The sequence below is a fragment of the Heptranchias perlo genome, chromosome 6, assembly GCF_035084215.1.
Source record: "Heptranchias perlo isolate sHepPer1 chromosome 6, sHepPer1.hap1, whole genome shotgun sequence".
NCBI classification, from domain to species: domain Eukaryota; kingdom Metazoa; phylum Chordata; class Chondrichthyes; order Hexanchiformes; family Hexanchidae; genus Heptranchias; species Heptranchias perlo.
In genome coordinates, this window is record NC_090330.1 from 59315998 (window position 1) to 59454967 (window position 138970).

At 41.1% G+C, this 138970-nt stretch overlaps 2 protein-coding genes across 8 annotated transcripts; one reads left to right on the forward strand and one right to left on the reverse strand.

Moving 5' to 3' along the window:
• Positions 1 to 34436: 34436 nt before the first annotated feature.
• fam76b (family with sequence similarity 76 member B) lies at positions 34437 to 79190 on the reverse strand. Of its 5 annotated transcripts, none has more exons than XM_067986374.1 (11): positions 78713 to 79188; positions 78467 to 78611; positions 74434 to 74498; positions 74291 to 74345; positions 61069 to 61224; positions 59313 to 59476; positions 58154 to 58201; positions 50257 to 50340; positions 46752 to 46887; positions 46155 to 46256; positions 34437 to 37946 (listed from the first exon to the last, which is right to left on the reverse strand). In XM_067986374.1, the coding sequence occupies exons 2-11, from the start codon at positions 78545 to 78547 to the stop codon at positions 37857 to 37859; spliced, it is 981 nt and encodes a 326-aa protein (XP_067842475.1). In that variant the 5' UTR covers positions 78548 to 78611; positions 78713 to 79188; the 3' UTR covers positions 34437 to 37856. The 5 variants fall into 5 exon arrangements, with proteins under 5 accessions (XP_067842475.1, XP_067842472.1, XP_067842476.1 ...); XM_067986371.1 differs by having other exon boundaries at positions 61060 to 61224; XM_067986375.1 differs by having other exon boundaries at positions 46752 to 46884; positions 78713 to 79186.
• Positions 78975 to 118367, forward strand: LOC137323023 (centrosomal protein of 57 kDa-like). Of its 3 annotated transcripts, none has more exons than XM_067986370.1 (12): positions 78975 to 79541; positions 81143 to 81305; positions 87347 to 87514; positions 90794 to 90915; positions 93083 to 93199; positions 93731 to 93808; positions 94526 to 94627; positions 97550 to 97627; positions 100949 to 101133; positions 108154 to 108298; positions 115869 to 116090; positions 116226 to 118367. In XM_067986370.1, exons 1-12 carry the CDS (start codon positions 79515 to 79517, stop codon positions 116247 to 116249), a joined length of 1431 nt encoding a protein of 476 aa, XP_067842471.1. In that variant the 5' UTR covers positions 78975 to 79514; the 3' UTR covers positions 116250 to 118367. The 3 variants fall into 3 exon arrangements, with proteins under 3 accessions (XP_067842471.1, XP_067842469.1, XP_067842470.1); XM_067986368.1 differs by having other exon boundaries at positions 78977 to 79541; positions 100889 to 101133; XM_067986369.1 differs by having other exon boundaries at positions 78980 to 79541; positions 100889 to 101133; positions 115869 to 116109.
• Positions 118368 to 138970: the final 20603 nt, after the last annotated feature.

Sequence of the window (138970 nt, forward strand, 5' to 3'; positions counted from 1 at the left end):
ACTTTCTTGGTGACAACAACAGGTTTCTCCTTCCCATTGCTGGGGAAGATGATCTCCTTCCTGCTCTTTACTGCACCCAGCAGTACATCATGCGATGCATCTTTAAACCGGGGCACAGCCTGTCCTGAGTCCATCTTTAAATTTCGTTGTCTCTTTAAACACCTCCTAACTCCTCCAAATTCCATCTGTGAATTGGCCCTTTAAATAGTTGAGTTGAGATCGTGTCATGCGGGTTCACATCACACCTGCTGTCGCACATTGGAGACACGAAACCCGGAAGTAAAATTATAATTAGGTAGCCATGTTGAAATCGGACATTCCGAAATGAAACTTCTTCCAGGTTTCGCGCCTGCTATCGCCCCCCCACTCAGAACCCGCCTCTGCGTTATTATCGGGCCCATTGAGTCTGCTGTGCTTAGTCTTTTCTCTTTATTGTCTTTGACCCATATTTTTGCATAGTGTGTACCCGCTGCAGTAATAGATCTGCTTTTGTACATTCACAAAAAGAGTAAAGTACAGATAGTCTTAGGATCATCGGATAACCCACTTTTCTGTGGAGGGCAACGTCTGCTTGAACAAATTACTCATAGCTTCCTCTCTAAAGAACAATATTAAGTATTAAATATAGCCATTGCTGGAGGAATTCTCAGTGCACAACAATTAATGCTGTACTTGCTAACAGAGCTAGGTGAACTATGCTTCCATTAATTTTTGACTCAAGGGATGGATTTTCCTCTGCTTTCGTACCAGAAATCGAGCGCCACATTGGTGGAAAATGGGTGAAATTAGGCAGAGAACTACCATCACTTCACTGCCCAGATCTAAATTTCTCTCCCCCCTCACACCGTTCATGCCAGAACTGTTACTGGCTGCTGCTTTGCCACCTGCCGCATTCAAATGCCAGTGGGGGGGCAGGGCCCAGGTTCCCAGCCCATTCCCCCCCACCCCCCATATACTCCTGTTCCTGCTGCCTTCTCTCCTCCTCCTCCCCAGAACCACCAGATAAATCATGGTGGAAGGCCCAGGGTTGTGACCTTGTAGTGGCCTCTTACTCCTCTAATTTGCTGCACGCCTTACCTGCTAAAGGACCCAGGCTCAGCTGAAGATGGTTGATGAGTTCCTGGAGTATTTGAGGCCCTGTGGCCCCTTTATGTCTTCTTCCAGCCACTTCTGGCGCTGCAGTTGCAGTCCTGCTGTATCCTCTTGGGGTTCACTGACAGGCTCCCACTTGCTAGCAGGAATCTTGCTGGGTGCCCACCAGGAATGACTCCAACCCAGAAAATTGGGTTTGTAGTTGCTGCATCAAGAAAATGTAGTCCCATGCATTATGATACTGTGTATATAAAAGAGGATTGGAATTACTGTGACAGAAGTCAGCTTCTTCGCGATTAGAATTTTTCCAGACAACCCATTCTAAAATTAAATTGTCCAGTCCAAAATCAGAATCATGGCAATTCTAGTGAGGTCCAGTATAATCTGCATAATGTTTGATTTGAATAATTTTCAATTGTGCATATTGAATTGACAAGTGAATATTTAGCCACACAGCTCTCTAATTAAGTCTCCTTTCCCACGCTTCATGTGTGGTATTAACTAACTGACCTCTAAAAAAGAGTTGAAAAATGCATAAAGTGAGCAACATAACATTTCCCTGTGGAAAACTCTCCCACTCAGACTTAATCAGAGGGATCATTGCCTAAGGTTTGTTGGCTCACGTCTGAGTATTTTTCCTCGAATAAGTTTCAGCTTTCTTCCAGATGTGTTTCTTGGTCCCATCAAGTCCCACATCTCCCATGCTGCGAGTGCAGGCAGACTTCAGTTAATGCTCTCTTTGGCGAGGCACTAGAAAACATGCATTGGTGCCCCAGCAACAGCACCTCCATCATTTATTTTCTCCCTTTGGTAGTGAGATGGTATAACCTCCAATCAGCACCTTGGCTTGGCACAGGCCAGACCTGATCTAAGCAGAGTGAAAGGCAAACCTGTGCCCTCCCATTACAATATTATGCACAACAGTTTATCTCCATTACACTTTCTTTTAAAAAAAACATAATCTGACCAACCAAAGCTACAATTCAGTCAACATAGAGCGCTGAGAAACTGATGCTGACTCAAGAAACATATGAGGACAGGAATATCTGGCAGTTATTGTATTCTCATGACCTCACTCCATTTTCTTCTTCAACCATTACCCTTCTTTCAGACGGCTGTTAGTCCAGCACTTGAGTGCAAAAGACAAAGCTGAAGCATTTGCAACCATCTTCAGGCAGTGCCAAGTGGACGATCAAAGATGGCAGTCTTCAGCCAATTCGATTAATTCCATATGACATCGAGAAACGGCTGAGTGTGCTGGACACAGCAAAGGCTATGGGCCCTGATAACATCCCAGCTGTAGTTCTGAAGACCTGTCCTCCAGAACTAGCTGTGCCCTAGCCAAGCTGTTTGAGTACAGCTACAACACTGGCATCTACCGGACAATGTGGAAAATTGTGGAAGGCAGGACAAATCCAACCCGGTCAGTTACTGCCCTATCAGCTTATTCCCAATCATCAGTGCTATCAAGTGGCATTTACTCACCAAATGCCTACTCACTGATGCTACATTTGGCTTCCACCAGAACCACTCGGCTCCCACCAGGACCACTTGGCTCCAGACCTCATTACAGCCTTGGTCCAAACATGGATATAAGAGCTGAATTTCAGAGGTGAGGTGAGAGTGACTGCCCTTGACATCAAGGCAGCATTCGACTGATTTTCCACCAAGGAGCCATAGCAAATCGAAGTCAATTGGGATCAGTGGGAAAACTCTCCAGTGGCTGGACTCATACCTGGCTCAAAAGAAGATGGTTGTGGGTGTTGCAGGCCAATCATCTCAGCCCCAGGACATCACTGCAGGAGTTCCTCAAGGTATCGTCCTGGTCACAACCAACTTCAGCTGCTTCATCAATGAACTTCCCTCCATCATAAGGTCAGAAGCACAAGTCTTGATGATTGCACATTGTTGAGCTCAATTCATAATTCCTCAGATAATGAAGTTGTCCATACCCACATGCAGCAAACCCTAGACAACATCCAGGCCAGGGCTGGTAAGTGGCAAGCAACATTCGTACCACACAAGTGCCAGGCAATGACCATCTCTAACAAGAGAGTGTGCAATAACCTCCCCCTCACATTCAATGGCATTACAACAACAACAACAATTTGCATTTATATAGCGTCTTTAACATAGCAAAACATCCCAAGGTGCTTCACAGGAGGGTTATCAATCAAAATTTGACACCGAGCCACATAGGAGATATTAGGACAGGTGACCAAAGGCTTGATCAAAGAGGTAGGTTTTAAGGAGCGTCTTAAAGGAGGAGAGAAAGGTAGAGAGGCAGTTTAGGGAGGGAATTCCAGTCCTTAGGGCCTAGGCAGCTGAAGTCATGGACACCAATGGCGGAGTGTTGAAATTTGGGGATGCGCAAGAGGCCAGAATTGGAGGAGTGCAGAGATCTCGGAGGGATATAGTGCTGGATGAGATTACAGAGATTGGGAGGAGTGAGGCCATGGAGGGATTTGAAAACAAGGATGAAAATTTTAAAATCGAGGTGTTGCCGGACCGGGAGCCAATGTAGGTCAGCGAGTACAGGGGTAATGGGTGAACGGGACTTGGTGCAAGTTAGAATATGGGCAGCAGAGTTTTGGATGAGCTCAGGTTTATGGAGGGTGGAAGATGGGATGCTGGCCAGGAAAGCATTGGAATAGTCAAGTCTAAAGGCAGATGAGCTGAGGCAGGCAGTGTTACAGAGATGGAGGTATGCGATCTTGGTAATGGAGAGGAGATGGAGTCAGAAGCTCAGCCATCGCTGAGTCTCCCATCAAAACCAGAAACTCAACTGGACCATCTCCAAACGCCGTGACCACTAAAGTAGATCAACAGCTGGGTATTGTATGGCAAGTAGCAAACCTCCTGACTCCCCAAGGCCTCCTCACCATCTACAAGTCACAAGTCAGTAGTGTGATGGAATATTTTCCACTTGCTTGGATGGGTGCAACTGCAACTCTCAAGCAGCTTGACTTCATCCAGGACAATGCAGTCCACTTGATTGGCACCTCATCCACTAGAATAAACATCCATCCCTTCCACCATCGACATACCTTGACTGCAGTGTGTACTATCTTCAGGATGCACTGATGCAACTCCCAAACCTGCGACCTCGACCACCTAGAAGGACGAGAGCAGCAGTTGGATGGGAACACCACCATCTCCAAGTCCCCCTCCAAGTTACACACCATCCTGCCTTGGACATATATGACTATTCCTTCATAGTTGCTGGGCCAACACCCCCTATCTAACAGCATTGTGGAAGCACCTTCACCACACAGACTGCAGCGGTTCAAGGCAGCCCATCACCACCTTCTCAGGGCAACTAGAGATGGGCAATAAATGCTGGTCTTGCCAGTGATACCACATCCGGAGAATGAATTAAAAAAAAGTTGTGCCACATGCTTAAGGTGGCCTCCAGCTGAACTTTAGGGTAGGATTGACACTGCTAGTGATTGTCAAGGTCACTTCCGATTCAAACCTTTTTACTTCTGGCTCCTTCCAGGCTCGTACAGGATACATTAGTCAGTCTGTTACCCCAGATGCATTGATTAACAATGCAGAACAAACAACTTCATCGCTTTCATTATTGACAGCCACAACTACACTAGACAACTGTAGGGCTTTTCCAAATAGCTGGCTTCCCTAAACTCTATAGCATTGTTTGCACCAATTAAGCCCTACATGCTCTTGCAGATAATAATGAGGTATGAAAATGCTACCATTCTAAGAATGTACGAGTAGTGTGCAAGTACCTGCACAGCATTATGTAGGTAAATGCCCAGCATTACCAACAACAACTTGCATTTATATAGCACATTTAACATAGTAAAACATCCCTAGGTGCTTCACAGAAGCCTTCATTTTAAGGCAATCCATCATCCCCGCGCCCCACCCCCACCCACCTTTTTTTGACCTGCAAAGGAAAATGTTAGCATTTTCATGTAGGCATGATCAAGGCTACCCTCTCCAATTCTGGCTAAAGATGGCTTTAAGGCTGCTGAGCACAGGCATAATGAGGTGTGTGCATCCACCAAAGCCATCATCAACACACGATAGGCATGATGAAGCAATAATTCCAATGCCTTGATAGATCCAGGGTTTCCTATAGTAGTCTGCCCAAAATATTACATATCATTGTCATTTGTTGCAAGATCCATAACTTCACTCTTTAACAAGAAATCAAAGTGGACCAGCCAGAGCAGGAGGGCATGGAACATCACTAAAGAGATATCATGGAGGAGTCTGAGGAACAAGAGGATTAAGCTGCACCAATAACTTTGCCAGCTGCAAGAGTCATTTGGCTACCTCTCATAGATGATACCTTCTCAAAATTATCCCATCCCCCCATTGCATGAACAGACCTTCCTCCATCTTTCCCATGGCCTGGAATAAACCACTAACTATATTTGAACAGCCTATTTAATTGCCAGCCATACCACTCCTTTTAACTGTACATGTATCTCCAAGTCATACAAATGAAATTCTCTGCAACTCCATTGCCACTACATTTTATTACCCAAAATGTGATGTGTCTTTGATTCTCGTGCTTGTTACTACAGTGCTCCCCTTTCATAATAGTCTATTTGAGTTGGGCTGTACTTCCTAACCTTGTGCTTCTTCTTGGTGCTTAGTTGATGGCTGGACCCTGTGAGATGGCTGGCAGCTGTGTATGACATCTGGGATTGGCTTGTCATTTCACCTCTGTGGGCATGGGCCTGAGATGGCAGTTCTGCAACTGCAGATGCAGCCCGGCCCTGTCCGCTTTCTGGCACATATGAAGCCATCGGAGGGTTTGGAGAATGGTACAGATATCTTACTATTAGGAGAGACGGCATCATCCATTGCTATATCAAAAGTAAAATACTGCGGATGCTGGAAATCTGAAATAAAAACAGAAAATGCTGGAAATACTCATCAAGTCAGGCAGCATCTGTGGACAAAGAAACAGATTTAATGTTTCAGGTCGATGACCCTTCATCAGAGCTCTTGCTGAGTATTTCCAGCATTTTCTGTTTTTATTTCATCCATTGTTATTTCAGGTCTGCCCCACTCCTGGGCTCCATGTTACTGTGCCTGCAGATCTTGGAGCCAGCAGACCCCATGGCAACAATGCCATTATTGAAACCTCTATCAATAGCTTTTTCTGTTCGATTACCAAACCTGTCCAGGGAGGAGGTGACAGTGCAGTCCAAGGCCTCTATGGTAGCAATTTGAGCATTCATGAGCGATACCAAGACTATCGCTAAAGCTTTTCTGTGGGAGACTTTGGTGTAGATGTCTGTCAAATTGCCACCTACTCTGAGGTGGACGACAAAGTTTCTATCCCATGCATCAGTACACCTCACATTAGGGTTGCAGAATGCTCCGCACTAGTCACCATGTGATGAAAGCTGGTAAGCGTGACTCTAACAGTGACTCCAACAAACTTACACACTCAGAAAGCACTCTTCTTTTAAAGGCTGGGCCCTTGAGATCAGGATATCCTCATCAGCTATGGATGAATCCGATCTCATGCCCTGCCAGTTGCTTCCTGCTCCTCCTATGCATTCTGCACCTGTTTATATGTGCGCTGTGTGTCAGCCATTGCACTCTCTTCAAACTCACTTTCAAAATCCCCTGGGGTGGATGTAGTTGTGCTGGGTACTTACCAGAGTGAGATCGAATGATGTGATGTGAATGGCTGCTTCCAGTCACTCTCTGCTTCAGCTTCTTCTGCTATCCATACAGAAACAGAAGGTGATAAAGTGTTATGTGTACTCATTACAACATTGTGGCATGTAGCATTCACCTACAGTAATGCCAAAGACCTGTTATTTAATTTATGCTTCAGAGTCAGTAAATGTATGACTCAGTAAGATGGACACTAAAGGAGGTTAAATCCATGGTATGGTACTGAACTGTACACAAGGCATCTGATCTTGAGTTGGCCACAGTTCGCCTGTCACCACAAGGGGAAAGGAGAAAGGGAAAGCCTGCTTCCAACTGCTATATAGGGCATGTCAGGTGATACAGGATTGGGCTCAACTGTGACGTCCTTCCCTGATTGAATGTCCCAATACCTACTAAGATTTTTTTTTAACTTCAGTAATCAAGGTTCAAGGGAAAGGCCCAAAACAGCAAAGGAGAAAAGGTGAGAAAATCAGGATAGAGGAAGTGGGTGACGCCACTCGCCACTTTCAAAAGCCAGATGAATACAGAAAGACTACAGTCAATAGTTCTGTGGTTGAGGTCCCAGGCAAAAGTAAAAAACAGAGCGACAATGGGGTAATGGTACATTTCAACACAGTAAGGATGCAGGGAGTAGGAAAAGTTGGGGGACAGTACAGACTGTCCCCCAGTCTGTACTGAGACTGATATTGTGGAGTTTGGAACAGGATAGTTCAGATGAGATCGGGTATCAATAAAAAAAAGTGGTTACATTATAGGAGCCTGGAAATCAGACAGGCCCATCTATCACAACTATTTAAATCATATCCCCGAGTACCAGAAAGGCCTGCATAATATCGCACACTGTATTCAACGCTGATAACTTCCTACACAGGTGGTCAATCTATTCTTGACAGCAAAAGCTGCATTTGGTACAGAAGAGGAAACAGCTTTAGCAATGCAGGAAAAAATGAGAAAGAGTTTCATGCAATCGAAAGGAAGTCCATGTACAAAAATCATGAAGTGAGGACAAGAGGAGGTGGTGAGTGATATGAGCAAGGAACAGAGAGTGTACAGATCCTTGGGAAACAATTGAATTAATGGGGATTGAAGTGTCCAAGTGGGAGGCAACAACTACAGCAAAGAGCTTTAAGAACAAATCAGAGAACCAAGTTCATAGTTGGGGCACTGGCACCAGTACTGGGGAAAGAGACAGCTGTTCCATTGGGACGGACTACACCTGAACCACGCTGGGAGTTCTAGAATAACTAAGGAGGTAGATAGGGCTTTAAACAAAATAAAGTGAGGGGGGGAGGGTCTCAGTGGAGAGAAATCTAGAATGCTAAAGAGAAAAGACAAAGAAGCAATGCAGGAAATTGATTGGGGTAAGGATAACCAGATTGTGTCAGGAAGGGACAGAGTGTACAAACAAAAGAGTGCACTAACAAATAGGGTCTGGGTAAGAAACAATGGTAATAGGACAAATAGGGCCATAGTACAGAAAAATGTTAAGATGTCTAAAAATGTTAAAAAGATAGATCGAAAGACACTGTATCTGAATGCACAAAGCATTCTTAATAAGGTAGACGAATTAACAGCGCAAATAGATGTAAATGGATACGATATAATTGCGATTACGGAGACATGGCTGCATGGTGACCAAGGCTGGAAGCTGAATATCCAAGGTTATTTGATATTTAGGAAGGACAGGAAAAAACGAAAAGGAGGTGTGATGGCGTTGTTCGTAAAGGATGAAATCAGAGCAATAGTGAGAAAGGATATTGACTCAGAAAATCAAGATGTAGAATCAGTCTAGGTGGAGTTAAGAAGCACCAAGGAGCAGAAAACACTGGTGGGAATTGTCTATAGGCCTCTAAACAATAGTGGTAATGTAGGGGACGGCATCAATCAGGAAATTAGAGATGCACGTAACAAGGGTACTACAGTAATCATGGGTGACTTTAATCTACATATAGACTGGCCAAACCAAATTAGCAATAATACTGTGGAGGATGAATTCCTGGAGTGTGTACAAGATGTTTTTTTTAGACCAGTATGCTGAGGAGCCAACCAGGGAACAGGCTATCCTAGATTGGGTATTGTGCAATGAAAAGGGGTTAATTAATAATCTTGTTGTGCGGGGTCCTTTGGGGAAGAGTGACCATAACATGATAGAATTCTTCATTAAGATGGAAAGGGAAGTAGTCCAATCCGAAACTAGGATCCTAAATCTAAACAAAGGAAACTACGAAGGTTTGAGAAGTGAGTTGGCTATGATAGATTGGGAAGCTTCATTAAAAGGCATGACGGTGGATAGACAATGGCTAACATTTAAGGAACGAATGCATGAATTGCAACAATTATACATTCCTTTCTGGCGCAAAAACACAAAAGGAAAAGTGGCCCAACCATGGCTAACAAAAGAAATTAAAGATAGTATTAGATCCAAAGAGGAATCATATAAAGTTGTCAGGAAAAGTGTAAACAATTTTACAACACCAAGTTATAGTCCAGCAATTTTATTTTAAATTCACAAGCTTTCGGAGGCTACCTCCTTCCTCAGGTGAACGATGTGGAAAATTTCCACATTGTTCACCTGAGGAAGGAGGTAGCCTCCGAAAGCTTGTGAATTTAAAATAAAATTGCTGGACTATAACTTGGTGTTGTAAAATTGTTTACATTTGTCAACCCCAGTCCATCACCGGCATCTCCACATCAGGAAAAGTAGCAAGCCTGAGGATTGGGAGCAGTTTAGAATTCAGCAAAAACGGACCAAGAGCTTGATTAAGAGGGGAAAAATGGAGTATGAGAGTAAACTTGCTAAGAACATAAAAGTGGACTGTATAGGCTTTTACAAGTATGTAAAAAGGAAAAGATTGGTGAAGACAAATGTAGGTCTCATACAGTCAGAAATGGGAGAATTTATAATGGGGAACAAGGAAATGGCAGGGCAATTAAACAAATACTTTGGTTCTGTCTTCATGAAAGAGGACACAAATAACTTCCCAGAAATACTAGGGAACCAAGGGACTAGTGAGAAGGAGGAATTAAAGGAAATTAGTATTAGTAAAAAAAATAGTGCTGGAGACATTAATGGGACTGAAAGCCAATAAATCCCCAGGGCCTGATAATGTGCATCCCAGAGTACTAAAAGACGTAGCCATGGAAATAGTGGATGCATTAGTTGTCATCTTCCAAAATTCTATAGATTATGGAACAGTTCCTGCAGATTGAAGGGTGGTGAATGTAACCCCACTATTTAAAAAAGGAGGGAGAGAGAAAACAGGGAACTACAGACCGGTTAGCCTAACATCAGTAGTAGGGAAAATACTAAAAATAAAGGATGTGATAACAGGACACTTAGAAAATATCAGTGGGATTAGACAAGTCAACATGTATTTATGAAAGGGAAATCATGTTTGACAAACCTACTGGAGTTTTTTGAGGATGTAACTGGTAGACTAGATAAGGGAGAACAAATGGATGTGGTTTATTTGGATTTTCAGAAGGCCTTTGATAAAGTCCCACATAAGAGGTCAGTGTGCAAAATCAAAGCACATGGGATTGGTGGTAATATACTGGCATGGATTGAAAATTGGTTAACAGACAGGAAACAGAGTGTAGGAATAAATGGGTCTTTTTCGGGGTGGTAGGCGGTGACTAGTGGGGTACCGCAGGGCTTGGACCCCAGCTATTCACAATATATATCAACGATTTGGATGGGGGAACCAAATGTAATATTTCCAAGTTTGCTGACGACACAAAACTAGGTGGGATCGTGAGTTGTGAGGAGGATGCAAAGAAGCTTCAAGGCGATTTAGACAAGTTGAGTGAGTGGGCAAATACATGGCAGATGCAGTATAATGTGGATAAATGTGAATTTATCCACTTTGGAAGGAAAAACAGAAAGGCAGAGTATTATTTAAATGATGATAGATTGGGAAATGTTGATGTAAAAAGGGACCTGGGTGTCCTTGTACACCAGTCACTGAAAGCAAACTGCAGGTGCAGCAAGCAGTTAGGAAGGCAAATAGTATGTTGGCCTTCATTGCAAGAGGATTTAAGTACAGGAGCAAGGATGTCTTACTGCAGTTATACAGGGCCTTGGTGAGACCACACCTGGAGTATTGTGTACAGTTATGGTCTCCCTACCTAAGAAAGGATATACTTGCTATAGAGGGAGTGCATCGAAGGTTCACCAGACTGATTCCTGGGATGGCAGGACTGTCGTATGAAGAGAGATTGGGTTGACTCAAGTCTATATTCACTGGAGTTTAGAAGAATGAGGGGGGTTCTTAATGAAACATAAAATTCTGACAGGGCTAGACAGACTGGATGCATGTTTCCCCTGGCTGGGGAGTCCAGAACGAGGGGTCACAGCCTCAGGATATGGGGTAGGACATATAGAACTGAGATGAGGAGAAATTTCTTGACTCAGAGGGTGGTGGACCCGTGGAATTCTCTACTACAGAAGGCTGTGGAGGCCAAGTCACTGAATATATTTAAGAAGAAGCTAGATAGATTTCTAGACACAAAAGGCATCAAGGGGTATGGGGAGAGAGCAGGAATACGGTATTGAGATAGACGATCAGCCATGATCATATTGAATGGTGAAGCAGGCTCGAAGGGCCGAATGGCCTACTCCTGCTCCTAATTTCTTTGTTTCTACGTTATAGTTCTGGAGAAAAGGAATGGTATCTGCTTTAGAAGAGCTTTGTGCCAGACCTCTTCTGTCCTATGATCTGTTCTGAGTAGGTTGTATGGCTTTAAAGTTACTGTGCTGTAGCTTATGCAGACTTTAGACTAATAAAGTTATATATAAAGCTTTTATGTGTTGCGATTCCTTGAACTTACCAAGTGAACACACACGCACTCCAGCCAACTTTGTGTAGGCATGAACTTTCAAACTGATCAATTATTTGAGAGCTAACAGGAGCTTCCATAATAAAAAGTGCCCAAAGAAAGGCAATACGGTAGCAACGGGGTTGCAGTTAGAAGGGTTTCAGTAAAAGTGAACACAAGCAAAGTTCCAAAGAGAAAAAGGTGGACTTGGGCAACAATGGCTTAAGACAGGGTTAACCATCTGGAGAGGGAAAGTATATCCCAGTTATCAATATACAGTAATTAATGGCCCTTTGGTAATCCTTGCACACTAACCCATACACAACACGTATAAAGGTTGCAAATCACCTTTTTTGCAGTTCACACAAAACAAGTCTTCAGGAAAACCCCAAATTGTACTATCATGGTAGAAGAGCAGTGAAAAGTTGGATAGTAGAACATAGCAGTTGACATTTTTCAAAAGCCATTCAGGCTGCAACCAAAATGAAGATTGGCAACTGGGCAAAGGTCCAAGAGAGTTTTCAATGTCTGTGGAACAAACACAAGTCAATGCGTTCAAGAGAAGCAACAAGGCATAGATAGAAATAAAGGCCATATCTAAACAAACACAACCAGACTGGTGACAAATGAAAAATCTAGACAGGAATTAGACTGCAATTTGTTGGTTTTGATGAGAATTATGTTTCATATTTTACCTCAGGCTTCAATAGATAACCTGAACACAAATAAAATAATCCAAGGACATCACATTTACCGTTTGAAATCAGACAGCAAACAAACATTCTCCACTGAAAATTAAGCAAACCTTTCCAAAATCAACCCCTCCCGATCCCCTCCATCTACCAACAGTTGGCAGTAACTCAAGGTTGTGGGTTCAAGTCTCACTCCAGTAATGGCGTCAAGAATCTAGTCTGACACTTCAGTTTGGTACTGCATTAACAAGGGTGCTGCATTTCAGAGGAAATATCCAACGGAGGCCCCATTTGCCAGTTCGGGTGACGCAGATAACATAGCACTATTCAAAGAGAAGCAGGAAATTCTCCTAGTGTCCAGGTTAACATTCTTCTCAGCCAACATCACAGAAAGATTAAGTGTTCATTTAACTTAAAACTAATTGTAGGACCTTGCCGTGCATTAAATGGCTGCCACAACTGCCTCCTTAACAGTCAGCACACTTCAAAATGATCAATTTTCTGTGGATCACAGACATCTGAGATGTGATAAGGCAATCCTGTGTCCCTCTCCCTTACTTATTAGCATAAAAATTATTTGTCCAACAAAGAGAAACAATGACCTGCACCTTTCACATACTGAAGCCAGAAAGCCCTTCAGTCACATATATACAATCTTACATAATGAAACAGAAAGAATTTGCACACAGCAAGCTCCCACAAATAGTAAATGAAGTTAACCTGTTGTGGGGATGCTGGTTGAAGAATAATTGTTGACTCAGCCACCAGAGAAACTCACCAGCTCTTCTCCCAATAGTGTCATGCAATGTTTTAACAATTTCATCAAAAACAGAGCACCCTCAACAATGCAGCATTCCCTCAGTAATGCACTGAGGGGTCAGCACAGATCATGTGCCAAAGTCCTGGAGTGGGCCTCAAACCTACGGTCAAACTCAAAGGTCTGAGTTCTACCAACTGGGCCAAGCTGAACCCACCCAAAGCTCAGATTCAATTCCACTTTTTAGTGGATCGTAGTAAAGCCAATTAATTGACTTTTTTCACTCAAACATTTATCCCACCAACACATCAGATCAATAACCCAACAGGCAGAGGTAAACAACTAGGGTAGTGCTGATTCTGGCTGTGACTATTTTAACTTGCTCAATAACCTAAAAAATGTTCTCACGGTCAGGTGTGGACAGCGAGTAAAGGAAGTATAAGGTCACTATACATTAAAATGATTGTTATAGTTAATAAAGGTTTCCTATTCTCACCAGTTCTAGTCAAATCAAACATATTCTCTAGGAATAAACTTAGAATTTCACTAGCAATACCAAAGCAAGTCTGTGCACTTTGCTTATAATGTCACTAAGAGATCTGAGGAAATCTTCCCGTCACCTCACTACCGCAAGGTAATGATTTGAATTCTTGTAGGAGATTTGATTCTATAATCTGATGCTCACGGGATCTGCACTTTTGTTAAGTTGAACTTGTACTTATTGCACTAAGCAAATTTGCTCACTTGTTAGGGATAAGTAGTCTGTCTGTGATATAAAGCTCGAACAATTTGAATACCAATGATGTACATTGGGGGAGTGGGGTGCTTGGGGCCTCTTCTCCAGGCCACAACACATAGAAATCTTTGAGATGAGAAAGCCAAGAGCCCAAAACTCTAAAATTGTAGCTCACCCACCTCCTGGAACTTCCCTCTTCATTTCCTTTTTCAACTCTCCTCACAATTCAGACAGTCTTCTTTCTCTCACATACACACCAACACACATATAGAATCAGTCTCTAAACCTCTATCATCTCCCTTCTTCTTTGGACTATGGCCTGTAATTTTTTTTGAATGCCACTAACTTCCAAATGAAAGGAAGGGATTTAACAGAAATTCACCTCCAAAAGGGTTTCAGAAAGGATGGAGCAGCTTTCATATTCCAAAGAAAGCCGACCTTCTCACTAGAAAGACAAACTCAACTAAAGCTCCTCCTCTGCACATTCCACATTTAAATGGCATCATGGTAAATTATAACATTAAACAAATTAATCCTCAAAAGCACATTTACCCAATCAGCCTTCTGACATTAAGTAACAGTTATGAGCTGCCCAAAGGTCTCTGATGTTATTGCTCTGCTGCAGTGGGCAATTTAACACTTTCCCTTTTAAAATAGACCAATGAGATGACATTGCCACAGAAACAAGAAACGGACTCTACAAGTGCCCTCCCCAAGAGGAGGGCACCACTAACACAAATAATTTAACACAATTTCACATTTTTATACACTCTACTAGTGACCCCCTAAAGAAGAGCACAACTAGTACCTATGATCTATTCACACTAAATTAAGTATCATTATACTATGACCTGATTATCCAGATATATGATACAAACCATATCCTGCGGTGCCTACTGGTCATGGAAGGCCTCAAGTCTACTGGCGGACATCACGTCATGCTTTCTAAGTTCACACTGGAGCGCATACGGTCTTGAAAGAGGCAAGCAGTTGGAGCAACCCTCTCTACAGAACCTACACTTCCTGGACCTGTGGTGGTTTTAGCAAGGCCCAGTAGAAACCCACTACAAACCCATCCGATCTGCTCAACCCTCTGCACGCTGGATGACCGAAGATGAATAGCATGGGACTGAACTGTAACCAGAAGCTGAGGAGCAGCCACTTCCAATATTGGAAGAGGGCTGCACTCTCTGGCAATGAATGTAATTATGAAAGACTGTCTCATTTAGGCGGCAGAATGTGTAACACTGTCCACCCCAGGTTGCCAGTGGGGTGGGGACGATCCACGAATGCATGACTTTCCACTGCGAACACTCATCTCTGCCAGCCGACAAGATATTACGCCAGGGCGAGTCCAGATGGAGGATGGGGGCAAAGAAATGGATAGTGTGTATCAGCAGCCTATATTTATTAGTCCATCTATGCAGAATGGAATAGCACAGAGGGAATTTCTGAGAGAAGGCTCAAGTTGTGAGGCAGAGGTTCCTGAGAGAGGTTTTTGGCCTTGTGCTGATGAGCAGCTCCTTCCAAATGGGGGTGAGATGGGACACAATGGCTCCACGTGTTTGAGCTTCTTCAATGCACCCAACTGAGTCAGGGCTGGGTGCAGTTTTCAGGCCCTGGATGGCTTTGGTCACAGACCGGATGTAACGCCATGACATCCAGGCAGAAAATTCCTCTAGTGACATCCATCCCACTCCATCACCACCCAATATGTCCCTGACTCTAGTTACTTTTGCAGTAAGGGCTCTTCTCTCCAGCAGCCACGTGTCGTTCAGGCCAGGCACACGCAGCCAGGGGTTGTGGAGAAGTGGTTCTGTTAAAATAGCGACCACCTCAGTCGGAAGAGAGCCCCTGGTGGAAACAACCAGGCTCCAAACCTGGGCAGACAGCTCTCGCAGAGATGGAAATATTCCTTACAGTTTGATGAAAAGGAGCTGACTATCATAATTGAAGCCATGCATCTATCAGTTGGTTTATGATCAATGCTCCACCCCTGTAGAAAAGCACTGGAAAAGCTCTGTCCAACATCCAAGATGAGCGGTGACTTCAATTTAACACTTTTGAGGCAAAGGAAGTAAGTAATCTAGTACCATGCAACTGGCTCAACTATAATTGGGTCCAAGATCACAGTAATGACATGTTGTCAGTAATCAATGTTAAAGAAACTCATCCATCTCTGTCTCTGATGCTGAAATAAAGTTTCTATTTTGCTTGGGCCAAACGAGTGATATTGGGCTAGCCCAATGATTTAATTTTCATTGTTGATGAGACAATGGGCTGTAAATTGGGCCACGTAGCACCCGTTTGGTAGGCGCTATGCAGACTCTTAAGGACCCAAAACGGCATCCGGAATGCGAGAGCACACTTCTAGCGTGACGTGCGCCAGGCACCATCTTGTTAAAGGCGTTCGAGCATGCACAGATAACGAACGCCGGCAGCATGTAAAGTAGGGAGAATATGTGGTAGATCAGTGCGCAATGCTGACTTAAAGGGACAGATCCAATTTTGGAACTCAACGTTCCAACCAACGCATTGTCTTAACCTCGCACAGCTGAACAGGTCTTAAACAGCATGGAGGACCCCCCCAACCAGCACTTTTTAAAGGGATCATGCAGGAGTTATAGGTTTGTTGCTGGATTATTGCTTCTGGCTGCTGATGCATTTGTACCTGTTTTTGGAGGTGTCCTTTAATTGAATACTAGGACGAGGGGACATAGCCCAAAAATTAAAGCTAGGACTTGCAGGAGTGAAGTTAGGAAATGCTTCTACACACAAAGGGTGGTAGAGGTTTGGAACGTTCTTTCACAAACGGCAGTTGATGCTAGCTCAATTGTTAATTTTAAATCTGGGATTGATAGACTTTTGTTAACCAAAGGTATTAAGGGATATGGGGCTAAGGAGGGTATATGGAGTTAGGTCACAGATCAACCATGATCCCATTGAATGGTGGAACAGGCTCGAGGAGCTAAATGGCCTACTCCTGTTCCTATCTTCCTATAATAAAGTTTCAACACACTACAGGGAGTGGGCTGGCTGGCTGACAGGAAACAGCAAGGGCACTGGTGGAGTGGCAGGGGTGGGACAGGAATGCTGTCATCCTGAGCTAGGACAGCAGGTTCATCTCCCAGGTAGCCACTGCCACTTGCTGCCTCCTGTTATGCACCACCCTTTCGTGCAAGAAAGCGGGACGTGTGTCGGTGAGTGTCCTGCAAGATATTTGGGTTATGTGGCTGTCATGGTTGAATAGCTGCCAGTGTGTTTGACCTATGAGTTGTGGGTTTGCAGCTTGCAACAGGGGTAATGTGTGAGGGTGAAAGGAAGCATCTGATTGGGAGAGTTGAGTACTGATTGAAAGAGTTTGTTGGTATGTTGTGATGGGGTGTGTAGTGCGTGGAACAGTGGATGAGGCTAGTGGTGCAGTTGGTAGGAGACGCCACTTGACAGTTGACCTCACTCATCTTAACCATTCGTGTCAAAGCATTGAACTTCTTTCTGCACTGCATCCATGTTCGTGGTGTTATGCGCCTGGCATTGACTTCGTCCCTTACTGCCTGCCACTGCCTTGGGAGCAAACTTCTGGAGGGCCTCTTGCCCCCCTGCCCCCCCATGCGGATATAGGATGCCCCTCCTTTTGTCCACCTCTTGCACCAAGGCCTCTAGTGCTTCATCAGAGAACCTTGGTGCATGCACTCTCACAGGCCCGGTACAAACTCAGATCAGCAGATTGGTGAGGTCTGGCATGCAGATTGGAGGATATGGGATTTATTAGTGCGCAACCTTTATGCAATGTTTTAAAATAACTCAAGTCTGTAAACATAGGGACGGGACCTGCATCTGTGTTTTATGTGTGCGATGTCTGGCCTCCGTTAAGACTCCGTGTGGACCCGTATTTTATATTTTGCAAATAAGAGGTGCAGTTTGCCTTTAAGTGGTGTTAACCACTAGTGATATCGGGTCCCGCTGCTGGTGAGCAGCCACTCAACAGCACAGTTGGGCCTGGATGGATGCAGCAATCAGGTAAATCACCAGGCAGCACGAATGTTACATGCTGCCTGCATCTCAATGACCGGGCGTGGGTTAATCGCACACCATGACCCCCGCACCCGGTTCTGGGAGTTAACCATGATTACTCCAGCACTGTGACCACCGTTTCTTTTTTTGAAGTGCCTTGGCATGTCTCACTTCATTGAAGTGATATATCGGTTCAAGTCATTTTTGCTATTAATAGCTGTGCATACTTGAGGATCCCAAAGCATTGGCTCAGTGTCATAAAAGGCTTCAAGCGAATCAGTGGACAGGAGGTGATCCAAAGTCACCTCTGCTGCACTGCTGCTGTGGTTACAGTGGGAGCGTACTGAAAGGGATATGTATTTTAAGAGTATTTACTGATCAAACTCACACATGAAGGCCAATTGGTGAAGTATTGGCAGTCATTATCAAAAAAATTGACCCCAATATTAGTTAATGCCTCAGGAGACTGGGAAAGGAAATAGAAGATAGAAATTAATTTTTTAATTATACAATTATTTTGGATGTTACAAATTTTGATAAACCATCTCCACCACATAATCTTACACTAAGTTGTTTGCATCCCTCTGCGGGACCATTCAAATGTTGCTTAAAAAATAGATATTTCCATTCATCACACAGCATATGATTATTGAGATTAGCCATCTAGGTACCATATCCTTGGTGAATTAGAATGTTAAAATGTGAAGAATATTGCAGCTCTATGCATCCATTCATGGCAATTCTGTTCTCTTGTACATTCATTAATATTCGCTACTCACGATGCGGTCTTTTCTACGTTGGGAGGGTGGAATTCTTCCTACTTGGTTCCACATAATCTTGGGCTGATCACACTGGACAAGCAACACAAAGCTCACCAGCGCTCTGTGCTGAAAAACTGCCATGATTCCTCCAGCATTGTGACCGCCTTTTTTTTGAAGTGCCTTGGAATGTCTCACTTCATTGAAGGTGATATAGGGGTTCAAGTCATTCTTGTTGTTAATAGCTGTGCATACTTGAGGATCCCAAAGCATTTACTCTTGCCAATTTGTGCCCAAGTTTCTTGGTTTAAAGTGGGGCATATGCTTATGGGGAGAGTGTGTATTCCACATCAGGCAAACAGGAAGACTACCTGTGTGAATTTCTCAGCAGTTTGGAAATTTTCAGTATTTTGATTGGCTTCCCTATGCACCCTGCTGAAGTGGCACAGAGGCCCAAGGGAGGAGCCCCAGATAGCAGTATAAAAGCAGGAGTGGAGCGGAACGAAGTCAAGAGAATTGGCACTGAGCACCGGAGGAGGAGGGGGAGGGGGAGGGGGGGGGGGAGGAGGAGGAGGAGGAGGAGGACGACGACGACGACGACGACGACGACGACGACGACGACGACGACGACGACGACGACGACGACGACGACGACGACGACGACGACGACGACGACGACGACGACGACGACGACGACGACGACGACGACGACGACGACGACGACGACGACGACGACGACACTGACACTCTCAAATCGGTATTCAGCATTGAATACCAGTGAGAGTGATGACACCTCAACAGAGCGCAGTCCTGAGCATGGCACCATAGGGCAAAGGACTGCACAGTGGGGGCACAGTGAAGCATAGAAATGCAGTAGTCGTAGGAGATTCGATGGTCAGGGGAACGGACAGGCGTTTCTATGACCGCCGATGAGAGTCCCGCATGGTGTGTTGCCTCCCTGGTGCCAGGGTAAAGGACATCATGGAGAGGGTGCAGAATATTCTGTGGAGGGGGCGGAAGAGGATCAGCCAGAAGTCGTGGTCCACGTGGGTACCAATGACATAGGAAAGAAAAGGGATGAGTTCCTGCAGTCAGAGTTTCAGGAGTTAGAAAGGAAGTTAAAAAGCAGGACCTCAAAGGTAGCAATCTCTGGATTACTCCCAGTGCTACACAATAGTGAGTATAGAAATAGGAAGATAAGGCAGGTTAATGCTTGGCTAGAGGAAGGGCTTCACATTCTTGAGGCATCGGGACCAGTTCTAGGGCAGGAGAAACCTGTTCAAGACGGACAGGTGGCACTTCAAGAGAGCTGGGACCAATGTCCTCATGGGAAGTACACCAGTGCTGTGGGGGAGGGTTTAAACTAATTTGGCAGGGAGGATGGGCACCATGATGTAGCATTAGAAAGGAGAAACAAGGTGCACAAAGGATTGCGAGAGACAGATAGCACTAGAGTAAGAAATAGTACAGTACTAGGTGGGATCAGACTGATGGAATACGAGAAGGTCTAAGATAGGTTTAGAGAGCATATGTGTAAACGCACAAAGCACGGTAAATAAGGTTGGTGAGCTGCAGGTGCAAATAGCCATGTGGGAATATGATGTAGTGGCGATAACGGAGACCTAGCTCAAAAAAGGGCAGGATTGGGTACTAAATATTCTTGGATGCAAAGTGTTCATGAAAGATAGGGAAGGGGAAAAAAAGGAAGGGGGTGGCAGTATTACAGAGAATATTGCAGTGCTGGAGAGAGGATGTTCGTGAGGGTCAAGGACAGAATCTATTTGGTTAGAGTTAAGAAACAATAGTGGCACCATTACACTACTTGGTGTATTCTATAGGCCACAACTAGTGGGAAGGATATAGAGGAGCAAACTTGCAGGGAAATTACAGAGAGCTGCAAGAACCATAGAGAAGTAATAATGGGGGACTTCAACTATCCTAATATAGTATGGGCTAGTAATAGTGTAAAGGGAAAAGAGGGAGAGGAATTTCTGAAGTATGTGCAGGAGAACTTTCTTGATCAGTATGTGCCCAGCCCAGCAAGGAAGGAGGCATTGCTAGATCTAATTCTGGGGAATGAAGTGGGTCAAGTGTCAGTGGGGGAACAGTGATCATAGTATCATAAGATTTAGATTAGTTATGGAAAAGGACAAGGAGCAATCTAGAGTAAAAATACTTAATTGGAGGTGGGCCAATTTCAGGGGGTCAAGAATGGATCTGGCCTGGGTAAATTGGAATCCAAGATTGGCAGGCAAAATTGCAATCGAACAATGAGTGGCCTTTAAAGAGATGGTTCGGGTACAATCTAGGTACATACCCACAAGGAGGAACGGTAGGGCATTGAAAGCCAGGATGACGAAAGAGATAGAAAGATAAAGCAGAAAAAGGGGGCATATGACAGATGTCAGGTTGATAATACAAGTGAGAACCAGGTTGAATATAGAAAGTTCAGAGAAGTGAAAATGGAAATAAGAGGGGCAAAAAGTATGAGAATAGGCCCCTCTTTCCATTAAAGGGAATCCAAAGTCTTCCATAGGCATATAAATATTAAACAGGTAATTGGAAATGATAATCTGAGACAAAATTAATAGACACTTGGACAAGTGTGAATTAATACGGATTAGCACGGATTTGTTAAAGGCAAATCATTTTAACTAACTTGATTGAGTTTTTTAATGAGGTAACAGAGAGGGTAGATGAGGGCAATGTGGTTGATGTTGTGTATATGGACTTTCAAATGACTTTTGATAAAGTGCCACATAATAGGCTTGTCAGCAAAATTGAAGCCCATGGAATAAAAGGGGCAGTGGCAGCATGGATACAAAATTGGCTAAGTTACAGGAAAGAGAGAGTTGTGGTGAATGGTTGTTTTTCTGGAGGGAGGTATCCAGTGGTGCTCCCCAGGGGTCGGCACTAGGGCCATTGCTTTTTTTATATATATATTAATGACTTGGATGTACAGGGCACAATTGCAAAATTTGCAGATGACACATAACTTGGAAGTGTAGTGAACAGTGAGGAGGGTAGCAATAGACTTGAAGAGGACATAGACAGGCTGGTAGAATGGATGGATGTATGTCAGATGAAATTTAACGCAGAGAGGAGCGAAGTGATACATTTTGACAAGAAGAATGACAAGAGGCAATATAAACTAAATGGTACAATTCTAAAGGGGGTGTAGGAATGGAGACACCTGGGGTATATGTGCACAAATCTTTGAAGTTGGCAGGACAGGTTGAGAAAGCAGCTAAAAAGCATACAGGATCCTGGGCTTTATAAATAGAGGCATAAGTGTACAAAAGGAAGGAAGTTATGATGAACCTTTATAAAACACTGGTTCAGTCACAGCTGCAGTATTGTGTCCAATTCTGAGCACCACACTTCAGGAAGGATGTGAAGGCCTTAGAGGGTGCAGAAAATATTTACTAGAATGGTTCCAGGGATGAGGGACTTCAGTTACATGCATAGACTGGAGAAGCTGGGGTTGTTCTCTTTGGAGCAGAGAAGGTTAAGGGGATATTTGATAGAAGTGTTCAAAATCACAAAGGGTTTTGATAAAGTAAATAAAGAGAAACTGTTCCCATTGGCAGAAGGGTCGAGAACCAGAGGACAGAGATTTAAGGTGATTGGCAAAAGAACCAAAGGCAACACGGGGAGAACCTTTTTTTAATGCAGCAAGTAGTTATGATCTGGAACGTGCTGCCTGAAAGGATGGTGGAAGCAGATTCAATCACGGCTTTCAAAAAAAGGAATTGGATAAATACTTGAAGGGATAAAAGTTGTGGGGCTACAGGGAAACAGCAGGGGGGAATGGGACTAACAGATTGCTCTTACAAAGAGCCGGCACGGGCTTGATGGGCCTAAAAACCTCCTTCTGTCCTTTAACCATTCTATGATGGAAGAACAGAGAGCAGTATAGGCATTTCCCTGTAATATTGAGTGTTTGGACACAGAAACTGTAGCTTTTATTTTGATGAACGAAGTTGAATTTAAGCTTGCAGTACAATTTAAAAAAAAATTTACATCCTTTTTTTGTGGATAAAATGCTTGTAGACTAACTATCATTATCTTTTCTAGTTGTAAACAATTTTACAACACCAAGTTATAGTCCAACAAATTTATTTTAAATTAAATTCCACAAGCTTGCGGAGGCTTCCTCCTTCGTCGGGCGGATGGTGGAAATGATATTTTCGAATCCTTCGCATTTGAAAAACATAGAACAATGCCTGGTGATTACTGCCCGTTGCCAAGGCAATCACAGTGAGCAGACAGAAAGGTGTCATCTAAAAGGCCACTGAATATACAACCCCCCAAAAAAAAGAGAGAGAGAGAGAGAGAAGGAAGACAGTCAATGACCCGTTATATTAAAAACAGATAACATTTGTTCGCTGGTGGGGTTACGTGTAGTGTGACATGAACCCAAGATCCCGGTTGAGGCCGTCCTCATGGGTGCGGAACTTGGCTATTAATTTCTGCTCGACGATTTTGCGTTGTCGTGTGTCTCGAAGGCCGCCTTGGAGTATGCTTACCCGAAGGTCGGTGGCTGAATATCCATGACTGCTGAAGTGTTCCCCGACAGGGAGAGAACCCTCCTGTTTGGCGATTGTTGCGCGGTGTCCGTTCAACAGTTGTCGCAGCGTCTGCATGGTCTCGCCAATGTACCATGCTCTGGGGCATCCTTTCCTGCAACGTATGAGGTAGACAACGTTGGCCGAGTCACAGGAGTATGAACCGTGCACCTGGTGGGTGGTGTCCTCTCGTGTGATGGTGGTATCTGTGTCGATGATCTGGCATGTCTTGCAGAGGTTACCCTGCCACATCGTTCACCTGAGGAAGGAGGAAGCCTCCGAAAGCTTGTGAATTTAAAATAAAATTGCTGGACTATAACTTGGTGTTGTAAAATTGTTTACAATTGTCAACCCCAGTCCATCACCGGCATCTCCACATCTTTTTTTTTGGGGGTTGCATATTCAGTGGCCTTTTAGATGACACCTTTCTGTCTGCTCACTGTGATTGCCTTGGCAACGGGCAGTAATCACCAGGCATTGTTCTATGTTTTTCAAATGCGAAGGATTCGAAAATATCATTTCCACCATCCGCCCGACGAAGGAGGAAGCCTCCGCAAGCTTGTGGAATTTAATTTAAAATAAATTTGTTGGACTATAACTTGGTGTTGTAAAATTGTTTACAATTGTCAACCCCAGTCCATCACCGGCATCTCCACATCATATCTTTTCTAGGTGTGAGCTCTACCACTGCAATGAGGTTCTCTTCCTCTGCTTTGCCTTTGACAGAGCAGCTGTTCCAGTTTCAATCGTAAAGTAGTTTTGGATGGGGCAGACTAATAGATTGTGTTTTAAAAATGAAACTAGGAGGAAATTGCTTTAGAAAAATTGCTCTAGACATTGGTTTCTTAGTCTTGAAGGCAGCAGAAGGAAGACACCCACAGTAGAAGTGAAGATTTATTTTTCTCTACCCATTGCCCAACTCACTTGACAAATGTGGGGGTGGAGGTGGGCTTCTCATCAGGCAGCTGATTTGTTCACCTCACTCCAGCCTTGGCTGCAGGTGACCCTTCCTGTGTAAGCTGTGATGGGTAGCACAATGTAGTGGACAAGCTCTGAAGCAGACCAGCTACAGTCTGGAGCACTTTGCTTTCATGCATTTAAATTCCTGATTTTTTGCTTGGGTGTAGAGGGGAGAGTCTAAGTTTGGGTTCAAGCATCCAGTTAAATTGCTTGAAATTAGCTAAGTGGGATGTTTGTCCAACAAAATTGCATTTGACCTTCCAATTATGCACAGTAAACCTATAAATAGGCATGTTTTTGTTTAGGAATTTCACATGGATGATTTGTGCTGTTTCCTTCAAATTCCATTACTGAGTTATGCCAGCTGGTTAATAATGAGTGCCCACTTTGCCCCATCAGAAAAGCCAAAGAACAATACCAGACCAAAAATCCAGCCTTCAACTCAGTGGGGAGATTTCACTTTAGAACTGAAAGAAAATTGCAGTTAGACAAGGATTCTTCCTCAGCTTCCTTAAGGTGTCTGTGTAATTAAATGCTGTGAAGGAGACACAGGGGGCCTTTGTAGATTGTTGTAGAAGGATGGGCCAGTTGCATCTACAACAAGGAAGACTCAGCAAGTTGCAAATTAACGAAGCTGCTAATAAAGTCTACATTCACAGCTGCCCTCAGGTGGCCTATATTGGTATAACAGTTTGATAAGTTTTTATGCACAAGTTCTCCCTCTGCTGACTGACATGCTGCTGCTCAGAACAATCAATTTTTCAACAAACTAAGATGGTTTTTCCTAACCAACCTCAGTCCACACCACCAATCTGACCCCAGCATTAATTGGGCACCTTCATTTCAGGGAAGAGACCATGGTGACTGGTACACAGAATAGAAGGGTCACACAGGCATTGGCAAGATGTCGTCAAGTTAGGATTAAGGAACACTATGAGGCAAGTCATAGGGAATCAGAACTCCATCAACCCCTTTCTCACCCTCTTGTCAGCGTGACTTGTGTTCCTGTTTGTACCTTGGGGCAAGTCCATTCCTGAATATATCCTTCACCTCTACAAAAGGTAAATTGAAGCCAAAACTAAACCTCCTCCCTCTAACAGCCAAGCAATCTGTGGCAGACTTTGGCCAACATTCTCTGAAACCTCATGCTGTGGGTTTCAGTGAGGGGCTGTGACCCAGATGTCAAAGGATCTCTTTCAGATTTAGAGTATAAAGTTAATATACTCAAACATTCAATTTTTAAAAAAATGTATTGTTGCTCAACTTGCCAAACACCAACCTGCTTCATGTGCAGTTTCAGCATTAGGAAATGCCAGCACAGGGATAAAACTGGTAAAAAAAAAGCACCTTGGTTACTTTCACACTCAATCACTCCCCACCCTTCTGAAGGCACCAACTCATACACTTGAGACTCTTTCCCTGGCACTAGCAGCCCTTCAGTACCTCAGCACATATCCTGTCATCAAGAGCCTGAACAGCAAGTTTTAGCAGGAGCCAGTCCTCGTAACATTTTCCAGCAGATGTCACCATGAAGTCAGAGCTGGAATCCAAGCTGATTTCCAGCCAACTCCCCTCTCTCTTACAGCCCAGGCCTGTTGATCCATGAAATGCAATGGAACCTGGGACTGTTCTGGTCTGTACATCTTAGTGGGGTAACTTGCTGAGCCTTTGGGAAAGTTTACACCTCTATTTAGTCCATTTGCAGTACCATTAAAAGGGGCATTGAAGAGAGTTGCAAGTCAACAGTTTAACATTGGGTTCTTATTTCATAGGAACTGCATCAAAGCAATTTAGAAGACAAATGGCTTGGTTCACTTGACATACATAAGCTTATTTTGAAGAAAAAAACTCACCACTCGGCTGCAGTGCAAATTGATTATACAGAGACTGATTTAATTTTTATCTAATTACATTGCACAAAAAACACAATAAAAAGTGAGTTTTTTTGGTAACATTCAATTTCTGCTTCATTTTCTCCAGGAGACACAAAGGTATTTTTCCTCTTTGATTTTCACTTAGATTTCCAGGAAATAAAAAAAATATAAAATTTAAGTACCTTATTCATTAATCATTCTCCTACAGTTTTCCGCTTCTTCTGTGGAGAACTGCAGGCATTAACTTGCATTCTAGCACACCATGGCACAATGTTTTTGCACTGACCTGGTATGCCATTGGACCAGTCCTTACCATAGAATGGTTACAGCACTGAAGGAGGCCATTCAGCCCATTGAGTCCTTGCTGGCTTTCTGCAAGAGCAATCCAGCTAGTCCCACGCCCCAACCCTATCCCAGTAGCCTTGCAAATTTTTTCCCTTCAAGTACTTACCCAATTCTCTTTTGAAAGCCATGATTGAATTTGCCTCCACCACCCCTCAGGCAGTGCATTCCAGATCCTAACCACTCGCTGTGTGAAAAAGTTTTTCCTCATGTTGCCTTTGGTTCTTTTGCCAATCACCTTAAATTTATGTCCTCTGGTTCTTGACCCCTCCACCAATAGGAATGGTTTCTATCTACTCTGTCCAGACCAGTCATGATTTTGAATACCTCTATCAAATCTCTTCTCAACCTTCTCTGCTCTAAGGAGAGCAACCCCAGCTTCTCCAGTCTATGCACATAACCGAAGTCCCTCAACCCTGGAATCATTTTAGTAAATCTCTTCTGCACCCCCTCAATGGCCTTCACATCCTTCCTAAAGTACGGTGCCCAGAACTGGACACAATACTCCACTTGTGGCCAAACCAGTGTTTTATAAAGGTCCATCATAACCTCCTTGCTTTTGTACTCTATGCTTCTATTTATAAAAGCCCAGGATCCAGTTTGCTTTTTTGACCGTTTTCTCAACGTGCCCTGCCACCTTCAACGATTTGTGCACACATACCCCCAGATCTCTCTGTTCCTGCACTTTAGTTTATATTGCCTCTCCTCATTCTTCCTACTGGAATGTATCACTTCACACTTTTCTGCGTTGAATTTTATCTGCCACATTCCACCAGCTTGTCTATGTCCTCTTGAAGTCTATCACTATCATCCTCACTGTTCACTATACTTCCAAGTTTTGTGTCATCTGCAAATTTTGAAATTGTGACCTGTACACCCAAGTCCAAGTCATTAATATATCAAAAAAAGCAATGGTCCTAGTATTAACCCCTGGGGAACACCACTGTATACCTCCCTTCAGTCCGAAAAACAACCATTCACCACTACTCTGTTTCCTATTACTTAGCCAATTTCGTATCTATGCTGCCACTGTCCCCTTTATTCCATGGGCTTCAACTTTGATGACAAGCCTGTTATGTGGCACTTTATCAAACGCCTTTTGGAAGTCCATATACACCCCATGGCCCTCGTCGACCCTCCGTTACCTCATCAAAAAACTATCAAGTTGGTTAAACACTATTTACCTTTAACAAATCTGTGCTGGCTTTCCTTAATTAATCCACACTTATCCAAGTGACTTAATTTTGTCCCAGGTTATCGTTTCTAAAAGTTTCCCCACTACCGAGATTAAACTGGCTGGCCTGTAGTTGCTGAGTTTATCCGTACACCCTTTTTTGAACAAGGGTGTAACATTTGCAATTCTCTAGTCCTCTGGCACCACCCCCATATCTAAGGATGATTGGAAGATTATGGCCAGTACCTCCGCAATTTCCACCTTTACTTCCCACAGCAACCTAGGATGCATCCCATCCGGACCAGGTGACTTATCTACTTTAAGTACAGTCAGCCTTTCTTGTACCTTCTCTTTATAAATTTTTAGCCCATCCAGCATCTCAACTACCTCGTCAGTTATTGTGGCTTTGTAGCATCATCTTCCTAGGTAAAGACGGATGCAAAGTACTCCATTTGTCCCTCAGCCATGCCCTGTGCCTCCATGCATAGATCTCCTTTTTGGTCCTAATCGCTCCCACTCCTTCTCATTCTACCCATTTACCTGCCTATAGAAGACTTCTGCAATCCCTTTTATGTTAGCCACCAGTCTATTCTCATACTCTCTCTTTGCCCCTCTAATTTCCTTTTTCACTTCCCCTCTGAACTTTCTATATTCAGCCTGGTTCTCATTTGTATTATCAACCTGACATCTGTCATACACCCCCTTTTCTGCTTCATCTTATTCTCTACCTCTTTTGGCATCCAGGGAGCTCTGGTTTTAATGGCCCTACCTTTCTTCCTCATGGGAATGTATCTAGTACCCGAACCATCTCTTTAAAGACCACCCATTGTTCAATTACAGTTTTGTCTGCCAATCTTTAATTCCAATTTACTCAAGCCAGATCCGTTCTCATCCCATTGAAATTGGCCCTCCTCCAATTGTGTATATTTACTTTAGAGTGGTCCTCGTCCTGTTCCCTAAATGTTCCCCCACTGACATATGCTCCACTTGGCCCACCTCATTTCCCAGGATCAGATCCAGCAATGCCTCCTTTCTCGTTGGGCCGGAAGTGTACTGGTCAAGAAAGTTCTGCTGAACACACTTCAGAAATTCATCCCCCTCTTTGCCCCTTGCACTATTACTATCCCAGTCTATATTAGGATAGTTGAAGTCCCTCATTATTACTCTATGGTTCTTGCACATCTCTAATTTCCCTGCAAAGGATGCCCCAGAGCATGGTACATTGGCGAGACCATGCAGACGCTGCGACAATGGATGAACGGACACCGCGCAACAATCGCCAGACAGGAGGGTTCCCTCCCAGTCGGGGAACACTTCAGCAGTCAAGGACATTCAGCCACCGACGTTCGGGTAAGCGTACTCCAAGGCGGCCTTCGAGACACACAACGCAAAATCGTCGAGCAGAAATTGATAGCCAAGTTCCACACCCATGAGGACAGCCTCAACCGGGATCTTGGGTTCATGTCATGCTACACGTTACCCCACCAGCGAACAAATGTTATCTTTTTAATACAACGGGTCATTTGCTGTCTTTTCGATGTTTCTGCCTCTCTCTTTATTTGGTGGTTTGTATATTCGGAGACCTTGTAGGTAACACCTGTCTGTCTGCACACTGATTGCCTTGGCAACGGGCAGTTGAAAACACTGTCTGTAATCATCAAGTATTGTTCTGTGATTTATAAATGCGAAAGGTTCGAGGATTTCATTTCCACAACATTCACCTGAGGAAGGAGGAAGCCTCTGAAAGCTTGTGAATTTCAAATAAAATTGCTGGACTATAACTTGGTGTTGTAAAATTATTTACAAATACCTAGCACAAAGGAAGATGGTAGTGGTTGTTGGAGGCCAATCATCTCAGCCCCAGGGCATTGCTGCAGGAGTTCCTCAGGGCAGTGTCCTAGGCCCAACCATCTTCAGCTGCTTCATCAATGACCTTCCCTCCATCATAAGGTCAGAAATGGGGATGTTCGCTGATGACTGCACAGTGTTCAGTTCCATTCGCAACCCCTCAAATAATGAAGCAGTCCGAGCCCGCATGCAGCAAGACCTGGACAACATCCAGGCTTGGGCTCATAAGTGGTAAGTAACATTCGTGCCAGATAAGTGCCAGGCAATGACCATCTCCAACAAGAGAGAGTCCAACCACCTCCCCTGGACATTCAACGGCATTACCATCGCCGAATCCCCCACCATCAACATCCTGGGGGTCACCATTGACCAGAAACTTAACTGGACCACCCATATAAATACTGTGGCTACGAGAGCAGGTCAGAGGCTGGGTATTCTGCGGTGAGTGACTCACCTCCTGACTCCCCAAAGCCTTTCCACCAGCTACAAGGCACAAGTCAGGAGTGTGATGGAATACTCTCCACTTGCTTGGATGAGTGCAGCTCCAACACTCAAGAAGCTCGACACCATCCAAGATAAAGCAGCCCGCTTGATTGGCACCCCATCCACCACCCTAAACATTCACTCCCTTCACCACCGGCACACTGTGGCTGCATTGTGTACCATGCATAGGATGCACTGCAGCAACTCGCCAAGGCTTCTTCGACAGCACCTCCCAAACCCGCGACCTCTACCACCTAGAAGGACAAGAGCAGCAGGCACATGGGAACACCACCACCTGCACGTTCTCCTCCAAGTCACACACCATCCCGACTTTGAAATATATCGCCGTTCCTTCATTGTCGCTGGGTCAAAATCCTGGAACTCCCTTCCTAACAGCACTGTGGGAGAACCGTCACCACACGGACTGCAGCGGTTCAAGAAGGCGGCTCACCACCACCTTCTCGAGGGCAATTAGGGATGGGCAATAAATGCTGGCTTCGCCAGCGACTCCCACATCCCATGAACGAATAAAAAAAATGTCTTACTCTAGTGCTATCTGTTTCTCCCAATTCTTTGTGCACCTTGTTTCTCCTTTCCAATGCTACATCCTGGTGCCCAACCCCCTGCCAAAATTAATTTAAACCCTCCCCCACGGAACTAGCGAACATCACCGCAAGGACATTGGTCCCAGCTCCGTTGAGGTGCAACCCATCTGTACAGGTCCCACTTCCCCCAGAACTGGTCCCAATGCCCCAGGAATCTAAAGCACTGTCTCCTGCACCATCTCTCCAGCCATGCATTCATCAGCTCTATCCTCCTACTTCTATACTCACTAGCAGGTGGCACCAGGAGTAATCTGGAGATTACTACCTTTGAGGTCCTGCTTATTAATCTCTTTCCTAACTCCCTAAACTCTTCCTGCAGGACCTCACACCTCTTTCTACCTATGTAGTTGGTACCGATATGGATCACCACTTCTGGCAGTTCACCCTCCCCCTTCAGAATGTTTTGTAGCCGCTCAGTGAGATTCTTGACCCTGGCACCAAGGAGGCAACATACCATCCTGGAATCACTTCTGTGGCTGCAGAAACACCTGTCTGTTCCCCTAACTATTGAATCCCCTATCACTATTGCTGTCATGACCTTTCTCCTCCCCTGCCCCGTACAGCTGAACCAGCCATGGTACTGTGGACTTGGCTCTGGCTGCACTCCTCAGGAGGAACCCCTCTCCCTCACCGGTAAATACTGGTTAGAGCAAGGTGCCATCAGGGGACTCTTGCACTACCTGCCTAGTCCTCCTTGTCTACCTGGCAGTCATCCATTCCCTCTCTGCCTGCACATTCTTAAGCTGCGGGGTGACCACCTCCAGAAACATGCTATCCACTTATGTCTCAGCCTCACAGATGCACTGCAGTGACGTCAGCTGTTGCTCAAGCTCCAAAACCCGTAGCTCGAGCTCCTCCAGCTGACGACACTGCCTGCACCTGTGGTTGTCCTGGACACGGGAAGCATCCTGGAGTTCCCACATGTTCTGGAGTTCCCACATTGCACAGGATGTGCACTCGATGGGACTGAGGTGCCCTGCTATGCTTCTATTTATATTAACTAAACTTAAGAAAAATAAACTTAAAGACTGAAAAAACTCACCAGAAAAAAATCAGCTCATTCCCTTGTGCTGACATCACTAGTTGTTTTTTCACCTCTCTCCTGTGCTCTGCACTTTCTCGCTCCTCCTCTTATCGCCGATCCTGCGCTCCACTCTCTCCTTTTATCGCTGATCCTGTGCTCCCCCTCCCATCGCTGATCCCGCACTCCCCTCTCTCTCCTTTTAATTGCCAATCCCGCGCTCCCTCCTCCTTTTATTGCTGACCCCACACTCCACTTAGTCTATTGCTTTACAATGTTTGCAGTTGAACTTGTGCAAGTCTAAGAAAGAAATTAATGTAAATTTTTAATGAGCGTATCAGCATAAAAAGCCACTATATTATTCTATACTCACCTTCAACTAAAAAGATGAATGAAACTAAGGGAAATTCATACCCTGCATCACTTACACTGATTTCAGTTTTCTACAGAGGCTTTTATACCCTGGAGTCAGAGAATCTGGATTTAGCTCACGTAAATGTTTTTGAAGCTACTTGCTCTGACTAGAATCAACCAGTTTGCTTTGCGATCAGGTGGTGGGTATTTTCACTTTGAAATAACAAAGTGAAGTATGTGTTGACTATATACACCTTAGCTTTCATGGACTCCGCATCGACTTATAGTATTTTTATTTGTAACAAACCCACATTCACAGAAGTTATCTAAACAAGACTTCACTGCAAATTAATCTCAAACAATTACTGGAACCATGAGTGAATCAGACTTTAGTCTAGGAATGCAGTTATGGGATCTTATCAGTGCCCTCTTCAAAGTGCAATGCATGTTTCAACACAACAATTCAAATATGCCAATTTTGTTGAGACATAATTTAACGAAATGCAAGGCACAGACAGTATACTCTTTAGAAATCTTATTGGCACAGTTCCATGTCTCTTCAACTGTGAGTAGTCAGGTTTAGATATAAAATGGTGCACATCTTGTGCTTCTTTATGACAAAAACTAGGTTAGAGGTGCACCAATAAAAGTAGTGCACAGTTCCTCTATTGTTGCATGTGTAGTATCATATTGGCAGACAGGTTGAGTGTATCCAAACACACATATACTATAATGGTATGTTGTCTTACTAAGCTGTAATATTGTGTTAATAAAATCCTGCACTGGATCTGATGTGACTTCTGATCAGCTACCACAACTTGTTACTTCATGGCATCAGTGTAAGGGTGCAGTATTTGTTTGTATTGTATCACTAATATGTGTTTCATCCAGTAAATACAGTGAGCTGAAACAGTTAACAGCTATGCGGGGTACATTGTGCCATTGAGTAATCCCTGTCCCTTAAACACAAACATTCAGAACATAAACATTCTGCATTTAGTAAAATCTTTCAACAACAGAATAATCTAAGAATTGCCCCACCCCAACACATCAAGTCTTCCCTAAGGTTAAATGTTGTATTTTATTTGTGCATGCATAAAGCAAAATAATATATAATTAAGATCCTTATCAAAATGTGTTCCCTACCCAGGCCCATTCAGAAAGCAAAAATATGAAAACTAGGAGCCAAGACTTTTTAGCAAAACATTATATCTTAAATTGTTTATTGTAATTAGCTTTTGTGGTAGAAGGCTCCATCATAGTTGTACTCCCCTTGCTCCTACATTACCAGAGATGTTTGTATCAAACCTCTTTAAATCAACATCAATACCTCTTCTAGAGGTTTCCAACTTCTTGTGGCTTTCTTTCCCCTTTACTGTAATACTTTCTCTAAAGTATGGATTATTTCAAATAGTAAAATGTTAATATTGGCGGCATTAATTAGTTTCCATCCCACAAGCAGCTCTAACGGACGTTCTTTTCTGGTCCAAACTATAACTGGGTCTTCCCAAGAACACTATGGTAATTTTCTTGTCCTGGCATTGCAGCTCCAGGATCTGTACACTCCATGCTTTAGGCTCACATAACTTAGAAATAGTTAACCCACCGAATCCTCTGATGTTAACCTATGTATTGGTCATGAAATCCCAGGTTGGGTTGGGGCCGCCACCAGGAGTTCCTATTGTAGCCAATTCAGTAAATGATTTCATGAATGAACAAACACTGCATACTGTCTGTAAAAGGTCAGGGTGTACCCATAGTTTCAGAAACATATGCCAGAACAGAAACTCAGAACTGAAAGGCAAGAATTGTCATTACACAAAGCTGCTAGTAACTATTCTCACTAAAAAGTTAGTACTGCAATACTTATTGAAAAGAGTGCAGTACAGACATGTAAATTAAGTCAAATTTGATACTTAAACCACAGCGCACCTCATACGTTATCAACTTACAACTAGTAAATGACTTCAAATAAATATTTATTTTTTTCCCTCTTTTCTTGCCAATTAATTTTATTCTACCCTGAAGACCACTTGTTGCTGGAACATAGTTTTACAGGAATGTTGCCCTCCAGTACACAGGAACAGGATGGGCCGAATGGCCTCCTTCTGTGCTGTAACCTTTCTATGATTCAGCCCCTCGAGCCTGTTCCATCATTCAATGAGAGCATTACTGATCTGTGACCGAACTCCATGTACGTTGCCCAAATGGACATTTTTTTTAAATGCAGAAGCCTAGTGAGTTCAGTGAGCTATTTTGTCATTGGGACCATCACACTGAGCCCAAAAACTTATCCTTATCCACATCCACAGGTCTCCACTTCCAACAGGGGTCACAGAATAACAATCAGGGACAATAGTGCAATTTCCCCACCCTAATCCAGGCTATTGCAGTCACTAGTAGTGCTCGTGCTGAGATCAGATAATGCAGCACAGACTAGGAACTTTCCTAGTTTCGGAGATTCAGCTTCTCACTGGATAAACTCTCAGCCATCAGGGAACTCCTGAACATTAATTTATGAATAGAATTCAGTTCCGAAAGGGACAATTTATCAAGCTTAAGATAAATCTGATAATTCTTGAAATAAACATTAACAGAGTACTTCTACACACGCCCCCAAAAAAGCAATGGAAATAAAAAGCAACCCCTAAATCAGCATGTGACATTAAAGCAGAATATTTTAAGAAGATTTATTTCAAACTGTCAAGATTTAGAAAACAAGTATAAAATTTCAGCTGTTGACCAATGTCTGATTACAGAATTCAGTCTGTTCCTGTGTATAGTTACAAATTCTGAGGAACACATTCCAAGCATTTCAATGTATACAGTTCCTTAAGGAGGAAACACGGGGGATACAAGATGAGTTGAGATTTTAAAATATACAATAGCCAGCTTTGACTTAAATCCTATTCCATTAGAAAGAATACAAGTTTAATGAACTTACGCTTATGGTTACATAAAAATGAAGTACAGTACAATTTTACCTTGCAGTTTCACCACTTTTACAGAAGACTTCTTTCCAAAATAATAAAAATAAGCATAAGTCTATGTCTATCGCTGCAAGGAAATATCCCAGACTATTTTACAACTTAAAATTTTCAAGTAATAAATGGAGGTAAAAACAAATAAGAACCATATTAAAACCTTAAAATTCAGTACATGATTAAAATCTACCATCCAGGTTTAAATACTGTGAAGCCTTTGAATTCTTTGCATCCCGTTTCACAAATTACACTGTATACATATCTGATCCAGGTTTATAGCCCAGACATGAAGGATAATAATCCTTCATACATATAATGTAACTAGAATTAGCTTCGGTGAAAAAGCATAGAATTACATGATTAAAATTAAGTTTAAAAACATGGAACCATTCTACAGCAAAGAAAATTACAGCATTTACAAATATGCATACTGGTGCATTAGCAAAATCTTATGTACAAATGGTAATGTATTACCACAACTACAGAATTTATGCCAAATTTTAAAAATTTCAGAAAGACAAGGCACTGTTACTGGTAGAGGTCAATGGCAATTTACACGTGGTTATATCACATTCTGCCAATTCTGTTCTACCAACTTCTGTAATATGCTCCCATTTACACACAAAATACTGCATCAGTCTGTTCTCATTAAACGTGTTAGAAAATTAGTTTTAGCAAGTATGCATCAAGCTCTAGCAAAGTAATTCATAGGCCCCAGGGTTAACCATGCTCATACCGGAGTAACAACATGCTACCAAATATTTCCAAACTTTAATATCACGTCACTATGAAACAGAGTTCAAACAAAAACTCACCCTTGCATTTTGTTTTTATTATTCTGTAATAATTTTATAATGCCCCTTATGAAGAGTTATCTTCTTGAAGTTTTAAAGACTGTTCATAGTGTCACGGTGTAATTCTATCAGGTATTAATTGTATCAGCCTGAGATAGAGTAGATACTTAGTTTTTCTTGTTTTGTACAGTTAGAAAAAATGATAACTTGACATTTTTATAGGTTTTAAATGCATAGCTTTATATGGCCTACTCAACTTAATGCTGGTAGAGAATAGTGGTCAACAAAATATGGCCTGTACTGGTATTGCCACAATACAAGGCTCAGGTAGAATTTTATTAATATTTTTTAAAATTATAAAATGAAATCAAAACATAGAGAAAGGCTGTAGATAATTGTTTTCTACACCCAGAGCTCAAAGATATCTTCATACCAGTCTGTTATTTACCAAGCTATTGAAAGCACAAGTGTCATACATTTGACTGAATGCTGCAGAATTTTTTCTTTCTTCCTACATTGTTGCTTTGTTTCTAGTTTTAAAAAAATCCTACAGGCAACACTGGGCTTTTATTTAGGGGCAATTTTTAAAAATGTATGGTACAAACATTTTTTTAAAAAAAACTTCAATTTAGAAAATTTGAATATTGTTTACAAAGACTAATAATTAAAGCATGCCATCAGTCCAATAATGAAATTAAGATGACCATTTTATGTTATTTAATAGCACCTTTACATGAAAATCTAATTTTATCAAAATGCTGAGTATTTAAAAATTGTACAAATTTTGTTTGTATACACAATTTGTGGTTTTGCTATATACAGTATAGCTAAATTAAGAATTATTTAAAAAAGGGACAGCTCACCTTATACTAAACCACAGTTATATGCAAGGGATTTGAGAACTATTAATGCGTTATTAGCACAATCCTATAATAATGAGGCTATGAGTTTTTTTGGGACATTTGAAGAATTATCATAGTTCATTTACAGCAACGATTCTTATGTATTGTGCAAATTTGAACATTTTTTTCCCTTTAACAGGAGATGTAAAACCAGATATGGCTAACTTCCCTAAGGTACAACTCCAGCTCTACCACAATCGATCAAGAGGCCTATCTATTTTATAAGCTTCATTCATAGAACAAAAACAAAAAATTGTATACACACACCAATAACGCAAGATGTTGATGTTCCTTTCCAACAGAATATTCATTCAGGTTCATTTGCCATTTGTAAGTTGGTTATCATGGGAAAAGGAAGAAAATGATACGGCATGCTTTTCAGATAGAGATTGAAATAATTATAATTATGCAGTATCTGGAGTTGCTCTTTTATATGAAAGGTAAAGAAAACAACTTGTGTGTGTCATATAGGGACAGCCCATGTATCATCTCATTTCTAAAGTTCCAATTTTTCTTTCAATACAGGCATTAGTTTGCAATCCTGTAATGTCCTCTATCAAACAATTTAACATAATTTTCACGCACATATGTACAAACACATTAGTCAATTATGGTGAAAGCAACATGAAAAGATGCTTAAAAGGGAGTTTTTCCACCCAAATATTTCTAGTTTTAGCTAAATCATCAGAAACATCAACTGTTCATAATGCTACAACATTTGAGAAAATCAATTTCCAAAAGAAAAGCAGCACTGGGCAGATTACATTGTTTTTTCATAATATAAATTTTATACATTTCTACTAGTTCTGATTTGCATAAAGTATCTATACCAGTCATGTTATCTTCTTCTACAGCTCAACTAGATAAAGGTCTTCACAGCTCTCCCTATATAGGCAATGTAATTTATACTGTACATTCAAACCTCCAATTATAAACAAACCGTTTCCCTGGTTCCTGCTAAAACTCAGTCAGGATTTGAGGAACTCTGATTAGCAGAATTAATTTGCCAGACCTCACAGGATTTCTGTAAAATAAAAATCTTACTATAAAACTGTAGCAATAGCAGTTGCAAAAAGTGACTCATTTTAGTGATTCTATTGCAAGGTAACTCCAAGCATTTTTCTGCAGAAAGTAATAATAGAATGAAGCACTATTATCACTTTCCATTCACTGTCCCTTTTTAAACTGCCAAATTCAAAGTGATAACAAAAGGGATTAAAAATCCTGTGTCAGAATGGTTTGTCTTAGGTGAACAGTAATGATTCTTATTGCTAGTTAAAAATATAAAAAAGACTAAGTCTAGCCACTTTGAAATCAATCAGGGTGCAAAAATACGTAAAGGCTTCACAGTAAGTTTCAACAACCACGGCAGTATTTACTTTCACTTGCATGATGCACCTGTTGAGGAACCCCTCAAGGAGACAGCAGTATGTTTCCAGTCTTCTCCATCTTTTTACCCTTGGACAATGCTGCAACTTGTTTCAGCAATTCTCGATTTTTGGCCTATGGAAAAATAGTAACTACACAATGAGCAGTTTAAAAATACAATTATTGTAATTCTAAATTATCTGAAATGTGTATCACAAAAAAGATTCAAAGCAGTTTAAAGACACACTCAAAGGCCAGGTCGTGTCTCTGCAATAGTACATGATGTAACTCCATTATAACAGCCAAAGTAGACTAAGAAAGTTCCCATCCACACTATGTGTGTTGGATAATCAATCTAACTGGATTTGAATTGTATGGTTAATGGAAGTTAAAACAGATATGAGATACCACATTAATTGAATTAACCTAAATATTTAGAAGAGAAAAAATTATTCAAAGTACTAATTAGAAAAAGGGTAAAATTTTTAACCTCACGTGGCAAGTGCCTAGGTCAAGTTTCTTCCTTGCTGCAAGGCCACCGGGACCTCTGTGGTATTTTAGTTATCCAACGGGCAAGTAATAGAGGATTTAACTTACACTGATGAGAAATATGGGTGCAGTATCCAAAGTGCTTAAACAGTTAATGAAATTTGTGAAAATGGTTTTAAATGCTGTTGGTGAAAGAGTAGCTGGTGAAAGAGTAGCTTTTCATCTGTTTGTTACTCAAGGGTTTTTAAAATATGCTCACTTTTTTTTGCACACTTCATTGTTTGTGTACATCTATCTATGTATCTTATTAAAAATCTTGAGGATGACCCAAGCTCTATTGTAACCTGTGTAAAAATTTCCAATTGTAATTCTCATGTTAAAATGTCAACTGTAATTATTACAGGAATAGAATGAAATGTCACTAGGGTGAGGTGAAGCAAATAGAGTGAGAGGAGGCATGTGTGGAGCATAAACACTGAATGGCTTGTGCTGTAAATTCTATGTAATATTACTTGCTGCACCACTAGGTGTTACTGTATTTTGCCCACAAGCCACTCAAATTACTTTCTGAAAAAAATAGCACTTCCCCTTTTTTCTTGTAACAAATTTCTCATACCCAAAATAAGGTTTTAAACAAAATAAAAAAGGGCAAAAAACCCCCCCACATATTTCACAATAGCATTTCCCCACTGAATTGTCTTTCGTGTCTTTCAATACTTTTATTGAAGTTTTTACTTTAAGGCCATAGCTCGGCTCAAAAGCCCAGGATATTTTTAATATAACAATTAGAAAGAACTTTCAATCACATTTGTACATCCTAAGCATTTGCATTTTGCAGAATTTCCCAGTGTGCAATCTGTATCAGCAGGAGTTGAAGGATATGTTCTCTCTTCCTGTCAGGATTTGAGTGGTTCTTTGCTTTTTCAAATACTTTGCAAAAAACTGGAGAGTGAATTTTCAAACCTCTTATTTCAGGCAAATGAAAAAAGTTGTATAAATGTATTAACAAATCTGTTTTTACTATAAACTCCTCTTAGACAAACAACACCCGTGAGAGGCAACACCTGTGAACAGCAGCAACAAGGAGTGCAGAAGAGCATGCCAAGAGCAGCACTGGGCTTAGCTGAAAATTAGGTGCCAACCTGGTGAAGCTACAACACAGGACTACATGCATGCTAAACAGGAGCAGCAGTATCCTATACAGAGCTAACCAATCCCACAACGAATGGATCAGATCAAAGCTCTGAAGCCTTGTCACATCCAGTCACGAATGGTGGTGGACAATTAAGCAACTAACAGGAACATCCCATCCGCAACGATGGCAGAGTTGAGCAAGCGAATGCAGAATGCAAGGCTGAAGCATTTGCAACCATCTTAAGCCAAAAGTTCTGAGTGGACAATCCTTCTCTGTCTCCTCCTGAAGTCCCCACCATCACAGATGTTGGTCTTCAGCCAATTCGATTCACTCCACATGACACAAAGAAACAGCTGGACACAGCAAAGGCTACGGGCCACAACAACATTGGGGCTGTGGTGCTGAAGAACTAGCCTCGCTCTTAGCCAAGCTGTCCCAGTACAGCTACAACACTGGCATCTACGCGACAATGTGGAAAATTGCCCAAAAACGCCTTACACACAAAATGCAGGCCAAATCCACCAATTACCGCCATATCAGCCTACTCTGAATCATCAGCAATCTGCTGGAAGGAGTCATCAGGAAATTTCAGGGATTTGAAAAGAGAAGGTCATGCTTGACCAACTTTATTGATTCTTTGAAGTAGTAACAGAAAAGGTAGACAAGGGTAATGCAGTAGATGTAATATATTTGGATTTTCAAAAGGCCTTCGATAAGGTACTGCATAGTAGACTCATGACTAAGGTCAGAGCACGTGGAGTCAGGGGACAAGTAGCAGAATGGATAGCAAGATAACTATAAAACAGAAAGCAGAGAATTTGGGTTAAAGGTAGTTACTCAGATTGGCAAAAGGTGGGAGGTGTTATTCCACAATGACCGGTGCTGGGACCACTGTTGTTCACTATTTACATGAACTATTTGGACTCTGGAATCGGAAGTAGAATTTCAAAATTTGCTGACGACACCAATTTTGTTGCAGGAAGATATTAATAAACTTGTAAAATGGACATGTAATTGGCAAATAAGTATGAGGTGGTACATTTTGGTAGGAAGAATAAGGAGGCCACATACCTTGGAAAATAAGAGTCTAAATGGGGTAGGGGAGTAGAGGGATCTGGGGGTACAGATACACAAATCACTAAAAGTAGTGACGCAGGTTAATAAGGCCATAAAAAAAAGCAAACAAAGCACTGGAGTTCATGTCTAGTGGGATAGAATTGAAAAGCAGGGAAATGATGTTAAACTTGTATAGAACCTTAGTTAGACCACATGGGGTACTGTGAACAGTTCGGGCCTCCATTTTGTAAAAAGGATATAGAGGCACTGGAGAAGGTGCAAAAAAGATTTACTAGGATGATACCAAAACTGAGAAGTCATACCTATCAGGAAGGATTGAATAGGCTGGGGCTCTTTTCTCTAGAAAAGAGATGACTGAGGGGTGATCCGATCGAAGTCTTTAAGATTATGAATTAGTTTGAGAGGGTAGACATAGAGAAGATGTTTCCACTTGCGGGGGGAGACCAGAACTAGGGGCCATAAATACAAGATAGTCACGAATAAATCTAATAAGGAATTCAGGAGAAACCTCTTCACCCAGAGTGTGGAACTCGCTACCACAAGGAGCAGTTGAGGCAACTAGCATGGATGCATTTAAAGGGAAGCTAGATAAACACACGAGGGAGAAAGGAATAAAAGTATACGTTAATGAGGTTAGATGAAGAAGGGTGGGAGGAGGCTCATGTGGAGCATAAGCACCAGCATGGACCTGTTTCTGTGCTGTACATGTTATATAATTCTATGTAATCAACAGTGCTATCAAGGAGCACTTACTCTCCAATACTTTGCTCATTGATGCTGTTTGGCTTCCACCACGACCACTCATTACAGCCTTGGTCTAAACGCGGACACTGGAGCTGATTTCCAGAGGTGAGGTGAAAGTGACTGCCCTTGATATCAAGGCAGCATTCGACCAAGTGTGGCACCAAGGGTCCCTAATAAAACTGAGGTCAATACTGATCATGAGGAAAATTCTTCAATGGCTGGAGTCATGCCTGGTACAAAGGAAGATGGCTGTGGTTGTTGGAAGCCAATCATCTTAGCCCCAGGAGATCGCTGTAAGAGTGCCTCAGGGTAGCGTCCTAGGCCCAATTATCTTCAACTGCTTCATCAACAACCTTCCTTCGTCATAAGTGAAGCTGTTAGCCAATGATTGCAGTGTTCAGCTCCATTCGCAATTCCACAGAATGAAGCAGTGTAAGCCTGCATGCAGCAAGACCGGGCAACATCCAGGCTTGGGCTAATAAGTGGCAAGTAACAGTTGTATGACACAAGTACCAAGCAATGACCATCTCCAACACGCAAGAGCCTAACCATTTCCCCTTGTCATTCAGTGACATTACCATTGCAGAGTCCTTCATGATCATCATCCTGAGGGTCACCATTGACCAAAATTCATCTGGATCAACCACATAATTGTCATGACTACTAGAGCAGGTTAAACTGGGTATTCTGCAACGAGTGGCTCATCTCCTGACTCCCCAAGCTCTCTCCACCACCTACAAGGCACAAATCAGCAGTGTGATGGACTTGCCTGAATAGGTGCAACTGCCACATACAAGAAGCTTGACACCATCCAGGCCAAAGCAGTCTGCTTGATAATCAGCTCGTCTACTAGCCTATCATCCGCCCCTTCCACCATTGGCAGTGTATACTATCTACTGCAATGCACTTCATTGCAGCAACTCGGCAAGGCTTCTGCAGCACTTCCAATACCATGACCTCGACCACCTAGAAGGACGAGGATAGCAGATACATTGGAACAGCATCACCTCCACCAGGACTATATATCAGGAAAGTGAGTACCCCCAGTGTGATTTTCCATCCATTAATTTTAAGCAGAAAACTTATACTAAATTATTTAAGGCAGGAATTCAAAGACAGGATCTGACTGACCATGGACGTAGTCATAGAATCATAGAAAGCTATGGCACAGAAGGCAAGTCGGCCCATCGTGTTCGTGCCGGCCGAAAAAGAGCTATCCAGCTTAATCCCACTTTCCAGCATTTGGTCCATTGCCCTGTAGGTTACGGCACTTCAAGTGCACATCCAAATACTTTTTAAATGAGTTGAGCGTTTCTGCCTCTATCACCCTTTCAGGCAGTGAGTTCTAGACCCCCACCACCCTCTGGGTGAAAATAATTCTCCTCAGCTCCTGCCTAATCCTACCAATTACTTTAAATCCATGCCCCCTAGTCACTGACCCCTCTGCTTAGGGAAATAGGTCCTCCCTATCCACTCCATCGAGTCCAGTCATAATTTTATAAACCTCAATTAAATCTCCCCTCAGCCTCCTTTGTTCCAAAGAAAATATCCCCAGCCTATCCAATCTTTTCTCATAGCTAAAATTCTCCAGCCCAAGCAACATCCTTATAAATCTTCTCTGCACCCTCTCTAATGCAATCTCATCTTTCCTGTAATGTGGTGACCAGCACTGTACGCAGTACACAAGCTGTGGCCTAACCAATGTTTTATACAGTTCTAGCATAACCTCTCTGCTCTTATATTCTCTGCCTCGGCTAATAAAGGAAAGTATCCCGTATTCCTTTATAACCACCCTATCTATCTGTCCTGCTACCATCAGGGATTTGTGAACATGCACTCCAAGGTCCCCTTGTTCCTCTACGCCTCATTATCCTCCCATTTACTGTGTATTCCCTTGCCTTGTTTGCCCTCCCCAAATGCATTACCTCACACTTCTCTGGATTGAATCCATTTGCCATTTTTCTGCCCACCTGACCAGTCCATTGATATCTTCCTGCAGTCTACAGCTTTCCTCCTCATTATCAACTACACGGCCAATTTTTGTATCATCTGCAAACTTCTTGATCAAGCCCCCCATTCAAGTCCAAATCATTAGTTGCGCTTGGTGGGGTTTGGGATGGAGAGAAGCAGAAGGAAGTTATCAGAGTAAAAAAAGAGGCTGAAGACAGGTTGAGGAAGGGGGCTAATGTGCAGAAACCTGGTGGCATGTAGGGGCCTGATGGCTTGGAGGAGAACAGTTTGGGTCTCATTCTCCTGAACCCCTTTCCCCATATTGTTACTAAATCCTGCTTCCCCAAATAATTGTCAGAGCCCAGCAAGCTCCAGTACGCCAAGACTACACCACTCCAGGTTTCAAAACCCTGCAGTTCTTTTGGATCCTAGGACCCACCTGCCTAGACTTCCCCTACTCCCAGATCCATCTGCTCACAAAACCCTTGTCTACATTCCCAGTGCTCCCTGATTCTGAAGTGCCTTTCCCCAATGGCCCAGATGCCAGGTCCCGACTGTGTTACTAGCACCTCCTTTCCCAATGCTCTCTCGGCCCTAGGACCTCCTCTTAGAGCGCCAACACTGAAACTCACTCTGAAAATGCTGTTGGGCCAAGAGAGCCCATTATTGCCAGACCCCTTTCCCAATGTCATTCTTAAAGCTGATGGTCATAGTCCCTCATATTAATTGGCATAACACCCCTATTCTTATAAAATGGCCAATTCACTGTCAGCAATGATACAGAAGATCTGTTAGCATGTTATTAAAAGTCTTGCATATCATAGATGGTACACACTTCCTTTCCACAAACCTTACCTCCTGAGTCATGATTCTGGGTCACACTTTTTAAGCCATTGTTTAACATTAAAACTGCCGATGCCAATATTTATAAAAGGAAATCAGTTCGTAAACATTTTTATGTAAACTGTTGCTGCCTGTCATGAGATAGTGGCATGCTCTGGCCACTAGGTGACACAGTGGCATGAATTCCTCATCTCAATCTCCTGCCCCACCCCCTCCCTCCCCCAATCTTGCTTTTCTCATTGTAGGCATGTTTCCAACTTTTTATTTTTAAACTTATATTATGGGTTGCTTCCAGGGCTCCAGCTCCAGGTCATACCCCCAGCCTGATGATCTTTTACTGGTTGCCTCCCAGCTCCCCATGGTGCTCTGCTGTCTCACCAGTTAACTATTTGCTTCTACACATTCCCAGGCCACCTTTATTGATCTTCTCGCAGCACTATCTTGTGCCGCTTGTATATTTATTTCATTTTTTTTTTATTTTATTCGTTCGCGGGATGTGGGCGTCGCTGGTGAGGCCAGCATTTATTGCCCATCCCTAATTGCCCTCGAGAAGGTGGTGGTGAGCCGCCTTCTTGAACCGCTGCAGTCCGTGTGGTGACGGTTCTCCCACAGTGCTGTTAGGAAGGGAGTTCCAGGATTTTGACCCAGCGACGATGAAGGAACGGCGATATATTTCCAAGTCGGGATGGTGTGTGACTTGGAGGGGAACGTGCAGGTGGTGTTGTTCCCATGCGCCTGCTGCTCTTGTCCTTCTAGGTGGTAGAGGTCGCGGGTTTGGGAGGTGCTGTCGAAGAAGCCTCTGAGGATTTATGTCGGCCAGGTACTCAATTCTAATTAGATTTATTTAATTTATTCATTTATTCCAGGGATGTTTGCCAGCCCACTGAGCTGTGACTTTGTCTAACAGCTAATTTTATTTAATTATTTTGGAGAATCTCTGCTTTCTGAACCCTTGCTTGTTAGTTACATACCCATCGAAGTCTGTTCTTTTATTAATTTGTCTGACTCCCACTGCCCAACAATGAAGTGCACTTTCTGCTTCTCCAATGATCTTACTCTGTTCCTCAACTTCTTGTTTCCATTTTGACCCCACTATCATTCCACTCCTCCATATTCATTTCCATCTCATTCTCCTCGTCCCTTCTTCTCTCTTTCCCCTCCCCCATCCCCATTTATTTCTACCCAATTACATTAATCTATTTATTTCCACTCACTTCAAACTTATCTTCTTTCTTCCTCCATGGCTCCATGTGTCTGCTTTGGCCCAGCTCTCTGCATGCCTCCATGGGTCTCAATCTCCACTTGGGTCCTTCTCTACCTTTTTCTCGTTCTCTGGTCCTCCAGAAGCAATTCTACTCCTCTCCATTTATACTTATTTCTAACTGCTAAATCTCAGCTGCCTTCTCCTGCAGTACTTCACTCACCCCCTCATGTACCCATTATACCCATACCCACTATCCTTCACCCACCACACAAACTACCACACTCACAATTCTCACTATCCCCAAACAAATTTTTGGTGTCCACAATGCCAATCTTCATTATTTATTTCCCCAATTGCTCCCATCAACTATCCTTCCCTCAATACTTTCTCTTACTTATTGTCACCAACCCCACACCGTGTCCATTTCCTCTAACTTCCCAACAGAATCGTGACACTAGTGTATATAAAAATTCTCTTACTAAAGTTTGAATGATGAGTGACAGCAGTATGATAGAGTCATTCTGAACACCTTGTAACAGTGAAATGTTATTTGGAAGTATTTTATCATGGTGCAAATTTATTGATATGAGCTCAACTAAACAAGTTTCTAATTTAAAGCAAAGCTTGTTACAGCAAAAACACTACAAAGCACAGCCAGCTTTACAATATATATGAAATTAATAAATAGCTGTTGAATCAGGTGACTAACATGCAGAGATTTAGACATCTCTTACCCAGCCATCAGCTAGACATCTGCAAGAAGCTAGGTCTGTTTTGTCAAATAAACACTTAAGCATCGATGTCTAAAAATTGAGATAATTTTTTATATAACTAAATTGTGTAAATTCAGGTTAGTGCAGACAAAAGAAAATATTACAAATATTAAAAAACTGGTCAATACCTGTAGCTGTTCCACTGCCTCTTTGTGAGCTTTCTCTATGTTGTTCATTTTTGTTCTAAGATTGGACTCCTGGTATTGAAAGTCTGCCTTCAACTCAGTCAGCTTTGAACAAAAAAAAGTAATAAAAGCACAGAAACTCCAGTTTGTACTACAAAATGTTTCATTGATATATTTTTAAAACTTTGTTTTTCCAGTTTCATTCCCTGAAGGAACCAACTGGTACCATGTCCAAGTAGATATCCTTCACAAATGTGAGAACTAGTAATTATTTGATCATGTAGGGTATTATAAACTCAATCCTATTTCACCTGACACCCATACACACATGCTTTCCAGCAAGAGGCACTGGACAGCAATCAGAACAGGAATCGTGCCTGATTTTCTCTCTCCTTACCCAGGAGTACTAGGGCCAAATGTAACACTCCAACTGCTGTCCCATCAATGGATCAGCTAACTCAGCATAGACTAGGAATTGAACCCAGGACCTTCTGGTCTATATCCCCTGCAGCTATAATGGACAGAACTTTCATCTGCTAATCCACCAGGGAGCTCACAGATTTAAACTTAAATGAATAAATCAAATACAGTTTAATCTACCTTTTTATCTCTTTCCAAGATAGTCTGTTCTTTCTGTTGCAGAAGCCTTTTCAAAGACATCACCTCTTCTTTTAATTGGTTGATTATAACAAAGTTGTCTGTTCCACCAGAGTCCATTGACTGGGTTATTGAGCTGCTAGTAAAACAAAATATAGTTTAATATAAAATTAAATCACAATTTTGCAAACATCTTAGTAGAAATGTGTTATTTCTCTTCACTTTATTGTTAAGATGTCAGCTTGGCTCAGTTGGCAGCACGCTCAACTGAGTCAAGAAGTTGTGGGCTCAAGCCCTACTCTAACATTTGAGCACATAAATCAAGGCCAATGCTTCAATATAGAAGTGAGGGACTGTCAGAGGTACAACCTTCAGATGAGACATTGAACAGAGGCCCCATCTGTCTGTTCCAGTGGTTAAGGTGGATGTTAATAAATCTATAGCAATACTCAAAGCACACGGACTGCAGTGGTTCAAGGCGGCGGCTCACCACCACCTTCTGAAGGGCAATTAGGGATGGACAATAAATGCTGGCCTTGCAAGTAATTCATGAAGCACTTCAGGACATTGAGACACATCATAATGCACTATATAAACACTTCACTCTTTCTTACTCCTTCCCTAAACAAATACTAGAAAACTAAACCACATATGAGAAGGTCTCAAAATTCTGTTTAAAAACTCAATTAAATTTTTATCTAAGTAAAATAAACTATATAAAACACCAGGCAGATTTTGGTAGGGTGGGATAAGGGGCAATTTCTCATTTTACAACAGGACATTAAAATCTTGCTGGTGGAAAATAAAGACAACCAAACAGCATTCAGATGTATTTAAACGTGCCAGTTTAACTACAGGAGAGCCACTTATACAAATTAAGCTTCTTTGCCACATGGCAGTAAATAACATGATCTACGATTGAAATAAAGCAATTTTTCCCCCAGCTGCACGAAAAGTTCTGATAACACAATTCAGTAAATTACACTCTGCATTTCTGCATACAAAAATACCTACAATTCAGGGATTTTTAACTTTTTACAAATAATGTGCCATACTATGCAAGAGTTAATCACATGTTTGAAATTACATTTAACTCTGATCTGAAATTACATGCAACGCCGAGACTTCTCTGAGGCTAATTATTTTCAGTAAGCTGAAATGCAACAAAAAAAATCCTACAACACAGCAGACTAGTGATTTAATCATGGCGAAAAATAAGCAGACCAAATAATGGATGATCATAACATTCCACCTTCTATAACAAACTTGATGGCAGCGAATTTGAACCCCCCCACCCCCATCCCCACGGACGGGCGGGACAGTGGCAGCCGGGCCGGGGGGGGGGGGGGAGGTGTTCAAATTGTTAAAAATGGGAAACCCGACCCCAACCCTGCTTCTGCGGCAGGTTTGGGGTCAGCTGAGTAACTCACTCTGGAGAGGTGGGTCAGTAATTGTAATATTTAAACGAGGCTCCATGCCTCAGATTTTGTCAGTGATTTGAAATGAACGCCTCCAGCACGGGTTTCCATAGGCTCGGGAAACCCGGCAGCTGAAGGGAGGCAGGAGCTGCAGTCTCTAGCCGGTAAGTGTTTTTCCAGCACTGTTTGTGGGCCAGGAGGACTACTTTCCCCCCTGCCCCTCAAGCAAACCTGCCAGTTTGCCTCCCCCCCCCAACCAATCGGATCTCTCCCCTTCCCCACTCCTGGTCTCTCTCTCTCTCCTTCCCTCCCTCCCTCCCCAAACCCAGCCTTTCTCTCTCAACCCCACCCCCCACCTCCCAGTCTATCACCAACCACCAACCCCCCTCCACCAACCACCAACCCCCCTCCCCAATCGATCTCTTCTCCCGTCCAATCTCTCTTCTCCCTCTGCATGTTAATTGTATCCATGTGATTTATATCAATTAGTGTTAATTGTATTCAGGTGTTGCGTATCTATTGGGGTCTCTCATATCCATTTATAGAGACCTTATCCAGGGTGTGGGTAATGTTGATCTTTGTGTAAAAAGGCTTGGGAGCAACTGAAGACCAGGCTGTAGTAGTCTATCCTTCACCACCTGGCTATCCAATTTGTAACATCACACCCCTCCGGTCTCTTCCCTGCAATTCGATCGCTCTTCCCCTCCCTCCACCTCCCAACTCTGCCCCCGCCTCCCTCTTTCCCTTCCCCTCTTCTTCCCCCTTTTCCCTCACTCTCTCTCTCTCTCTCCCTTCTTCTCCCTCTCCCCTATTCCTTCCCCTCCTCTTCCGCCCCCTCCCTCCCCCCCACCTTTTTTATCCCCCTCTCCATCTCCTCTGAAAACCCTGTAACCAGGAATATTGAGCTGCCATTCCTGCCTGTTTAAGCCATGTTTCAGTAATAGCTATGATATTATACTTCTGTGTGTCTATCTGAGCCCTCAGCTCATCTGCTTTATTCATTATACTCCTTGCATTGAGGTATATACCATTAAGCAAACCAAACTCCTTCGTTGTCTATTCTCTAACCTTTGTTTCCTTTGCCTTCCAAACTCTCTTACTAATTTTCTGCCTTCCATTTCCAGCTGTTTCTCTACCTTCTAAATATATACTCAGGTTCCCATCCCTTTGCCAAGCTAGCTTAAACCCTCCCCAACAGCACTAGCAAACCCCCCCGCGAGGAAATTGGTCCCGGCCCTGTTGAGGTGCAACCTGTCCGGCTTGTACAGGTCCCACCTCCCACAGAACCGGTCCCAATCTAAAGTCCTCCATCCTGCACCATCTCTACAGCCACACATTCATCTGCAATATCCTCCTGCTTCTACACTCACTAGCACATGGCACCGGGAGTAATCCAGAGATTACTACCTTTGAGGTTCTGCTTATTAATTTCTTTCCTAGCTCCTTAAAATCTGCTTGCAGGACCTCATCCCTCTAATTTTCAATTTCCTAACTTTTAAACGCATTAGAACATCAAACCATGACCTATTTTAATCTCTAGCTGACTCTCATACAGCTTGGTACGCAGTTATATATTATGCCATTTGTTTAAAAAATAACTTTCTCTGCAATTCTCCTCTCTTCTGAAATGCACCGATTCCCTTACTGGAATATAGTACCATGGGAAGCGGTCACTCTCCAGCATCTGACGCAAGAATAGAATATTCTTGCATGAGCCTTGACAACGAGCGTTGGCAAGCTATGCAGCCATGGAAGACATCACCACTGAACCAGACCTGTCCTCACCAAACAACCACATATGCATACTTCCAGCAGAGGTCCTATAATCAGGAAATCTGGCCAATTTTCCTTCCTTCACCCAAGGACTTTAATACCATTATTACTATTCCAGATGAAATCAGCTAACTGCGTAGATGGGGGTTAAATTTAGCACCTTCCTGGTCAGTATGGCTAAGACAGTGATTTGTCTGAGCTTGTTTTTTTCTGTCCACTAGCTGAATGTCCTGGGCAGTTGTACTGAATACAAAATCCACCCCCACCCCCCAAATAAGTAACAGAAGTTTAATTTCCAGAGAGTCAACACAGTTTACCTGTCGCCATTGGAGGGCTTTGTTTCAAGTTTTGGCTTTTTCTTTGGAGCTTCATTTTGAATACTGGATGATGACGATTTATGGCTGTAAACAATAGAAAATGTTTAATTTATAGACAACTTTTATAAAATCATGGTTGACCCTAAACAAGAAAAAAAAGGCAAAACAATTGAGAAGTATTGATTCAACATGCTATAATAAACTGAATGAAATATAAACCAATAATACTTCATTAAGATATGTTGAAAAATTAGAATTAGTGGCAGGAAGCATTACTAGGCAAGGATTCTCTCTGCACAGAAGCAAGGATTCAGTTATCCTACTTTATAGCCCCATTCACAATACAGCTGTAAATCTATAAATTAGTTGTTAAACATGGAGTTAACAACTCAGATTCTAATTTAGATCAAAAATCTCACCTCTTGATGCCTATTTAAAGTCAGCTGTGAATCAAGGAGATTCAAATCCGACTGGCATAAACAGGGATTCAAATCCTAGGTGACTCTCTGTTCTGGGAAGAAAAAGTTAATTTATAAGCATTTTATCCGATATTGAGGTTTTATCTTAAGGTAGTAAGACCTCAAACAGCATACATTCATGATCTGACAGGGTGGGGGGTATTTCCCAATAGCAAACTTTCAGCAAGTATATACACCTCTCCTCCTCCTCCTCCTCATAATGCCCCAGAGATGAAAATAAGATTAAGACGAGAAGACTATAGCTGCCTCAGGATTAACGTGATCACAGCCAACCAAAGAGGCAACAGGCAATTTAACTAATTGACACCAAGCTATCAATTAAGAGTTTGTGCTTCTTATAGCCACTGGGTCAAACCTACCTGAACTATTTGTACGTATTAATCCATCAACAAATTAAGGATGTGGTGTGCCTTTATTATGCCACTCAATTTAAGATTTAGATTTCATTGTTGTATGCTTCTGTTTTGGCATTACCCAATATGGAACTTAATTCATGCTGCTGAAGCTAACATCAATTGAATTGATAGAAGGAATAGCATTCCCTCCATCAGCCAGTGACAAATCCAGATATCACTTCTAGTCTAAGTACACTGTATACAAGTAAGAAAAGACCATTTGTTGGAGTCCACCATAACACCTTTTCCAAAAAAGAATTACTTTTAATATATGTGGAAATAAAGTAAGAGCAGACTTTTCTGTTTATTACATTCCAAGCTAGTATCAAGGTTCAATTGATGTTTATAAGCTGCAGGAGTCAAAATGGTTTAAGTTATTTCAATTCCATGATGCATTATTATTTCGTAACAAACACCAGTTTACATTATCCTATACTAATGAATCTCCTGTAGTGATAGTCACGGTGAGTCAGAGGATATTTCATGTAATGGTATAAATATATTATGAATGGGACTGATTGAAAAAGTTAAATTGCGTTATTACGCAGCATTATGGAAGTGTTGGTGGTATTTTCAGGTTTAGATTCCACGACTATGTGCATATTTGTACATATGTGTTTGATAAAGAAGATTATACATTATTGTGTTGGTACATTTTAAGATGTTGGGAATAAAAGCAATGGTAGTTAATAAAACAGTAGATGGCAGATTATAGAAATTCAAATAAAAATTGAAAAACAAGATGAAATGCCATATTGGAGGCTTTTATTTAATTACTGAGGTGTGTGACTAAAGGAAATAGGAGCTAAAATATTTGATATCTATCATGTAGGTTTATGATAGTGTATGTCTAAATGTCAAGAGGCAGAAAGTTGGAGCACAGGGGGGTGGGTTTTATAATGCTGTACTCTTGGCACCAAACTCTGCACAAGAGGACTCTAATCAAAATAGCAGGTGCAGAATTTAGCATGGTTGCTTTGCAGCATACCTGATTTTCCATCCTTTTATTTCAAATGAGTGAAAAATTGGGCAAACTATAAACAGTGTGCACTAAACTGTGTCTCAAAGCTCAGTGCAGGAGCACTACATCATGAAGTCTGCCCCAACTCATCTTTGAGGATTTGTTTTCAAAGAAATGGAGTCTTGTTGGAGTGTGTGAAGTTTAATGTGCTACTGGAAGTGAGGTGGTTGCATTGGATGACTGGGAGATACAAAACATTAGGGAAGACCAGGAAAGGATGTAGGCACAGATGGGTTGGTGATAGTGAATGGGAAAGAGATGGTTGGCAGTAAATGAGTGGGAAATCAAGATTTTGGGATGAATGATGAAAAGCAGTGAAAGGCTGAGGGTATGCAGTTAGGGATTGCAGGGAGTTTGGTGATGAGCAAGAAAGAATGGTGTGACCAGTGGTAGGTTAAGGGAATGGTGGGAAGGGATTCCATGGTCTGGGTGCAACTGTGGTGGAAAGGTGGCGCTGGGATATGATGTTTGGAGGGCTAGGTAAGGGGTCCTGGAATATGATAGCATTTGGGAGGTTGGGTGTGATGGTATGGAAGAATCAAGGAGAGTTGCAAATTCTGGTCTCAATTGAATAATTGATCAATCATGAGCTCCCAACACTGAAAAATTGCTTTTGTATTTGAAGCTGAAGGGTCTCCTCTACAATAAACATACCAATTTCATATCTTCCAGGTCTTCCTCAGTTGGAGAAAAAAATGGAAGAAATTGCTAATATTTTACAACCAAAAGTATATTTAACAAGTATATTTAACTAGTCTGCCTCATAAATTCTAAAGGTTATAAAGAAAGATATCATTGTCAAATATTTGTGTGGTGAACCCACTACTCAAAAGGAAAACAGTACTATCACAGCAGAAAATATGTTTTATTCAGATACAGCAATGAAAATAATGTGCTAGCAAGTCAACAAATACCAAAAGCAATTCTGAAATCTGACACATCCCACCTAATGGAAGCCCAGTTTGAAAACCTACCCTATACAAGAATCTCTGTTGCCCTTGTTATTGTGCTTCATGGTTTGGAAATATGATGAAGTTCCGTTCTATGGGCACTATGCTGACCGTAACCTACACTTCGCGTTCTTATTGTCATGGCTGCGCCCAAGCCGTTTCTAACCAGTCGCTCTAAAAGCATAAAACATTGAGACAAGGACTAACTTATATCAATAAATGTACAGATATCTTCCTTTATAGTCTTCCGATTATAGAGCAATGCTGTACATAATATTTAGTCTTTCTAGAATGTAGTTCTTCATGTTTAATTGTTATGTGAACCAAGTGTCTTGGTGGTGCTGTGTGATCTGGTGGAGTCAATTCTGCTACTCACCCTTTGAACTTATACAGCTTCACAGCAGTAGCTGTAAAAAGAAACACATATAACTTGTTGCCACAAATGCTCAAAGCTGAGGCAGTGGTTAAGGACGACAGAAATGAACCCTACACTGGAGAAAGCCTGAACATCCACCAATTCAGACAGGTGAAACACAAGTGACCATTTTAAAAAGGAAATTAATGAAAGAAATCTAGAACAAATAATTTCAGAATGAACAAATCTCAGGAATGACAAACAAAAGCTGTGCAGAATCAAGTTGTGTTGGTAACGTGTACATGCAAATCAAAGCCAGGCTTTACAAAAGGAATCAAAAGGACCTTTCCTTACACCATTTGTGCACCTGCCCCCTCAAAAAACTTATCTTTGCTTGTCTTCCAAGTGGTGAATTAAAACAAGTCTTCTACACTGAGGGACTCCATTCAAATTTAGGTCAACTTCATTCAAATTAAATGCAACAGCATTGGATCGTCCACCTCCAGCTAATAGGATAGGACTTATTTTGAAAGTTAAAACTCACTCATCTATAGGGGAAAAGAATTATACAAAAATAAGTGGTAAAGGAAGGACAATGTATATGGATTAGCATATTTGATTTTAGATGCAGTGACTACAAGAGAGGATGGAACCTGGAAGAGTTATAAGGCTATAACTCAATCAAGGAGTTCTGATAACTGAACAGTTTACAGATCTTAGCAGAATCCTAACAATACTCAACACCATCCACAAAATTTGCTAATTTCTACTAAAATCTTTGAGTTTCAAAATCATAATGGAGTTGAAATTCTGCTGGGTGCCATTTTTAGTATGCCAATTAATGTGTCCCTGTAATTCCTATAAGTGTTATTTTAAGGGATTAACTACATTTAAGAGAGTTAATGACTTAAAATAACATAAGAATTGTACACAAGCATGTTAAGCAGTACACTAAAGATAGCACTCAGCAGGATTTGAAGCTAATGACTTAACCGATTTCATCTAACAACTTCCATAGTCACAACTCAATTTTTTTTTTAACATTAATGCTGCTTTCATCATGATAAGGGATAGAAACATTCCCAGGTTGGATATAAGACAAAGTTTCCTCCTGAAGCACTATCGCAACAATGCATCTTAATTCCAATATCAGAATAGCATTCACTACTGTAGGAATGCATCATTGAATTTCCCTGTAGTAGCCAAATCCCATGGCCTGTGACTGATAGTGCTAAATTAGGAGCAGACACATGCAAGGATGGAGCACTCACTTGAACTCAATCAAGATCCTTACAGCTAGCAGAAAGGATAATTTCATCCCAACTATCTTGCCTGCATACAATCCTACATTCCAAAAATGGAAATACAACTTTTAAAGTCCACTATGCTACCCAATCTCCTAAACCGCTCAGTTATTTTAAACTGGTGAATTTATGTCAAATTCAATGCAATCAGAAATGTGCAGCGTATTGGAATTAAAATGTAACCATTGCGGGAATGGGAAAAGGTAAATAAGATTCCTCTCTCTAGTACATTACTGGGGAACGCAATATACATATTAGGAACTAGCCGTAGTTCCATAAGGAAGTAGATGGGTTTTAAAAATGACAATGGATAGATGATGAAAACACCAAAGACAGTGCAACACACATTTCTATAAAGGTTGGGAGGGAAAGGATGGCAAGTGGACGAAAATATAAAAGGATTAAACAAAAAAGGAAGCTTACAAATGTGGTATGGAAAAAGAGGATTTTACAACACAGCAGCTAAATATTTAATATAAAATAAAAACAGAAAATGCTGGAAATACTCGCCAGGCAGCAGCTATGGAGAGAGAAAGTTAACGTTTTCAGGTCAATGACCTTTCATTAGAACTGAAAGTAGTAAAGATTTAACAGATTTTAAGTAAGTACAGAGCCTGCGAAAGTGTGTGTGTTGGGGAGGGGGGGGAAAGAGGAGGAAAGAACAAAAAGGTGGAGGGCCGGAGTGATTAAATAACAAAAGGGATGATGGTGCAAGGCAAAGGGGGTGGTAATGGGACAAGAAATAAAGTAGAACCATTACCAGCATCTGCTATCCAAAAACAAATGGGAGCAGCAGTTATGATATGAAGATATTGAAATCAATGTTGAGTCCGGAAGGTTGTAAAGTGCCTAATCGAAAGATGAGGTGCTGTTCCTCGATCTTCCATTGAGCTTCATTGGAACAGTGTAGCAGGCCGAGGACAGAGGTCAGAGTGGGAGCGGGGCAGAGAATTAAAATGGCAAGCAACCGGAAGCTCAGGGTCACGGTTGTGGACTGAACAGAGGTGTTCAGCAATGCGATTGCCCAATCTGCGTTTGGTCTCCCCAATGTAGAGGAGACTGCATTGTGAGCAGCGAATACAGTATACTAAATTGAAAGAAGTACAAGTAAATCGCCGTTTCACCTGGAAGGAGCGTTTGGGGCCCTGGGAGGTAGGAAGGGACCAAGTGAAAGGGCAGGTGTTGAATCTCCTGCGCTTGCATGGGAAGATACCATGGGAAGAAGAACAGGTGTTGGGACTGATGGAAGAGTGGATCAGGATGTCACAGAGGGAACGGTCCCTTCGGAATGCTGAAAGGGGAGGGAAGGGGAAGATGTGTTTGGTGGTAGCGGAAATGGGGAGGATGATCTGTTGAATATGGAGGCTGGTGGGTTGGAAGGTGAGGACAAGGGGGTCCCTATCGTGGTTCTGGGAGGGAGAGGTAGAGGGGAGGGCAGAAGTGCGAGAAGTCGGATGCACACGAGGGCCCAGTCAACCACAGTGGAGTGGAATCCTTAGGTTGAAGAAAAAGGAAAAGGAAAACATAGGGAATTAGAGTAGACAGGGCTGATGGCCGGCGCGGACACGATGGGCTGAAGGGCCTCTATCCGTGCTGTATGACTCTATGACTCTATGAAAACATAGCGGGAGCACTGGTGTAGAAGGTGGCATAGTCAGAACAGATGTGACAGAGACGGAGACACTGGGAGAATGGAATACAATCCTTACAGGAAGCCAGGCGAGGGGAAGTGTATTCAAGGTAGCTGTGGGAGTCATTGGGCTTACAGTAGATATTGATTGACAGCCTATGCCCAGAAATGAAGATAGAGAAGTCAAGGAAGAGAAGGGAAAAGTCAGAGATGGACCATCTGAAGGCTAGCGAGGGATGAAAATTGTAGAAAACAATCAACTTTGCTTCCTTCGGGGCAAGAGCAGGAAGCGGCACTGATTCATCAACGTACTGGGAAAAGAGGTGAGGGAGGGGACCTGAGTAGGACTGGAACAAAGAATGTTCCACGTATCCCACAAAAAGGCAAGCATAGCTAGGACCTATATGGGTTCCCATAGTGACACTTTTTAGTTGGAGGAAGGGAGTGGAGTCAAAGAAGAAGTTGTTCAATGTAAGAACAGGCGGAGGAGGGTGGTGGTGGATGGGGACTGGTCGGGCCTCTGTTCAAGGAAGAAGCGGCGGGTCTGCAGGCTGTCCGGGTGGGGGATGGAGGTGTAGAGGGACTGGATGACCAAGGTGAAAAGGAGACAGTTGGGGCCAGGAAGCTGGAAACTGCTGAAGAGGCGGAGGGCATCACAGATGTATGTCGGAAGAGACTGGACAAAGGGAGAAAAAGAGTTGCGATTGGAAGAAATAAGTTCCATGGGGCAAGAACAGGCTGAGACAATGGGTCTACCGGGGCAGTCCTGTTTGTGGATCTTGGGTAGGAGATAGAGGCAGGGTGTGGAGTTGGGAGGGGGGATTTCCAATGGAGATGAGGTCAGTGACGGTCCGGGAAACGATGGCTCAATGTTCAGCGGTGGAGTCATGGTCCAGGGGGAGGTGTCAGCGAGTTGGCATTCAGCCTCCGCGAGGTAGAGGAGGTATATCATGGAGATATCTGTAATCACAGATAGATCCGAGACATGAAGGGTGGAATTTAAGTTGGAATCCACGTGAATAAGTCGGAGCCAGAGACAGTTGCTGAAGAAAGAGATGTGGCCATGAAAGCGAGTTTTAGTAAATACCTGATCAAATACGAGAAGGAAAACAGAAAGCAACGATGGTGAACAAGGTAAGAGACAAACGGAAATCCCGTCGGAGAGAAGAGTAGAACTTCAAGGTAGGCATTTCCGGAAGAGAAGTGGCAGCGAATTAAACACTAAAACAAAAGCAAAATACTGCTGATGCTGGAAATCTGAAACAAAAACAGAAAATGCTGGAAATACTCAAGTCAGGAAGCAGCTATGGAGAGAGAAAAGTTAACGTTTCAAGTCGATGACCTTTCATCAGAACTGGAAGTAGAGAAGATTTAAAAGTTTTTAAGCAAGTACAGAGACAGGGAAATGGGGGGGGGGGGAAGAAAGAGAACACAAAAGGGGAGGTCTACAGATTGGATGGAGGGCAGGAGGGGTTAAAAAAACAAAAGGGATGATGGTGCAAGGCAAGGAGGGTGGTAATGGGACAAGAAACAAAAGATGGGTGTAGAGGAGCTGTAAATGGCAACAGCAGAACCATTACCAGCACCTGTTGTCTGAAAAAATGAGAGCAGTGGTTATGATCTGAAGTTATTGAAATCAAGAGAGAGTCCGGAAGGTTGTAAAGTGCCTAATCGAAAGAGGAGGTGCTATTCCTTGAGCTTCATTGGAACAGTAAGAGGCCGAGGACAGAGGTCAGAGTGGGAGTGGGAATTAAAATATTTACCTCATTTTCCACACTCCATGCTGCTGCTCTGGACTTAGGTTGCTGATTCTGAAACATATATGGTCAAGACTTTGTTAAACTTTCCAGAAAATTCTTCATTCAAAAAATTACATGTACAGATTCTGTTGGCCAGACTAGCCTATTGCAACATTTGGTTTGCACCAGAGAGTTAAGGATGCCAAATTGCTCTGGGGTAGGTTAGAACTTCAGCTTGCCCCACGGATGTGCTGCTGACCTCATCCCAAATTCTGGAGTCAGTGGCATTTCCATACTATTGGCGCATCACACACTACAAGCTGGGTATCCACTTTGGAGGGCAGGAAGGGCGGGGAGGTGGTGGAGCGAAGAGAAAGAAAGGAATTGACAGCGCGTGCCAGTCTTGGTGCAAGAGGGCCAACATTACCACACAGAGATGTCCAACAAGTTAAATATCCGGATAGTTTCACTGTAGGCCAGTTTCCCAAAAGTAATCAACTCCTTTCAAGACACAGACCTTTTAACTTGAAATCCTCCTCCCCATCAAGTCCCTAGAAACATGGGACACCAGGGACACAGAGGCATCCTATGCATCCAAAACTGCTAAGGGTGCAAATGAGAGAAATTCATCATATGACACATTTCCCTCATTTGCATGGCATTACAATACACCCACATGCTCCTAAATCAAAACAAAATTTTGACAGGCAGAAACCCAGCAAAATTGAGTCCCATCCCAATAGCAAAGTTTTTCGGCCTCAAATTTCTTCCAAGAAATTGGCAAAGAGATCTTTTGCATGACTAATATTGGAAATATACTTAAGGATAAATGACATTCTAAACGCATATGTAAAAAAAATTGAGCTATTTTTGTCTTATGTCCAGCATTTCAATAGGACATTATGCATGAATTTCATCACAAAGAATGAACTTGTATCTGTATGTAGCGTCTTTCAAGACACGCTACAACTACACTTTAAAACGGGGATTAGCTTTTTGGTTAGAAATGTATGCCAATCGAGTTGGCTCGATACTTACGATTTAAAATTTCATAGCATGTTAAAAAGGAGCAATGTCTAGAAAGACAACAACTAAAAGGAATACACTAACAAAATGGCCCTTACATGGAAGTAATATTGATGTTCATGTGTCCATTACTTTAAAAATCATTAACAGCACTCACTTATGGCGACTACTACTATGGTGATGTTTTGAGAGGTCTTTCTCAGGCAATGAAGTTGAAGATGAGGAGGAGTGTGAGCCCAAGTTTTTTCTTTGTTCTTTTGTTTTCTGCAGAACACGCTTATACGAAAGTGTACAGAGCCAACACAGCAATTTTCCATCAACCTTTAAAACAAAATAAAACAAAACAGAAGTTCAAACCTTGCAGAATGGGCTGAGAGAATTGTTTACCTGGTATGCATTATTCCAATTTAGAAGATACAATCTCTTGGACACTGCCCAGCTACCCCTAACTTCAAACTGGTGTCCTTACTAGCATAATTTCCTATATTTACACAACATTTTTTTCTTTATCACATTTTCTGCAACCACTCAATCTGGTTTTAGATGGACATGCAGATTTTTTTTGTAATTTTATACAGATATTGGATTGCTATCTAAACTTACACCTTTTTTTTTATTATTACCAACAGTTACCTCACCTTTGCAGTTCTCCCACCCCAATGAGATGCTGCCAATTTTTCAGAGAGAAATAAAGAAGAATCAAAATTATGCTCAGGAATGAATTACAGGTTTATTAGGGATTAGTCATTGATTTCAAGATTATATGTGCACATATTGACCCAAAACAAATCAAGGGTCATACATCTCTTAGTAATTCATCCAATTGTCCATTATTTCTTATGGAAATACTGTAAGCAGCAGATACTAAACAGCTGAAAAAACAACCTTGTAATATGATAGTACCTGTCACAGGATGCAGTGTACTTTCAGGTCAATCGTCATAACCAGCTGCAATACCCTTCCTCACCCTTCCTCCTACGTCATTTGGCATAGCTTTCAAACTTCAAGGCGAACCCAAATGGCGACGGTAGTGGAAGATAGGAACCCGAATGGCTAAACTAAAACTAAAAATATATATTACTTAAAATAAATACCCGGGGGGAAAATTGAAGGTAATCTAATCTCAGGATAACCATCATTTTGACAGCAACAGAACCCCGGTGATTAAATTACAGCCTTATAACTTCCTCCCAGGTACATGTTACTCTACAGATTTTTTCAGTTTGGTTCATTATACCCAAATCTTTGTATGAAAATCAAGAAACAACAACTTAAGTACCACTGGATATTACTATCATTGCCAGGTGGAATATGAAGTGATCAAAGCTCATGGAGAGATACTTAACTGACATGAAAAGCAAGTGATTAACTGCACTAATGAAGCATTTTACACTGTGACTAATCCAGTTACAATAACTTGAAAAATATATCCACAGGATACAAAATTAAACTGTACAATACTTACAAAAGGATGCTTTAATAGTATGAAATCAACTTACATCCACCATATCTGTGGATATTTATATGTGCTGGCTGAGTTCCCATGCCATTATGGAGCACTCAACTAAAGTTGAAATTATATTTTAATTATAGCTATTGTTACATGTGATCTTTCAGTCATAACCTTCTATCATATTGTTTATTATCTGAAAAGATGGTGCACTTTTACTTAAATACAATAAAAATAGTAGGGTAATAATATCAAAACAACTGGATGAATGTAGTGCTGACAGTAAAAACAGCATCACTTACTAATGGGAAGCAATATATACTTTTGTGTTTTTAACATGGTAACTCCCAACCAGTTTTCATATATGAAATTGCAACTTTAAAAAAATTCTTAAAAATGTCTAAATCAGACAGTTGACTTTAATGCTAAATATGCATAAATAATTTTTGCTCACTTCCGTTACCTTTCGCCGACTCTCGTCTTTTCGATCAAAGGCACATTGCTGTTTGCACTGCTCGCATGTCTGAGGAGGCCCATACTTCTTTTCTGAATTTGTACAACGCTGACACTTGGTGCCAATAAAAGCTGCTATAATGTTACAATATTGACAGGGTTTGGGCTGCAAGCACAAAAAACAAAATGTCAACTTAAACTTTAATAGAGCACTGATAATTTAACAAAATACTGTACATCTATGCTTAATGATAGGGACACAGTACTGTGTAGTAGATCCAATTAAAGATTTTGGTTTGGCCTTCTTGTAGCCACAGCACAGGGAGTGAAGAAACCAATCTCTCACTCTTCTTTCATAATATCTGTTTTACCCTGAAGCTCTCTCATCTGGCTCTCATTCAGATTCACAGAAACAGAAGAGACAAATTTTTCCTACCAGAGGAATTAAAATTGGCATAATCATCTAATGTTGGAAAACAGTCAAATAATCAACCACAATTACATTTTTAATATTTTAATTAAAGAATTTTCAAAATTAATTCACAAAATAATGGAAATCTAGGACATCTTGTGCCTCTGATTATTTACTTTCTAATATGCAAGATTGGTAAAATAACTTTGGAAGTTGCTGAATTGATAACTTGTACACTTTAAATTCATTATGAATGGTGAGACAGGCATTCCAAAGGTCGAGGAGGTAAATGCATCCCCTGCTGTGATAGTCAGGCATCAAGACAGGAAATCCCAAGTTGGATCCATCTGGCCAGTTAGCAGACCTTATCTGGTGTGGGAGGACTATGAATGCTCTCACCATCACAGACATGAGGTGAAACTAGATCATGGTTCCTGCTCCTGAATCATTTGCTGAAAATTACATGTGGGGTTGATATGTAGTGAAGTGAGTGGAGGCAGGGAAGGGAAAGGAAAAAACAGGATCACGTCCAATTACAACGCCTAATAACTCTTAGGGCCTGAAATTTCTTTTAAAAATTGGAAAATCCAGATTTTTTTTTAAAACCAGTAACTGACGACCCACTAATGATGTTATGGGAACACGTAGCTTTGGCACAATTTCTGAAATTGCAATTTCATTAATGGGTTATTTCCAGAGAAAAATAAGCATTCTTCCAATTTTTGAGAATAATTTCACCCCCTTACTGTCCAGGCTTACAGAATAGTCCAATGGACAAGACATTGGAGGGCATACAGAGCCATACCCCAGTATGAACATCAGAAAAGGAATTATTTTTGACATGGGGTGGGGGGGGGGGTGAAGAAAGAGGAGGAATAAAGAGAAAGATTTAAATGAGTGGGCTGGGTGTGAATCTAGTCCAAATATAAGCAAGAAAGTTTTCTCTGATGGTTGTAAGGTTCCTATGGTGATCCAAGCAATAATGGTCTTAATTCAGTTCCAATAGCTAGGAATCCATGACCAAAAGTCCTTAACTCTATATCAACTTGACGTCCAAGAGTGATGACAGAAGTAGCAAGCATGGGAAACAGAAAAGTCACATAATACAAAAATAGTTCTTGGGATTGGGGAACGCTGTTGGTACAATGCAGAAGATATTATCCTATATCTTACCTGAACTTGGAATGATTTTTTAAATTACAAAGAAAAAAAAACTCACTATGGCTACCTGCCATCACTGATTAATTAATTAACCTGAAGCAACTTTAAGTCACATTAGCCACAAGAATACATGCAAGAAGTACCCTTGACTAAAATCAATCCCAACTAGTAAATTCTTAATTTCAATTATAATTCTAGATTTCACAGCAGACTTGCAGAACAGCTGCAATTCATAGAATCTTACAGCACAGAAGGCGGCCATTCAGCCCATCATACCTGTGCCGGCTCTTTGAAAGTGGTATCCAATTAGTCCCACTCCCCAGCTCTTTACCTGTAGCAGTGCAAATTTTTGCTTTTCAACAATGTAAAGTGTAGAGAGGGGGAAGAATTTCTGAAGTGTGTTCAGCAGAACTTTCTTTATCAGTATGTTTTTAGCCCAACGAGAAAGGAGGCATTACCGGATCTAGTGCTGGGGAATGAGGTGGGTCAAGTGGAGCAAGTGTCAGTAGGGGAACATTTAGGGAACAGGAGCAAACTAGAGTAAAAAATACTTAATTCGAGGAGGGCCAATTTCAGTGAGTTGAGAACAGATCTGGCCCGGGTAAATTGGAATCAAAGATTAGCAGGCAAAACTGTAATCGAACAATGGGCAGCCTTTAAGGAGGAGATGGTTCGGGTACAGTCTAGGTACATTCCCATGAGGGGGAAAGGTAGGGTAACCAAAGCCAGATCTCCCTGGATGCCGAAAGAGATAGAGTGTAAGATGAAGCAGAAAAAGGGGGCATATGACAGATGTCAGGTTGATGATTCAAGTGAGAACCAGGCTGAATATAGAAAGTTCAGAGAGGAAGTGAAAAAGGAAATAAGAGGAGAAAAGAGAAAGTATGAGAATAGTCTGGCATCTAACATAAAAGGGAATCCAAAAGTCTTCTATAGGTATATAAATAGTAAACGGATAGTAAGAGGAGGGCTGGGGCAGATTAGGGACCAAAAAGGAGACCTATGCATGGAGGCACAGGGCATGGCTGAGATACTAAATGAGTACTTTGCATTTGTCTTTACCAAGGAAGAAGATGCTGCCAAAGTCAGAGTAAAAGGAGGTAGTTAGGATACTGGAGGGGCTAAAAATTGATAAAGGAGGTCCTGGAAAGGCTGGGTGTACTAAAGTAGACAAGTCACCCGGTCTGGATGGGATGCATCCTAGGGTGTCGAGGGAAGTAAGGGTGGAAATTGAAGAGGTACTGGCCGTAATCTTCCAATCATCCTTAGATATGGGGGCGGTGCCAGAGGGCTGGAGAAGTGCAAATATTACACCCTTGTTCAAAAAAGGGTGTAAGGATAAACCCAGCAACTTCAGGCCGGTCAGTTTAACCTCGGTGGTGGGGAAACTTTTAGAAACGACAATCTAGGACAAAATTAACAGTCACTTCGACAAGTGTGGATTAATTAAGGAATGCCAGCATGGATTTGTTAAAGGCAAACAGTGTTTAACTAACTTGAGTTTTTTGACGAAGTAACAGAGAGAATTGATGAGGTGTATATGGACTTTCAAAAGGCATTTGATAAAGTGCCACTTAATAGGCTTGTCATCAAAGTTGAAGCCCATGGAATAAAAGGGGCAGTGGCAGCATGGATACGAAATTAGCTAAGTGACAGGAAACAGAGAGTAGTGATGATAGGTTGTTTTTCCGACTAGAGGAAGGTATGCAGTGGTGTTCCCCAGGGGTCAGTATTAGGACCACTGCTTTTCTTGATACATATTAATGACTTGGACTTGAGTGTACAGGGCACAATTTCAAAATATGCAGATGACACAAAACTTGGAAATCTAGTGAACAGTGAGGAGGATAGTGATAGACTTCAAGAGGACATAGACAGGCTGGTGGAATGGGCGGACACATGGCAGATGAAATTTAACACAGAAAAGTGCAATGTGATAAATTTTGGTAGGAAGAACGAGGAGAGGCAATATAAACTGACAGGTACAATTCTAAAAGTGCAGGAACAGGGACACCTGGGGGTATATGTGCATAAATCGCTGAGGATGGCAGGGCAGGTTGAGAAAGTGGTTAAAAAAGCAAACAGGATCCTAAGCTTTGTAAATAGAGGCATAGAGTACAAAAGCAAGAAAGTTATGATGAACCTTAATAAAACACTGGTTCGGCCACAACTGGAGTATTGTGTCCAATTCTGGGCACCACACTTTAGGAAGGATGTGAAGGCCTTAGAGAGGGTGCAGGAAAGATTTACTAGAATGGTTCCAGGGATGAGAGACTTCAGTTACATGCATAGACTGGAGAAGCTGGGGTTGTTCTCCTTACAGCAGAGAAGGTTGAGAGGAGATTTGATAAAAGTGTTCAAAATCATGAAAGGTCTAGACAGAGTAGATAGAGAGAAGCTGTTCCTATTAGCAGATGGGTCAAGAACCAGAGGACAGAGATTTAAGGTAATTGGCAAAAGAACTAAAGGAGACATGAGGAAAAACATTTTTTTACGCTGCAAGTGGTTATGATCTGGAATGCACTACCTGACAAGGTGGTGGAGGCAAATTCAATCACGACTTTCAAAAGGGAATTGGATAAGTACTGGAGGAAAAGAAAAATTGTAGGGCTACGGGGAAAGGGCGAGGAGTGGGGCTAGCTGGATTGCTCTTGCAGAGAGGCGGCAAGGGCTCGACAGGCCAAATGGCCACCTTCTGTGCTGTAACCATTCTATGAAGTATACATCCAATTCCCTTTTAAAAGTTACTATTGAGTCTGCCTCCACCATCCTTTCAGGTAGTTCACTCCAGTACAATGTTCTCTAACAAACATTAGTGTTTGGCTTCAGTATAGCATTCCATTGCTGCATAATTTTCTTCACTTTTATTTATGTACAAATTAATATCACTCTGCCTTCACCAAGTTAGGGTGAAGGTGTAACAAGAGTACTGACACCTTCTCTCCATTTCCAGCCTTGGCTTCTTGTAAAAATCAACAGGCTCTTTACAGCCTCACTCACTGGTCTGGGCTATCGAACAGACATGTGTCACATTCTTCCTCATTCCACTTGGCCTGTCCACTAACTTGTGGCTTAATCCCAATATTTCCCCCAATCACTATTGGAGAGAGCTGTTTTGGGTGCCATTTCACTGCCATCTGCGCTTCCCAGCAAAAAAAAAGTGACAGTATAAATCCTGTCAGATCCAGACTAGACTCCTACAGGAGGCCATCTCGTGCGGTGTTGATTTAATGCATGTAGGATAACTGTTGTGTGGTGTCAAGCCTAAATTAAAAGCTCTGCAAAAGCTTGGGGAGCTCATTTGTACATAGAACTTCTTTAAATGGCTGCAAAAATAAAGTGCTCCCTCTGGTAATCGCAATACATTTTTTAAAAATTACTGGATGGAAGTAGAGCACTATACATCAGTATAAGCCAGGTACCATAAACAAATCTATGCTTTTTAAATACTGATCAGAAACAGTATTAATTGCAGCATTAAAAACAAAGAGCTATAGCACTTTTCTCCAAAGGACAAAAGCACTTTCAGGTCTTAAAAATTGCTGCAAAAGTTTAAACTTACTATACAAATAAAACACCCACCCTACAATCACAATTAGGAAAACTTACCAGGAAGCACACATCGGTGGATCTTCCGTGGCAGTTCCCAAACACAGCGAGTGCACTACAGTTTGACGGATGCTGCTCCGCTCACACAACAATCCGCCCTAATTTTAAGTGTCAGTCTTGGCTCAGTGGTAGTGTAGAAAGATAGAAAAATTTACAGCTCAAGGAGGCCATTCAGCCAATCACATCCGTGCCAGTCAAAAAAGAGCTACCCAGCCTAATCCCACTTTCCAGCACTAGGTCCGTAGCCGTGTAGGTTATGGCACTTCAAGTGCATATCCAACTACTTTATAAAAGCGATGAGGTTTTCTGCCTCTACCACCCTTTTAGGTGGTGAGTTCCAGTCACCTACTATGCTCTGGGTGAAAAACATTTTCCTCAGCTCCCCTCTGATCCTTCTACCAATTACTTTAAATCTATGCCCCCTGGTTATTGGCCTCTCTGCTAAGGGAAATAGTTTCTTCCTATCCACCCTATCTAGGCCCTTCATAATTTTATACACCTCAATTAAATGACCCCTCAAGACTCCTCTGTTCCAAAGGAAACAACCACAGCCTATCCAATCTTTCCTCATAGCTAAAATTCTCCAGTCCTGGCAACATCCTCGTAAATCTCCTCTGTACCATCTCTAAGGCAATCACATCTTTCCTATGATTTGGTGACCAGAACTGTACGCAGTATTCCATCTGTGGCCTAAACAATGTTTTATACAATTCCAGCATAACCTCCCTGCTCTTATATTCTATGCCTCAGCTAATAAAGGAAAGTATCCCGTATGCCTTCTTAACTACCTTATCTACCTGTCCTGCTACCTTCAGGGATCTATGGACATGCACACCAAGGTCCCTCTCTTCCTCCACACTTCTCAGTTTTATTGCTTTGCCTTGTTTGACCTTCCTAAAAGCATTACCTCACACTTCTCCGGATTGAATTTCACTTGCCACTTTTCTGCCCACCTGACTAGTCCATTGATATCTCCCTGCAGCCTACAGCTTTCCTCCTCACTATCAACCACACAGCCAATTTTTGTATCATCTGCAAACTTCTTAATCATACCGCCTACATTTGTCTAAATCATTAATATATACCACAAAAAGCAAGGGACCTAGTACTGAACAGTGGAACCCCACTGGAAACAGCCTTCCAGTCACAAAAACACCCGACCATTACCCTTTCCTTCCTACCACTGAGCCAATTTTGGATCCAATTTGCCACTCTCCCTTGGATCCCATAGGCTTTTATTTTTTTGACCAATCTGCCATGTGGGTCCTCGTCAAAAGCCTTGCTAAAATCCACATAGACGACATCAAACACACTACCCTCATCGACCCCTCCTTGTTACCTCCTCAAAAAATTCAATCAAGTTCATCAGAAACGATCTTCCCGTAACAAATCCATGTTGACTGTCCTTGATTAGTCCGTGCCTTTCTAAATGACTGTTTGTACTGTCCCTCAGAATTGATTCCAATAATTTGCCCACCAACGAGGTTAGAATGACTGGCCTGTAATTACTCGGTCTATCCTTCGATCCCTTTTTAAACAACGGTACAATGTTAGCAGTCCTCCAATCCTCCGGCACCACGCGTGTAGCCAGGGAGGATTGGAAAATGATGGTCAGAGCCTCCGCTATTTCCTCCCTTGCTTCTTTTAATAGCCCGGGATAACATTTCATCTGGGCCTGGATATTTATCTACTTTCAAAGATGCTAGACCCCTTAATACTTCATCTCTCACTATGCTTATCGCATCCAATATTTTACACTCCTCCTCAATTACAATCTTTGCATTGTCCCCCTCCTTCATGAAGACAGGCGCAAAGTATTCATTAAGAACCATACCCACATCTTCCGCCTCCACACATAGGTTACCTTTTAGGTCTCTAATAAGCCCTATTCTTTGCTTAGTTATCCTCTTGCTCGTTATATATTTATAAAAGATTTTTGGGTTTTCCTTGCCAGTATTTTTCCCCAATTGAGAACGCTTACTCTTGTTCTATCTTTGTCCTTTTCCATAATTATACTAAATCTAACTAAATTATGATCACTACCACCAAAATGCTCTCCCACTGATACTCCTTCCATCTGCCTAGCTTCAATCCCTTAAACTAAATCCAGAACTGCGCCCCCCTCTTGTTGGGTTTGCTTCATACTGGCTAAAAAAGTTCTCCTGAATGCAATTTAAGAATTCTGGACCCTCTATACCTTTTACACTGATTGCATCCCAGTTAATATTAGGGTAGGTGAAATCCCCTACTATTACTGCCCTATTGTTTTTGCACTTCAGAAATTTGCCTACATATTTGCTCTTCTATCACCCTTTGACTGTTTGGGGGTCTATAGTACACTCCCAGCAATGTGACTGCCCCTTTTTTGTTCCTTAGCTCAACCCATATGGCCTCATTTGATGATCCTTCTAACATATCATCCCTCCTCACAGCCATAATTGTTTCTTTAACCAATATTGCCACACCCGCTCCTTTCTTATCCCCCTCTCTATCTCATCTGAAAACCCTGTAACCAGGAACATTGAGCTGCCATTCTTGCCACTGTTTAAGTCATGTTTCAGTAATAGCTAAGATATCATACTTCCACGTATCTATCTCTCGCCTCTGAGTCAGCAGGTTGTGGGTTCAAGTCCCACTCCAGAGACTTCAGCACATATTTTAGGCTGGTATTTCAGTGCAGCACTAAGGGAGTGTTGCACTGTCTGAGGTGGCAACATTCAAATGAGACGTTAAACCGAGGCCCCATCTGCCCTCTCAGGTGGACGTAAAAGATCCCATGATATTATTGAAAGAGCAGGGTAGTTCTCCCAGTGTCCAAGCTAACAGTTATCCCTCAACCAACATCACTATAAACAGGTTCTGTCAACGCTGTTTGTGGGACCTTGCTGTGCGCCAATTGGCTGCCATGTTTCCTACATTACAACAATAACTACTCTTCAGAAGTGCTTCATTGGTTGTAAAGCACTTTGGAACGTCCCGACGTAGTAAAAGGCACTATACAAATGCAAGTCCTTTCCTTTCCTAGAAAGGAGGAGTTTAGAAAGCCATGAAAGAAATAGGGAAAAAAAGGCAGAACAGCAAAAAAGAAACCAAACTTTCTTCCTCATGGTAAATTGGATGACCCACAGTTCCATAAGGACATGAGTGTTACACTATGTTAAAGCATAATTCATTATTCTGCTAGCAAGGTGGACTTTTGTTCCTTTAAAGCACAAAGTCAAATTGTTAAGAAGATAGAAGCTTGAGTGATTCAGAGTTTAATTATTGTATGGTCAAGAAACTCTGGAAATTGGAATGAACTTGTCAAGTTTCAGGCTTCAGCTCTGAACCACACATTTTAAGTTTGTTTTTTGTCACTAACAAAATGTGACGTTTGCACATATGGACATATAGTTTTTAATAAATTATACTTGCAGATGTCTGACGGTGTTGCTCGTCAGATGATAGACAGTTTGTATAACATTCTTGTCGTTATAAATATAATGCACAAAGACATTATTTTGCTTTTAAAGGTGGAAGCATAGGAACAATAATAAATTGCTAGAGGAAAGAAGATCACAGTCCATCTAATTTGCCTTCTGCCATCCTGGCAATTGTATGACACAACGACAATAGAGTTGTTGACTAATCATGTCAATTAGTCTACAACAGGCTCAGAGGCGAGAAAAACTCCAGTGGTGGAGAGCTTTGGGAACCATAGGTCCAAAGTCATCTGATCCTCACAAGCATGCTAGTTACCAGGCATCATGTTGCAAAACATCCCAAAATATTTTCTGAAAGAAATCTATCTAATTTTCATTTGAATGAATACTGTCTGCTTCTACCATCTCCCTCGGGAGCCTTATCATCAGATTGACCACTCTCACATGGAAATAATGTTACCGTATGTTAGTTTGGAATTTACTCCCCTTCAAGCGCAGGCCATGTCCTCTGGTTCTACTGTTCTGGACAAGATGAAACAGCTTGTCATGGTCTACATTATCTAATCCTAATAACAGCTCTCAACCGTCTCTTTTCTGGGGATAACATGCCTAATTTACATAAACACTCCCAATAATCTAATCCCTCCATCCATCCCCTCAATCATTCTGGTTGCTCTCTTCTGTATCCTTTCAATATCTGCAATATTCTTTTTTAACAACATAAAAGCATAAGAAATAGGAGCAGGAGTAGGTCATTCCCTCGAGCCTGCTCCACCAGTCAACAAGATCGTGGCTGATCATCTACATCAACTCGACTTTCCCACCCTGTCCCCATATCTCGATTCCCTTAGTGTCCAAAAATCTATCGATCTCAGTTTTGAATATACTCAACAACTGAGCATCCACAGCCCTCTGGGGTAGAGATTTCCAAAGATTCATAACCCTCTGAGTGAAGAAATTTTTCCTCATCTCAGTCCCAAATGGCTGACCCCTTATCCTGGGATTATGACCCCTAGTTCTAGACTCGCCAGCCAAGGAAACCGGCCATGATCTTATTGAATGGCGGAGCAGGCTCGAGGGGCCGATTGGCCTACTCCTGCTCCTATTTCTTATGTTCTCAGTATCTACCCTGTCAAGCCCTCTAAGAATTTTATACATTTCAATGAGATCACCTCTCATTCTTCTAAATGCCATAGGACACCCCTCTCATCCCAGGAATCAATCTAGTAAACCTTCATTGCACCCCCTCAAAGGCAAGTATATCCTTTCTCAGGTAAGGAGAACAAAATTGTACACAGTACTCCAGGTGTGGTCTCACCAAAGCCCTATAAAATTGCAGCTAGACTTCCTCATTCTTATACTCCAACCCCTTTGCAATGAAGGCCAACATACCATTTGCTTTCCCAATTGTTTGCTGTACCTGCATGTTAACTTTCTGTGATTAGTGCACAAGGTCCCCCAAATCACACTCAATACCAACTAGTCTGGCACCTTTTAAAAACATTCTGCTTTTCTTTGCTTCCTAGCAAAATGGATAATTTCACATTTCCCCATATTCTTGCCCAAACATTTAATCTGTCTGCATCCCTTTGCAGACTCTGTCCTCCTCACACCTTACTTTCCCACCTAGCTTTGTATCATCAGCAAACTTGGATACATTACACTAGGTCCCTTCATCTAAGTCATTAATATATATTGTAAATAGCTGACGCCCAAGCACTGATCCTTGTGGCACCCCACTAGTTACAGCCTGCCAATTCGAAAATGACCGTTGATTCCTACTCTGTTTTCTGTCAGTTAACCAATCCTCAATCCATGCTAATATAGTACACAAAATTAGGGCTCATGGGATTGGGGGTAACAACCTCGTGTGACACCTTATCGAATGCCTTTTGAAAATCCAAATATACTACCTACCCTGCCAGTTACACCCTCATGAAACTCTAATAGATTTGTCAAACACGATTTCCTTTTCATAAAACCATGCTGACTCTGCCTAATCATATTATGATTTTCTAAGTGCCATGTTAACACTTCCTTAATAATGGATTCCAGCATTTTCCCGACGACTGATGTCAAGCTAACCGGCCTGTAGTTCCCTGTTTTCTCTCTCCCTCCTACCTTCCTTGAATAGTGGGGTCACATTTGCTACCTTCCAATCTAGAGAATTTTGGAAGATCATAACCAATGCATCCACTATCTCTGCATCCACCTCTTTTAGAACCCTCAGATGTAGGCCATCAGGTCAAAGGGATTTATCAGCTTTTAGTCCTATTAGTTTCTCAAGTACTTTTCCTATTAATTACTTTAAGTTCCTCACTCTTATTAGACCCTTGGTTCCCCTCTATTTCTGGTATGTTTATCATATTATGATCATTCTCCTCAGGAGGATTCTTTACTATAAGATTACTAATTAACCCTGTCTCATTACACAATACTAGATCTAAAATAGCCTGTGCCCTTGTTGGTTCCTCGACATATTGTTCCAGGAAACTGTCTCGAATGCATTCCATGAACTCGTCCTCCAAACTACATTTTACCAATTTTGTTTGCCCAGTCTATATGAAGATTTGAAGTCCCCCACGATTATTGCATTATCCTTGATACATGCTCCTCTAATTTCCTGATTTATACTCTATCCAACACTATAACTACTGTTAGGGGGCCTATAAACTACTCCCACCGGTGTTTTCTGCCCCTTGTTGTTTCTTAGCTCCACCCATACGGATTCTAAATCCTGATTTTCTGAGCCAAGAGCCTTTCTCATTACTCTCTTTACCTCATCCTTTATCAGAGCTACACCACCACCCCCCCCCCCCCCCCACCAACCTTTTCCATTTTGCCTATCTTATCTAAAAGTCAAGTACCCTGGAATATTTAGTTCCCAACCTTGGTCACCCTGCAACCACATCTCAGTAATGGCTACTAGATCAAATCCATTTATCTCTATTTGTGCCATTAATTCATCTATCTTGTTACAAACGCTTCATGCATTCAGATATTTGTTCAGTGACAACCAGAGTCGTACACAGTATTCTAAGTGCGGCTGCACCAATGAATTATAAAGTGAAAGGAGTACTTCACCATTCCGGCCCAATTGTAACACCTTAACACATGCCAACATGTTAAGATGGTGTATCCCTTTAAAGGCAGAAAATCTAATTGCCATAATTAAGCACAGCCTGAGGTCACTCGAAATTTAATTGCAGTTTGGTCAGGAATTTGCAGATAGAAACATGCTGATCAGTTGAAGCTGAGAATCACTGAGCGTTTTAAGATAATTTTGCAACTGTAACAAAATGTGGCTTGTGGGTGCGCAGATGTATGTTATATGTAAATGAATAGTACTAGTCAATCGCCCTTAGTATTGCACACAAGGAGTCAAGACCGAGCGCAGTCTTCAGATAAAATGAAATAAGGGTTTGCAGACAGGAAGCGCATGCAGGTTAGATTTTTCCTAGTTACATACACTCCAGTAGATCTCCCATAGCACTGATCATGTTATGTCAAAGAATACACTGTCATACATGTAACACAAAATGTCTGATTCTTTTTCTAAACTGTAGATGCGTTTCCCTATGAGGTTTTAAAGTTTCATTGTTAAGTAAAACCTGGTGAGTCTATTCAAAGGTTAATTACTTACTATTCGGGCTAAAAAAACAGAAAACTGGTATTGTTTGTGGAAAGGTCAATTGATTGCCGACAGACTCTGATATTTTGTATTCCTGGAGAGTTTTCCCCTGTACAATGCAAATGACTGCCTTTGTTTCTTCAAACTTCAAAAAAAATTATAAATTTGCATTAGACAGTGTATGAAGCCTCAAATGTGATAGCAAGAAAGGTGTCAATACATAATGATTTATATTAAAAACCGCAGGAGTCGTGCCGAGTGACTGAGACTCAATATCCCTGAAAGCTACGAAGTGACAATTGTATTCGGGAGGTCAGCCATAAATGAGTTTAAGAAATATTTTTACATCATGTCATCTGTATGGTTTTTTTGTTTCATGGAGATAACTTTGCAAATGAAAATAATTGGCAGTGTGGGGGAAATCTATTTTGCAGTGACATCACTAAACATGCCCAGCAATCCAAGCATTAATTTAGTTCCTGTTTAAAATGAAATAGAAAGGTTTCTTTGTTTCATCTGACTTCCTTCCCCATTCCACTTTCTCAAAGGCAGACAAAAGCAGCCTTCCAGTACCTCTGAGCTTTGTGCAGATGGAGGTGGAATTTATCCACACACTTTAGCTGGTAAAACTGTTCTATGATTACTATAGGCTATTCTTGTAGTATGATTTACTCTCTCTCCCTCACACAACCTGTAGACCTAACACAATAGGGCTAAATAAATTAAAGCAAATCAAAAACAAGAAAAAGTGAAACAAAAAGTGAGCAAGATCAAGCAGTCACAGTCTGCTTACCCTGATCAAACTCAAAAGTTGGATTTTGGAATAGCAGCAGGACTACTCTATCTAAATTTATAGAGATTTTACTACTGATACTGCTATATTAATAACTATACCACCAGAAACACAATTAAGGCATACTGTTCCATTAAGTTTTTCAAAATCCTAGCAGCTGCATTAGCTATTGAAATGTCAAAATAAAATGCTGCGTCAACTTACTGTTCCAAACTGCTTCACATTCTGTGCACATTTCTTGCATATTGTGTTGGTTTTGCTGCACAAAATAAGAAACCCATAATTCAAAAACATTCAAGATTTCAAAGATTACAAAACTAAATGAAAGCATATCATAATGACTGTACCTTTCTTGTTGGAATTCAGTTCTGCAGTATGTACATTTGACTACTGGATGCGCTATCCGACACTCCTGTATGGCAGAAATACAAAGTAGTCAGTCTAATATAATCCAACATATTTAAAACTCCATTACCAAAGCAGTTCATTGATCTAGAGATGCTACAGAATGAAAATGCTACTTCATCAAGAAAGTTTTCTGAAATTTTCAATGTCAAAAGAAAAACATCCCACAGACGTCGATGCTCATCAAATTGAACAAGTAACTCTTAAATCCACTGAATTATCCCCCAGTGGTGGGTGTAGATAGAAAAAGAAGTTTCCATTGTTCATTACTTTCAATTTGTCACATCGATACCTAGTAATTTAGGAGTTTGAACAAAAAAAAGTTACCTTTAAGGGGATAGATCACTCCAGGAATAGGCTGGAGGAAGCAATACCTTCTACTCTTGATAATTCAAAGCTATTTTTGCACTAAATAAATTTGAATTATCCAGTAATTCGAGTTAAGCAATATAAATCACACAGGAAAGTAGGAATGTAGTGTACAACAAAATTTAAATCAGATAATTTGAATCAAGTAACTTTGAATTACAAATAGACTGTAATCTAGGCTGACTTAAAAAACTCTCCAAGGACATACTACAACTGTGCAAGTCAAAAAGTAGCTTGACATCTCTCACAAAAGAACCATACTTCAAATGGTTATCACAGAATTCCCTCTCCAGCCATTGAACTGAGCTGGTGAAAAGGTTATTTAATAATAAGTACTGAAATGCACATGATCATGCTTTAATTGCATGTAAAAACACTGTGGCACAAAGAAGTGCCCTAAAGTGGGGACTGCTATACAGATGATACACAAGCTACTTTGCTTTCACAGTTTTTAAAAATCCACAGATTGGATTTTATTGATTTTTCACCACAAAACTTGCCCACCTGCACAATTCCATGAAAAGAAATGTGATTTTAACCAAGTTGTACAGGTTTGGTTCTGGCACACCTCTTCCATATGCATGCATCAATTGCATCTGATGTGGTGTACAATAAGTTTGGCCTGCCCAGTGTACTAGCAAAAAAAAATGCACAATTCAAATGAAAAACCGAAGAGTATTTTCTCTACTCCCATAGTCCCGATCACCACCAACTATATCCTTAAACCCCTCTCCACTCCCCTGCACCTGCCCCCTCCACCTCCAAAAGGCAAGCAACTCACGGACTTCATTATCACCAAGACTGAGGCCATCCGTTCAGTTAGCTCTGCTGCAACCCCCTTCCCCTTGCCCACCAAGCCAAACCTCCCCAAAGGCTCCCCCTGCCCTAACCCTGAACCCGCATCATTCTCCGACTGCTGTTTGCCTGCAAAACAAGTGACGACACTTTAAAAGTAATTAGCTGGGATGTCCCGAGCATACGAAAGGCACAATATAAATGCAAACCTTTTTCTCTCCTTTATGATTACCCTTCTTTTCATTCCTTCATATGCATATATATGCAGACACAAGGACAGGAACTTCACCACCGTGTTCCCCCAATTATCAATACTGGCAGTAATTTCATCGAGTCTACAGCACGAAACAGGCCATTTGGCCCAACTGGTGTGTGCCGACATTTATGCTCCACACGAGCCACCCGCACAGGCTGGATCATTAAAACAGGATTTGGCAAATACCAAGTAAATCCATTATAAGATTGGGCAGTAAAGACACAAAAACCCAGGCCAAAGTTCCTAACACTGTTAATGTTAAGACTTATTTTGGGCCAAGATGATTCTTAAAGCAAGAACTCGTGTGCAACTACACTTTGCAATTAATAATTATCAAACACCGTTACTACATTGAGCCACTGTAAAAGCATGTTTGATTGTGAAGTCAGAAAGAAGATACAATGTTTACTTCAATGAATAAAAGGAAGTTATAACTAATTTATACAACTAGGAACAGTTTAGAAAATATAAAAGACATTACTATGCTTAATTTCTCAATCCTCTTTAGTTATGTTTTGTGCTAATCAGAAGTATGCAAAACAAGTGTTCAGATTTAGAACACACAGCACTATTTGACAATTCAGTGAAATAAATTTCTCCATTAAATTTACTAAGAGATACTTGCGGTATTTGCAACTTCTGACATTAAAAAGTAGAAAGCAGTTTGGAAATATACCCTCCTACATTCTGTACATTACAGATCTTTCATCGGGTCTGCAGCACAGAAACAGGCCCTTCAGCCCAACTGGTCTATGCCGGCATTTATGCTCCATACCAACCAAATAAAGCAAGCTGGGTCAGACTTAAAAGTTCCAGTCACAATACTGGACCCAGCATTATTTTTCAGGACACATCCTTTAGAAGGGTCCAGTGATGAGCAAATAAAAGCATGTTCTGCCTTTGAACCTTGTGCTGTGAAGATAGCTTGAGGGAGCATACAATTCTCTTTGGAAAGGAAAAGAACATGGAAGTTGAGATGTTATTTATTGTAGGTCTGGATATGTTAAAGTCTAAGCCATTAGTCAAGTTCTTACAAATCCTCCTAAAGCTGAAAGTAAAACAGCCGGTCATGTAATGTAATACAAATAAATACATAATGAAAATTGACAGAGAAACAAAAAGGATCAAACAATCTTTGAAGGTGGCAAGACAAGTTGATAAAGCTGTTAAAAACATATGGGATTTTTGGCTTTATAAATAGAGGCAGACTACAAAAGCAAGGAAGTTATTTTTTTTATATAAATCACTGGTTAGGCCTCAGATGAAGTATTGTGTCCAATTCTGGACACTACACTTAGGAAGGATGTCAACACCTTGTAAAGGGTGCAGAGGAGATTTACCAGAATTATACCAGGGATGAGGAACTTCAGTTAAGTGGAGAGACTAGAGAAGCTGGGATTATTTTCCTTAGAGCAGAGAAGGTTAAGGGGAGATTTAATAGAGGGGTTCAAAATTATGTGGGGTTTGGATAGAGTAAATAAGGAGAAACTGTTCCCACTGATGGGTGGGTCGGTAACCAGAGGGGACAGATTGAAGACAATTGGCAAAAGAACCAGAGGAGAGATGGGATTGTATTTATTTATTTTTTAACACAGTGGCTTGTTATGATCTGAATGCACAGCCTGAAAGGATGTTGGAAGCATATTCAACAGTGACTTTCAAAAGGGAATTGGATAGAAAGAGGAAACATTTGCAGGGCTATAGGGAAAGAGAGTGGGAATAAGAGCGATGGGTTAAATGGATTCCTTCTGTGCTGTAAGATTCTATGATAAATCCAACAACTAAAGTTATGCGGCTCTATGGTTGGGATTAAAACAAGACTAGACTTTACAGACATAAGGTCTGGATTCTGAACAGAGAGGAAGTGAATAATTTTTTAGATCAGTGATCTAGATATTTGAATTTAGACAAAATACTAAATCACTTTTTCCTCATCTAGATTTTTCAATAGAAGACATTGTCATAAACCTCATTACTTTTACTTGATCAATTTAGATGGAAGGATAAACAATTCATGATTCTTCAGACCATTTTAAAAGTTAATGTGAATTCTATCCTTGCACGGATTTTTATTATAGGCACAAGTTCATGTAGTTTTGGAACTTTTTCTCGGGGAAAGGCAGAAAAAGTCATTTAAGTTAGCAGACTTGAATTTCTTTTACACTTTTAAACTAATCGATGGACGAAGTGGCAACAGGACACAGAAAGGAGAGAAGCTCTTAGAAGCTTTAAAACTTTATAAACTAGGCCGAACCTAAGCTCTACCTGGTTACACCGGGGGGGGGGGGGGAGAAATCAGATGCAGCTGTCACAGTTTAAATGCAAGTCACGGGTTCAAAGTAAAACTTTTCCCCCCTTCTCTGCTCCCACTGCAGGTTATCCGTTCCTCTTCCGTGTTGAGCACCGCCTGCTGACTGAGAAACACGGTCCCGATTGGCGACACCGAGCGGGGTGTCCTTTGCCGGATATCGGAGCTGATAAATTCGGCGCAAATTACATAAACAGCGGAGTAACTGTCTGCCTCCGGCAAGGAGGAGCTGATGTTTACTACAAACCTTACAAAGCTGCTGGCCCTGAGAGAGGTCCTCGAACGGGTACCGTTGGTGGCATTTCGTACAAGCGTAAAGCGCGGCCATTATTTCAAATACCAATCAATAGCCGCAACCGCCCGCCGTCAGACTTCAACACCTCGACTGGTTTCTTCACACATACAAAAAAAAACACGGACTTTGAGGGACGGGAGAAAATATATATTTTTTTAAAGCGATAAACAAAATAAAGAATAATATAAAGAATCTGACCTCCCGGCGTCACACCGCACGGATAGGCGACATCGGAACCGGACGCTGACGAACGCAACTCGACCTCAGCCAATAGAAACACTCCATGCGGCGATGTGATGAAACGCTCGAACTGCTGCAGCCAGTCAGAAGACGGCTTCATCCGCGCGCGGCCACCAATGGAAACTGACAGTTGGATGCCATTGCACGCGAGGGGAGTAACTGTTCCTGCCGCGCAACCAAACTTGAAAAAATTAATCTGAAAAGCTCCCAAGGCCTACGTCGGAGCGCCGCCTGATTAGACCCAAAATCACGTGACGAATGCAGCAGCGAACGATGCTGAGGATAAAGATTGTACCTCCGCATTTACAGAAAAAATTACAATACTTAGAACGTCATGCGGTTCAGTGTCACCATCGAATGGCCTACTCCAGCTCCTATTTTCTGTTTATTGTTGTGATACTCATTTACTTGCACGGCAGTTTTCCCTGCCAATAGGTTTCCATTGGTATTAATAATTACATTACGACTCACCTCTTCTAATTGGTTAATTAACCGCACTTTTAAAGCTGATCACGTGATGATGGACGGCTCCGAATGGCTCGTTAGGCTGTCAGTCACACATCCCAGCCTATGAGGTAACTGGGAGGTGCCTGCCGGCTCCGCCTACTCGACGCCAGTTGTTGAAGTTGAGTCGAGGCTCGCGCTGGAGCTGCTTTGAAATGATGTCGGTTCGGTTCTGATGGCTCTTCCGGTACGCGCGCTGGCTTTCTCACTTCTGGCCCTGGCCGCTTCGGCTCGCTAAATAAAATCCCATTCAGACATGGCAGCAGTTTACAAGAACGAAAGGGTGAGGTTCTCATTCATTATATTACTGTGAATTGGGATGATAAGGGGTTTAAGGTGAAAGGGGGCATTCAGGGCGAGCCCCTGCCTGACTCCAGGGTACTGGGCCGGGTCCTTGCTCCTGTTAGATTGTGCCCAACTTTTTTTTTATATTGTACTCTCCTGCCTTATTGCCCATAAAGAAACTAAATACACGTGAGGACTCGTGATAATGGTACAATTTTAATGTCTGAGTTGTGGAGGGTACTCAGCCTGTTTTACAGTTTCTGAAACACTCCTATTTCCCACTTCTTGCAGTCCTTAACGATTTGAGATGTTATACCGTTGTTTTAGAAAGAAGTTTCAATGACCAAACGTCTTTCCCTTTGTGGTGCACTTGCCTGCCAGATTGTTGAAGTGTGAGGGATCTACCTTGGTTTGGTGTCCTTGAAATATTTTGCTATTCTGGTATTTGTAGGCCAATACAGTTGCCTAAAGGAGCTACTTCGCTTTGCATTTGCAGTGTTGGCTACGAAATCAGTGTTCTTTCTTTAAAAATTAGAACCCTAAAATTAAAAATCATCTGACACACCCCACTGCATGGTGAGGGACCCTGCAGATTATCTAGTTAAAAGGCTTTGGAAATGCTGTATTATAACTGTAAACTTGGCTTAATGATAACATTCACTTCTGTGTCAGTAGATTGTGGGTTCAGGCCCCATTTCATGATTTGAGCACATAATTTAGGTTTGTATTCTAGTGTAGTAATAAGGAAATACTACATTGTTAATGCTTCTTTCAAGTTGCATTTTAAATGGATGTCTTGTCTGCTTCTTCAGGAGGATGTAAAAATCCCATGACTTTCTTTATTGATAGTGAATTGTTGATAGTTGTTTGATGATGGTGTGAAAATTTATTTTCATGCTTTATTCAATGGGTCAGATCATGTGAAATAGATTGTATTTAAAATGTACCCATTGTACAGCACTTGGATGATGTGTGGTAGAATGAGTCTGCCTGTGGAGCAGCCATGGGATGCAATCTATATTTTGCTTGTGGTCTATAAATCATATGCATCAGCTTAATGTCACTTAGCCCCTCTCTTTCTTCTGGATTATGAAAGTTCAAGCTTGCTGTGAAAAGACCTTTACACTGTGTAAGGTGATGTGCAGGAGTTTGTGAACTCATTGATATAAATTGGGCTTGTGGGGTTTTCTAAAATCACTTGCTGTGCACATGCAGTAAAGGGGAGTGACAGGTGGTTGCTGCCATCCTGTCTTCTGCTTATAATGAACTAACGTTTAAGGTTGCCAGCAGTTAAAAGACTAAGAAACTGATTCTATAGATACAATTTTTAATGTTGCAGCACAATTTATCAAGCAGCATAGCCTCTGTCACATTGTTATAATTGCTTGCATTCATAATACAATTGATAGGTATAGTTGATCTGCAGAACTCTATCAGGGATATAGTAGTACTCATAGGTATGTTACCAGAAAAAAAATCAAGTATCACATTGCTGTAGTATATAACCTAACTCCATACATTCAAATCACACCCTACACAGTCAGGTGTAATTATTTCCCAGCAATGAGTTAATATGTTACAATTGCATTTTCATTCTAGCTGCAGCCCTGTTTGGATGGAAGTTTTCGAGTATTACCGATATCTGACACCTCAGCCATACCATCATTTTCTACGTACCCAATGGACAAGCCCTTCCTTAATGCTGACCTGAGACGGTCCCCAGATAAGCCTGTTGTTGCATATCCAGAGAGTAACAGTAGAGGTGTGTAATCAAGATAGTATAAAAAATTAATTAAATCAACTGTATTTGGTTTCAGTTGAGGCCAGCTGTGACTCATTTACTCAATATTGTTATTTGCATCCTAATAGGTAGCAAAATCTTAACCTGAATCTCTCTAATTAATTTTCATTTTGTCATCTAGATCAGTACCAATTTGGTGCAGATGAATTTTGCTAAATGAGTCAAATGACCTTGTTTTGTGCTGTAAACCTGTATGGTACTACAATACTATTGTGTAATGTTGCTAGAGACTCTCCTGTCCACAAACAACTTGGCCAATGAAAAATTAAATTGGACCTTCATTTTGTTTCAGCTTGGCTCGGTTTGGGTCCGAGACCCAATCCAGAACTTGAGCACACAATTTAGGCTTCAGTGCAGGATTATGGCAGTGTTATTTTGTCAGAAGTGTTATTGTTACAGATGTGACAGTAAGTCCGACGCAGTGTCTGCCTGTTCCAAGTAGATGTAAAAGGCACCATGGCATTATTTGTAAAAGAGGAACGGATTATATAGAATTACATAGAATGCACAGCCATTCGACCCAAGTTGTCTATGCCGGTGAATATGCTCCACACAAGCCTCCTCCCACCCGTTTTCATCTAACATAACTTTCTATTCCATTCTCCCTTGTGTTTATCTAGCTTCCCCTTAAGTGCATCGATGCTATTTGCCTCAACTACTCCTTGTGATAGCGAGTTCTACATTCTAACCACTCTCTGGCTAAAGAAATTTCTCCTGAATTCCCTATTGGATTTATTCGTGACTATCTTGTATTTATGTCCCCTAGTTTTGGTCTCCCCACAAGTGGAAACATCTTCTCTACATCTACCCTATCAAACCCTTTCATAATCTTAAAGACCTCTATCAGGGCTCCTGTCAGCCTTCTTTCCTAGTGAAAAGCCCTAGCCTATTCGATCTTTCCTGATAGGTATAACCTCAGTTCTAGTATCATCCTTGTAAATCTTTTTTGCACTTTCTCCAGTGCTTCTATATCTATTTTTAGAATATGAAGACCAAAACTGTTCACAGTGCTCTAAATGTGATCTAACCAAGGTTCTTTCCAAGTTTAACATAACTTCTCTGCTTTTCAATTCCATTCCTCTAGAAATGAACCCCAGTGCTTTGTTTGCTTTTTTATGGTCTTATTAACCTGCGTTGCTACTTTGTGATTTTGTGTATCTGTCCCCCTTTGCTCCTCTACCACTTTTAGACTCTTATTTTCCAAGGGGTATGTGGCCTCCTTATTCTTCCTACCAAAATGCACCACCTCACACTTATCTATATTGAAATTCATTTGCCAATTACATGCCCATTCTGCAAGTTTATTAATGTTGCCTTGTATTTTGTTGCAGTCTTCCTCCGTATTAACTAGATCCCCCAATTTGGTGTCATCTGCAAATCGTTTATGTAAATAGTGAACAACGGTGGTCCCAGCACTGATCCTTTATGGAACACCACTTCCTGCCTTTTACCAGTCTGAGTAACTACCCTTAATCCCTACTCCATTTTCTGTTTTGTAGCCAGCTTGCTATCCATTCTGCTACTTGTCCCCTGACTCCACATGCCCTGACCTTAGTCATGAGCCTACCATGCAGTACCGTGTTGAAGACCTTTTGAAAATCCAAATATATTGCATCTACTGCATTACTCTTGTCTACACTTTGTTACTTCAAAGAATTCAATATGGTTGGTCAAGCATGACTTTCCCTTTTGAAATCCGTGCTGACTATTCTTTATTAAAGTTTCAGTTTCTAGATGTTTTTCTATTACATCTTTGACTAAAGATCCCATTATCTTTCCTACCATGACGTTAAACTAACTGATCTATTGTTCCCTGGTCTTGTTCTAGCTCCCTTTTTTTTAAATATTGGAATCACATTAGCTGTCCACCAGTCCTCTGGCATTATTCCCTTTTCTAATGAATTTTTATATAGATGTAATTGTGCCTCTGCTATCTCTTCCCTAACTTAATATTTGCGGATGCAATCCATCCGGACCAGGTGTTTTATCCTCTAAGTTTGATTAGTTTATCATTTATTTCCCCTTTTTTATCTTAAATGTCTTTATATCTTTTTTGATCTCTTCTGATGTCATGTCCACCTTGTTAGTAGTCTCCCTGGTAAATACTGAGGCAAAATAACTAATCAGTATTCCTGCCATTTCTCTGTGAGTTTATCTTGTGCATCCCTTAGATGCCCTATCGTGATTTTTCTTTAGTTATTTATGTGTCTGTAAAGTACTTCACTTTTTATATTCCTTGATAATTTAATTTTGTAGTTCCTCTTTGGTTTCCTAATTTTTTTGACATCTTTCCTAACCTCTTTTGTCATCCTCCTTTATTTTCTATGTACTTAGTTATGCCTTTTTCTTTATTTTCAGTTTTACACATATCATCCATGATTTTTCATTTATTATCAAGTTTCTTGTTTTTTTCGGAATATGTTTCTCCTGAACTCTGTTGATCATCTTTTTAAGTATTTCCCACTGCTGTTCTATCTCTTTGTCAACATTTTTTTCCAGTTTACCTGCCCTAGTTCCATTCTCATCACCTCAAAATTATCTTTTTCCAATCTATTATTTTGATCTTTGTCCTACTTATGTCTTTCTCAGTCATTATTTTAAACCTTATTATGTTGTGATCACTATTGCCTAGATGTTCCCCAATGCTACTTCTCTTACCTGCTCTGGTTCATTTCCCATTACCAGATTCAGCAATGATTCCTCTCTTGGGCTTCTTACGTATCATAGAATCACAGAAGTTACAACATGGAAACAGGCCCTTCGGCCCAACATGTCCATGTCGCCCAGTTTATACCACTAAGCTAGTCCCAATTGCCTGCACTTGGCCCATATCCCTCTATACCCATCTTACCCATGTAACTGTCCAAATGCTTTTTAAAAGACAAAATTGCACTCGCCTCTACTACTGTCTCTGGCAGCTCGTTCCAGACACTCGCCACCCTTTGAGTGAAAAAATTGCCCCTCTGGACCCTTTTGTATCTCTCCCCTCTCACCTTAAATCTATGTCCCCTTGTTATAGACTCCCCTACCTTTGGGAAAAGATTTTGACTCTCTACCTTATCTATGCCCCTCATTATTTTATAGACTTCTATAAGATCACCCCTAAACCTCCTACTCTCCAGGGAAAAAAGTCCCAGTCTATCTAACCTCTCCCTATAAGTCAAACCATCAAGTCCCGGTAGCATCCTAGTAAATCTTTTCTGCACTCTTTCTAGTTTAATAATATCCTTTCTATAATAGGGTGACCAGAACTGTACACAGTATTCCAAGTGTGGCCTTACTAATGTCCTGTTCAACTTCAACAAGACATCCCAACTCCTGTATTCAATGTTCTGACCAATGAAACCAAGCATGCCGAATGCCTTCTTCACCACCCTATCCACCTGTGACTCCACTTTCAAGGAGCTATGAACCTGTACTCCTAGATCTCTTTGTTCTATAACTCTCCCCAACGCCCTACCATTAACGGAGTAGGTCCTGGCCCGATTCGATCTACCAAAATGCATCACCTCACATTTATCTAAATTAAACTCCATCTGCCATTCATCGGCCCACTGGCCCAATTTATCAAGATCCCGTTGCAATCCTAGATAACCTTCTTCACTGTCCACAATGCCACCAATCTTGGTGTCATCTGCAAACTTACTAACCATGCCTCCTAAATTCTCATCCAAATCATTAATATAAATAAGAAAGGAGCCCTGAACACACTATAAAAACTCCATTCCCCTTGTATACTGGCCAACATTCTTCCCTCAACCAACACCACCAAAAACAGATTAGCTGCTCATTTATCACCTTCTCAAGAGATTATTAGCAAAAATGAAAGCACATGGAATTGAAGGTCACCATGTGACAGGGTTTGGTAATTGGTTTTTTGATGGGCAGGATGTGACAAGTGATGTTCCCCAGGGAGCTGTACTGGGACCTCAGCTTTTTACCAAATATATATATTGACTTGGATGAAGCAATAGAGAGTTGCATATCCAAGTTTGCAGATAATACTAATTTAGAAGGCACAATAAGTTGTGTAGATGAGAGCAGGATGTTACAAAGAGACATTGACTAAGTGAGTTGGCAAAATTATGGCAGGTGGAGTTCAATATGGGGAAGTGTGAGGTCATCCACTTTGAATTTGAAAAAAAAATCAGAATACTTTCTCAATGGTGAGAGACTAGGAACCATGGAGAAGCAAAGGGATTTAGGTGTCCATGTACAGAAATCACTAAAAGCTAGTGCCTAGGTACAAAACGTAATCAAACGGGCTAATGGAATATTGGCCTTTATCTCAAGAGGTTTGGATTACATAGAGGAAGTGATGCTTGAGTTGTGCAGTGCTTTGGTCAGACTCCATCTGGAGCACTGCATTCAGTTTTAGGCACTGAACCTCAGGAAGGAAATATTGGCCTTGGAGGAGGTATAACAGATTCACCAGAATGATTCTAGGGTTTGAAGGGTTAAATTATCAGGACAGGTTGCATAAATGTGGCCTGTATTCTGTTGAGTTTAGAAGGTTGGGGGGTGATCTAATCAAGGTGTTTAAAATGATAACGGGATTCAATAGCGTAGGTATAGAGAAACTATTTCTTCTGATGTGAGAATCCAGAACAAGGGGTCACAAGCTTAAAATTAGTCAGGCCATTCAGGAGTGAAATCAGGAAGCACTTTTTCACACAGGGTAGTGGAAATCTGGAATTCCACCCCCCCCCCCCCAACCCCACCAAGAAATTTTCAAGACTGAGATAGATTTTGGTTGGGTAAGGGTATTAAGGGACATGGAGAAAAGGCGGAAAAATTAAGTTCAGGTACAGATCATCTATTATATAATTGAATGGCAGAATAGGCTCGAGGGGTTAACTGGCCTGCTCCTCTTCCTATCTTCCTGTATTTACTGTTGTAAGACCATTCTGTGCACAAATTGGGTGTCACATTTGTTTACAAAATAAGTTAGCCCACTTTAAAAGTAATTTAATTAATCTCCTGGTATATGCATTTCAGTAGATTTCTGAATTGCAGTTGATAGGCCTTGCTGTTAAATTAAGATATACTGTAACAATACTACTAAACTATATCAATCTATGACATTTCAATTGTATGTATATTTAAATACTGTAGTTACTATAAATGCTAAGTGAACAGTTGTTAGACTCTTTAATTTCAATTGAAAGTGCATGCTGAATGGAATCTAATTGTACACCCCCATTCTTGTAATTTGGCTAGGGCGGCATTAGGACCATGCAACCTGTGCAATTGCTTGGAGCCCCGAGTCAATCAGGGCCCCTAGCGGTTCCAGCCAGCAGGACTCAGCACTCTGTTCAGACTGCCGACACACAAATGTGCTTGACTCCAGAACTTGTAAACTGTGCAGCTTGAAGGGGAATCTCTGACCCTGATCACACACTTCACTCTGCCTCATATTATGCAGCACCACAGGAGCTTCCCTACCAATAGTCATGCAAGGGCGAGCCCAACTGCTTGTGTGTTTGTACAACACATCAGTATGTCTAGTAAAATGTAGGGCCCTAGGGCAAGGCAAATGCCATTCCTGGATGTGGTCTTTTGTCCTTGGAAGATAAAACTATAAGAATGAACAAATAGCATGCTATGTTATAATGCAAAAATTGACTGCAAACCCTATAGGGAATGGATCTATAAATCATTACATTCTTGTCTGGAGTTCATCTAATTTAGAATTGACACGTAACGCACAAGAAGTGCACCTTTTGGAACACTTTGCATACGTAGGCTCTAAGAAGCTTAATTTTTATGGATCAGTGATAGAGAATTATTAGCTGTCACGTTTGCTGACCACCATGACTGAAGTACTGTAATAAAGTTCACCTAAAATTACCATACCACCGGACTCTGAATCTTTTTTATGAGATCTTACAATCAGTATATGTTACAGCTTGCTTAGACAAATTTAACTTCAATTTCTAATGTATAGTTGAATATAACTATCAAAATTTACCATCCACATTTTTGCTTCTGGTTTATTTTAGCGGTACTTTCAGCATTAAGAAATCTTCAAGAGAAGATTCGCAGGTTGGAGCTGGAGCGAACACAAGCAGAGGAAAACTTGAAACGTCTCTCCAAGGACACAGCTGAGTATAAAAAAGTGTTGGATAGAAACTGCAATACACAGACAGAAGTGGTGCAACATAATCAAGGTTTGTTGAAGTGATTATTTTTTAAGTTTCAAATTTACAGAAAGCCTAGCTTAGATTCTAGTTTTGTCCATCTGGAAATTCATATTTGATATCTTTCATGCCTTCCAGTCTCTGCATAGTAAGTTAGTTGAGCTGTTGGGAGGTACTGAGGAGGGGCTGAGATGCTGAACTTCCCTACAGCATCAACAGAAATATTGTGAAGTAAATAAAACAATATCAGTTGCGTCAGAGACCTCAGTAATCCTGAGAGGGTTTTGCCTGATGCATCCAAACCAGAGTGCCAGCAATGGCAAGTATTTCAGCAGCAGTTGAATCCTATCCTGCCATTACTGGCCTGTATAGACCTAACCTGCGCTTTGGGAAAATCCTGGCCTGATGCAAATTTAACTTTATATCTATAAATCTCACATGCCAGTTACCTTGGCAAAACCATCCTGCAGTAGGATAGATTCAGCAGCAAGGGAACATAGGAACAGGAGTAGGCCATTTAGCCCCTCGAGCCTGTTCTGCCGTTCATTGAGATCGTAGCTGATCTGTGACCTAACTCCATATACCTGCCTTGGCCCCATATCCCTTAATACCTTTGGTTAACAAAAATCTGTCAATCTCAGATTTAAAATTAACAATTGAGCTAGCATCAATTGCCATTTGCGGAAGATAGTTCCAAACTTCTACCCCCCCCACCCTTCGCGGTAGAAATGTTTCCTAACTTCACGCCTGAAAGTCCTGGCTCTAATTTTTAGGCTATGTCCCCTAGTCCTAGACTCCCTAACCAGCAGAAATAGTTTCTCTCTCTACCTTATCAATTCCCCTTAATATCTTGGAAATTGCCTCAAATCGCCCCTTAATCTTCTAAATTCCAGGGAATACAACCCTAGTTTGTATATTCTCGCCTCGTAATTTAACCCGTGCATCCAGGTGTCATTCTAGTAAATCTACGCTACACTCCCTCCAAGGCCACTATATCCTTCCCAAGATGCGGTGCCCAGAACTGAACACAGAACTCTAGGTGTGGTCTAACCAGGGCTCTGTATAGCTGTAACATAACTTCTACCCTCTTGTATTCTAGTCCTCTAGATATAAAGGCCAGCATTGCATTATCCTTTTCGATTATTTTCTTTACCTGTGCATGACATTTTAATGATCTATGTACATGGACCTCTAAGTCTCTTTGGACCACCATTGTTTCAAGCTTTTCACCATTTAGAAAGTACACTGATCTATCATTTTTTGGTCCAAAGTGGATGACCTCACATTTGCCTACATTGAAATCTATTTGCCTCAATTTTGCCCATTCACTTAATCTATTAATGTCTCTCTGTAATTTTATGCTTCCATCTACACTGCTTACAGTGCTGTTTATCTTTGTGTCATTGGCAAACTTGGATATGTGGCTCTCTATCCCGTCTTCTAAGTCGTTAATCAGTACAATGAATAGTTGAGGCCCCAACACAGATCCCTGTGGGACACCACTAGTCACATCCTGCCAATTTGAGTACCTGTTCATTATCCCTACTCTCTGTCTCCTGCCGCTCAGCCAATTTCCTAACCAGGTCAATAATTTGCCCTCAATTCCATGAGCTTCAGTTTTACCTAGCAGTCTCTTATGAGGGACTTTATTGAATGCCTTCTGGGCGTCCATATAAATAACATCCATAGACATTCCCCTGTCCCCTACTTTAGTCACCTCTTCAAAAAATTCAATCAGGTTCGTCAGGCATGACCTACCCTTTACAAATCCATGCTGGCTGTTTCTGATCAGCTGAAAATTTAAGGTGTTCAGTCACTCTATTCTTAATTATAGACTCTAGTAATTTCCCAACAACGGATGATTGGCTAACAGGTCTATAACTCCCTGGTTTCCCCCTCTCACCTTAAATAGCGGAGGGACATGTGCAATTTTCCAATCTATAGGAATGATTCCTGAATCGAGAGCACTTTGGAAGATTAAAGTTAGGGCATTGGCAACGTTCTCACCTACTTTCTTTAAAACCCTGGGATGGAAGCCATCTGGTCCTGGGGATTTGTCACTCTTTAGTACCATTATTTTCTTCATTACTGTTAATTTACTTACGTTATTTATGGTGAGTCCCCATCCTTGATTCAAAATTAGTTTCCTTGGGGTGTCTGGCATGCTACCCTCGTTCTCTACTGTAAATACTGACGCATAGTAATTATTTAACATGTCTGCCATTTCCTTATTTTCATTTATAATATCACCAATATCAGTTTTTAAGGGGCCCATATTGCTCTTGACCACCCTTATTTTCCTAATATAATTGTTAAAAAAAAATCTTGTCTTGATTTTGATATCCCTTGCAATTTTCTTTTCATACTCCCTTTTTGTAGCTCTTACTATCTGTTTTGTCACCCTTTGCTGTTCTTTGTATCTCTCCCAGTCGCCAGGATCTGTGCTGTTTCTTTTAGTTTTATGTTGTCCCTTACCTCTTTTGTCGTCCATGGCTGTTTTTTTTTGGCGTCCATGGCTTTTTTTTTGGCAAGTAGAATTCTTGCCCCTTGGGGGTATAACTGGTTCTGTATCACGGTAAATTCTTTTTGAACACCTCCCCATGATCTGTCGTTTTAGCATTAACAGATTTTCCCAGTTTATTGTGGACAGTCTTTGTCTCATCCCGTTGAAGTCGGCCTTCTCTAAATTTAGAATCTTAGCTGATACGTTTTTCTCCCTTTCAAACACAACGTTGAACTTGATCATATTATGATCGCTATTAGATAAATGTTCACACACCATTAAGCTGTTAACTATATCTGACTCATTACTCATTATTAAATCTAATATGGCCTGCACCCTTGGGAAGTGATACATATTACAAAACCACTTCCAGTGGAATCTGAAATCTTGCAAAGATGGTAGCCCAATTAGGAACCCATTTATTGCATGGTAATCAATCTTTTGAAAGCTTCAGTGTTTTTTTTTCAATTGAGGGGGAAAGTATAGCGCACTGACTTCACATAATCCTAAATGTATCTGTATACTGTCTGGCATATATCTCCCTTTTATTTGGATCCCATTTTGTGCTTTAGAACTGCTGGTTAGAAACATCCTGGAAGCAGACTTCTTGTGCAGAATTTCCTCCTTGTCAATATTATGAAATTCTGTTTTAGTACTGTGCATAGGAAATTGTGTCCACAGTGCTCATTTGTGATATTCAAAAGTGGGTTTGTACTGATGACCTATCCACTAAAGAAGCTACTTTTTTGTATCTGAGCAAAATATTACTTTAACTATATTACAATTTTGTTTTGGTTAATCTCCAGCATTGGCAACACAATTGTCAGCAGCAGAGTCTCGCTGTAACATTCTGGAAAAACAGCTAGAATACATGAGAAAAATGGTGCAGAATGCTGAAATGGAGAGAGGGACAGTGTTGCAGAGACAGGTAATGGTGAGGTTGTCAATCAGATCTAATATAGGCAAAGAAAATAAACCTAAAATCTTAAAGCTATCCCTCGTGATCACGTAGCATGTGATTTTGGGAACTGGTTGCCGCTTTTATACTGGAATCTTGATTGTCGCCCCTGATTTTGAAGGCACTACTGTGCACTTCAGTTTGTTATAACCATGGTAACTGGCTGCAGTATCGAACCTCAGTTTGTATATGTGAGCCACTGTTGATCTTGCTTTCTTTTTAAACCTGGTGTTGTGTGAAATAAAAGGTGGCTGCCAGTATTGCTGGCTGATAGTAGTTTTGAAAATATGCTTAAGTTGAAATAGATTGTGCTAATATTAAAATCTGTAAAGCAGTGAATGGTTCTTAGTTTGGAAAACGTTGAAACCATTTCACTACAAAGTTGTATATCCAATTTCTGCTTAAATTCCACGTAATAGAATCCAAGATTACTATAGCTAACTTTTTTTAAATATTTTTTCTATCAGCTATTAGTAAATTTTGTGATATACCACTAAAATTAATTTAAAACAAGAATGTTTTTATATTTTGCTAGTTTTGAAACAGTTTTGAAAGTCTTTAAATTTTGTATGGGTACACTTTTTTTCTACCATTTTCAAAAGTTGTACGGTTTCTTTTGGTTTAAGAATAATTCTAAGGTCTTTAGAAAGGACGGGGAAATTGGAAAAGGAGTAGTAGTAGCAATATTGACAAGGGACATTGTTACAGCATTAGAAAGAGGAGATATCAATAAGGATGAGCAGGCAGTAGAAACACTATGGGTAGAATTGAGGAATAAAAAAGGATGCAAGATTTTGGGAGTTATTTATAGACCTCCAGATAGCAGTGATAAATTAGCGGGATACATAAATGCGGAAATCAGCGATGCTTGTTGCAAAAAGTGTAGTTATAATGGGAGATTTTAATTTTCGCATAGGCTGAGGAGGGCAGAACAGCTTGAGTCCCAAATACACTTAAGAAATTTGTTGCCTTTGGAACAGTTTTCTGGAACAATGTGTTCTTCAACCAAAAAGAGAACAGGCCATGTTAGATTTAGTGATGAGTAATGAGCCTGAATTAGTCAATAATCTAACGATAAGGGAACACCTAGCTAATTGACCACAATATGATAGAATTCAATATTAGATTTGAGAGGGAGAAGGGCCAGTCATGAACCAGGGCTTTAAATTTAGGTACAACTGACTTTGGAGGGATGAGGCAAGAATTAACCACAATTGACTGGGCAGAATTATTAACGGATAAAACTATGGATGAACAGTGGGGGGTGTTCAAAAATGTATTTGGTAGAATACAAGACCTGTACATGCCTCTCGAGCAAGAGCTCTGTGTGTAATTAAACAACCTTGGGCAACAAGGGAAGTGAGAGATAGTATAAAACTAAAAAAAAAGGTCTTGTATGAAAGCAAAGAACAGTAGAGATCCCACAGTCTGGCGAGATATAAAGAACAGCAAAGGGACACAAAGAAAGTGGTAAGAGCTGCAAAAAGGGAATACGAAGGATATAGTGGACAACGCTAAAAGTTTTTACAAATATATTGAGAGAGGGTGGGTAAGAGTAATGTGGGCTGCTAAATGACAGATACAGTTGATATAATTTGAAGTCAGGAAATGGCAGATTTACTACATAGCTACATTGTATCAGTCTTCACAGTAGAGGATGAGGGTAAAATACCAGAGGTACAAGGAAAACTAAAAATAAATGAAGGGGAGGAACTAACTAGATCAATATAAATAAAAGAAAGAGAGATCGAAGTATTTTGTAAATGGCGAGAATCTAGATGTGGATGAGGTGATGTCAGAAAGGACTTCTTCACACAAAGGGTAGTGGAAATCTGGAACTTTCCCAAAAAACTGTTGAGGCTAGGTCAATTGAAAATGTCAAAACTGAGATTGATACATTTTTGTTAGGCAAGGGTATTAAGGGTTACAGAACCAAGGTGAGTAGATGGAGTCAAGATACAGATCAGCCATGATCTAATTGAATAGTGGAACAGGCTTGAGGTGCTGAATGGCCTACTCCTGTTCCTATTAGATTTTAAGGGGGAAATGAACAAAATTGCACTTCTGAAGTGGCAACTTGTTCTGTAAATAGTGTAACATGAGTATGAAGATTTCAGTTGTATTTTTGGTAATTCAGGCATCTTTGGAAAAGAAACGTTCTATGGACCAATCAGATCTACAAACAAAGCTTGAAAAACTTGACCTAGTTGAGCGGGAATATCTAAGACTCACAGCAACACAGACTACAGCAGAGGTATGTGGTTCCTGGATAACCTGTTTATTTCCTAACTAAGCAGGAAATAATAAAGAAGTGCTATCATTGGAAATAAGTAACATTTCATTTTGAAAGTTCTATTTGAGTTTCTATACTATGATTTATATCTCACATGGCAGTGACCATTACTCGCTTGTCATTTTGTTGCCATGGAGATCTAATTAATAGGATACAATTTATCACGAATTCTGTATTACTCAGGTGTACGTAATACTTTGAAGTTAATTCACCCGCCACCCCCAATCCTGCCTATGGTCCCCGGAACTTGTGCACAAACGCCAACCTTGTAGACAATAATGTACGTGATATTTCCTATCCTTTGAATCCATGTTTTTTTAAAAAGCCAAATTGGATCACCAACATGAGAATGAACGACAGTTTGAATCACTGCAATTGATTTCCTTGATGCTGAGACATGGCTGTAATAAATTTGTATGCAGTTCTGTCGATCACATGGCTTCCTATGTTTATGATAATCTGACGGCCAGTTTGTCTTGGTTTTTCATTTAGAAGAAAATTTGTGAATTGGAACAGAAGTTACGAGAAGAAGAACATCAACGAAAACTGATACAGGATAAAGCTGCACAGGTTTGTGAAAGCATCGTAACATTGCTCTTAAAGTAGTTGGGGGTTTAAATTTGGTGGATTTAGGTGGTCCTTGATAGAATTGTTTAAAAGTCGTGTTTGATCCCGTGCACTTCTGTGATAATCTTAATTGTCTCAAATTGCTGCCAGCATTACCAACAACAGTGACTGATTTGTAACCACCAGCACTTCACCCTAAAGTTACACAGCTCCAAATGTTCTTTCAGATGCAACCCAAATTTAAAGGGGCAAAATCTGTAATTGTACTGCTTGCTATTTTACGTAGTTCAAGAGGATATAGTATGAATATTTCTCACACCCACCATTAAACTTTACTGAAATCCTAATGGCAATAGTATTGTATAGTTCCATGAGGAGAGTGTCAGCAATTAGTATATGGCCCTATATGTAGGATGAGTAAGGAAGAAACACCAAAGCAGATGAAAAGTCATAGCAAGGAGAGAGACTAATTACAGGAACTGCAAAATTAGAGAATAAGTTAAGATTCAAATAGATTAGAGAATGCAATGTAGGCGAGCTTCTGAAGTGGTTGCCTACCATCTACATGATACCAATATGATTACCATTTTTAAAAATTAAATATGCCAAGGAATGTATTTACTAATTTTTGAGTAAGTAATATATTCTTGATAAAAATCAAGTTGGATTCCTTTGTGCAGTCTTATTTTCGCATTTTAAAAACTTGTTTTTTTTATATAGTTGCAGACAGGCTTGGAAAGAAATAGAATTTTATTACAAGCAGTGTCGCCAATGCCACCAAAGGCGAAGAGAGTAAAGAACAAGAGAAAGCAGCCAGTCAAGGTAGATTTAACTGGTGCTATAGGTAATTAAAAATGTAGTCTGGTTCTACAAGGATTTTAAAGTGCTTATTGGCATTGCTTTAGAACACCATCTGTGATTTAGAGTTCGAGTTGGTAGATGTGGTGCATGACTGATTCTTGACTGTGTGCCGAGGAAGTCACGAGTCAATGCTCTTCTTGACCTGGCATCCTTAATGACCCAGAAAATGTACAAGAAATAGAAGTCGTAGCAATCTTGGGAGATGGTCACTGCAGAATGATGAAGATTAAAATGATCTGGCAGTCAAATGCCTAACTTTTAAAGGGCTAAATTTGATGAAATGAGGGAATGAATAAAATGAGGAATGTTGTTCGGCACATCAGTAGAAGATAATGGAATGCCTTTTAAAGGTATAATGCTGAGCATGCAGGCTAAGCACATTCCCAAAACCAACAAGCTCTGACTAAGCAAACGTGACCCTAAATGGATTAACAAACAAATTTAAAAGTAGGATAAGGAGAAAGGGCTCATTGGGATTGAATATAAGAAAAGGCTGAAACATGTTAAAAGGGGGATTAGAGAGACCGAGATACCGGAAAAAAGGCATAGCAGCTGAGGCTAAACATAACGAGTTTTTAAAAAATTATTCACTACCACAACGGTAACAGGGCAGTCAGAGAAGAGTTTTCACCTATCAAAGATGCAAACGGGCTTGAAATTGAGAAGTGACTCACTGGAATAAATACAAGGAATTGCAGAAACATCTTTTAAAAGAGGGGGTCAGAGGAGCAAGGAAAAACCTGGAAAGAAACAAAGCATCACTCTTTTTATATATAAAAAAAATCAGTATTAAAAATCAGTATTAAAATAGCCAGAGAGCGGTTAGAGAAGAAATGAAAACCATAAAAGATGAAAACTGGTTTGAAACTGAGCATGTGCATAAAATAATAAATATTATGAATGAATACTTCCTCCCAAGTATTCACAAGGGAAGATGTGAGCAAAATGCCCTCTCCAAACAAAGATATCCTAAGTATAATCAATGACTTTACCATAAATGAGAGAGAATTCTTAGACAGGCTGAATGGGCTCAAAAAACAAATTCCCCAGGGACCAATGGTTAGGGAGGAAATTTGTGAGGCACTGAGGGTACCAGTAGGTTGCAAACAGGCTAACATGAAGGTACCACTAGCTTACAAACAGGCTAATGTGCCCATATTTAAAAAGGTGACAAAATAGATGCAGGCAACAACAGATGCATTATTCTGACTTCTATTCCATGTACGATAATGGAATCCATCATAAGCAATAAATTCGGATCATCTGTACAATATTAACTTTAACAGCAGCCAGTGTGGGTTCAGAAGGGGAAGATCTTACCTGACTAACCTCATCGACGGCTGAGAAAGTGATAACCCAAGTGGACTGTGCAAAGTCCTATGACCTGGTGTACGTCAACTTCCAAAAGGCTTTTGTCAAAGTTCTATTAAACTCAAAACTGGGGTTTCAGGGTAAACCTTGGGAATGAGTAACAAACTGGTTGATGGGTAGGAAACAAGTACTTGTTAGAGGGATTATGTCGGAGTATAATGTACTACACATAAGGAATAATAGATGATACACTCGCTCCATGAATGGTGTTGAACTAGCTGTAGATGAAAGTGACCTAGGAATCTTAGTAGACTCAACACTAAATATGTCTGATCAATGCAGAGCAACAATCAACAAAGCTGATAAGATGTTTAACTCCACTGGCAAAACAGTAGCATATAAGTCAGAAGAGGTAATGATCAAACTGTAAAATGTTCTGGTCAGATGGCATCTTGAATATTGCATCCAACGCTGGTCACCAAGAAACAAGAGTTCGAGATAATGCAGAGTAGCCCTAATGTCAGGACCCAGGATTATAAGGAAAGAGTTGGAGAGACTTTAGCTTTTCAGCCTAAAAAGGAGTCATTTGATAGGTGATCTTATAGAAGTATATAGTTATAGACCGAGTGAACCTAGAATATTACTTTAAATTAAACTGTGGCTGTAGAACTAGGGGACATGGGTTCAAACTAGTAAATGGTAATTTTTGGACTGTTATCAGGAAATTCTTCATTCAGTGATCATTTGGAATAAGCTTTCTGGTAGAGTAGTGGAGCCAAAAACTGTGGTATCAGTTAAGAAACAATTGGATGCTAAAATGGGGAAATGTTGGGATCTCTCGGTAGATGAATTACGATGGGCCAAATGGCCTTCCTCATCTTGAGCTTGTAATGTTTCCATGTGGCTGGTCTTCGCATTGGATTTGCAGTTCAATCTGAGAGCACAGTCCAGTGAAGAAAGTAAAGTAAAAGAACTTGCATTTATACAGTGCTTTTCATGACCTCAGCACGTCCCAAAGCACTTTACAGCCAATAAAGTATTATTGAAGTATAGTCACTGTTGTAAAGTAGGAAACGTGACTGCCAATTTGCACACAGCAAGGTCACACAATCAGCAATGTGATAATGACCAGATAATCTGCTTTAGTGATGTTGGTTGAGGGATAAAAATTGCCCAGGATACTGGGAAGAATGCCCCTGCTCTACTTCGGAATAGTGCCGTGGGATCTTTTACGTCCACCTGCGAAAGCGTAATGTCTCATCTGAAAGCCGGCACCTCTAACAACGCAGCACTCCCTCTACTGCACTGAAGTATCAGCCTAGATTTTGTGTCAAGCCTCTGGAGTGGGTCTTGAACCCATAACCTTCTGGCTCAGGTGAGAGTGCTTCCAACTGAGCCATGGCTGACACCAGCCAGAGATGTTTTGGCATTATAATCCAGTAATTGTGAGTTTGTTTTAATACTACCCTGTCATTTTTTGCTAGTTGAAATGTCTGAGCAGTCAAGGGGCAAGCTGATGAACAGAATGCAATTGTGAATGCCTCTAACCTGGTTTCCTTTACTCTGTCTTAGAAATCTTGTACAAACCATTCACATGCACAACCTCATTATCGCTTTAACCTGGGCGATGTGCCATTTGTTGCAGGAAAAGTGAGTATTAACAACTGCATCAGTTTTGCATCTGTTCATGTGCGTGTGACCATTTTTTGTTCTTTCAGCATGTTGAGTTTAAAAAAAAAAACTTGCTTTTATATAGTGCCATTTATGACCTCAAAGATGTCCCAAAGCACTTCACAGCCAATCAAGTACTTTTGAAATGTAGTCACTGTTATAATGAAAATGTGCACAACAAGGTCCCGCAAACAGCAGTAAGATAGAAATGACCAGATAATCTGTTTTAGTGGTGGTTGAGTGATAAACATTGGCCAGAACACCAGGAGAACACCTTTGCTCCTCTTCAAATAGTGCCATGGGATCTTTTATGTCCACCTGATGAGGTGGTCAGAGGCTCAGTTTAACATCCCATCCACTGAAGATTTGGAAATGTAGTACTCCCTCAGTATTGCACTGAAGTATCAGTCTAAATTACATGCTAAAGTCTCTGGAGTGGGACTTGAATCCACAACCTTCTGACTCCCAAGATGAGAGTGCTTCCACTGAGCCAAGCATGATGCTGTAAGTTAATGGGTTTTACTAGCCGGTAAATTGGGCTATCTGTAAGGAAATCTCTTAAACTTAATTAAATGATTCCTCGTGGTTCGGGCTCGAGCGTATTGTCCAAATGCAAGTTTATTACTCAGACTTCAATATGATAACAACTATTATGGTCATACAACCTGGTTTCCTGCAGACCCAAGGTGATCCAGCCTGGCTTCTGTAGGTTGGACTTCCGACCATCCTGTCCGCTTAACTAACCAAAAATCCTGCTGCTTGTTCTTGTATCTTCCCCTTCCATGTCCAGAACCTTCCCCTTTAATGTGAGTCATCTCACATGATGCCCAGAATGTATATTGAAGTGAGGTTCCTCCAGACCCTGACATAATGGCTGTGTTGATAATTTAATTGCTAATCAGTTTAACCTGATGTCTCCTGCCTGGCAAAGGGACAGGAGATGCCCTGGGCATCTCAGATAGATAATGTGATGACTAGCTGGCCTCCATTGTTCCAGCTTACCTCTGATATTAACACATATCCTGATCTGATAATCACATGTATTAACTTTGGGACACAAAGCAAATTCTAACACTATCCTCCAATTTCACCTGAAACTTGGTAAAAGTTTGAGAATTCCAATTTGAATCCTGTTGCTAAGTTTTGTCCCATGCTACCTTCATCCACAATTTTGTCTTTAAATCCTTGATTTATTGTACGCCAGTAAGACTAACTATTTCCATACATCACTTCATTTCAGTTGGAGATTAAACTTTTAGCTCTATCACAAAGCTAAGTTTTTTTTTGTTATGCACTGTTACACCGAGTTATAAAGACTTTGGAAGCCAATGTCCAGTTGCTGCAGCTGTCATTTTGTACGGTTGTGTGGAGCAATCTTCACTTTTTTCCTTTAGAGCAGACGTATTGTTTAATCAAAATCTTTTCAGTATATTGATTCTTAAGATGAGTCTTGAGTAGATAACCTATCCCCATTTTCAGCAGTACATTTGACCTCCCAACAGATAGGTAGAACATAAGTCAATGAGGGAGAAGGTAAAATTAACTATCCTGGGTATAGTCATCTTCTCAAGTGTGTAGGTTGTCTTCAATGCACCTTGTTTCCATCATCCTGCTTATTTCTAATTTGTAATGTTCAACAAATCAAAGTCCATTGTTTACTGTGTAAGGCTTCGCTATAGTTAACTGCTAAAGAACCGATGACTGATCCATTGTCTAGACTTTTATTCATATGGGCTAGGGGAAGGTAACCAGGCTCTTATAACTTAATACTGTAGGAGCCATTTGTTCAATGATTACTCCAAAATGGATGATGTGTCTCTTTCTGAACCATGTGGAGGGTGGAATGCATTCATATGGTGTGGGTATGGTAATGTAATGGTTACAGTACTGGACTAGAGGTTGAGCTCAAAACATGGCAAATGGTGAAATTGCATGCCATAAATCTGGTAAGTTGTGGCTTAGCACCAGAAAAACTAAGCCAGATTATCATAATTAACTGATTCACTAATGTCCTTGGGGAAGGGAACTTGCTACCCCTACCCGCTCTGGTCTACACATGACTCCAGTCCCATGCTATGCCCTCTGAGGGGGCCTAGCAAGCTGTTCAGTTATCAGGACAACTGGAGGCAAGTAATAAATGAGGCCATGCCAGCATCAACTACACCCTGAGACCAGTTTTTTTAAAATTCAAGGACTGCCATACCAAGGCAGCAGAATTTTGGCTGCTGTTAGAATCTGTTGCAATATTGGTATTTAAGAACAGAATAGGAGAAGGAGTCGGCCATACAGCCCCTTGAGCCTGCTCCGCCATTCAATAAGATCATGGCTGATCTTCTACCTCAACTCCATTTTCCACCCGATCCCCATATCCCTTAATTCCCTTAGTGTCCAGATATCCATCAACATGAATATACTCAATGAGCATCCACAGCCCTCTGCGGTAGAAAATTCCAAAGATCCACAACCCTCTGAGTGAAGAAATTTTTCCTCATCTCTGTCCTAAATGGCTGACCCCATATCTTGAGACTGACCTCTAGTTCTAGACTCTCCAGCCAGGGGAAACAGCCTCTCAGCATCTACCCTGTCAAGCCCTCTTAGAATCTTACATGTTTCAATGAGATCACCTCTCATTCTTCTAAACTCCAGAGAATATAGGCCCATTCTACTCAATCTCTCCTCATAGGACAACCCTGTCATCCCAGGAATCAATCTAGTGAATCTTCGTTGCACCCCCTGTAAGGCAAGTATATCCCTCCTTGGGTAAGGAGACCAAAACTGTACACAGTAATTGGTCAAGTTGAACTTTGTCTTACACAAATTGAGACACTGGGCTTATGGTTTTGCCACTTAATATTTTCAAATAGCTTCTTTGTGAGATTCTGCACAATATCTGTCGTTTGAGTCCTTGAAAGAAAGGCTTATGGGGATAATCCTTGCCAGTTGGTCATTCCAATAAGATTGATTAAATCATTGATTAAAGATGATAGTGATGAGAAAGAAGTATGGTCAAATATCTTGTTTTTAATTTTTTTTTAAATAATGAAATTTAGAAATAATATATTGAGGGTGCTTGCAAATGCACCATTTACCAGCCAGTGTTGCCATGTAAAGAAGCTTGCATCAAGAAAGAAGTTTAGTTTAAAATTATTTTGCTTCCTACTTTTACCCATAAATTTTGTTTTCTTTAAACTTACATTCTGTTGCCATGTCCATTTTCTTAATAGCCTTCATGTCTTTCAGTCTGTTAGTCCAAGCCATTCAGTCCGTGCTAATGTTCAGCATGTCTTGCATCTATTGAAGCAACACAACAAGATCTTGTGCAATGACAGAGTGGTCAGTGAGCAGCCAATCGTCAGGAACAAAATCTCAAGAGCCTCCAATAACATACCTGAAAGTTCTTCTGGATCTACCATTTCCTCCACTTCATATGAGGTACTGTCTGAACTACTGTTGACGTTACAAGATGAGTTTGGACAAATGAGCTTGTAAGTATTCCGTTTCTTGGCATATCTTGTGGGTATTAGCTTGTTATTGTCTACTGGAATTTTATTAGCTTGACAGTTTGCAAATATACACTTTGATTTAATGTATAGCTGCACATGAAATGTGGGAAATGTATATTGTATAAATTTAGTTGATTATGATTATGGATGTAGGTGGGACAGCACATTAGAACCCTACCATGCTGTGTGTGAAGGAGACTGGGTCAAGGTACAATCTTGCACACTGACTGACAGATCTGCTGCATAGAGGAGGAAGGACAGGAAAACTGAAGGGTAGAGGTCAGTTCTTCCCAACAGCGATGGAAAAAATCTGAAGTAGCTGTCATGCAACTTGTGGTCAATTACAGAAAATAGACATGAAAACAGAATGCAAGTTTAAAGATAGGAAGAAATTTATGGGTAAAAAGAAGCAAAATTAATTATTTTACACTCTTCCTTGATTTAAAGGCTCCCGTTTGTTTACTTAAGCAACCATGGTCAACAAATGAGATAAGAGACAGTATTGAGCTAAAATAAAAGGCTTACACAAATTTAAGGAAAAGTGGAAATCCAGCAGATTGGGGGAGCTATAAAAAGCAACAAAGGGATACAAATAAAGTAGTAAAAGGTGCAAAAAGGGAATATAGGGGAAAAAAATTGCAAGGGACATCAAAGCTAACAGCAAAAGTTTTTATAAATTGGTAAAAGGGAATATGGGCCCATTAAAGACACATGCAAGCAGAAAGGGCAGACTTGTAAGTATTTGGGATCTGTTTTCACAGTGGAGTAAGAGGATAAAAACCAATGGTATGAGAAAATCTAGGTCAAGAGGAGGAACTTAATGGATTTAATAGAAGTTTAAAAAAAAAATGGGTAATGGACTTGGGTGTACAGGGCAGAATTTCAAAATTTGCAGATGACACAAAACTTGGAAGAGTAGTAAACAGTGAGGAGGATAGTGATAGACTTCAAGAGGATACAGACAGGCTGGTGGCACGGGCGGACACGTGGCAGATGAAGTTTAACGCAGAAAAATGCGAAATGATACATTTCGGTAGGAAGAACGAGGAGAGGCAATAGAAACTAGAGGGCACAACTCTAAAAGGGGTAAAGGAACAGAGAGATCTGGGGGTATATGTGCACAAATCGTTGAAGGTGACTGGGCAGATTGAGAAAGCGGTTAAAAAAGCATACAGGATCCTGGACTTTATAAATAGAGGCATAGAGTGCAAAGGTATGGAAGTCATGAACCTTTATAAAACACTGGTTCGGCCACAACTGGAGTATTGTGTCCAGTTTTAGGCACCGCACTTTAGGAAAGATGTGAAGGCCTTAGAGAGGGTGCAGAAAAGATTTACTGGAATGATTCCAGGGATGAGGGACTTTAGTTACGTGGATAGACTGGAGAAGCTGGGGTTGCTCGCCTTGGAACAGAGATGGTTACGAGGAGATTTGATAGAGGTATTCAAAATCATGAAGGGTCAAGACAGAGTTAATAGAGAGAAACTGTTCCCATTGGCGGAAGGGTCAAGAACCAGAGGGCATAGATTTACGGTGATTGGCAAAAGAACCAAAGGTGACATGAGGAAAAACCTTTTATGCAGCGAGTGGTTAGGATCTGGAATGCACCACCCAAGGGGGTGGTGGAGGCAGATTCGATCATGGTCTTCAAAAGGGAACTGGATAAGTACTTGAAAGGAAAAAAATTGCAGGGCTGCAGGGAAAGAGCAGGGGAGTGGGACTAGCTGGATTGCTTCTGCATAGAGCCGGCGCGGACTCGATGGGCCGAATGGCGGCTTCCCGTGCTGTAACCTTTCTATGATTTGGATGATGGAATAGAGAGTTGTATTTCCAAGTTTGCAGATGACGTTAAATTAGGAGGCACGGTGAGTTGTGTAGATGTGAGCAGGCAGTCACAAAGGGACATAGACAGATTAAGACGATAGCAGTTGGAAGTTTTATTTCGGGAAGTGAGAGGTCATCCACTTTGGATTTGAGAAAGACAAATCATTATATTTTCTTAATGGGGATAGACTAGGTGCTGTGGAAGAGCAAATGGAATGTCACTAAAAGCTAGTGCACCGGTAAAGAAAGAGAGAAAAAACTTGCATTTCCATCGCACCCTTCGCAACCTCAGGATGTCCCAAATCACTTTACAACCAATTAATTACTTTTAAAGTGTGATCACTGTTGTGATGGGAAACGTGGCTAGATAATATGCTTTAGTGACATTGGTTGAGGGATAAATATTGGCCAGGACACTGGGGAGAATTCCTTTGCTCTTTAAATAGTACCATGGGATCTTTTACATCCACCTGAGAAACTGACCACTGTTTGCTCTAACGTCTCCTGAAAAAGGTGGCACCTCCAACGTTACAGCACTCCCTCAGGCACCGAACCTCAGGAAAGATATAGATTGGCCTTTGAGGGGGTGAAGCACAAATTTACCAGAATTGGTAGTGGGATTAACGAGTTAAATTATGAGGGCACGTTGCATAAACTTGGTTTGCATTCCCTTGAGTTTTGAAGGTTGAGGGGTGATTTAATTGAGGTGTTTTTAAATGATAAAGGAATTTGATAGAGTAGATACAGAGAAACTATTTCTTTTGGTAGGGGAATCCAGAAGAAGAGGGCATAATCCTAAAATTAGAGCTAGGGTATTTAGGTGTGAAATCAGGGATCATTTTTGGACAATAGGTAGTGGAAATCTAGAACTCTGTTCCCCAAAAAGGCTGTGGATGCTGAGTCAATTGAAATTTATAGAAAATAAATATAAACATTCAAATTAGTGACAACTGAGACAGAATGCGCATGGCAGACACAACACTGAATTCAGTGTTTGCACAGATTTCTCAGAAGCTTATAAACCAGCGTTGCCAAATGCAGGACTCCTCCACTGCAGTGTTGTAAGGGCCCAGGCTCAGCCCCTCCCCTTGCTGCTGACAAGACACTAAAAATCCACCAGTGAGCATTGTGACCCCCCACAGTTGTATGAAACCACAGGATCCCTTCCACAGTAATGTCAGACCAAAGGACACACCCATCCCAGTATTACCCAAGTAGTATCAAAGCCTAGGATTGCACCCCCCTCCTCCACACCCCCCCCCCCCCAAAAAAACCCAGTTACCTAAAGTTAACCCCCCCCTTTGTGGTATTACTGAATACCACATACCTGCCTCAAGCTCGTACACCTTGCAGTGTTTCCTTGGCTTTAAAATTGGTAATACATAAAAGTTAAGTACATAGTAAAATACTTACAAATTTAAAAAGGTTGCTCATTTATAATTTTCACAGAACAAAGCTGAGGAATTGGATATCCAAACAACTGGATTTGAAAGGTCCCAGAGCGCCATGCAATAGAAATAGAATTTGATGTAATCGGTCACTATAAATCATTGAGCTTGATGTTATGGCATAAATGACTTTAACCTTTTTTTAAAAAAAAGTATGTGCCCCAATCACTGAGCAATGCCACAAGAGATCTGCTAATATATTTTAAATCTTCTACCTTTTCTATGAACAGTCTGTCCTTCATAGCCACCCTGGCCCCCTCTTTCCTCCTTGTAGCTGATCCGCTATCTTCTTTCCTGCCTACCAACCTCCCCATGGCCTAGTGCCATACTCCTTCTTCCTCCCTAACGTTTTACAGCTCGCCACCAATCAACCTGATCATCTTAACCTCCCACCCACCCCACCCCCCCTCAACCTGTTGCACATCGAACTTTACAATCTCATAACATGCTCCCGTATCACCCTTTGCAAAACAGCTAGTTTTCCACTAACACATTTATTGCCAATCCAGCACATTGGAGGTAGTAGTACAGAGGAAGTGACTTGGGGTAAGCAATAGCTAATGGAGGTTGCTCCAGTAGTATTATTGGAGATGGCTGTACTGCTGGCGAGAATATGGGGTTTGGTAGGACTGGGAGTGTAATGTGGGGTTTGGTTTACTGGGTGATTACTGTATGGCAGTAGTGGGAGGAGATCTTTTGGAGTTTTTTTATTCGTTCATGGGATGTGGGCATCGCTGGCAAGGCCAGCATTTATTGCCCATCCTTAATTGCCCTTGAGAAGGTGGTGATGAGCCGCCTTCTTGAACTGCTGCAGTCCGTGTGGTGAAGGTTCTCCCACAGTGCTGTCAGGGAGGGAGTTCCAGGATTTTGACCCAGCGACGTTGAAGGAATGGCGATATCTTTCCAATAGCTTTATCTGAATCACAAGCTTTCGGAGCTTTCCTCCTTCGTCAGCTGTTGGACTATAACCTGGTGTTGTAAGACTCCTTACATTTGTCCACCCCAGTCCATCACTGGCATCTCCCCATCATGGATATCTTTCCAAGTTGGGATGGTGTGTGACTTGGAGGGGAATATGCAGGCGGAGGTGTTTCCATGTGTCTGCTGCCCTTGTCCTTCTAGGTGGTAGAGGTTGCAGGTTTGAGAGGTGCTGTCGAAGAAGCCTTGCCGAGTTGCTCCAGTGCATCCTGTAGATGGTACACACTGCAATCACGGTGCGCTGGTGGTGAAGGGAGTGAATGGTGGTGGATGGGGTGCCAATCAAGCGGGCTGCTTTGTCGTGAATGGTGTCGAGCTTCTTGAGTGTTGTTGGAGCTGCACTCATCCAGGCAAGTGGAGAGTACTCCATCACACTCCTGACTTGTGCCTTGTAAATGGTGGAAAGTCTTTGGGGAGTCAGGAGGTGAGTCATTTGCCGCAGAATACCCAGCCTCTGACCTACTCTTGTAGCCACAGTATTTATGTGGGTGGTCCAGTTAAGTCTGTGCAGTGGTGACCCCCAGGATGTTGATGGGGGATTCAACAATGGTAATGCCGTTGAATGTCAAGGGGGGGCAGTAAGACACTCTCTTGTTGGAGATGGTCATTGCCTGGCACTTGTCTGGCGCGAATGTTACTTGCTACTTTTCAGCCCGAGCCTGGATGTTGTCCAGGTCTTGCTGCCTGCAGGCACGGACTGCTTCGTTATCTGAGGGGTTGCGAATGGAACGGAACACTGTGCAATCATCAGTGTCATCCCCATTTCTGACCTTATGATGGAGGGAAGGTCATTGAAGCAGCTGAAGATGGTTGGGCCTAGGACACAACCCTGCAGCAATGTCCTGGGGCTGAGTTGATTGGCCTCCAACAACCACTACCATCTTCCTTTGTGCTAGGTATGCTCCAGCCACTGGAGAGTTTCCCATTGACTTCAATTTTACTAGGGCTCCTTGGTGCCACTCTCGGTCAAATGCTGCCTTGATGTCAAGGGCAGTCACTCTCGCCTCACTTCTGGAATCCAGCTCTTTTGTCCATGTTTGGACCAAGGCTGTAATAAGGTCTGGGGCCAAGTGGTCCTGACTGAACCCAAATTGGGTATCGGTGAGTAAGTGCTGCTTGATAGCACTGTCAACACCACCTTCCATTGCTTTGATGATTGAGAGTAGACTGATGAGGCGGTAATTAGCTGGATTGGATTTGTCCTTTTTATGGACAGGACATACCTGGGCAATTTTCCACTTTGTCGGGTAGATGCCAGTGTTGTAACTGTACTGGAACAACTTGGCTAGAGGCGCGACTAGTTCTGGAGCACAAGTCTTCAGCACTACAGCCGGGATGTTGTTGGAGCCCATAGCCTTTGCCGTATTCAGTGCACTCAGCAGTTTCTTGATATCATGTGGAGTGAATCGAATTGGCTGAAGACTGACTTCTGTGATAGTGGGAATCTCAGGAGGACGCCGAGATGGATCATCTACTCGGCACTTCTGGCTGAAGATGGTTACAAACGCTTCAGCCTTGTCTTTTGCACTTACGTGCTGGACTCTGCCGTCAGCAGGAGGTGGGGGCAGAATGATCCTTGTGTACAGTAGCATTATGGGGGAAGAGAGCGTTAGGGGAGTTCCCAGGGTTTGCCAGGACTAAGTGAACATGGTGCTAGAATATGACAGAACTGGGGAGGATGTTACTGTTCAGAGCACTCGGGGGTGGAGCAGGGTCCTGCTGCATTGAGTGGAATTGTTGTCTGGAAGCCCTGGGGAGTGGAGTTTCAGATCTGGGAACGGGTAGGTTTCAGTGCTTAGAAGCTCTGGGGAGAGGAGGAAAGTGGGGTGGGGGGTGGTGGAGAAGAAACCTCTCAAGTATCTGATAATACTAGGGAGCGGGTTCCAGGATTGTGTAACATTGTGAGAGGGAGTCTGGAATTCGGGATCAGTCGGAAGGCAGTCCTAGGTTCTTGGGGAAAACTGAAGTATGCACATGAATATGGCAGAATTGAGGTAGGCAGATGCGGGAGAATGTGGGTGCCCTGACCTACCGATGTTCTGTTGCAGCCAGCAGCTTGGGTCCCACCCTGAAACTGTAAAGTTCTCACATTTCATTTAACACTATAGCAGCATTCCAACAGCAAATGTAGTATTTAGTATTTCTCATGCTTAAAACTTGTTTTTGGTGGAGATTCAGCTCACTTTCAGGATCTCGTTTGGATTTGGAGGGGGGTTTGGCATCACCTGAAGGCTGACTGACAGTTGAACATGGGTGGAGGGAGACTGAAGGCCATTGACTGGTCAGGTGGCATGGTAGGGAATTGTGTGCAAGTACATGAGGAGGTGGGGCTGGATGAGGAGATCTCTTTCTTGCTCTCGCTTAAATCCATTTTTTTCTGTTCCCCTCTAATCTCTTTTGGGCCTCCTACCTCTTCTGTTTTCAGGCGATGAGGTGCATCAGTTATGGGTGCAGCCCATCAATATGGGGAATGGGAAGGATCTGGTCAGGGGTGCAGGCAGGCTATCACTGGGAGAGGAGTCTGTCTCTCTTTAGTCTCTGCCTATTTTTGCTGTCTCCCCTGTTTCTCTCCCCTTTTTTATTTTTCTGCCTTTTTCTATTCTCCTTGTCTGGTTTGTTTTCTCATGCTTCCTTTACTGAACTGTCCCCTGGACCTATGGAAAAGTCCTCCCTAAGTTTAAAAACAAAATTCCTACTTTTCTTGCAGATAATGCATGCTGCATTAAGTTTACGTATTTTTTTAATCCCCTAGTGAGCACCAAGAGTTGGTCAAACAAATTAATGAAGCAAATACAAATGCAATGAGAGAGGACTTGGAGCGAGAGTTAGAAGCATTGGTGAAAAGAATGGAAGCAAAAGGAGATCAGATCGCTAAAGTCCGCAAACATCAGGCATCGGTATGGATAATTTTTTTCCTATTTAAAATGATTTATAAAATAGTTCAGTTCCCATGGTGGCCCAATGGACAAAGTTGCCACTTGGTGCACTACTACCAAATCATAGAGACCAGAGGATCTCTGGTTTGATTCTTAGTGTCTCAGATAATTTTAACTGGACAGCAGTGAGGTGCTACAAATGGTCCTAGCCCTGGGGCACTGAAGAGGACAAATATCAGCCAGGGCTTCCACTATTGATTCCAAGCCAGTGACTTTTTTGTTTGAAAGTGATTGTGGATGAGCTGTGATTCATTCCATGGATGAATACCTTGCTGACATTTAATATCCTGCTTTGTACTTGAGCAATGACCACTTGGTTGAGGTACTGGAGGTCTACTGATGCCCAAGAAACTATATCCCAGCAAGATGTGTGCCTTAAGAATTAGTGCACTGATATGCATAATACAAATGGGGGTCATTTGCAGCTGTGTTTCCTCTTCATCTTTAGCCCTTGCAGACTTGGTACTCCATGTGCCTCTGAGATTCTGCAGCCTGTTTGAGCTGAGATTTGATTCTGTTTTCCACTCCTTGCTGTCCAGTAAAGAAATGTTTCTTGGGAATTTAAGTTTATCTCAACTTTGTACAGAACATGAAAGGGCTCCATTTTAAAAAAAAAACAACTTTTACTGTAGAGGTGAGGAAAGAGTACCTGACCTCCACTTAGTTAATTGTTTACAGTAATGTGATTAAAAGCAGAGCCCACTCTGTAGGTAATTGCAGCTTCAAACCCTTATCCCATTGTTCCATGGGACAGTGTGTTGCCGCATATGCCCACGAATTGAGTTCTCAATCTAAGCTACATTGTAATGAGGTGCCAAACAATGGTCAGGTGCTTCCTTCTGGAGATGGAAAATGGGGAAAGAGTTCCCCTAACCCAATCTTATAAAATTTCCAAGTGGTCACTTTCATAGGTCTGGGAGAAGACCGGGGATAGTTGATGCATGCCTAATATGTTCCATGGAATAGTTAATTCCTTAAAAGGACACTCATCTTCAAAAATGCAAAATTATTAATTGGGGTTCCGATCTTTCAGGTTTTCTGTTTCTCCCCAAACCCCCAAAAATTATTTGCTACACTCATGTATTTTGAAGGATTGAATTGCCTTGTGATTCCTTCAGAATAAAAGGCATGGCTATTAATGAAACATATACCATATGTGATTACTTCCTCAAACTTGTTAAATCGATAATTAAGAACAGATGGCATGGTGGAAAAGTTAATGTCATAGAATAGTTACAGCACAGGAGGAGGCCATTTGGCCCATTGAGCCCGTGTCGGCTCTTTGTAAGAGCAATCTAGTTAGTCCCATTTCCCATCTCTTTCCCTGTACCCCTGCAAATTTTTTCCCTTCAAATATTTATCCAATTCCTTTTTGAAAGCCACAATTGAATCCGCTTCCACCACCCTTTCAGGCAGTGCATTCCAGATCATAACTACTAGCTGTGTAAAAAAGTTTTTCCTCACGTCGCCTTTGGTTCTTTTGCTCATCACCTTAAATTTGTGTCCTGTTTCTCGACCCTTATGCCAATGGGTACAGTTTCTCTTTATTTACTTTATCTAAACCTGTCATGATTTTGAACACTTCTATCAAATCTCTGCTCAACCTTCTCTGTTCTAAGGAGAACAGCCCCAGCTTCTCCAGTCTATCCATGTAATGAAGTCCCTCGTCCCTGGAAGCATTCTCGTAAATCTTTTCTGCACCCTCTCCAAGGCCTTCACATCCTTCCTAAAGTGCGGTGCCCAGAATTGGGCACAATACTCTAGTTGTATAAAGGTTCAACGTAACTTCCTTGCTTTTGTACTCTGCCTCTATTTATAAAGCCTGGGATTCCATATGCTTTTTTAACTGCTTTCTCAACCTGTCCTGTCACCTTCAAAGATTTGTGCACATATGCCCCCAGATCTCTCTGTTCCTGCACCTGCTTTAGAATTGTACCATTTAGTTTATATTGCCTCTCCTTGTTCTTCCTGACAAAATGTATCACTTTGCACTTTTCTGCATTAAATTTCATCTGCCATGTGTCTGCCCATTCCACTAGCCTATGTCCTCTTGAAATCTATTACTATCCTCCTCACTGTCTACTACACTTCCAAGTTTTGTGCCATCTGCAAATTTTGAAATTGTGCCCTGTACATCCAAGTCATTAATATATATCAAAAAAAGCAGTGGTTCTGGTACCGACCTCTGGGGAACACCATTGTATACCTTCCTCCAGTCCGCAAAACAACCGTTTACCACTACTGTTTCCTGTCACTTAGCCAATTTCGTATCCGTGCTGCCACTGCCCCTTTTATTCCATGGGCTTCGATTTTGCTGGCAAGCCTATTATGTGGCACTTTATCAAACGCTTTATATGGAAGTCCATATACACATCAACCGCATTGCCCTCATCAAAAAACTCAATCAAGTTAGTTAAAACGATTTGCCTTTAACAAATCCGTGCTGACTTTCCTTTATTAATCCACACTTGTCCAAGTGACCATTAACTTTGTCCCAGATTATCATTTCTAAAAGTTACCCCACCACCGAGATTAAACTGACTGGCCTGTTGTTGCCGGGTTTATCCTTACACCCTTTTTTGAACAAGGGCGTAACATTTGCAATTCTCTGGCACTATCCCCGTATCTAAGGAGGATTGGAAGATTATGGCCAGCACCACTGCAATTTTCACCCATACTTCCCTCAGCAACCTAGGATGCATCCCCTCCAGACCAGATGACTTATCTACTTTAAACACAGCTAGCCTTTCTAGTACCTCATTATAATTTTTTTTTATCCCATTCAGTATCTCAACTACTTCCCCTTATCCTGTGACATTGGCAGCATCTTCTTCCTTGGTAAAGACAGATGCAAAGTACTCATTTAGTACCTCAGCCATGCCCTCTGCCTCCCTGCGTAGATCTCCTTTTTGGTCCCTGATCGGCCCCACACTTCCTCTTGCTACCTGTTTACTATTTATCTGCCTATAGAAGACTTTTAGATTCCCTTTTATATTAGCCAATAGTCTATTCCCATACACTAGCTTTGCCCCTCTTATTTCCTTTTTCGCTTCTCTGTACTTCCTATATTCAGCCTGGTTTCAACTTATATTATCAACCAGCCATCTGTCGTATGCCCCCTTTTTCTGCTTCATCTTACTCTCTCTTTCATCATCCAGGGAGCTCTGGCTTTGGTTGCCCTACCTTGCCCCCTTATGGGAATGTACCTAGACTGTACCCGAACCATCTCCTCTTTAAAGGCTGCCCATTGTTCGATTACAATTTTGCCTGCTAATCTTTGATTCCAATTTACCTGGGCCAGATCCAGTCTCAACCCCCTGAAATTGGCTGCCCTCCAGTTAAGTATTTTGACTCTAGTTTGCTCCTTGTCCTTTTCCATAACTAATGTAAACCTTATGATACTATGATCACTGTTCCCTAAAATGTTCCCCTACTGACACTTGCTCCACTTGACCCACCTCATTCCCCAAAACCAGATCCAGCAATACCTCCTTCCTCATTGGGCCGAAAACATACTGATCAAGAAAGTTCTCCTGAACACACTTCAGAAATTCCTCCCCTTCTTTGCCCTTTACACAATTACTATCCCAGTTTATATTAGGATAGTTGAAGTCCCCCATTATCACTACTCTATAGTTTTTGTACCTCTCTGTAATTTCCCATCAAATTTGCTCCTCTATAGCCTTCCTGCTAGTTGGTGGCCTATAGAATACACCCAGTAGTGTAATGGCACCTCTATTGTTTCTTAACTCTAACCAAATAGATTCTGTCCTTGACCCCTCCAGGACATCCTCTCTCTCATTTCATGGTAACTTCAACTTCTTTGTGATTTACATCAATTCAGCTTCCACTTAAAAGTTTGTCTCTTGTCTTGCTTGTACTTTATACTATACGATGGGAATTGCAATTTTATTATCTTAATGTGTAGACCATGACTGAGCAAGTGAGTTGTTTGATCAACGCAGTCATGGGGCTCGATTTTAGCACCTGCGATCGGGTGCATTCGTGGCCGGGGGGGGGGGCTGCGAAAATCTGGGATTCCCGGGGCGGGTTCCCCAGTGACGCGCTGACATGCGCACGCAGCCCCCGCATGTGGGACTCCCGCCAGCAATTAAAGCAGGCAGGGTGCCACTTAAAGTAATTAAACAGGTACTTCAGGTTGTTGACAGACTTGATTGACCTGATATTTTAGGAGGAGTGGGATTTTGCAATGAACTGAGACTGTTTCCCGTACTGGGGGAAACACTCCCAGTTGAAATGGACGTGTTGCAGCCATCAGCCTGTGGCAGCTGCAAAGGTCCATTTGACAGGTGGGGGGGTGGAGACCCTCACTCATTGCAGGAGGCCACTCTGTCACTTTGGACAAAGTTTGGCCTCCACCACCCTCCTCCTAACAATAAAATTCACCAACTTGCACACTTACCTCGGTGTCCAGACACATTTACCTACCTTGCGGACTCCCTCCAATGTACATCTTCCGGATGGGGGCCGCCGTAGCTGCAGTCATGACCTCTTCGGAGGGCGAACAGCATCATCAGCCTCGCCGTCCACCTCTGACACGTGGAGCTCCACAACACAGTGCTATGACACATCCACCTGCACAGCAGGAGGGAGGGCAACGGCAGAGAGAGATGCGTTGCAGAGGGCACTACCCTCGGCACAGGGTCTACAGATGGAGGCTCAGAGTCGCTCGACTTGTAGTCGTAGACATCTGCAGCCTCCTTCATGCTGAGCTGCTCCCAGCTGGCCTGAGCACCATCCTCTTACCTGTCACTGTGAAAGTCACCACTGCTCTCAACAACTTCTCCGCATCCTTACAGGGTGCCACCGGGGACATCGCCGATGTCTCTGTCGTCTGCACAAAAGAGCCATGCAAATACACCTACACCCACTCTGCAGTGACACAATGGGTGGCATCAGTTGTGGGTCTTCATAGTGATTATTTATTGCACAAACCAGACAAGATTTGCAAAGACGTGGCAGTAGTGGTGACAATATAACATGTAATGTGAGTTGATCAGAAATTAAATATAGGTAAACACCATGACAAACCCTCAAACACCCTTGTGCATCCCCTTCATGCTCACGACACGTTTGCCTCACTCAACCTGCCACTACCAAGAAGAGATGAGGGCTGTGCAGTAGACGTGGTCTACATGGACTTCAGCAAAGCATTTGACAAGGTACCGCATGGTAGGTTGTTACATAAGGTTAAATCTCATGGGATCCAAGGTGAGGTAGCCAAATTGGATACAAAATTGGCTTGACGACAGAAGACAGAGGGTGGTTGTAGAGGGTTGTTTTTCAAACTGGATGCCTGTGTCCAGCGGTGTGCCTCAGGGATCGGTGCTGGGTCTGCTGTTATTTGTTATTTATATTAATGATTTGGATGAGAATTTAGGAGGCATGGTTAATAAGTTTGCAGATGACACCAAGATTGGTGGCATTGTGGACAGTGAAGAAGGTTATCTAGGATTGCAACGGGATCTTGATAAATTGGGCCAGTGGGCCGATGAATGGCAGATGGAGTTTAATTTAGATAAATGTGAGGTGATGCATTTTGGTAGATCGAATCGGGCCAGGACCTACTCCGTTAATGGTAGGGCGTTGGGGAGAGTTATAGAACAAAGAGATCTAGGAGTACAGATTCATAGCTCCTTGAAAGGGGAGTCACAGGTGGATAGGGTGGTGAAGAAGGCATTCGGCATGCTTGGTTTCATTGGTCAGAACATTGAATGCAGGAGTTGGGATGTCTTGTTGAAGTTGTACAGGGCATTGGTGAGGCCACACTTGGAGTACTGTGTACAGTTCTGGTCACCCTATTATAGAAAGGATATTATTAAACTAGAAAGAGTGCAGAAAAGATTTACTAGGATGCTACCGGGACTTGATGGTTTGACTTACAGGGAGAGGTTAGACAGACTGGGACTTTTTTCCCTGGAGAGTAGGAGGTTAAGGGGTGATCTTATAGAAGTCTATAAAATAATGAGGGGCATAGATAAGGTCGATAGTCAAAATCTTTTCCCAAAGGTAGGGGAGTCTATAACGAGGGGGCATAGATTTAAGGTGAGAGGGGAGAGATACAAAAGGGTCCAGAGGGGCAATTTTTTCACTCAAAGGGTGGTGAGTGTCTGGAACGAGCTGCCAGAGGCAGTGGTAGAGGCGGGTACAATTTTGTCTTTTAAAAAGCATTTGGACAGTTACATGGGTAAGATGGGTATAGAGGGATATGGGCCAAGTGCAGGCAATTGGGACTAGCTTAGTGGTATAAACTGGGCGATATGGACATGTTGGGCCGAAGGGCCTGTTTCCATGTTGTAACTTCTATGATTCTATGATTCTATACCTGTGCTGCAGCTGCAGGGCATGCATCACATATGTGCAGCAGGTAGTGGCAGGTTGAGTGAGGCTGACCGTGAAAGAGATGCATGAGAGGGTGAGTATGAGATAGAGCCATGAGATTGTATGAGGATTGGGTTGAGTGGTAGTGGTGGGATGAGTACTGGCGAGGTGAGTAAGTGCAGGTAAGATGAGGATGAGCTTTGAGTGGGTGTGAGGGGTGATGTGACAGAGTAGTGTTGGCAGTGCAGAAGGAGATGTGGGGTGGGGGCGGTGATGTGGCAGACGGAGTGTAGGGGAATGAGTAAGTGTACTTACTTTGGCTGACCTACTTAGGTCATTGTAGCGCCTCCTGCACTGTATGCAGGTGCGCGATATGTTGGTGCTGGTGACCTCCTCTGCCACCTCGATCCAGGCCTTGGTGGCAGAGACAGGCTGCTTCTTCCTGCCTGCCGGGGGGGAAGATCTCTGTCCTGCCCCTCCTCCTCACCCCATCCAGTGATAACTGGAGTGAGGCATCATTAAACCTGGGAGCAGCCTTCCCTCTGGGCTGCTCTATGCTGTAATTTTTCCAATTTTCTGCAGCATCAGTCAGTGGAGGACTGCCCCTTTTAAATAGGGCTCCTCCAGCTGACAGACCTTTCTGCGCATGCGCAGTCTGCCCGCCGTGCAGCTTACCAGCGGGAAACCCGGAAGCACAGGTAAGTGGCTCCACTTAGCCTGCGATTCCATGCGGAGCACACTGATTTCACCGGGCGCGTTACCCAGTCGACCTCCCACTGAGAACCTGCCGCCCTGCTAATATCGAGCCCATGATGTGGAATGTTATCTACTGTTTGTGTTTTCTAGGCACTTAACAATGCCTGGTGACATTGAATGTTTTGTATTTAGTGGGACTTCTTTCCCTATCCCAACAGATATCTATGTATGTGATCGGAAGCAAATTAGTGACAATAGGCTAACAAATATGGTACAGATTACACAGCACACACACAGCACACACACACACACACACACACACACACACACACACACAGAATAAGATTGTTAAAATTTGAAATTTGTGAGTTTCACTGCAACAAGACCAGAAATTAACAATGTTTGTCTCCTCTTTGCCCTTAGATTTTTGTTCTAAAATGCCAGCCTTCAGTTAATACAAATCCTATAATATGCTATATTTTTCTTTTTTAAGCTTAAAAAATTCCAGCAAACAATGAGGAAAAAGCATTCTGCCAGTGGAGGGGCAAGTCAGAAAAGGACTCGTAATGCAAACGAAGTGCAAGTCACAACAACTGTAACAACTAGGGGAAAGGATGCTTCCTCTATTAAAGTGCGACCAGGAAATAAAAGCATGGGGAGCCTTTGCTTATTAAGAGATATGCAGACTCTACAAACTACCCTCCGAAAAGATGATGTTAGTTGGGGCTACTGAAGTAAATTTCTTTTTACTTTTTTGTAGTGGTGTGCATTTCATTTCCCAACATGCTTGTTTACACCGCCTTTTTATATTTTTAAGTAATTTAAAATCACTTAATTTTTGTCTCTTCAGAAAAAAGCATTTGCTTACAAGTGAGTGTATGGATGTGAAGGTGAAATACTAGGATTCACAAACTGAAGCCTGTATTTTTGGAAACTACTTCAACCCTGGTTTGTGGACCAGTTGCACTTCTGCATTGATGTCATGTGACTTTCAAAATTGCATCTTCTGCACAACTTCTCTTCTAAGTTATGGGTGCTAATCTTCAAGCACATCCTTCAACTGGGAAAATGAGTTGGAGATTCAACTTGATCATCTGTACTTGGAATGTATAGTCTCTCCTATAAATACTGCTCTTTATGGTTCAGCTTAGTTTGATGCTATGGTCATTTTGGTGACCATGTGGACCGAGGCTCAGCAATGCTTCATTATTAAGCGACAAATGAATCTGAAGGCATTATTGATGAATGATCTACAGATTGGTATAGTTACTCAGGGAAACTTATCCAACAATGTATTCAAAAGATAGAATCTCATTTAATATTTTAAGATGAGTAATCAAATCTTTTAGTTGCTAACTCAGCAATTGCAAATTATGGCTCCTGCACATTTTATACAGAATTGTCTGTCTATTTTTAAAATTTAATAGACCATGTTAAGATTTTTGCTTTTAAAGCTGCCATTCAGCAAAAAGTTACCCTCGCAAGAAAAAGTAAATTCTTAAATATTAATCTATTTTAAATAAAGGTCTTACATTTTTTGTTAGGTGACTGTCAATCTATTGCACCGAGACTTGTATGCTTGCAGCACTTTATTAGTTACAGTTATGTATTAATTTAACATAACCCTTGTTGCAAATATTAGTGTCCATCAAGAATGTTACTGATCTCAATTTATGACCATGCTGGAAGGAGGGGTGGAATGACTAATTTGAGCTATTTCTCAAAGTCTATTGGATTCATAGTAAAACACAAAGTAATTTGGCTAATCTTGGGCCTTTTTTTTTCAAAAAGGAAAGTCCTCACCTGTATATGAGGGCTTCACACAAACAGGGTAGTGGAATGCAGGTTCATGCTTTATGGCCGTTCTAGTGGAGTATAAGTGGTGGAGGAATAAATTCTAAATATAAACATTTCTACCCATATTCCTACAACAGCACAAGAATATAACTACTTTGTATAGCTAAATCAATATATGAAGACCAAATCTGTTTGTACTGTGTGGTTTTCTTCCATTACATGGGCAATGGGTAGATTAAATTAAACAATTTGGAAAATGGGATGCCTGTCTTTTTAATCTAGAACCACAACACCTTGTAAGAAAACCCTACAAGTTACTCCTTGCCTATTGCTGACTTGCATTTTGTACCATTTGTAGTGAGAGTATAGTAAGCTTTGCAAAAAGTTTGTATCGAATTTTGTTTTTGCTCCCCACATAGAAATTGGTTCTTGAAGCGGGCGGCATTGGAGAATCAATACAGTCGCCTTTATAGATGAGTCCTACAAGGTTTTTGGCTATGAATGTGATGACTATCTAAATTTTAATGTCTCCAGAGCTAGTATGGACTCTCAGTATGACTATATTTTTCCACGTGTCATTAAGAGGATAGCTGAATTCATAGGAATTTTTCGGTATGAGCAAAACTACCTGGTTACAAAGCTTATTCTTGATTTATAAAAAAAAATCTTTTCTCCTTCCCCTTTGAAGTCTGCTATGCTATCTTGATATTGGAGATATTGGTTGAATAAAATCAAGAATAAGCTATGTAACCAGGTAGTTTTGCTCATTGCTGAGAATACAACATTACAACCTTGTTACATTGAAATATAAAATTTCCTTTCAATGTAACAAGGTTGTATTCTCAGCAGTGTTTTGAGACCCTGCTTCAGTCCCCAGCCTAATATTGGAAGCTGTTTTGACACCTCAGATCCTTTGTCAAATTCTTGTAAAAAATTAAATGAAGCTTCAAGAAGTTATGTTTATAAATTGAGTGGGAAAGAAAATGTAACCTAGCCTCAACCACTGTACACACATCACAGTATTTTCAGAGATCTGGGGGCAAGAGAAGGGGAAGCAACTTTAGGATGTGAATTTTCTATATAGATATGTAAAAATTTGCTTGTTTGGAATTGTAATCTTGTGATTATCATGTCTGAAATAAATTTATTTTTAAAAAGGGGGTTTCTCTACTAATTGTAATGCAGAACCACAAATGGCCCTTCAAATGTTGAATAACCTAGTACAACCAGTAATTGAGCCATAAAGAGAAATGCGATAGTCTGAATATATATTCCATTTTGACACCACTTAGTTTTTTTTTGAAAAGTGGAGACCTAGTTCACACACATGTATTATCTAAGTTGTAAAATAGACCAAGTTGACTCATGATTGAACAGTTCACCAGTTGTTTAAATCTGGAATATGCTACTCAAACTGCTGCTACTGTTAGTTTGTGTTTTCTAACAATTGCTGTATTTAAATAAAAGGCACTGTTAGTTAATCTACAGCTTAATGGTAGATATTCAACAAAGCTGCTCACTATAGCACAGCGTTCCACTAGCTCTGCTGGTTTTCAGTTGATGTAGGATTGCTACCTTAAGTTATGTTTCTTTTAAATATATTTTCTGTGGAGGGCAATGCTCTCAAGACCAGTGGAATCTGGTTCTAATGATTAGGACAGGTCCCTGCATTTTCCTAAGGTGACTGTTAAATGTAACCACTCCTGTTCCTATGTTAGATACACACTTTTCAAACCAGGATATGTACCATTTCTCTGCAATGCCAGGAAAAGATCAACAAACATTAATATAATAAGTCTTCTGGCATCTATTGGGCATGAGAAAAATGCTCACCATACTTCAAAATGTCACTCTTGAAATTTCAATTGACTCAAATATAATTCACAAAGTAATAAATCACTCTTATCTAGTCATATTTGAGACTCAGCACTAAATGACTAGGAAAGTTACCAATGCACAAAGCCAGCTAATAACATTTCTCAACTTTTTAAAAAAGTGTGTTCAAACTCCATTGTGGTTTCACTAACTGTAGCAAATGGTCCTGAAATGATAGAGATGTGAAATTTGTGGTTATGATTTAACTAACAAGCCATAAACTACCTTATATTATCTTAGGAACATGTACAACTTTGTACAAGCCTGCCCCCCTCTGAGGCCTGGGGTTTGGCTTTACTCCATTTCCAGAGCATTGTGTTTCTCTGACTCTGTTGCTGTCAGTTCCAAGGCTCAAGATGTTGGACTTGGGTTTCCAGCTTGTGACAATTAGGAGGCTGCCAATTTAATGCCTTACAAGATTTCACTTTCCACTACCACAAATAAACAGGAATGTGTGCAAACTGGCTTTATTTCTGAAATCGCTGCTCCAAAAGGAAATAGAATCCTAGAAAATTTATGGCACAGAAGGAGGCCGTTTGAGATATCATATCTGTGCCAGCTGAAAATAAGCCTGGTCCCACTTTCCAGCACTTGGTCCATGGCCATGTAGGTTGGTGCACATTCAGGTACTTTTTAAATGAGTTGAGGGTTTCTGCCTCTACCACTCTTTCAGGAAGAGTTCCAGACTCCAATCAGCCTCTGGGTGAAAAATTTTTCCTCAGCTCCCCTCTAATCCTACCAATTACTTTAAATCTATGCTGCCTGGTTATTGGCCTCTCTGCTACAGGAAATAGGTTCTTCCTATCCCCTCTATCTAGGCCCATCATTTTGTACACCAAAATTAAGTCACCCCTCAACTGCCTCTGTTCCAAGGAAAACAACCCCAGCCTATCCAATCTTTCCTCGTAGCTAAAATTCTCCAGTCCTGGCAACCTCCTCGTAAATCTCCTTTGTACCCTCTCTAATGCAGTCATATCTTTCCTGTAATGTGGTGACCAGAACTGTACGTAGTACTCAAGCTGTGGCCTGAATAGTGTTTTATACAGTTCTAGCATCACCTCCCTGCTCTTATATTCTATGCCTCAACTAATAAAAGAAAGTATTTCATATGCTGCCTTAACCACCTTATCTACCTCACCTGCTACCTTCAGGGAGCTGTGGACATGCACTCCAATGTTCCTCACATCCTCTACACCTCTCAGTATCTTCCCATTTATTGTGTATTCCCTTGCCTTGTTTGCACAGACCCCACCCACCCAACTGTATTATCTCACATTTCTCTGGATTGAATTCCATTTGCCACTTTTATACCCACCTGACCAGTCTATTGATATCGTCCTGCAGTCTAAAGCTTTCCTCCTCACTATCAACCACACGGCCAATTTTTGTATCATCTGCAAACTTCTTAATCAAGCCCCCTACATTTAAGTCCAAATCATGAATATATTCATCACAAAAAGCAAGGGACCTAGTACTGAGCTCTGCGGAACCCCACGGGAAACGTTCTTCAAGTCACAAAAACACCCGTCGACCATTACCCTTTGCTTCCTGCCACTGAACCAATTTTGGATCCAACTTGCCGTTTTCCCTTGGATCCCATGGGCTTGTACATTATTGACTAGTCTGCCATGTGGGACCTTGTCAAAAGCTTTGCTAAAATCCATATAGACTACATCAAATGCACTACCCTCATCTACCCTCCTTGTTATCTCCACAAAAAAATTCAATCAAGTTAGTCAGACACGACCTTCCCTTAAATCCATGCTGACTGTTTTTGATTACTCTGTGCCTTTCTAAGTGATGGTTTATACTGTCCGTCAGAATTGATTCCAATGATTTGCCCACCACCGATTATAGACTGACTGGCCTGTATTTACTCGGTCTGTCCCTTGTTTTTTTAAAACAACGGTACAACGTTAGCAGTCATCCAATCCTCCAGCACCACGCCTGAATCCAGTGAGGATTGGAAAATGTCACTCAAAGCCTCTGCTATTTCCTCCCTTGCTTCTTTTAACAGCCTGGGATACATTTCATCCAGCCCTGGTGATTTATCTACTTTCAAGGATGCTAATCCCCTTAATACTTCCTCTCACTATGTTTATCCCATCCAATATTTCACACTCCTCCTCCTTAACTACAATGTCTGCATCATCCCCCTCTTTTGTGAAGACAGACACAAAGTATTCATTATGAACCATACCAACATCTTCTGCCTCCACACATAGGTTATCTTTTTGGTCTCTAATAGGCCCTACTCTTTCCTTAGTTATCCTCTTGCGCTTAATGTATTTATAAAACTTCTTTGGGTTTTCCTTGATTTTACTTGCCAATATCTTTTCATGCCCTCTCTTTGCATTCCCAATTTCCTTTTTAATTTGCACTGTCTATACTCCTCTAGGCTTTCTCAGTATTGAGTTCTCGGTGTCTGACATAAGCTTTCCTTTTCTGCCTTATTTACCCTGAATGCTCCTTGACATCCAGGGGGGTCTAGAATTGGCAGCCCCACCCTTTTACTGTGAACATGTTTACTCTGAACCCCTTCAATCTCCCCATTGAACGCTTCCCACTGCTCTGACATTGATTTACCTTCAAGTAGCTGTTTCCAGTCCATTTTTGCTAAATCACTTCTCAGCTTGTAAAATTGGCCTTTCCCCAATTGAGAACTTTAACTCCTGTTCTATCTTTGTCCTTTTCCAATTCTATGCTAAAACTAACTGAATTATGATCACTACCACCAAAATGCTCTCCCACTGATCCTCCTTCCACCTGTCCAGCTTAATTTCCTATAACTAAATCCAGAACTGTCCCCTCTCTTGTTGGGCTGGCTACGTACTGGCTAAAAAAGTTCTCCTGAATGCAATTTAAGAATTTTGTGCCCTCTGTTTGTATCCCAGTTAATATTAGGGTAGTTGAAATCCCCTATTACTACCCTATTGTTTTTGCACATCTCAGAAATGTGCCTACATATTTGCTCTTCTATCGTCCTCTGACTGTTTGGGGGGGGGGGGGGGGGGGGGGAGGGTCGATAGTACACTCCCAGCAGTGTGACTGCCCCTTTTTTGTTCCTTAGCTCAACCCATATGGCATCATTTGATGATCCTTCTAGCATATTATCCCTCTTCATAGCTGTAATTTAACCTAAATTTCCACCCCCTCCTCTTTTTATCCCTCTATCTCGTCTGAAAACCCTGAAACCAGGAACATTGAGCTGCCATTCCTGCCCCTCTCTAAGTTTCTGGAATAGCTAATGTACCATTCTGCCACGTGTCTATCTGTACCCTCAGATCATCTGCCTTATTCACTATACTTGCATTGAGCACCTACCATTAAGCACTGCCAAACTCCTTTGTTGTTTATTTTCTAACCTTTGATTCCTCTGCCTTCCAAACTCACTTACTAATAAACTTTGGCTGAATTAACTACTTACTTGTGCAGTGCACTGCTTGACCAAAACAGTACTGGAAACATGGTCAGCCCCTACTGCTACTGTCACTTGAGAGCTCACCACCCCCAACTATCAATGACATGAAACACCACCTTCTCAATTTTATTTTTTGATGGAATTTATTGAAGAAAGATTGGTTAGGATATTAATAGAACTCCTGACTCATCTTTGAATAGTGCCATGAGATTTTTAACATTGACTTAAGCCACTGGAACAGTTCAATGTCTCCCCTGAAGAACACCACCTCTCATAATGCAGAGCTCCCTGAATATTGCAGCAGAACGTTAGTGTAGCTTTACGGGCTCAAGAATTTTTTGTCTGTCAGAAGTACCACAGGAGGCTCATGTATATTTCCCATTGTACTAGTGGAACTTTAGTGCTGTTGGGCGTCAAGACCAAATGCAGTATTTGGATCAAGTAGATTTAGAGGAGAGGGGCTAATTGGACACACACAAGATCTCCCACATTGTTAAGTTAATTTTTAAAAAAATTGCTGTCCTTTGTATGTATGCGACCTATTTTCCCAGTGGCATTATAACCTTCAGTTTATATTCCCTTTGGGAGTAGCCAAGAAAAATTAATGTAGATGTTGCTTGTATTTTTTTGTTCCTGGTGAACATAAGAATATTTTTTAGGAACAGGAATGGGCCATTTTGCCTAAGCAAGCCTCTCCCTTTTCCAGAAATCAACCCACCTGCCTGCCTGATGGAAGGTGGTAAATAGTATGGTGTGTGTTAGAAAAGGGGACCACCAACAACTGCAAGTTGCATTTGGGGTGTGGCCCTTGGGGCCTAGCTTCCTATCCCCACCCCCCCATCAAGTGCTCGTGTACCTTCACCCCTTGTTCCCATCGCTTCCCTGATTCCTTCACCTTCCCACTCCCGTTACTATCACTACCCGCACCTCTTCTTTCAACTATCCAGACAACCCCTGTATCCTCCATTCCCCTTTGGCACTCACCTCACCCGTAACTCTCTACCCTCAACAATTTCCTGAAGGAGGTTTTGTCAGCTTTCAAAATTCAACTTAATGAGAAATTCTCATTCACTTTACTTGGCTTTTTTTCCTTTGTACTTATCTCACAGGTGTATGCAATTATCACCACATGTTTTTTTGTCGACAGAAAATCAATTGGCTTCAAATTCAACTGGTGCTTTTCTTTTGAAAATTTAAGTGACATTAAATGAAGACTCAAACTCTCTGATGACCAACACTGGTCTTTCTCTCCCCTCTCTCCCTCAGTTTAACGTACTATTTAATTTTTGTAGAACACAAAAGCTACAACAGCTGTGCGAGCAGAATACTGTAATTTCTCTATCTCACACAGACTATTAAAAATATATAAATACCTCAGTAAAACTTTAAATTTGTCCTTTTTTTTCCAAATTATTGGAAGAAAGGCTACTGGGCAGAAAGTATTAGGAGCATTAAAAAAATCCCAATGGTACAGCTAACTGAACAATTCTGGTGTATTCTGGGAAATTGAGTACTCTGCACATGTTCAGATTTCCCAGTCCAAATTAAGCTCAGAGCCATAGCTCTGGGCAAAAATGTCAAGTCTAAGCCAGGACTTTAGGAGAGGCCGAGATCTTCAAGCAAAATCTTTAATGAAGATAGTAAAAGACACAAGATAATTAAATGGATATATTTATTTTTTTATGAAATATGTAATTTAACAGACATATAAAATTTTAATTACTGAAAAAAGAATGAAAAATTTATCAAAGCATTTTCAGCATTCTGTAGGAAACAGCTAGCCAGATTGCACAACCTCGGTAAACATAGAACTGTAGAAAGGTTACAGCACGGAAGGAGGCCATTCAGCCCATCGAGTCCGCGCTGGCTCTATGCAAGAGCAATCCAGCAAGTCCCATTCCCCGCCCTATCCCCGTAGCCCTGCAAATATTTTCCTTTCAAGTACTTTTCCAGTTCCCCTTTGAAGGCCATGATTCAATCTGTTTCCACCAACCCCTCAAGCAGTGCATTCCAGATCCTCACCACTCGCTGTGTAAAAAAGTTTTTCCTCATGACACCTTTGGTTCTTTTGACAATCACCTTAAATTTATGCTCTCTGGTTCTTGACCCTTCCGGCAATGGGAACAGTTTCTCTCTCTCTACTCTGTCTAAACCCTTCACGATTTTGAATACCTCTATCAAATCTCCTCTCACCCTTCTCTGTCCCAAGGAGAACAACCCCAGCTGCTCCAGTCTATCCAGGTAACTAAAATCCCTCATCCCCAGAATCATTCTAATAAATCTCTTCTGCACTCTCTTTAAGGCCTTCACATCTTTCCTAAAGTGCAGTGCCCAGAACTGGACACAATACTCCAGTTGTGGTCGAACCAGTGTTTTATAAAGGTTCATCATGACTTCCTTACTTTTGTACTCTATGCCTCTATTTATAAAGCCCAGGATCCCATATGCTTTTATAACTGCCTTCTCAACCTGCCCTGCCACCTTCAATGATTTGTGTACATATACCCCCAAATCTCTCTTTACCCCCTTTTAAAATTGTGCCCTTTATTTATATTGCCTCTCCTCATTCTTCCTTCCAAAAAGCATCATCTTATATTTTTCTGTGTTAGATTTCATCTGCCACGTGTCCACCCATGCCACCAGCCTGTCTATATCCTCGAAGTCGATCACTATCCTCCTCACTGTTCACTACCCTTCCAAGTTTTGTGTCATCTGCAAATTTGGAAATCGTGCCCTGTACACCCAAACCCAAGTCATCAATATACATCAAGTAAAGCAGTGGTCCCAACACAGACCCCTGGGGATCACCACTGTACACCTCCCTCCAGTTCGAAAAACAACTACTCTGTTTCCTGTTACTTAGCCAATTCTGTATCCATGTTGCTACTACCCCCTTTATTCCATGGGCCACAATGCTGATGACAAGCCTACCATGCGGCACTTTATCAAATGCCTTTTGAAAGTCCATATACACATCAACTTCATTGCCTTCATCTACCCTCTCTGTTACCTCATCAAAAAACTCTATCAGGTTAGTTAAACACAATTTGCCTTTATCAAATGCTGGCTTTCCCTAATCAATCCACACTTGTCCAAGTGACTGCTAATTCTGTCCTGGATTATCGTTTCTAAAAGTTTCCCCACCACCGAGATTAAACTGACTGGCCTATAGTTGCTGAGTTTATCCTTACACCCTTTTTTGAACAAGAGTGTAATATTTGCAATTCTCCAGTCCACTGGCACCACCCCTGTATTTAAAGATGTTTGAAAGATTATGGCCAGTACCTCCGCAATTTCCACCCTTACTTCCCTCAGCAATATATTCCGTAATATATTCTGATTATAAAATAGCAACTATTGTAGGGCACCCAGCGTGACACCTTTAACATTGTAACCACCTATCACAGCCCCAGACACAACATTTTTACGTAAAAACAGAAATGTTAGGGCAGGATTCGTGCCAGCACTGAATTTAGGATCTCTCGGGAGTGCTTTAACACAATGCTACTGATCAGTTAACTTTGATGCTAGTGATGCCAATTGTCAGTTGGCCTTCATTTTTTTGGTCAAAATGCTTTAACTATGTCAGTTATAAATCTGATTTGCAAATTTATTTTGTCAGACAAGCTTTAAAATATGGATAAGGTGGACGGGTTGCACCTCAACAGGGCTGGGACCAACGTCCTCGCAGGGAGGTTAACTAGTGCCATGGGGGAAGGTTTTAAACTAATTTAGCAGGGGGAGGAGCACCAGGCTGAAGCGTTAGTGAGGAGATACAAGATGTACAGAGGACTGGGAGAGACAAACAGCATTACAATAAATAGTTCAGAAATAGGAGGGAACAGACAGAGGGGAAATGTGAGGCAAACTAAGATGGGTTTGGAGTGCATATGCGTAAATGCACGGAGCGTAGTAAATAAGGTTGGTGAGCTGCAGGCACAAGTAGTCACATGGGATTACTGTGGCAATAATGGAGACCTGGCTCAAACAAGGGGAAGAATGGCTACAATGTATTCAGAAAAGATAAGGGAGGAAGAAAAGGAGGGGTGGCAGTATTGATCAAAGATATTTTTACAGCACTAGAAAGGGATGATGTACTTGAGGGTTGAAAGACAGAATCTATTTGGTCAGAATTAAGGAACAATAGAGGAGCTATTACACTGCAGGGTGTACACGATAGGCCACCAAATAGTGGGGAGGAGATAGAAGAGAAAATTTGCAGGCAAATTGCAGAAAGATGCATGAACTTTAGAGTAGTGATAATGGGGTACTTCAATTATTCTAATATAGACTGGGAAAATAACAGTGTGAAGGGCAAAGAGGGGGAGGAACTCCTGAAACGTATACAAGAGAACTTTTTGATCAGCATGTTTCCAGCCCAACGAAGAAGGAAGCAGTGCTGGATCTAGTTCTGGGGAATGAAGTGGGACAAATGGAGCATGTTTCAGTGGAGAAGCATGTGGGAAACAGTGATCACAATATTAGGTTTAAAGAGTGTATGAGAATAGATTAGCAGGTAACATAAAAGAGAACCCTAGTTATGGAAAAGGACAAGGAAAAATCAAATGTGAAAATACTCAACTGGAGGAGAGCTAATTTCAATGAGTTGAAAAGGGATCTGGCCCAGATGGTTTGGAATCGAAGGTTGGCAGATAAAACAGTAAATGAGCAATGGGAGGCCTTCAAAGAGGAGATAGTTCAGGTACTGTCCAGACACATTCCCATGAGAAGGAAAGGAAGGGCATCCAAAGCTAGAGCTCCCTGGATGGCTAAAGATATAGACATTAAAATGAAATAGAAAAAGGACGCTTATGATAAATGTCAGGTTCATAATTATGTAGATAACCAAGATGAATACAAAAAGTAGAGAACCGAGAAAGGAAATAAGAGCGGCAAAGAGAGTGTATGAGAATAGATTAGCAGGTAACATAAAAGGGAACCCAAAAATCTTTTATAAACATATCAATAGTAAAAATGTAGTCAAAGGGTGGGGCCAATTAGGGACCAAAAAAGAGATCTTCTTGTGGAGGCAGAGGGCATGGCTGAGGTATTTGATAAGTACTTTGCATCTGTCTTCACTAAAGAGGATGCTGCCAATGTCACAGTAAAGGAGGAGCTGGTAGAGAAACTGGATAGAATAAAGAGGTATTTAAAAGGTTGGCAGCGCTCAAAGTAGAAAGTAATATTACTTAAATATTAAAGTTGACCTCTTATTGTCATACACTTACCATCACCCCTAGCCCTTACCCACAAGCCTTTCATGACCTCAGCACATCCCAAAGCACTTTAAAGCCAATGAAGTACTTTTGAAATGTAGTCACTGTTGTAATGTAGAAGATGTAGCAGCCAATTTGAGCACAAGGTCCCACAAACAGCAATAAGATGACCAAATAATCTGTTTTAGTGATGTTGGTTGAGAGATAAATAGCAGCCAGGACACCTGGGAGAACACCTCTGCTCATATTTTGAAATAGCGCCATGGAATCTTTTACATCCACCTGTGAGGGTGGATGTAAAAGGCTGGAAATTATAGGCCAGTTAGCTTAACATCTGTGGTGGGTAAAATTTTGGAGTCTATTATTAAGGAGACAGTAACGGAACATTTAGATAAGCATAATTTAATAGGACAAAGTCAGCATGGCTTCATGAAGGGGAAGTCATGTCTGACAAATTTGCTTGAGTTCTTCGAGGATATAACGTATAGGGTGGATAAAGGGGAACCAGTGGACGTAGTGTATTTAGACTTCCAGAAGGCATTCGACAAGGTGCCACATGAAAGATTATTACTTAAGATAAAAAATCACGGGATTGGGGGTAATATTCTGGCATGGGTGGAGGATTGGTTATCAAACAGGAAGCAGAGAGTTGGGATAAATGGTTCATTTTCGGACTGGCAACCAGTAACCAGTGGTGTTCCGCAGGGGTCGGTGCTGGGTCCCCAACTCTTTACAATCTATATTAACGATTTGGAGGAGGGGACCGAGTGCAACATATCAAAATTTGCAGATGATACAAAGATGGGAGGGAAAGTAGAGAGTGAGGAGGACATAAAAAACCTGCAAGGGGATATAGACAGGCTGGGTGAGTGGGCGGAGATTTGGCAGATGCAATATAATATTGGAAAATGTGAGGTTATGCACTTTGGCAGGAAAAATCAGAGAGCAAGTTATTTTCTTAATGGCGAGAGACTGGAAAGTACTGCAGTACAAAGGGATCTGGGGGTCCTAGTGCAAGAAAATCAAAAAGTTGGTATGCAGGTGCAGCAGGTGATCAAGAAGGCCAACGGAATGTTGGCTTTTATTGCGAGGGGGATAGAATATAAAAACAAGGAGGTATTGCTGCAGTTATATAAGGTATTGGTGAGACCGCACCTGGAATACTGCATACAGTTTTGGTCTCCATACTTAAGAAAAGACATACTTGCTCTCGAGGCAGTACAAAGAAGGTTCACTCGGTTAATCCCGGGGATGAGGGGGCGCACATATGAGGAGAGGTTGAGTAGATTGGGACTCTACTCATTGGAGTTCAGAAGAATGAGAGGCGATCTTATTGAAACATATAAGATTGTGAAGGGTCTTGATCGGGTGGATGCAGTAAGGATGTTCCCAAAGATGGGTGAAACTAGAACTAGGGGGCATAATCTTAGAATAAGGGGCTGCTCTTTCAAAACTGAGATGAGGAGAAACTTCTTCACTCAGAGGGTGGTCGGTCTGTGGAATATGCTGCCCCAGGAAGCTGTGGAAGCTACATCATTAGATAAATTTAAAACAGAAATAGACAGTTTCCTAGAAGTAAAGGGAATTAGGGGTTATGGGGAGCGGGCAGGAAATTGGACATGAAGCTGAGTTCGGATCGGTCAATGCCCTGTGGGTGGCGGAGAGGGCCCAGGGGCTATGTGGCCGGGTCCTGCTCCGACTTCTTGTGTTCTTTAGATTTGTGGTTGGGATCAGATCAGCCATGATCTTATTGAATGGCGGAGCAGGCTCGAGGGGCCGATTGGCCTACTCCTGCTCCAATTTCTTATGTTCTTATGTTCTTATGTGCCTCGGTTTAATGTCTCATCTGAAAGACAGCACCTCTGATGGTACAGCGCTCCCTCAGTACTGCATTAAAGCACTATCATCTGTACTTCATCCCAACTGCAATAGGACATAAGCTCTTGGGAAGCTGCTCAATTTATTTATATTCTTGAAGCAGGTAGGTTCAATGCATCTAGGGGTGAAATTATATGGGGATAGGAAGACTTGCATTCATTTAATGCTTATCATGTTCTCAGGACTTCCCAAAGTGCTTCACAGCCAACAAATTACTTTTAAAGCATAATCAATGTTTTGTAGGCTAAGGCAGAATGTTTTTTTTAATACAGGACTCAATTGCAAGATGAGTGGATAATGAATTTTGTAGAAATTATATTAATAAGGCTGATTTCTGAGGAATGATGAGCTAATGAGGGGAGAGTTAAATCAGTAGCAGCACTACATGTGGTATTAATGCCGTGGACAGAATAGCTGAGGAGCTAAAGAAACTAAACATGGTCATGTCAGAATTAGTGCTAATGTTATTTTGCAGCATGGAAAGAATAAGGTCACTGGCTGCAGTGATTGGTTAATTAAATGAAATGTGATGGAGGCAGTTGGCTTTGTCGATAACCTTTTTCATACAGAATAAACATGTATAGGAATTAGACCTTGAAGGGAAGAATTAAGAGAATGAACAACAGCATTTTCCATAATATTCATTTTTCTTGTCAAAGTCATTTTAAGGAATTTTTAAAGAAGTCTTTTTTTTACTTGTTTTTTTCAATATAAAGACCAGGATCAATGACTGAATACACTTATGAAAATAACACAGACCAAGCAGAAATATTTTAAAAATTAGTGAGGACCAGAGATCATATGTAAATTGAGGATAACTAAGAATAGTGAAGAGTTTGGGGGGGGGGCAGTAAGAGGAACCCAAAACATTTTAAAAACTAAGTTAAAGACAAAACCTTTGAAGGATAACTTGGGCAGAAATATTATATCCACTGGGATACCAGCTTAGGAAATGGCAAAAGTAGTGAATTGATCTTTCATATTGTTATGTCCGAATAAACAGTCCAATTGGTGGTAATAACTAACTCTTATTTCCTGACCCTCTAGAACATTCCTGTCAAATAACAAAGGAAAAAAGAAGTGTAATTGCTACAGTGTGCTTACTCTCATCAGGGAGCCATCTGGTGTTCAGTGAACAATATGCATGTGTCATATATATCACGTATCAGCCATCACAAATAAACATTATAGACAAATACGCAATCCAGTCATTGTGGTCCAGTATCTCTGCACCTGGTTTTCTTGAACTTGGACATGCTTGTGGGCAAGTCAGTCTTCCAGTCATTTTGGTGCTATAACATACAGCATGTTATAATGAATCTCAAAGAATAAAGTATCTACAAGGCACCTAGGCCAGATTGAATTTACCCTTGATTCTTCAAGCAACTCAGGTGGGAAGGAAATGGGGAGGAGGAAAGGGTAATATTTAGGAGCTTCATAAAACACTATGTTATCCTGATTTTTTTTAAAGCAAGACATGGACCTTTAAATTATAGCTCAGTAAGTCCAGCATTTGTAGAAGGAAAATCTTTTGACAGCATTAGACCAATTGATGCTGACCTAAAAGCAAATATATCATAATGGAGTATTTGGCGAGGATTTAGAAGCATACATTGAACTCTACTGGAATTCTTTGAAGAGGTAACTAAACCAGTGGATGAGGGTCATCTCTTGGATACAATTTACTTACATTTTCAGAAAGCACTTGATATTCTAACATGTGAAGCTATTACTGTAAATGGAACTAACAGCAAATGATCTAGTTACAATGAAAGCCAGGTTGGCAATAGGAATCATATTATAAATGATAGAAGTAAAGGAGAGTGAAAAGTGGAGTTCTGCAGTCTTCTGAGTAATGCAAATGTAAAAAAGTCATTTCAACTTGGATTATGAACACAGAACTAAAGTGACCTGATTTAAAATATGTAAGACAGGAATATCTCCCTCCCTCTCCAAGTGTGCGAATGATTATCAGCAAAAGCAATTGATTGTGTCAATTAACTGTTTAAAATAGAACTAAATATTTAGTTGAAGATTACAGAGATAATTATTGACTGAATGATTAAATACCCATCAGGGCATGATGGATCCTGTGATGATTGGTCTTTCCTCTGCAGAAATTTACTAACCTCCAATAAATTGCCCAGCACCACTGGAAAGAAAAGGGTTAATATGTTAACTTTTAATCTTTAAGTAGAGAAGTATGATTCTTAAATTGTAATGTCTTAAAATACTACAATTGTACAGCTACATAGCAATTCTAAGACAGTGACCACTGAACTTTTGAACTAAAATCTGACCGCACCAGCTGTTAAGTTAGTTGGAGGCATGCGAGTCCCAAGTTTGAGAGAACTGTAGCGCTGATATTTAGCTGCAAGGACAATAGTCCTGCAAAAGAAAACATTGGGTAAACATTATCTTTTTTCATTAAGGACTCTGTAGGGCGGGATGACCGGGGGTACAGAAACTTATAATTAACAGTTTCAATTGGTGGGTCAGCAATTAAATGAAACATGGAATAAGTGATAAGATAACAAAGTAAGGAGGTATACTGATCTCATCAGCTTTATGGAAAAGGAGTTTGCTATTGAGGGATTCAGCTTGTTGGCTGAGTTATTGATAAGGTATAGGTAATTATTAGTTTCTCCTTATATGAAGTTGTTTTTAACTTTTGGTAGAGACATGCACATAGCAGGGGTAAGAGAAAGGTAAAAGGGTGGTGAATTGTAACGCGCATTTGGATTCGAAGGATTCGATCAACCTTAATGCTGAGCTCAGAACTGTAATGCATTAGAGTTCCCAACCTACATCGCCTGGTGTGTGGTTGTAAGTACTATTTTAAATGTATGCTTATGTACTATATACTTAATAAATCTATGAACGCTTGACCTTAACGTTTCAAGAACCTTACTGATTTTGAGGAATAGATAGAACATCGAATCATAAACACATATATCCTCTAACAGCACCAGAATTTCTGCTTTAGTGACCACTGCATATTAGTACCTAGATTAATTGGGATCAATGTTGGAGCTGAGCTTGAATGACTGCTTCAGAAGCCAGTATTAAAACTAGGCAAGTATCTGCTGAAAAGTTTGATACTTTAGTCATCACCCTAGTTACTCATTTCCAAGAATTGGGATCAGGCAGCACTGGACTGACTGCAGAATTATGATACTGGGAAGGCTTGTAAATAAGGCTAAAAGAATTTTTGAGTCCTGGAGGACCTCCTCTTTTCCTCCTGGTCAAAAATCTCTATCTTGGAAATGCTTGTTGCCCCCACTGAATTCCCTTGGCTTAAAGTTGGAAGTGTAGTTCTTGGCATTACTAAAATCTAGTATCTCGGCACCTGGTTTTCTTGAACTTGGACATCCTTGTGGGCAAGTCAGTCTTCCAGGGACCAGGACCATTACATTATATTGGATACAGTTGGGTACTGGTTATGGCATGGCCTAGCAACCCAGAGGTCATGAGTTCAAATCTATGGCAAGATGTGGAACTGAATTCAATAATGTGGTAAATCGTGAGCTGGTACAAGAAACAATTACCACAAAAACTGGATTATCGTAAAATCCCAACTGGTTTATTAATGCCTTTCAAGGAAGGAAACTTGCCATCCCGGCCCCTGTGACTCAAGTCCACACTATGCAGTTGACTCTTACTGCCCTCTGAAATGGCCTAGCAATCCACTCGGTTGTAACAATCACTACAAAAAGGTGGCAGCCCAGATGGTGACAGCCATCTTCTCAGAGCAACTAGATGCAGCCTTGCCAGTGTTGTCTACAGCCTGAGAACTAAAAAATATCAAGACCTGTTATTATAGAGTTTGCATCAGGCAATGTAGGTGTTCACTGGTGAGGATCCATGACACTTAATATAACGCGATAAACCAGAATATGGAATCAACCAGAATCAAATCAACCAAAGACAAGTTGAGTGGAGCCAATCCAATCAAATTAGAGCTTATACCAATGCATCAGCCAAAAGAAAATGGTGTAGAGAACTAATCAAAGGGGAGAGTTAAAACTCAAACTTTCAGAAAAAAACATTACAGGACTACTTCTAAAATTGGGATCTATGTACCAATTCACAGTGAAGCAAAAATAAAACAGGATAGAAGGCAATAGAGCTGCTGTTATAAGGAGAAAAGGGACTATTGTTCAGAACATGACCCTAATATACACAGAGCAGAGAAAGACCACCAAACCAATGGAGATGCTGTAATTAAATTCCTTAAGACAGTAGATAATTACCTTACTACATCCCTCCCTCAAACAACAATATGCAACTTGTATTTAGAGACTGAATAAACGAGAATAAAAGTTATTCACTTTTGCTTTGATCGTTCTCAGTCTTTGAATATAGTTCGTCATTCACTGACCACACTTCCACACTCCATTTTTGTTTCCAAAATTCACAGTGGGAGCACACTGAGAAAGGAAAATAGAACGAGCTGTCCTCTGCAGCTAGTTATGGTTGCCACTGACACTGGACATTAAAAATAACATTTCATTCCCCACACCAAAATCCATCTTGATTAGCAAACAAAGCTGAAAAAAGTTTGAAAAAACCCATAAATCATTACTTGTCTCATTCACACTGAACAGTATGTTTTGATCAGAAAATCAAACTTTGCAAAGAAATTTGCTTTATTGTATGTCCATAATATACATCTGTACAAACTACCAGTTATTCGCTACTTTGCACTATTGTTCAGAGTACAACTAGCTTTCATGTCTTATGAGGTGGGATTGTTAACTTGATCATACATATAGTTTATTATAGAAAGGCAGAATGTTTTAAAGTAGGTGTTTTAAATGGGTCAGTTTGTTGAAAAAAAGTGTAGTAAAAGACATTATCTACCACCTCCAAGACTTTATTAGTGGAATACTCTAGCAGCACATGAAAGAACACAGTTTAAAAATATACAGTGCACTTTTTAAAGTATTTCCTGCTCAGGTAACTCATGGATATCTTAACCCATTAACAATAATGGTATATATCTTTATTGTCCTTGCAGCTCCTGATTCTGGGAATGTATCAGAGTAATTTCAGCTGCAGCTAGTGAAATTCCAATGATCATAAGTACTGAAATGAGTTAAGAACAATGAGCAATAAACTAGAAAAGGTGCTTTTTGTTTCTAGAACATGAGCACAAATGCCATCTAAATTTTATATGCAAGCAAAAAAAAACAAAATGTTGCACAAAAATTTGTTCCACTGCTCAGTGAAAATTTACTGTTCAGCATACTAAGTGGAATAAAAAGGTTAATCCGGAGCATTACTTCAAAAGAACATAAGTACCAACTGATAAAAGGCAAGTTTGAGATTGATGTCAGGAAATGCTTCACATAATGTGTGATTAATACCTAGATTAATCTTCCAGTTACGGCAGTGGAGACAAAAACTTTGGACTTATTCAAGAGACAGTTGGACAGGATGATTGTAGATTTCTATGGGAGGATGAGCTAGATGGGCCTAACGGCAGCCTTCAAGAGTTCTTAACTTTATGATCTTCGAGCAGTTATACCCATTTGGATTTAGCTGCAGCACAATTAAAGGGCTAATTTTTTTTTTATCTACAATGAGTCTATGGAAATCATGACCCCAGGATACAAAATTTCTTGGCACAATTCATTTGGTCAGGATTGAACTACACTACTAAAGACAAAGTTAGTAGGTTTTAGAATGTGTCAGTACTAAAAATTAAGATATAATTCAGATTTAATTTTTCAGCTGGACTTAATTTAATTAAGTAGCCATTATAGTAAGTGATGAACTTCAACTTCAGTCTACACCGATGAAGAATAACTGTGGAAAATGCCCTGGGCTAAGAGATTAAACAACTTGGTAGCTTTAAAAAATAATCTGCATATACAAGAAAGAATCTAGTTCTAAGAAAAATATTACTCTACATTAATTTTTAGTTTTCTGACAATATAATAAAAATCATAAAACACTTGCATAGACTAACATTTGTTTCTGTATATTATGTAAATGCATAGGTAATTACCCAGGGCATTACTATGAATCACATCAATCTTACATGTTACAATGCAAGAACCACCTAAGATGTCACTATATGTCCATTAACTTACATAACCATTTTATGACAACTGTGTGGTTTATAAAAAAAGGTTTTTTCCCAACTTACTTATGCTTATGCAGCATTGGTATTTTGGCAGGAAGGCTGGACAGGCAACAAAAACATTATTTCTCTGTAATGTTTTGTTGATGGTCATTAACATGGAAGTTCATTTTTTCAAATTTTAGTTTCTAATTTTGAATTTTCTACCATTCCCTACGCACCCCACCCCCCAAACTCTGTGGAAGCTTCGGCTGCATAAACTGACACATAATTCTCCATTATGTTCTTTTGGTATTTGTAGTATTTCATTTGTTAATGAATGGCAAACTCCAGAGAAAGTTTTTTCTCCCCCAACAATTTTCTTGTTTCCCATTTACAGTTCCGTGGGCAGAGGTCACACTTCTTTACCTTGCTCAAGAGGCCATTATTCATTAGCGTTGGCAAGTTATATGACCATGGAGGGCATCACAGCCAAATGCAGTCCTGTTCTCACTCAAAATCTACATACGTGCAGTTCTAGCCGGGATCATTGGATAGTGATTAGCAGTTGTGATCCTGGCCGATTTATCCCTCCTTAATCCAAGGGCGCTGAGGCCAATTGTAATCCTCTCACTGCTCTGCTGACTCAAATCAGCCAACTCAACACAAACCAAGGATCGAATCAGAAATCATCCTGGTCTGTGTGGCTCAGCTATTCAAGGATAAACTTGCTAAGGAATTAAGGGAGCTAATTTAAAAAATAATAAATCTAATTGCTTGGAATTAACCATTAATAAACAGGTTGCATCGTGATGCAACATACTGCAGAATCCTTTCAGGATATAAAACATTTAACAAATCTGCAATAGTGCAATGTCCTTTTACCTGGATCATATCTGTGATCTTTCACATAAACTTCTGTAATGTGGCACCACTGGATGGATACAAGATGTTTATGAATATTAAACTATTATACAGTGGTCATATGTATTATATCACAATACAATGAGCAGTCAGAAGTGTTAGTTCAAGTGAATCTTAGACCTATACACAGTAGGGTAAGGGAATTTGTTTCAGTACCATTACCAATGTTAAAGTTGATCCAGAATTAATACATCTAAAGATGCATATTACTTGTAAATGGCAACTGTAAATTGCAATGTCCCATTAAAAATGTCAAATGCTTTGCTATACTGGGAACTGGATTTAAACTTACTTCCATTTACCCTTGCAGTCAAGATGTTTTATTACATTTGTAATTGCAGATTCATACTCTCCAACACCAACTCAAACTTGATGCCAGGACTCAAGTTCAGTTTTTTTTCCCTGTCTTTTCTCTCTCCAGTCCCTTTCTCCACACCACCTATTTTTAAAGGTGGCTTTCACTGGCAAAACAAATTTGAAACATTATGTTGACAAGAACAAGAAAACTAAATAATAAAAACGAATGCACTGGGGGCTCGTGAATCTTTCTTGCAACATTTTGATTGTACACTGAATAGCTCAATAGAATATCCACTAGCATAAAGTCTGCTTAAACTTTTTAAAATTCAAATAGTTGAGAACCACAGTAATATGCGGGTCAGAACTGAACACTACTGAACTGAATTTGGGCACTAAGTTATTTACAGCCCTGAAATTTTCTTGCTAGCACAATGTTTGTATCAGAGGCAGTCAACTAGCTAATTTGATACAGTAAAAATAACAAATCTTCAGGAAAAAAGCTATTTACATAGAAAACTTTGATAACATTAAAAGAAAAATATAGATAAATTATAAATATAAATGTTTATGTCAGCGCTTGTTCCTATGAGGCAGAATCAAGGTATAAATACAACTGAATTCCAGCTTGCACTGTGAAATAACCCTCTCAGTCCACCTATCTTAGGCCAGTCAAAATCAACTTTTGGCATCATGATACCAATAGTCTTTCAAACATATACTTTAAGTAAATGCAGTAATACATACCTGGGAGAGTCTTAAATCAAAACTATCAACAATTCTCCCGATATCAGTTTTTGGTTTTAAAAATTGCATCAACACATTTCCCCATAAACTTCCAAACAATTATGTTACATGGTCTAATCTGTATTGCAATTTACAAATCACATCCTGAATATTTCACTTTTTGAAATTAAAGGTTGATCTAGCCAGAAAAAGCAGAAAATTAGTTTAGTTTTTTGCCTTAGCATCAATAAAATGCAAAACACAGGAAGCCTGTACTTCGAGTATCCAAACTCATTTCTTTCCACTGTTAAAAGGCACATTATTACTACTTTTTTAATCATCTAGGTACTTGCTGGCAATAATGACATTGGATTAGATTATTTGTAGCTATTTGTAACTTACTAGAAAAGCCTGCATCCCTGAAACATTCAACTATGCTGTCCTTTTTAAGAAAAATCTGAGATGAATGGATACTTAAACGTTTTTCCTGGTCTAATTTAGACTAATAGCAACTGTAATCCTTGCATCCATGGCAATGAAGTAAAATGTAAACAGATTAAAAATTTGGATTGAAGATTCAGAGAATTTAACATTGTTATAACAGTTAAAATAATCCTAAAATGTAACTACTTGCACTTTAGAGGAGGCACAGATAGATTACAGGTGCTAAACAACCTCCATTGCACTGCTGATTTAGCAATAATGAATATTCTATTATGACATTAGTAACAAGTTTCACAACAGACTGGCACCAGCTGACTAAATGCTGGAATTATGTAGAATATTCAAACTTAAAATAAACTGTGCTAATCAATCTTATACTTAAAAAGTATAAGAAATGACTGCTTTTCATGAAGCATCCATAACTTGGCATGAATTTAAACTGAAACCTAAACATTTGGTGAAGGGATAGTCACTTAGTGAAGTTTTCAGTCGCAACAAAGACTGGTTTCATTTGAATAGTTCCAAAAGATTCAATCACAGATCCATTATCAATGCCCCTGAAGTATAGAACAGATGCACACGATAGACACATTATAGCTTTGGATAGGTTATCAAATTTACGTCAATAATCCCTGATTGCACATTTCTGTGCATTGCATTACTCTGGATAGAAGCTGTACTATTTTATGTAGTCTTTTTGTCTTTGTTGTACTTGAATAATTTTGTTGCTAAATTTCAGGCTTGGCTTTATGATTTTGAGGATAAGTAGTGATGAACCAGTTATATAAAAAAAATACAAGCAGTTTACTTTCTACGCTACAAGCTTTGTGTTTTATAAACTTTACTTCACCATTTTCCAGTTTATTCACAGGATACCAAATATTTTTCTAACACGTAACTAAACAATTTTCTAACTTCAAAATGTATATATGAAAATACTATAATTTAAC

Excerpts from the sequence above, each read along its gene's own strand:
- fam76b (XM_067986371.1), bottom strand. The coding sequence starts at position 78,547 with ATGGCCGCGCTTTACGCTTGTACGAAATGCCACCAACGGTACCCGTTC. Across the intron at positions 61,225-74,290 it reads ATGTGAAGCAGTTTGGAACA|CCCAAACCCTGTCAATATTG; the intron begins GTAAGTTGACGC and ends TTGTGCTTGCAG. Across the intron at positions 58,202-59,312 it reads CATAGTAGTAGTCGCCATAA|AATCAGCAACCTAAGTCCAG; the intron begins GTGAGTGCTGTT and ends TATATGTTTCAG.
- LOC137323023 (XM_067986368.1), top strand. The coding sequence starts at position 79,515 with ATGGCAGCAGTTTACAAGAACGAAAGG. Across the intron at positions 97,628-100,888 it reads TGCCATTTGTTGCAGGAAAA|TCTGTTAGTCCAAGCCATTC; the intron begins GTGAGTATTAAC and ends CATGTCTTTCAG. Across the intron at positions 101,134-108,153 it reads GAGTTTGGACAAATGAGCTT|TGAGCACCAAGAGTTGGTCA; the intron begins GTAAGTATTCCG and ends TTAATCCCCTAG.